The following is a 144,179-nucleotide window of genomic DNA, read 5'->3' on the forward strand; positions in this document are numbered from 1 at the left end:
TAAATCTTTTAAAATTTAAATTGTTTTAAAGTGTTGTTTTAAAATTTTAAGTGTTTTTTTAATGTTTGCTGCATTGGGGACCCTGTTTTGGTTGGGAAAGCAACATGCAAATACATTAAATAAATAAATAAATAAATAGTATCAGTCATTCCATAAGAGACATTTTGGGCCACAATTTACAATGCAATCCTATTCAGAATCACTCCACTTTGAAGTCACTGAACTTTGCACAGAATTACATTGCTACTTTGCCAACATTTTTGCATGAAATTTTATATGGAACAATTTAAGAAGGGAGTTCCTTCCTCATCAATGTAATTGTTCTATTGAATTTTAATAGTAAGAAAGATAACTGCAGGACCCTGGGCTTTGTAATTTCTGAATGGACAAGGACTGACCAAGTCATTTTTAAAAAACTGCTCTGTGAGAGAATTGCAAAGTGAGATAAATAAATATCCCCAGAGAAGGGGCTCCATGATCTTAGCACCATGACTGAAAAGGCCATCTCTCGAGTTGCCACCCACCTAACCTCAGGAGGTGGGGCACACACAGCAGAGCCTTTGAAGGCAAACAACATGGTCAAGTAAGCTCACATGGGATTAGGCAATCCTTTGGAGATGTTGGCCCCAGGCCACGTAGTGCTTAAAAGGCCAGCACCAGCACTTTGAATTGGACCCAGAAACAAGCTGGGAGACTGTGAAGATGAGCCAAGACTGCAGTGACCTGTTCCCTGAGACCCGCTCCAGTCAGCATCCGTGCTACAGTATTCAGTATCAACTGAAGTTTCTGAACACTTTTCAAGGGCAAGCCCATGTGGAGTGCATCGCAGTAATGGTCAAATCTTGCTACTCTTAATGGATTTATCAGCAGCCTTTGGTACTGTGGACCATGCCATCTTACTGAGGCATTTGGAGGTAGGAATTAAGGGGTAGGCTTTGGTTTAAATTCTTCCTTACAAGCGAGACTCAGAGGATTGCTGTGAGACACCACTTGCCCTCACTGTGGGGCTTCTCTTGTGGGGTTCTTCTGAGATTAGTCTTATCCCCCCTGCTATTCAATCCCCATGTAAACCCCTTAGGAGAAATCATTCATGGTTTTGGAACTGGCTGCCATCAATATTCTGATAACACCCAGCTCTGTATTTCTTGATCCAAATCTCCTAATGCTGTTCTAGGGCCTGAAGTGGTGCCTTGCTGCTGTGGTAAATAGGTAAACATGTTGACACTGAATCCTGAGAACACAGAGGTAATGGTGGCTAGTATGGCTCAGGTCTTAAAGAAAATTGTACTTCCCACTTTTGATGGGGTCCAGATGACACTTGCTGGCTCAATTAAGAACCTAAGGGTTATAGTGGACCCAGCCGTATATCTGGAAAAGCAAGTTAATGCCATTGCAAAAAATGCTTTCTTCCCTCTTTACCTAGCCCAAGTATGGCACCTACCTTGATACACTGGCTATGGCCACATGTCCACAAGATGGTATCAGCCAGTCAAGGCTAGACTATTGTACTGCAGTCTACGTGAGTCTGCTCTTAAAGTCAACTTGGAAACTCCAGTTGGTACAGAATGCTGCAACCTCTTTACTATGAGGTGCTAGGCAAAGCATGCGTGTCACAACCTCTCTGCAGTCATTCAATGGTTAACTTGCCCAATCAGGTACTGAACTCAGTTCAAGGTTCTGGTTATCACCTACAAACCCCTTAATGGCTTTGGACCCACATTTTGTATCGCTGGCTGAAAACTCATTCTGCATCTGACAAAATGTGCCTGTTTTGTCAGATTCAATGCAAGTAACCCACCAGCATTGATCTAGATGTCTCCAAGCTCTCTTCAGGTCGTTAGGGCAAGTCAAAACATTATGGTGGAAGGCAGAACCAGGGCTTTGCCACCAGTAGGACGGGTGGATTAGGAGAAATTGGAGTGGCAGTCAAGGGGCACACGTGGGCTGAGGCAGTGGCTTGGCAGGGCAGGCTTTACTGCAGGGGAGAGTCTGCAGGAGACTGAGCACGCTGTGGGGGGGAGGCTGCAGGAGACTGAGCACGCTGTGGGGGGGAGGCTGCAGGAGACTGAGCACGCTGTGGGGGGGAGGCTGCAGGAGACTGAGCACGCTGTGGGGGGGAGGCTGATCCAGCCGCACAGAATTCTTCCCTGTAAATTAGAGTAATCATCTGAAATGTCCCCAGTGCCAACATTATCCTGAGGTGAGATTAATGTCTGGGTCTTGTCAATAAATCCATATATACCCAAAGGCCAATAATTAACATTTGGAAGGGAAATGGCTTCCAAATAGGTCCAGAGCACTCAAGTCCAGCAAGGAAGCAAAGTGACCATGACCCTAGAGAAGAATTATACTAGTTCCAGAAACCATTGGCAGCTTCAGTCAGCTGGGAAATTTCTTGCCTTTAGGGAGCTATAAGTGAAGAAGCGAGAAAGACCTTGCGTTCAAGGAGGAGGGAGTGCCTGGGCACTCCTAAGAGACAGCCATTTTGCCAAATGAAAATTGATACGTTTTCTTGAACTTCATGACCTCTGGTCATTACATTAATGGCTTTAGCAGGCTGGAAGGAGGGGAATCAACCAGGTTTGGCTGGTGGGTTTGTATGGATTCCTTGAAGGGAGAGGAGCTGACAGGAGTTGGAGGAAGTTGATGTTGGGCTCTGTCTAGGCAAGACTGGGCTAAGAAGAGAAACGGAACTCCTTTCCCCTTTCCACACCTTCTGGTCTCTGTTTCAGACTCTGATTGGGGATCCCAAGTGAAGGAAAGCCCAGCTCCATCCAAGCTGGCGTCCATCCATCAATATTAGGGGTGTGCAAAATGAAACAAACAAGCCCCAAATACACCTTGAATCACTGTTTTGTTTTGTTTGAGGGGCTTCTGGAATGGCAAAACAAGTCCAGGAAACCACACGGTAACGATACCCCCTGAAAAGTCTGTGTTTTGTTTTCTTTTGGTTCTTATCTTGCAGTGGGGGCAGCAGCAGGCAGGCACTGGGCTCACATGGCAGACCCCTGTTTTCTTTAATGGCATCCACCAACTGGATCCCAATGGGAGAAAGCCCTTACATTACGTATTAACTTTGTTTTCAGGAAGAGGAAATGTGTGCAATGTGCACAAGTGTCTCTTTTCTTTTCCTGTCACTGCTCTGGCAATGGCATTGTCTCCCTGCAAATTGTGTCCTCACAAGGGGACATCCTTCCCTGCCTATTGGCTTTGGAAATGTCTGGCAGGGGGGATGTGCAGACTTCAATCATAGGCTGCAATTCTAAAGACACTTCCCTGGAAGTAAGCACTATTAAACAACATGGGACTTTGGTTGTTGTGGGTTTTCCGGGCTGTATTGCCGTGGTCTTGGCATTGTAGTTCCTGATGTTTCGCCAGCAGCTGTGGCTGGCATCTTCAGAGGTGTAGCACCAAAAGACAGAGATCTCTCAGTGTCACAGTGTGGAAAAGATGTTGGCAGGTCATTTGTATCTACTCAGGAAGGGTGGGGTTGAGCTGAGTCATCCTGTAAGAGTTTCCCAGGGTGTGGAATGCTAATGGCGGGAGGCTTCACTGTATCCTGAGGAGGTTCTTTTGCATATGGATTGGTGCTTGATGTGCTAATCTTCTCTGCAGGGCTATTGTCAGGTATAGAGTGTTTTGTTAGCCTAGTGTTTTTCAGAACTGGAAACCATGCTCTGTTCATTCTTAAGGTTTCTTCTTTCCTGTTGAAGTTTTGAAGATGGGACTTGTTTGAGTAGACCTGTTTAGGATTTCTTCCACCCCCATCCTGCAAGCCATTCACCTACTCTGCCCTTTCAAAAACAATACTGCCTGCCCACAGTAAAAGAAAAACTTGTGGGGAAACACAGGTCTGTTTAGGTGGGAGAGTGGTGACATTCAGACTATCATGTTACCTGCACTTGGATGATGGAGATTGGTGGCAATTAAAACAAGAACACCCTGTAATCGTGGGAACAAAACTGGCAAGCACAAGGAAACATGGCACCAACAAGCAACAGAAGGATATAACAGGTGCTAATTTATTGACATTATAGGGAAGAAAGTGAACAGAAAGCAGGATTGTTTATAATGGTGCTGCCACTCACTACTCTTTTGCCAGCCAGTTCCCCCACTAGTGTGAACCCACCAACATTTGCTTTCTTCAGGGTGTGTATAAGTAGTGTAACTGAGGAAAAGCTTGGTGAATTGATAGTTTAGAGGGAGGACTGTTGTCAGGTCTGTTGCCCACAGTACCTCCATCTTTGAGCACTTTGCAATCATTCTCTCTCTGTGTGTGTAGTTTTTCACACAAGCCGTCCAGCTCCTGGGAAGACAGCACTCTTATCTCAGATGGCTCACCACAGAGGCCTTGGGACGGTTCCTTCCTATTCTCCCACTGACTATATCCAGCTGGTTGGGCACCGAGGGTGGGGAGCTTGCAGGGAGGGACTGGAACGGTGTAGCAACCATTCCATACGTCATTCTCAACAAGAGTTCTGTGTACAGCCAGACGCTTTTAATTGCTTCTATGGACATATATATGCTTTAGTTACGATTTCTCAATAAAAAATCTTGACTCAAGAGAGCTTGGATTTCTTGCTGCAAGGGGGGAGTCAGCTTCAATGTATCCTGTTTTCCATAAACTGACAACTGTTTTCTATGCAATTTTGGTGCCATTAAGTGCGAAAACCATTCCCCCAAAGAGCCTGGAAGTTCTCATTGCAAAAAAGAGGCCAAAACTCAGTATAACAAAAAATAATAATAATGAATTCGATCTGAGCTGGCAATGCTCCATCTGGAAAAAATATAATGGTACATAGATCCTCCAGAAACTCCTGATCCAAAACTGAAACAGGATTTTTTTTAGTGCATTGTTCTACACTTCCTCCAAGAAACTCAAGGTACTGTATATATGTTTCCCTCTTCCCTTTAACCTGAGGTGGTCCAAGAGCAGAATGTAGATTTGAAACCAGGCTGGCATTGAGAAAGCCAGTCTGTGACTGGCAGATATAGCTGCCAAACAGAGTGCGTAGAACCTATCCACCTGAGGCAGTCTTAGGAAAGGCCCCTTGAAGAAAAACCCTATGACACAATGTAATTATTTTAAATGTGTCTGTGTGTCTTTAAATGCTTGGTGTGGTACAGATGAAGAGTGGGGATGAAAGAGAGGGATGAGTGAGATTGTTATGTATTGCTTGAGTAGAACGAAGGCTCCCGAGGCCTACAAAGCTATTTTGGTGTCGGCACGGCCAGTCAGAACTGTTGCTTTGTAGTCTAATCACTGTGTTCAGAAGTAGATACTTGTATATAGTTCATGCAAACGAAGGATTCTAGCTGCTTACATTGTATTGGTTGGTGTAAAAGTGGGAGTGGTTTCTACAAGTATAAATTGGTTACTGTTGAGCCTGAGTCTCCAGTCCGTCTTGTTAGCTTTGCTCTACAGCTAACAGGTTACCATGCGAGGGGGGGGGGGTCTTTAACATGTCTCCAACTGAATCAGAGTTTCCCAAATGAGAAGAGAGCAAGGATACACCACAGACCTGGACATAAATTTTAGTAAGTTTTATTTGAATCATTCTGCATAGGTTACATAGACTCTAAGTATCATGATACAGCATGGTCTTAGCATTGCAATAGCTTGATCATCAATACAGCAAGAATAAGACATAGTGAATCATCTTACCAATCCTGGAGATGTCCCAGAGATTCTCGTTGATGGAAAGAATGGGTGAGCACCTTACCCGACCTGCAAGGAAAAGGAGAAAGCCAGCAAGGAGGTGTTCCTTCCTTTCTCTCCTCCTAGCTTCTTAGACTCCATGGTTTTCTTGCTCATTTTTATACTGTTTTGGCTCACATCAACCCATTCAAATTCACCAATGAGATTCCTCAGAGTCATTCCTGGCATTGGAAATCACCTAAAAATTGCAGCATTTGCAGATTTTGCGCTGAGATCATGATATATGGATATATGCATGCATGTGTATATGTTTTCCAGTAATGCAATCATGTAATTAGTGTCAGCGTGATGTTACAGCCAAGACAGTGTCTCTAAGTGTCTCTGAATGGTTTGAGCTGAGTCTGAAATCGGTCAGTCAGTGATTCTTTTCCTAAAACCAAAAGCTTTTTAAAAGAATCTCTCTTGCTGTGGATTTTCCTCATGTTCCTTTCTTTAATTGTGTTCCCATGATTGTTAGTGTGTGCATAGTGTCTTCCTTCTTTGGACATAAGAATAGATGTATGAATTACTGTGTTTTAACGTCTTTGAATCTTAAAAGAGAGAAAAGTTATCCGTTTAAAGTAAACCTCTGAGTTTTTGGTCTGTCAGCCCCTCCTTTTCTGCTAGGTTTCTGTGACACTGAGCGTGATCAGGTTCTGGCCGACTGACAAGATACTGACCTGCTATCGATTTTTGCTTCTGTACACTGGCTAATGCAAACAGCAAAAGCAAACACTTCGTCCTTTCCCGTTCAGAATATGTCATATTGGAATTCGTCCCAAATGAGCATAGCTGTGTGTGTCAAGTAAAATAGTCTGGTGCTTTCCATACTTAAAATGGATTCCAGGATCTTAGAAAATAGGCCGGTTTCACTTATACAGGAATACAACAGTCTGCTTCCAGTCTCCAATAGAGATGTTTAAAGAGCTGTTAATCTCAATATACAATAGAGATAATTGACTGATGACTGAGAGTGTGGGCGGAGTGAATGCAGTTTTCAGTTACTGAGCACAAAGAGAACTTTTAGTCAGGGCAAGAGAGGCAAGCTGTGTGCAGCTTAAGAGTGTCTATGAATTTCTAAAAGAAATATAACCTGTGTGGTAGCCTGAACTGTGTATGTTTGTGAAAGAATATTCAGTCAGGACAAGGGAGGCAAACTGTGAGTGCACCTGAGAGAAAGTCTTATGTGCATTTGAGTGAGAAGTTGATATCTGAAGCAGGCCAACTGTGTGGGCCGCCTGAGAGAAGATCTGAGTGACTCTGTCTATGAAAAGAAACTTTAAGAACAAATAACACTCTTTTGAAACCATCAAGCTTAAGAAATAATATGAAACCGATATGCTTATTGTAAAAATAAAAGGGTTTTTTTCCCAACCCAGAGCATCTGTTATTCCCATATCCCATTCCTATCCTTAGGGCCACCATGCAGCTTCTGTAATGGCGCAGAGATCTTGGGTTGGAATGAGCATCTGATCTCAACCCTGGAACCAATCCAGAGTCCCTTTTTAAAAGAGGATTCCAGCTTTGCCTCGTGGCACTCCAGTGGCTTTAGCGCGGGCTGAACATCAGCTATTATCGTCTATCAGAGCCTGTTTGCACTTTGCCTTAATTAGATTATGGAGAAAATAAAGGAATCATTCCACTAATCTGCTCTTAAGGCAAACCAATGCACTGCCGTACTCAGGTGCTGCTTGCACAGCTGGCTTTAACAATATCCTCCCTCGTTTTCCCTGGTGGACGACTTCCAGGGTGTCCCCTTGCCTGGTCTCAATATACGAGACTGGATCTTTAAGAGGCATCGGACAGAAGTAAAACTCTTTGTTCCAAATCTTCTCCCAGTTGTTCAAGAGAGCCCAGGGCAGAGTCTCTTATTCGACCAAACTCACCTTTCCTAGACTTAGAATGGCTTTAACTTCTCTGAGGTTTCGAATCAAGCCCTCGGCCACTTTAGATGGTCATTATACACAAATGCCAATTGCTGCCCATTTTTTGTATTTGTAGAGCTTCAGTCCTTGAAGATCTTCCACACTATATTTTGTTCTGTCCTTTGGATACAGAGCCCAGAAATACCTTTCTTGGTGGAATCTTTAGAAACATTTATTCTTCTCCTGTGGTGGAAAAACTGACCCTCTTTCTTTCTGATTTGGAGCCATACATATCTTATAGATTAGCACAGTTTGCCCTGACAGCTAAGAAAATCTGGGTGCGAAATGCGCTTAATGGTTGAGATGCCTTCACCCGTGTGTAATGAAGGTGCGAATATGCTTCAATGTACTTTAATGTGTTTTTAGCATTATCTTTTATTATTGATGTTTTACTTCTGTTTTATTTCCTTAATTGTGCTGGCCTTCGGCTATGTGCAATAAGCATTATTCTGATTCTGATTCCGAAATTACAGTAGTTTCCCCACATACCCACATTTCTGTCCTCAGACGCTCTCACTCAAGGTAATTAACAAACTTAGAAGATGTAAGGAAATGAACATTTGCACTTGATATAGAGAGATTTCATGCTTGAAGGCACAAGTGAAAAGTTGCCATGCAATCATTCTACTAACTGACAGTTTACTATTTATGAATTTATGTATAAGAGGAAGAAATACAAAGGATTCAAGTTTCAATTTTGGTGAAAAATTTTATGTTCAAAATATGAATTCTATCACTAAAGCACCCAAAAGTTGTTTTTCAATAGTCTGTAGCATTGATAAAAGATTGCAGGAAACCATTGCTTCACACACACACCTGTGTGTACAACGTATGCCAAAACAAATACACATTTATACGGCATATTATTGGAGGAATCCATGCTCAGATACACCTTGAGCCAATTTGCAGAGAATACACAAGAAACTGCTATTTTTACTTCAATATTACAAATATATGATGGTCAAGAACACATCTGTGAAAAAATTAATTTTGAAGGTTAATGGACCATGTTATTTTAAGGCAGATCTGACCATAAACTGATCCTTAAAAACTAGCAGATGTTTTAGGACAAAGTCTATAATCCTGACAAAGAATTTAGGGTTACTTAAAAATGTTGATCTCCTTAAGAAAGCAATCATGCTTTGAGGGCATATTGCTTGTCAAACCAGGATAAAAAGGCAAGATCTGGGTCCAGTAGCAACTTAAAGACCAACTAGGTTTCCAAGGTAGGAGCTTTTGAGCTTGGACCCAGACCTTACTCTGCAGGCCAACATGGCTACCCATCAGAAACTATTTTCAAAGATAAAAGGGGGTAGCAGGACCCACTTGACTGAGGACCAATTTATTTTTTACATTATTTCCAAAAGTTTCCAGAAGTGATATTCTTGAATTATGAACTGGACATTAAATGGATTTGCAGGCATTTTGAAACAGCCAAGAGAGGATCATTATCATCCTGGTTTCAACTGGAAAGTGTTACTAGCCCTCATGCTTGGTTGGAAAAAGAAACTAGGGAGGTTCAATCCCTCACCAGTTCTGCTCACATCTTGTTCACCAGCCACAATCAAGGACCTGTTTTTTTCAGTTTGTATGGTTGTATGGTTGATTTGTTCATCAATATTTGGTAGGTTGCTTCACCATATTCTCTCACTTCTCTTCCTAATCATGTAGTACATCACAATTGGCTTTTTGTGCATATGCACAAAGCCTGATCAAATTCTACTACCGCCTTACCTTTGCTGCATAAATGCCCAGCTCAGCAAGCAATTTTTTAAATGGACAATCAAATCACTCACAAATAATATAAATCAGTCATAAATGAATTCTGTGTTTCAATAAAATCTTACCCTTTGGAATTCGCCTAATTAGGCCTTAGTGACACTTATGGCTGCCGATCAGTTTGAATTAGCATAAACAATTTTGCAAAAACCTAATGCAAACCAGTTCAACAAGTATTCAAGGTTGTTCGGCACAAACCAAACAGATTGGGTGATCAACTCGCATCAGATCAACACATTCAAATGCAGTAGGTTTGACAGTCAAACACATTCATGGCAAAATTTGCAGCATTCCTAAGAGAAAATGGTTTTCAAATGTACCTCTTCCATGCTACCAGATATAACCTCTATGATTTGACTTTGTTCTGAGAGTGCACAGTTCTACCGAGCTCTAAAAAACTTGCCTCAGGAGCAGGGCCCCAACTTACATGAACGAATGAACGAATTTATTTGCAGTCAGAGACCATAACAATGGCAATATATCCTTAGCAATCAATAGAATAGTTAAATCCAGCGTTAAAAATGTAAAGGGCATAGAAAAATACATTTACAGTAACATTTAAAATCTTATCTTAAAAAGTATATAGTTCTCTAGGAACAGAAGTGATTCTAATATTTAAAACATTGACATTAAAATAGTTAAAATCGTAAAAAGAGCAGGACAGACTATGTATGGCCATACTTCTTATTATAGAATTTAACCAAATGGAGACAGAATTTGGCTATTTGCCTGGGTATCATTGGATTTTCATCAATTAGGAGTTTCTCCAGGCAGGCCTTATTTGCCTCTGCAATTGGTGTGTCTAAGAGTGGGGGAATAAACTTGTCCCTATAGACTTGATGGAAAGGACAGTGAAAGAACATATGAATAAGTGATTCCACTTCACCAATGGAACAACGGCAGCATCTGTCCTCGTATGGGATCTTCCTATATTTCCCTTCGATGACCATTGAGGGGATTTCACATTGGGCCAGGGTGAAAGCTCTTCTATAAGATGGGACATCCAAGTGAGTGACATATCTGGCCATACCCATAACATATCTAGATTCCCTAGGGGCCATAAAATGAGAAGATTGAGCTAAATCTCGTTGGCGCTCTATGTCTCTCACCCTTTGTTTAATAATACCTTTTGCCTGGGCACTGCCCTGAGTCAACAGGTCATCAGGCCATTCTTTCTAGGTTGCTCTTAACCATCCGCATCCACCTAGGCTGGTAAGGATCTTGGTTTATTAGAGGGAGAAGGCCTTTTTGATTGCTATATATCTTGAGCCACTGATAAACAGAGGATAGCAATATTCTGGCTTCAATTCTCATTTCGCCTGTTTCTAGCCGTAGGAGGGCATTTGGCACTCCTGGGGGTACCTGTAAGATGGCAGAGATGGCCAAATTAATACCATATAGGAGTTGCGCAAGGACTTTAGCTTGATACAGCTTCAGTGCTGCCGGGACATATAAGCCCCTCCAGGGCTTTTTTTCAGCAGGAACATGGTGGAATTGAATTCCGGCACCTCTTGAAAATGGTCACATGGCCTGTTGCCCTGCCCCCTGATCTCCAGACAGAAGGGAGTTTGGATTGCCCTCCACGCAGGAACGTGGAGGGCAATCTAAACTCTCCTCTGTCTGGAGATGTTCAGGGGGCGGGGCCACCGGCCATGTGACCATTTTCACCAAAGGCAATTTGAACTTTTAAAAACTCCCTCCTCGTTCCAGCTGACCCATCATTGTGGGGTCCTGAGTTCCACCACTGAGTTCCACCACCTCTTTTCCCAGAAAAAAAGCCCTGAGCCCCTCTTAGATAAAAAAATCTCAAAATAGCATGCACTGCCCTGTCAGCTCTCTCCACCATCAGATTGCAGTGTGCTGTATTAACCCCCGAATCCTGTGTAACCACCCCCAGGTAGATAAATTTATTTGCTTGTTGAATTTCATTCCCTTTCATCATCCAGGATCTCTTCTTGGGGTGTCTGCCAAATGCCATCACCTTTGTTTTATCAAAGTTGATTGTTAGGTGTTCTTTGTCGCAGTATGTTGTGAATCTATCTAGCGCCCTTCGAAGTCCTAATGGGGTCCTGGATAATAGGGCTGCATCATCTGCATAGAGCAGAACTGGTAAATGGTGTGAAGCAAGCTTCGGCAGGTGGAAATTGAGGTCAGTCATATATTTCACCATGTCACTGATGAAATAGTTAAATAACATGGGGGCCAATAGGCAGCCCTGCCTGATTCCCTTAAAGTTTTTTATTGCTCCAGTGAGTAGTCCCTGCCGGTTACATCTCGCTCTAAGGTATGATTCCTCATGCAGGGCACGGATGAGAAACAACAATCTTTTATCTGTGCTAGAGCCGTCTAGTTTTTGCCACAATCTCTGTCTAGAGATAGAATCAAAAGCTGCCTTCAGATCAATGAAGGCAGCATATAGAGAAGCTGGACCTTTAGCAGAATATTTTTCAATCAACTGTTGAAGTGCCAAGCAGCGCTCAACTGTCCACCTCCCTACCCTAAAACCTGCCTGTTCCTGTGGTATGATTTCTTCCTGTTCTAACCATATTTCAAGTTTATCTAAAAGGTGCCTTGTGTATATTTTACTGATGATGCCTAAAAGACTTATGGGCCTGTAGTTTGCTGGATCATTTTTGTTGCCCTTCTTAAATATAGGGACCACAATAGCAGTCCCCCACTGCTTTGGAATCCGACCAGTTTGGTCTATATACGTAAACAGGGTTACAAGAAACTGCGCCCACCAATCTACATTCTCTTTTAATGCTTCAGGAGGTATTCCATCCATACCTGGGGCCTTCCCATTTTTTAAACGGGAGATGTGGGCTCTTACTTCTAGGGGGCTGACAGGAGGCCATGCCGGAAAGTTCTCTATGCTTCCAGAGAAGGCAGGCTGACTATGGTCATCATAAAGAATCTGAAAAATATGGTCCAGTTTTCAGCAGAAATATGCATATCCAACTGTGAGGAGGGCATCTTGGGCCTCCTATCGTTAGTAAGTTTCCAAAATAGGGCAGAATTATTGTGTTTTACTGCCTGAATAAGTTCCTCCCATAAATTCAGAGTATGCTCTTTCTTCTTCCGTTGTATAATCTGCTTATAGTTTTTTTTCTAATTTAGTAGAGCTAATTGTGCCTCTGATCTCCTTTCCAAAGCATCACTCAAGGAGAGCAAACTTACATGAAACATCTTGACTTTAGTTTAATATGAACAAATGCCACACAACTTTGCTTGAAAATACATGTTTTCAGTATGAAAACTGAAATGTGCAGAAATTCCAGTCAGCAGTGTGTGTCTTCAATGGTCCAATGAATTCTGGCATTGGTACTATTTGACCGTGAAAAGCAGTTGCAAGAGCAGGGACAGGTTCAGGATGGGATGATGGAAGGGGGATTCAGTTCTCTCCCTCACGCCATTCCCTAAGTCAAAAATACCCCAGTCCCACGGCTTTATTTTATTTTTATATAATCTATACCCCTCCTTTCTGCCCTCATAAGCCACTAAAGCAGCTAACAAATTAAAACATACATGTATACACGTATACATACTAAAATCATTTGGGGCTCTAAGCCGCACAAGGTGCCTTATCCCCACTGCCCCCCCGCCATTTTTAATGAGGAAGAAGTACGCTCCTTTCCACTGAACTGTTGCCTGTTCAATGAAGCCTTCCCCGCCCACCCCCAGCCCCAACACCCATAGCTGCTTTTTAGTGCCAGATAAAATACGTGGAGTTCTAGTCATGAAACTCAAACATCTTGTAAAGTTTGGCCCTGAAATTCAAACACAGATATTGATGTACGTTCTGTCTCTCACCCTGGAAAACAATGCATTAAAATATATCTAAATATATAATTAAAACTGAATAGTGTAAAATTGAATGAATATGGCAGATAGAAAAAACAGACGGCTACAACAGTATCAGTAATTCCTTCTTGAGATTCTGTCATGAAATAAATAAACCTCTTCCAAGTGTTTGGCCTGCTTGGGCAAGCCACAGCCGAAGAGGCTGGCACAGAGATGCTGAGGGTGGGGGGTGATGCTCAGCCCGTCTGCAGCTGCCTTACCAGGTACGCCCCTGCCCACTTCCTTAATTCCTTCTCTTCCTCCAAACCACGAGGGCTGAGATTCTCCAGCCAGTGAGTGCCTGCATGCCCATCTTTGCTCTGTTTCCCTGGAAGGCCAGCCTGACCTCAGGTGCTGGGTGCTTCGTGGGCACAAACCTTTCTTCGAAAAGGAACCATCTGGCAAAGCTGGCACAATGTTCATAGTTCTTTCCTGGCCGTATTCAATTGTACCAGGTCGTGTAAATCAATGCAAAGAATCGTCCAATTCCCCAGGGCAGAGGAGTGGAGGGGGCTTGTTGCTGAATATTAAAAGAACACGAGCTCTTTTGGGTGTTTAATTTAAAACTTTAATTAAAAGCCATAGGAGCTTTATTAGACCTGGTAATTGATTTAATTTTTTCCTACACTGCAGTTAAATGATTTAGTCTTCAGAGGCAGGCAAGCCAATACTATGTTAGCGAATGCTGTGCCAGGCTAATACCACCATAACAAAATCACAATCCTATGAGCTCCTGGCAGCGATCCAGAGAGCATCAGAATAGCTGTGTAAAGAAGAGGCACTGGAGGAACCCAAGATGACCCCGGCAGCTTCTTCATCACTCACGACCTCTTCCCAGAACAGTGGTAATCTGCCTTGAGTCTCAGCGAGAAAGGTGGACTCGAAACAAAGTAAATAAAATAGCACTAATCAATGGCACAGAAACCAAGAAGATGCCACACACACCCTACTTGACATGCACACTGTGCCAGTGCACTGACCCAAAAAATCCTTCTCAGGATGTCCATTGAAAGGACTAGGGGAGCATGAAGAAGGAATGGAGGGCAGCTGCAGAAGATAGTTCATGCGACTCGATGTTCTCCGGAGAAGTTGGTTCTGGACTGACTGCTGCCACTAAGTGCTCTTCCACTCCTCATGCCCCAGCCCAAACATAGTGTCAGGTGCTCAGGATCACCTGTCATATTCAATACCCCCCTGCAGCTGAAGCTGATGCTGTTGGGGTATTTCGGTTATTTGAACCCGGGGTGGGAGACTGGGAACAGGAGGTGTTTGTTCCTGTTGTAATCTCTCCCCAGTCTGGGAGCCTGCTTGACCTTGAGCAGTCCATGAATCACACAGCCTGTTTTTTTGAATGCAGAGTTAGAGGAGTGTTAGGAGAAAGAGGGAGGGGAATTAGGAGTAGCCTTGGGGAACCTATATCTGCATAATACTTGTCTGTAGCCGCCAGTCCTAGCAAAGATGGCCTAAGGGTATGATACCAGCATTTTATCATTAACGAACTTTTACTGATGAAGTGAGGTCTCTTGAGAGTTGTCAGGCATCCTTATGCATAGCTTCTGTGATGTTTAAGTCACTAAGACAATACTCGCCTAGCCATCGTAGGGTTGCCTGGGCACTCTCTCTGTGGCAATTGTTTGTTCTCTTGCATATGCCATGACTTCGATTCTTCAAAGAAATATGGATCGTGCTTTGGCCAGCTGTAGCATAAATGAAGCAGAGTGCCCAGTGATCACCCACCATTTCTTTCACTGGTACCGGGTGGGAGACTGCTAGGATCTGATAATTGTTGGCTTGCAGAAAAACCCCTTTCTGTGCGATTCATACTTTATTCTTTGCTCCCTGTACAGAAAACACAAAGAGAAAACACGGAGGGCCTCTGTAGTTTAATGGAGGGTTGTTAAGCCAGTTCAGTTTCTCCATATCAAAGCGGGAGACGCTCTGCAGTCAGCCATGTTGAGTGTTCTTGAGCGCCTTCCTCTTTTCTTGAAAGGACTTCTGGACGAGGAGTGATGTCCTGCTTGAGGACCCAGGTTTCGATGCCCTAGAAAGCGCATGCACACACACACACACACACACACACACACACACACACACCATGCGACTTCCATGTGTGGAGCTCTTTGCCCTTTGCAACAACAGGGGAAAGCATTTTCTTCTGAGGATTCCTGGCCCATGCCTGCTTGCTGGTTGCTGCCTTCCTGAAAGCCTTTCTGCCAGGGCTGGCCAAGGATTTTTGGCACCTAAGGTGAACTTTATTTTGTTTATTTATTTATTTTATTTATGTCATTTATAGTTGGCCTTTCTCACTGACAGCCAAGCTACAAGTGACGAATTACACTTGCCGGGCAAGTGAACAGACTCACGTGTATTCCTCCACTTGATCAAGTGAAGCGCAAGTGAATGGCAAATGAACGGGGGGATACACGTGAGCCTGTTCGCTTGCCAGGCAAGTGTCATTCGTCACTTGTAGCTTGGCTCTGAGACTCAAAGCGGATTACACGGTGTGAGATTAGTACAGTTAATTGCAGGGACATTTCCATAAACAATGCCATAGGGTAAATAAACACAATTTTACAAAGACATAACATTAGTAAGAATCCAATACAGAGTTGAAGATATGCTGAAACAGAACATAAGCAATTAAAGGGCTGACATTAGACCACATGAAGCACAAGTAGCTCATAGGAGCACATATACAAGACAACAGGTGGTACGTAAGGCAACATAGTGGGTGAAGTCTATGATCCTTACCTCATTAGCAAAGCATCTGAGAGGCCCTCCTTGCAATACAAAAGCCTCTTTGAATAATTTGGTTTTGCATCATTTGCAGAAAGCTAGGAGGGTGGGGGCTCTCCTGACCTCCTCAGGCAGGCCGTTCCACAGGGTAGGGGCCACCACAGAGAAAGCCCGTGTGCGGGCTGCTGTTGATTTCGCCCATGCGCAGGGTGGCACACGCAGGAGACCCTGTTCAGATGAGAGAAGCTGATGTGGAGGAACATAGGGAGGGAGGCGGTCCCGTAGGTATGCCGGGCCAAGGCCATGAAGAGCTTTGTATGTGATAACCAAAACCTTGAACTGAACACAGTACCTGATAGGTAGACAATGGAGTGACTGCAGAATGGGGGTGATGTTCGTGCTTCTGCTCGCTCCTGATAGCAGTTGAGCTGCAGCATTTTGCACTAATTGGAGCCTCCTAGTTAGCTTTGATGGGAAACCTACGTATAGTGCATAACTTCATTGCTCCTCCACACCCGCCATGAGGAAGTCACTGCCCACCCTCCTCCTCCCACACCACAGGGAAGTAACCACCCCCACCCCCCAATCACGCTGTCCTCAGTGGGGCCAGGGCTGTGACTTGCCATGGCACCACACCACCCAACAGGGGCAAAGATGGGTCTTGGAAAAGGGTCCTAGCCCACCCCAGCCCTCTCATAGAGGAGGGAGGAGAGAAGGAGTCGGCTCAGTACAGGCTGGCCACTAGGGTTGGGGGCTCCACCAGGCAGTGCTGCTAGCTGCAGCAGACCCTGATGCTGTGGGAGGGCAGGGTGCCAACAGGGCTCATTTGTATGCCCTAACACCTTGGTGCCAACCCTGTCTTTCCCTCTCTTCTTGTTCCTGCTCTAGTGAGACAGGAGCAGCAGGGGTGGGGATTCTGGGTCTGCACACCACCACTCTACTATGGATTAACAGGCAGAGAGCAGATAGAGATGTTTTCAAAGTCCTGGGTTATGGATCAAAATACTCGGTTTATGCAACTATATCAAGCAAAAATCAAGACATTCACAGACACTTGCTCTGGGGAGCAAAGCTTTATTGGGACCAAAAAAGGGTAGAATATAAAAGGTTGCTTTATGAAATTCAGGAAAATTGAAAGGGGGAGTGTAAAAGAGGAACATGCAGATAACAACAACAACAACAACATTCGATTTATATACCACCCTTTAGGACAACTTAACACCCACTCAGAGCGGTTTACAAAGTGTGTTGTTGTTATCCCCACAACAATCACCCTTTGAGGAGGGTGTGTAATTACTCAGCATTTGGTATAAATTGAGGTCCAAAATGTTTTTCAGACTAAGGCGAAAAGATTTGGAGTAGAGCAGTCCTCATGTCTGAATTTGCAATCCTTGTTTGTTTGTTCCAACAGTATTATGTACATGAAAAATGTGGTTTATGAGAAGTGTATTATCGGTGTAGGTTACCAGTTATTATCATGAGTTTATGTTGTAACAGCAATAATAAGCACAAACAAGTTGTCATGGAATTATAAGTTTATTTATTATGTAATTGTATTTCATAGACAGTTGGGAAAGGCCGTGAAGAAGCGGTTTCGGCGAAACGGGAAAGACCGAGGCTGGCGAACCCGTTGCCAATCTCCCGCCGGGAGCTCCCTCCGGGGTAGCACGGCAGGACAACTTCACTGCATAATAATTTTGTGGGTTGAAAATTCACCCTGGAAATAAAAAGAATGAAGATGTGGATTCTTTAAGTGTATATTGTTTTGGAAATTTCTTGTCTGTGATACAAGAGGAATCGAAGAAATCAGGTCTGTTTGGACTGGTTGTCCCTCCCTTTTGGCATTTATACACAGACCTCCCCTTGACATATTGCATCCTACTGACCTGAGGTCAACAAAACAAAAATCCTAAAGCAAAGCTGATGGGATTTTTTCCCCTAGCATACCACTTCTGTTATCTCTAAAGTCCATGAAAATCCACTGGATAAGAATTTCTGTGCCCATCCCAGGGAGACATTGCCTCACCCCCTCTGCCCCCAACCCTGTGCTGCAAAGCAACATGCATTGATGCTTCTGTGTTCTGGGATTTTCAGGGGGCTGGCAAAGCTCATACCTGTCACCTGGGATGTGGGGATTACTTTTTTTTAATAGCTTTTTATTAGTTTTCTCATATAGGAATAGGGGAGGACAAAGAAAAATGTAGGGAGGGTATATCAAATATACATCATAGAGTCTGCTCAAGTTATAGTTCTACTTATCTATGTCCTTTCCACATGACATTTTATCAAACATAACTGTGATTATTAATAATACATTACAGTAGTGTCTTTATATAGTTACTACATTCAAGTCAGTATACTTATTTTTTATCCATTCATAGAATGGTGTCCATGGGGCTGCAAAATCTTCTTCTATTTGTCCTTTCATTAATGAAGTTAGTTTGTCCATTTCTGCATTTTCCATTATCTTCGCTATCTATTCTTCTTCTCGGGGTATTATTACTCTTTTCCAGAAGGATGCCAATAAAGTTCTTGCTGCTGTTACTCCATGAATTATAAAATATTTCTGATCTCTTCCGATTTATTCTGGTACACAATTTAACAAAAATATCTCAGGTTTAAAAGGGATTGTACATTGTAAAATTTGTTGTAACAGGTTATGCACCATTATCCAGAATTTGTGGACTTCTTTACATGTCCACCACATATGATAAAATGTTCCTGTGTGTTTCACACATTTCCAACACTTGTTTGACATATTTTTATACATTTTAGCTAGCCTATCTGGTGTCAAGTACCATCTATAAAACATCTTATACAGATATTCTTTGAAAGCAACTGATTTAGTTATTTTAATATTAACTTTCCATATCTTATTCCATTGCATCAAATCCAAATTATATCCTAAGTTTTATTACCATTTCGTTTTATATTCTTCTACTCCCTCATTTCTTTTTTCCAATTGCATTAAAAACACATACATCTTTTTTATCAGTTTCTCATCAGAATTACACAGCAAAGTTTCAAATACATTTTGTTCTAAGTAAAAGCCTCCCAGTTTTTTATCTTTGTTGTATCTGGACTTAATCTGAGCCCTTGCCCACCAATCTAAATTAAAGCCTTGTCTTTGGAGTTCTTCTTTTGATTTTAATACTCCTTTATCATCTAAAAGATCTCAGTATCTCATACTCTTATCTAGGGAAAATATCTTTGGTTGTGAGAATGCTTCTAAAGGTGAAACCCATTGTGGAACCTGCTTGTAAATTTCCGGTACAGTTTTTTCCCATATAGTCATAATAGATTTCCTAATCAAATGATTCTTGAAATATTTATGCCCTTTAGCTTTCCCATACCATAGAAAAGCGTGCCAACCTAGTTGCAAATCATGTCCTTCTAGGGCAAGAAATCTTTGATTTTCTAGTAAAATCTAATCTCTCATCCACACCAGGCAACATGCTTTATAGTATATTCTCCAGTCCGGTAGAGCAAAACCTGCATTATCTTTGAAATCTTGGAGTCTTTTGACAAACTTAATCCTTGGTTTCTTCCCTTGCCATATAAATTTAGATATTATCTTATTTAGTTCTTCAAAGAAAGTCTTATTGATACAAATCAGGATAGTTTGATATAAGACAATAATCCGTAGTAATATATACATTTTAATAGTTGCGATTCTTCCCAATAACAAAAGCTGTAATCCTTTCCATTTCTCTAAGTCATTTTTAATTTCTTGTAACAGTTTCATATAATTATCTTTCATTAGTAAACTACATTTAGCTGTTAAATAGACTCCTAAATATTTAACTTTCGCTGCAAGTTGAAATCCTGTCACTTCCGTGAATTCCATTTTTTGGGCCATTGTCATGTTCTTCATTATCACATTAGTTTTCTGGTAATTAATTTTCATTCCTGCCATCTCACCATACTCTTTAAGGCAATCCATTAATTCCTTTATTGATTCTAGAGGTTCTTCCACTATAAATAGTAAATTATCTGTGAATGCCTGTACTTTATATTTATGCCCTTTGATGGGTGCTCCCTTAATCACCATATTGCTCCTTATGTTCCTCATTAGTACTTCCAACATCAAAATAAATATTAATGGTGAGAGAGGGCAGCCTTGTCTCATTTTCAATCTCTATATTTTCAGTATAATCATCATTTATAATTATTTTTGCCTTCTGCTTTTTGTAAATGGCTTAAACCGCTTTTGTAAATTCCGTTCCAAATTCCATCTCCTTCATCTGCTCAATAAAAAAATTCCAATTAACATTGTCAAAGGCTTTTTCAGCGTCTAAAAATATCATGGCCATCTGCTTCTCTGGATGTTGTTCATAATATTCCAATAGATTTAAGGCAATTCTAATATTATTTCTCAGTTGTCTTTTGGGAAGAAATCCCATCTGATCTTGATGTATTATATCTATTAGTACTTTTTTCAATCTCGTAGCTAAAATTGTAGCAAAGATTTTATAGTCACAATTAAGCAACGATATAGGACGATAGTTCTTAAGTTCCTTCTATATGTATTAATGAGATTGTTGCTTCCATCCATATTTCCGGCAAGGATACCTCTTCTAAAACTGTACAGATCATATTTTTAAAGGGTAGGAGGATAGTATCTTCTAATGCTTTATAATATTCTGCTGGTAGCCCATCTGGGCCTGGAGTCTTCCCATTATTTTGTTTTTGTATAGCTTCCACTATTTCCATTGGCGTAATTGTATTCAACCACTTTCTTTTCTCTTCTGATAACTTTGGTAAATCTTGTTTTCCCAAATATTGTTTCTGCATTTCAATTCGTATTTCCAGCTTACCATATAATTTCTTATAAAAAGTTTCCACAATTTTTCTTAACTAATCTTTTTGTGTCTTTTCTTTTCTTTCTTCATCATATAAAGAATAAATAAATCTTTTCTCTTTTTCTTTTCTCAATTTATATGCCAACCACCTCCCTGATGTTCAAAGTGGTTTTGTTTAGCAAATTTAATCTTTTGTGCCATCAATCAGTAATAAATTTATTTGGTTTTGTAATGCCTTAATTTTACCTTTTAACGTTACATTTGAGAGCTCTTTTTTAAGTTCTTTTTCACTCTTCTCCAAACTTTCCACAATGTCTTTATATCGTTGTTGTTTCTCTCTTTTCCGTTTAGCTGCGTATCTTATTGCCAGTCCTCTAAAATATGCTTTACTTGCATCCCATGCAATATTCATGTGAGTTTCAGGTTTTATATTTTGTTGAAAATAATGTTTCATTTCTTCTTTAACATCTTGTAAACATGTTTTGTTCTTCAGCAACTGGACATTCAATCTCCATCTAAATTTTTTCGGCACTTCTGCAATTTTCACCATCAAGGGATTGTGATCAGCATAGGTTCTAGGCAGTATATCCACATCCTTAATCTCTTGCACAAGGGATACCGAAGTCCAACACATATCTATTCTGGACCAAGATTTGTGAGCATCTGAGTAAAACGTATAATCCCTTGCTGATGGATTTCTTACTCTCCAAGCATCAATCTGTTTATATTCTTCTATCAATCTAAGGAAGGATCTTGGAAGCAATCCTTTTGAGTTCTTGCTTTTCTTTGATGTTTTCCTATCCAAATCATGGTCAAACACTGCATTAAAATCTCCTGTTAAGTGTCAGGTTCAGACTGCTTTCATGTATGCCTTTGCTTTACTGACTCCATTTTAATCCTTTCAGTGTGTAAGTGCTCTCTCTTCCAGGTGCCAAGGTTCCCAGGAAGCTATCTTGCAGAAATGGATTGTTTTGGCTACCGACGTTCCACCAAGAACCGGCCTTGGGAACTTCTTGCTCTTCCGTCTTCAAAGGGGCTGTTTTGAGAACTGCGGGGGGAGGATGGGCCTGCTGTGATCTGTTACTCTGTATCTCATGCTTTGCTTGTCATTGGTAACAATGCACATGTACCATCCTGGACCTTGTGTTCAGACTAGTGGACTATAATGAACTAATTCTTCAGTAAAAGCCTTTTGGAAACAATGGACTGTTGTCTAATTGCAGAAGGTAGTCTGGAGTAAGAACGTTATCTAGCCACAAGTCTGACATTTTGTATCCTTTTTTCCAATGCCTAAGCCGGATCAGACGGACTCCAAAGCTGTCCCTGTCAGGGATCCTTTGTTTGACCCGTATGCCTCTCCCGGCTCACAAGGCTCGGACACTCAAGTACCTGCACCGAGGGAGGATAACTCCTCGGTTACAACGATCTATACCCTTGCTCCAAGCAGGGCTGATACGCAGCCTCGGGCCACGGCTCTCCCACTGCTATCGTTGCCTACCCCGACACAGTGGGGTGCGAGACCAAGGGAAACCAGGGATAGGAGGGCCAGCACGATATTCACGCATTTACAGCTGGATAGTCGGCATAGCCTGGAATCCATCCCCGAACAAACCGGTGATCAATCTTGGATTTACTGGAATAGAACGACCGAACAATCGGAGTGGGATGCGTCCCGCCGTGGCACCTTGAGTTGGGATTATGCGGAAGTCACCCCGTGGTCGGGGCAACAAGAAGTAAGTGAGCACCAGTGGGTGCAACTGCAGAGCAGAACGTTAGCCATTGACTCAGGTATATCGGCAATCACCGGCCTGACAAAAGGAGTTTTAGCCGCGAGGTCCCAAGAGGAGCGAGGAGACGAGGCACCCTTGCCTTGGCAGCAAACGCTCACCACGGGGCCGCGGACTGAAACTAGACAAACCTCGCAGACGGCCAAAGCTGCTGAGGGTGAGGAAACCATGGGGAGAGTACAGCTTTTGGAAAACAGACTCATAAATATGGAAGAAAGTTTAGCCAGTGCCGTCCACTTGCTGTCGGTGCTAGTCGCGGGGGACGGCGGTCGTGAGCGGCCCGCTGGATGGCCAGACATCAGTCAGAGTCTGGCCAATCTCCAAACGCTCCTGCCTCGGCAGGGGGGTCCGATCCAACCCTGGCCGCAACAGCCACCAGAGACGGGGGATGAGGAAGAGGTCCCCGGAGAAGGACCCATTCCAGATGAGTCATGCCCAGATGATTCCCAACCTGACCAGCCGGTCGGACCAGTTGACGATGGAACCAGTGGAGGGGATGACGGACCGCAACCGGGGGAGCCCCGTCCCACCAACGGCGGAGGGGAACCGATACTGCCGGGGGGTCCACTTCTCCCTCCAACCATGACGCAAGCTGATCAGCCGGTAGCCCCTCCACCTACAACGCAAGCGGGACCAACCCCGGGGCCGCGAGGTGATTCGCCTCCGCTTCATCCGCTACCTCTCCATCCCCAACCATTTCGGCCGGCCCCTCATCAGCCGCGGCCGAGAGGGGCAGCGGCCCCAGCACCAACGCGGCCAACGCAACCTATACCGAGAGGACTTTTTCCCCAGCCGCGTCCGGGAGTACCTCCACTGCGCCAGCCGCGACCGCACCCGCAACAACCTCTACCACAGAGACCACAGATGCCGCCAGCTCCGCGACCCCTCGGCCCGCTAGATGTCTATCCAATGCCGGCCCCGGCCCCGCGACAACCCCTCGAACCGCTCGATGTCTATCCAATGCCGGCACCGGTTCCGCGACAAGATCTCCCAATGGGTTGGGTCAAGTTGGATGCTACGTTCGATGGGGACCCTTCCAAATTGGGATTTTTTCTAGTGCAAGTAGTGCAATTTTTTAATCGTTGGGGACATCTTTTCGGGAGTGAAGCTAGTCAAATCAAACATCTGGGGTCGCGTCTTCAAGGCAAAGCAGCTGACTGGTATGTAGGACTGTATAACGTGGGGGCCCCCGAGTTAGATACCCTCCAAGGGCTGGTAGACGCAATCCGAGCTCAATATGAGGATCCCTTAGAAGAAACCAGAGCCCGGACAGAATTGCAGGCTATCAGGCAAGGCAACATGTCGGCTAGAGACTATGCCGCCAAATTCCGACAACTTGCTGCCAAATGCCCAAGGTGTGAGGAATCCACCAAAATAATCATGTTCAAACAGGGTTTAAACCCTAGATTACTAGACAGGGCTTTAATGCAAGATAACCCTCCTACGCTGTTAGGGTGGATACAATTAACCTGTGAAGTAGAAAACCGTCTAATGGAAGTTCGTTTGGTGGAGCAACACCAACAACCTCCGGGTCAAAGACGATCCTCCACTCCTGCTCGAGGGAGCCGAGGGGCTGGCTACGCTATCCGTGGAGCGAGAGATGCTAGATGGCAACAAGGATTGTGTTTGCAGTGTGGACAGAGTGGTCATTTTGCAGCGCAATGTCCCTATCGGCCTGTGCAAAGACCTCTGCTCCAACTCAGACGCCCAGCCCCCGTGACTTACCCGGCGCCAACGCGCCCTACCCCAGCCCCCAGTACGGCAAGAGGTAGGGGAGCGCCGAGAAGAAATCCCCCTGAGAGGGGGCTAGAATTGGAAGAAGTTATGGAATATGACCCGATGGCGTTGGCAGGAGGGGAGACTCCTGAAAGCCCCTCCTCGGGAAACGAAATGGATCTGTCGTGAAAGGACCCAACCGACAGATCAAACCTCAGTCAGTTCCAGTTTCGAACCGACCGTACGGGTCCATACTCTTCATACCAGTGACTTTAGTAAATTCAGACAAAAAGATGCACATCCGGGTACAAGCCCTCATTGATTCGGGCTGCTCTAGAGACATTATTGCGCCAGCCTTGGTAAACGGACTAGTGCTCCCTGTCAAAGAATTAGACATACCGGTCATTTTCGAACAAATGGATGGCACTAACATGAATCCAGTAACTACAGAAACCATGCCAGTCATTACAGGCCTGGGGCGACATTGGGAAAAAAGATCTTTTGTTATTAGTGCCACCGCGAAGTACCCTTTGATCCTGGGAAGCCGATGGTTATGCGATCATAACCCTTACATCAACTGGGCAGAGGGAAGCATCACCTTCACCCATGAGTCCTGCAAAAGTCATCGGTGGGATCAAAATTGGGGAAAAGATCCTACCACAACCGAACCGGCTCTCCTCTCCCAGGAAGAAATCAATCTAATACCCAAGCAATACAGGGCGTACACACAAGCCTTCACAGAAGAAGAAGCCAACTCGTTGCCTCCTCACAGGAGAACAGACTGTGCCGTGGAAATTTTGCCAGGCGCCTCGCTGCCCAAAGGCCGCCTATACCCTATGAGTCCCAACGAAAGAGAGGAGCTCCGCAACTTCATCGACCTCAACCTGCAAAGAGGATTTATCCGACCAGCTAACAGTCCCCATGCAGCACCAGTACTTTTTGTAAAAAAGAAAGACGGGGGCTTGAGATTATGCACGGACTTCCGAGGTCTTAATGCGGTCTCTTCCAGCAATGCCTACCCCATTCCGCTCATAAGAGATCTACTCAACGTCGTGGCTCAAGGTAAGATCTTTACAAAATTAGATTTAAAAGATGCTTACTTTCACGTTCGTATTCGAGAGGGGGATGAATGGAAAACAGCCTTCAACACATCACTCGGCCAATTTGAATACTTAGTTATGCCTTTCGGCTTGGCCGGAGCCCCCTCAGTTTTCATGTCCATGATTAATGAAGTACTGCATGAATTCCTCTATAAAGGTGTAGTGGTGTATCTGGATGATGTGTTAATTTATTCAGAAACTGAAGAGGAACACGTAGACTTGGTAAAGAAAGTCTTAACCACCCTCATGAATAATCAGCTACCTATTAAACTCTCTAAATGTGAATTTCACAAGACGGAACTCATGTACTTGGGCTATTGTATCTCCCGGGAGGGTTTGAAGATGGATCCCAGTAAAATACAAGCCGTACTCCAGTGGCAAACCCCCACAACCCGCAAGGAATTACAATCTTTCTTGGGCTTTGCCAACTTTTATAGAGAGTTTATTGCAAATTTCGCCCAAATCACACTCCCCCTAACGGAACTGTTAAAAACCAAAGATAAGGGGGACCAAGCCAAAAAACCAAGTGCGAAATTGGCTTGGACAGCGGAATGCCAAATGGCGTTCGACCACCTAAAAACGCAGTTTGTATCGGAACCCGTCTTACAACACCCCGATGAAAGTCGCCCGTTCATAGTACAGGTCGATGCCAGCGATACGGCAATTGGGGGTGTACTACTACAGCGGGGGGAGGATGAAAAACTCAAACCCTGCGCCTTCCTTTCCAGAAAGTTTTCAGAAGCGGAGAGGAATTGGAATGTATGGGAAAAAGAAGCTTTCGCTGTAAAAGCGGCTCTCACTACCTGGAGACATTGGTTAGAAGGAGCCCGCCATCCGTTCGAAGTCTGGACGGATCATAAAAATTTAGAAGCCTTGCGCAGCCCTCGCCGGCTAAACACCAAACAACTGAGATGGGCGGAGTTTTTCTCCAAATTCGATTTCACATTGAACTTCCTCCCTGGGAAAACTAATTTCTTGGCGGACGCTCTATCACGCATGCCCCAGCACAAAAGCAAAAAGGAGGAGACGATAGACACAGTCTTCTCACCTACGCAATTAGGGGGCGTGGTGACAACGCGCAGCCGCACCACCCACTTCCCTCACACTGACCAAGGGTGGAGAGAAAAGTTGAAAGCTGAAGTGGAAAAGGAGGGGGAGGATGTGCCCAAAAACAAACTGCAACAATCCAACCAGGGGGAATGGCTCTGGGGGGATCGCTTCTATGTACCCAAAAGCTTGAGAAAAGAAGTGTTACAACGCTGTCACGATGCTCCCACAGCGGGTCATTATGGGTACTTAAAAACTCTTCATTTGGTACAGCGCCAATTTTGGTGGCCGGGCATGCGCAAAGACATTTCACAATATGTAGCGTCTTGTCCCATCTGCCTCAGCGCCAAATCCCGAAAAGGAAAACCTCCGGGACTCTTACAACCCCTAGAAACGCCAAGCCGACCGTGGGAAATAATTTCCATGGACTTTATCACGGACTTGCCCCCCTCCAAGGGACACAATTGTATTTTGGTCGTAGTCGATTTGTTCTCCAAGCAAGCTCATTTTATACCTTGTACTACTATTCCTTCGGCTAGAAAATTAGCGGACATCTTTTTAAGGAATATTGTTAAAATACATTCTTTTCCATCCAAGGTGATCTCGGATCGCGGCGGACAGTTCGTTGCCAACTTCTGGCGGGAGCTTTTACAACTACTGGGCATTGAACAGGGTCTGAGTTCAAGCCACCACCCAGAAACGGACGGGCAATCAGAAAAAACAAATCAGATATTAGAACAATTCCTGCACTGTTATATTAATTTCCAACAGGATAATTGGTTTGATTTACTTCCCCTGGCGGAATTCTCGTATAATAACAGCGTGCACGCCTCTACAGGAGAAACCCCTTTCAAAATCGTCTATGGTTTTCACTTCAAGCCCTTTCCATTCGAGGTGCTTCCTCCCCCCGCTACAGCCTCCAACGATGTCACCGAATGGTGGGGGGAAGCCGCCCAACAGTGGACGCAGATCAAGAAACACCTCATCAAAGCCAAACAGGATTACAAAAAATACGCTGACCGTCACCGCGCGGCGGAATGGGAATTACAGCCGGGTGATCTGGTCTATCTCTCCACAAAGAATCTGAAAACAACCCAAACCAGCCGCAAGCTAGCGTTAAAATTTTTAGGTCCATTTCCTGTTCGCAAAGTAATCAACAAAGTGACTGTTGCTTTATATCTGCCAAAGAATCTTCGTCATGTACATGATACCTTTCATGTAAGTTTGTTGAAGAAAGCCCCTCCGGCTAACCAATGGCACACCCGCGCACCTCCAATCCCCACTCTGATCGATGATCAAACCCACTATGAAGTACAACAAATACTAGACTCTAAAATACAAAGAAACCAGTTATTTTATCTCATTAGATGGAAGGACTTTGATTCTGGATTTGATGAATGGGTGAACTCTGTGCACGTTCGTGCCCCTCGTTTGGTTAAGGCATTCCACTCCCGCTACCCACATAAACCTGGAGGGGGGGATCTTAGGGGGGGCAGAAATGTCAGGTTCAGACTGCTTTCATGTATGCCTTTGCTTTACTGACTCCATTTTAATCCTTTCAGTGTGTAAGTGCTCTCTCTTCCAGGTGCCAAGGTTCCCAGGAAGCTATCTTGCAGAAATGGATTGTTTTGGCTACCGACGTTCCACCAAGAACCGGCCTTGGGAACTTCTTGCTCTTCCGTCTTCAAAGGGGCTGTTTTGAGAACTGCGGGGGCAGGATGGGCCTGCTGTGATCTGTTACTCTGTATCTCATGCTTTGCTTGTCATTGGTAACAATGCACATGTACCATCCTGGACCTTGTGTTCAGGCTAGTGGACTATAATGAACTAATTCTTCAGTAAAAGCCTTTTGGAAACAATGGACTGTTGTCTAATTGCAGAAGGTAGTCTGGAGTAAGAACGTTATCTAGCCACAAGTCTGACATTAAGCACATATTCATATAATCATATCTTGCCAATATTTCATTTAAAGCCTGGTAGAATTTATCTTAGTGTTCATTTGGTGCATGTATCATTGCTAGCAGAAGATTCTTTTCTCCAATGGTAATCTCAATCATTAATCAGAAAGAGTCCAGTAGCACCTTTAAGACTAACCAATTTTATTGTAGCATAAGCTTTCGAGAATCAAGTTCTCTTCGTCAGATGCATGATACAAACTGGTCAAATACAGAAGAGGAGGGTGGAGAGGGAATCATTAAGATTCTGCCATCTTCCGCAGAGTAAACTAATTTTGGTTTCAGGTCTTTTTTGACATATGCTACTATACCTCTTTTTTTCTTTTCCAACTCAGCAGCAACAAACATAGTCCCAAATTTTTTGCATGTCAAATACTGTTGATCTATTTTTCTTATATGCATTTCCTGTAAACATATAATATCCACATTTAATTTTTTTAATTGCCTGAAAGTTTTATTTCTTTTTTCCGGTGAATTTAAACCATTGATATTGGTTGAAAAGATCCTTATGGGTTTCGTCTCCATTATGGGCGTTCTTTGTTACTATCCCCTATTTCTTCTAGTAGCTCTCTGTGGTTTAGCTTTGTTGCTTACAGTCTTGGAGGCTGTGGGTCCAGTCTCTTCCTCCGAAGCTGTCGAGTAGTCCGGAGTTGAAGCTCCTTCATCTTTTTCTGGTGCCTCCTGCGATTTAGGTCTTATTTTTTTATCCTTCACTTCCCTATTTCTCTTCTCATATCTTTTCATGAAATTCTCAATCTTCTGGATCGAGTCAATTTTGAATCTTTGCCCTTCTAGGTTAAAGAGTACTCCCTCCAGAATTAACCATCGAAAAGTTATTTCTTCTTCTTTTAATTTATTTGTAAGGGGTATATATTCTTTCCTGCTTTGCCTTACCTTCCATGGTGTCTCTTTGAGCACTCTTATCTCTCTCTCTTGTTTCTTGAGTGGCTTATCACATAACATTCTCAGGATGCGATCTCTTATAGCCCATCTTGCAAATTTAATATACACTTCTCTAGGCACGCTATTCTTTTTTGCATAGAACAAGTTCACTCTATATATGAGATCAATTTCTCTTGCAATCTCCTCCGGTTCTTCTTGTAAAAACTGTGCCAACACTTCTGTCATCTCCGCCCTCAGATCTTGTTGTTTCTGTTCTGGGACATTTTGAAACCTTAGAATATATGCAGCTCTTTCCATTTCTAGTCCCATCACTGAGTTCCACATGATGTTTTGCTGAGAGACAATTTCCTCCGATCTCTGCAGGGCTTCCTCACTCTTTTTATCTATTGACTTAATTTGTTCCACTATATCTTGAGTTGCTTGTTTGTTTTCCACCAGTTGTGTCTAAAATTCATTCATTTTCCCTTTTAATTCACCAACTTCTGAGTTCAAATTTTTAATTTGGTCCACCACTTGAGATAATGTACTTTGTATTTTCTGTATGCCTGTTTGCAGGGCCTCTTGTAAACTTGCTTGGGGATCTGATATAGTTCCTTGAGCCATAACTGTAGTTACTTTAGTCTGTAGTGGTGAAGGTGGAATTGTTGTTTGTGTTGTTCCTTTCTTCCCTTGTTTACTCATTGTACCCAAATACACACAGTACTCTATTACATATTATTACTCTAACATTATTTTAACCTGGTTATCAAAATGTTATACTCTCTATATAAATCCCCAATACATCAATTCTTATTCCCCCACTCCTTCTTTGTCTCTCTTAACCATACAATAATTAACACTCAGTATATCATTCAATGTTCTTTCAAGAACCTAATATTTACTCAATCGACCAGCAGATGGCAGCAGATGACAGCAGATGACCATTGCTCGGAGGTTCTAATAACTCAGTCAGGTGACTTTACCACAGCGCGCGTCTCTTCTGCTCTCTGGAGGTCCCAAAGACAAAACAAACAGGGAAAAAAACAGGGGGAGGGAAAATGTCCTAGTCTTTCACCTCAGCCAGTAAAAAGGGGAAAAAACAAATATAGTAATCCACACACAAGAGCATCTGCAGTGAAGTGTAAAGTGTAAAAAAGAAAAAAATAGTAATCATATAAAGAGGGCTAGATCAGGGAGAATACAAAAATAATAAGGAAAAAAACAAGGCACCCCAGCCCGAGTGCATAAAGTATAGTCTGTTATTCTCACCCTATAAATCCCTCTATATCCTGTCTGAATCAATCTGAATCGGTGAAGAAATGAAAAGCTAAAGGCAAAAGAGTCAAAGCTTAAAAGAATGTGATAAACTCTGGTGTTTTCAGTGTATAACTCAAACTACGTCTCATCCAACATGCTTGAATCCAGACTCCCAGTCAGAAAAAAACAAAAAACGAAACTGTATTTATATCCACCAAATCTTAGGTTAAAATAGGTCCACTTTTTTTTGTATCTTCAAAGCTATTCCATAGAAAAAAAGGAAAGGAAAACAGACAGTCTCTCTACTATACGTAATTGCTCGGGGGAGGATCAGGCAGCCCTTCCCCCCCTTTAGCTCTTTTTGAGTAGAGTAATTTACAGTCTTTAATTGCTTATCTTCTGAATACTTTGACTACACTTGGCAATTAACTCACAGTTCGATGGTAGGTTCAGTATCAAGCAGAATAGAGATTAAATTGCTTCTGTTAAAGTCCAGCAGTCTCCAACTTTGTAGCCATTACGACTTTCCCTCTTCCCGTCTGGTCACAAGGAAAAAACTCTTCAAAAACTCTTTTCTCAGCTGCAACTGATGGATGAGTCCTCAAAGAAAGGATTCCCCAGCTTCAAAGCATCCTCCAGACACTTTTTAGAGATGTTGGGGTTCAGCTTGCCTCTGGAAGATAACTCCCGAGGCTTGACTGATCTCGTTGGAGCGTCACCGGCCTATCAGAAGTGGGGGTTACTTTGATGGGCATCTGGCTGTTCCCACTTGTGGGAGGAATGGCCAGTCAATGAGGACCAGCTCTGGAGAAGCAGCAGGGCGGGGAGTTTCACATTTTCTCAGGTAAAGAGCTTTGGTCTGCATTACCTGAATGGTTGTTTTGGGGAGTAAAGTTATCCTTACTCCATGAAGTAAATGATTACAACGTGAAAGAAACATGCAAAATATGGGGGAAATTAATGGGGGTATAATGGGCTTACTCTGTAGGAGCAGAGACTTCTAGGGAGTGTCTGTGTCTGGAGTCCCGAGGCAGGATGTGAGAAGGCAAGTGCCGTTTCTTTTCTGGCCTTCCTGCCTGTATGGAGTACAAAGTGGGTCATCCACAAAATTCCCACAGAGGCTCCTAATTCTAAAGCCAAGGAGTCATAAATGTGGCCTCCTCCTGAGTTTTCTGATAGATGAGACAGTTGTGTCCTTGCTGCTTCTTATGGAGTTTTGCCAAGTGCCTGCTGGAATTGGAAACCTATTGTTGGTCATGGGAATCCCATCTTTGGATAGGGAAGAGGCAGCAACTTGATTTTGGCATAAAGTTACATCATTGCAGAAGGGGCAATGAGCCCCATAGGGCTCCGTTCTGCTCCCTATTCATTGCTGTAGCCGTTTGGCATCCGAGTTCCACCTGCAGTAGCTTCTGTCAAAGGACAGGCATCGTTATCTCAGACTAGAGTCATTCTGCTGGCAGCTCAGCCAGTGCAGGAGGATTCAGGATCAGGAGCTCTTCTATCCACACCAAGTGGCAGAATATGACAGAATCCATCACATCCTGTCTGGTTCTCTTTCCAGTCTTGTCATGTGCCAGTCCTGGAAACAAAAGCCTGCTTTTGGAAAACAGTTATGGGCATGGACAGACTGGGACAGGCCATGATGGCACAGGGTGAATGTTATCAAGTGCCACATATATGCCTGTCATGGACCATCCCAGTATTGTGTGGGAACATCAGAGAAGGAGAACAACAAGCCCCCAAGCCCCAACTTGGCAGACTCCTCCTGTGAAACAGGTTCCTTAGGGCCCTCCTGAAGTGATTCTGAGCCAGCACTGGCACCACCACCACCCTGAACCAGCACAGTCCTCAAGCCAGGAGGCCCCAGACTGCACCTGCTTGCATCAGACCCATCGAGGTCCTTTTTCCTGAAAATCCCCAGGAGCAAAGAAAATGCTACGGCAGAGGCCTGGGCCAGGCGTAGGAGTGTGCACTTGGAAGCCTGAGTTCTCTCACCTGCTGAAGTAGGATCAGGAAAGATGAATAAGTCATGGCAGAATCTGGGCCACACTACTCCTCATGAGTAGAGGAGCTGATTCAGCTTGTAGGGAGGACCAAGTGAGACCCAGTAGGGAAAAGGCCCTATATATGGCCACAGCGAGGGTGGAGATAGTGAGAGGTCTAGTTGTTTGTAATCTTGCTGTTTAGCCCATCAGTTGCCTGATAAGCTTCTTGTGGATTCTTGGAACCTTGTTGCCTGATCCGTGGCCTTTACCTCTCAAATGTGTCACCTGATCCTGGACTGAGACCTTGGGCTGTCTTTCAGAGTTTGCCTCTGTTTTTTTAAAAACAGAGTTTTCTTTAATAAAAAACTAAGACAGAAAACTAAGGAAAGGATTGCTTTTCGATGAGATGCCCCAGAAGGTGTGGTTTTTACATTAAAAAATCAAACATTTAGACTGAGTTCAGTCCAAAAGGTTAGAGACATTTTAGAAAGTTATAGTGATTTGGATGAGATGCCAATGGAAAGTTCAGCAGACCTGATACTAGAGTAACAACAGGGTTTGAGCAAAGAGGGGGCTCAATTGGTGCCACAGGTATCAATTATTTTTTTTAAATATGTATTTTTGTTTTTTCTCCAATTTTTATTTTAAAATTTTGACTCTAATATGGATTACAAAAGTTTAACATGGAACATTAATGGGGCAATCTCCCCTCAAAAGATAAAGTCTTTCATTATTTGAAAAACCTAAAACAGGACATTATCTGTCTACAAGAAACATACATTAGAAGAGAGGATATAAAATATCTGATTTATAAAGCATTGGGTCAAGAATTTATTTCAACAGACATTAAAACGAAGACTGGTGTTGTTTTGTGTATTAAACCTAACTTAAAATCTAATTTGGTATCAAGTGATGACCATGGAAGATACATTGGTTTAGAGGTTGAAATATATGGTATTATGACAATGGTGGTGGGAATCTATTTTTTATTTTATTTATTGATTCAATTTTTAGCTCGCCCTCCCCACGCACGGGCTCATGGTGGGGTACAATAAAATGCTCAGTAAACATTAAAATGTTTAAATACAATTAAAATCCAGAAACCATGGTACATGTATGGACAAAGCTCAGATGGTGGCCCCTTCCAATTTCCCAATCATAGCATAACCAAAGAGGGGAGGTGGAGGCCAACAGTTAGTAATATTTCAGTGACTGCGCTTGTAGGGGGAACAGATGTTTTCATAGTCCCCCTAGTGGGAGACAGGTAGGGAGGCTCCTAAAACAATAAAGGACTGGCCTCAACAGTAGGTCTGGTGGAATATCTCTGTCTTACAGACCCACTGAAAGGATATGAGATCTTGGCGGGCCCAGGTGTCCTCCGACAGAGAGTTCCACCAGGCTGGGGCCAGGACTGAAAGGCCCTGCCCCTGGTCGAGGCCAGCTGGGCCTCCCTGGGACCAGGGACCACCAATAAGTTCTTATTTGCCGATCCGGGGTACATACAGGGAGAGGCAGTCCCACAGGTATGCTGGTACCAGTCCATTTAGGGCTTTAAAGGTTAAAACCCAAACTTTGAACCTGATCTGGAACTCTACGGGGAGCCAGTGCAGCTGCTGCAGGATTGGAGTAATATGGGCCCTGTATCGTGTGCCCATCAGAACACATTCAGCAGCATTCTGAACCCGCTTTAATCTCCAGGTTAAGCCCAAGGGAAGCCCTGCGTAGAGTGAGTTACAGTAGTCTATTCTGGAGGTAACAGTTGCATGGCTCACTGTAGTTAGGTCATGGGTTGACAGATGGGGCACAAGCTGCCTGGCCTGTTGAAGATAGAAGAACACAGACTCGGCAACTGCCATGAACTGGCCCTCCATCGATAAGGAGGAATCCAGTATCACTCCGAGACTCCAGACCAATGAGACAGGCACTAGTGGCACCCCATCAAATGTCGGGAGCTGGATTCCCAAATCTGGTGATCCCTGGCCCAAGTACAGGACTTCCGTCTTTGCTGGGTTTAACTTCAGCTGGTTCTGCTTTACCTATCCAGCTACGGCCTCTAGAGCTCTCATGAGGATATCTGGGCAGAGTCAGGTCAGCCACCCATCAACAGATACAACAGGGTTTCATCTGCATATTGCTGATATCCCAGTTTGAAACTTTGCACCAGCTGGGCAAGGGAGCACATATACAGGTTGAATAACAAAGGGGAGAGTATCGTCCCTTGCGGGATGCTGCACACCAATGACTGGCATGCAGATAAGCTCTCCCCAAGCACCACTTTCTGTCCCCGACCATGAAGAAAAGAGACTAGTCCCTCGAATCCCCACATCAGCAAGGCAGTGGGTCAACAGTTCATAATTGACCGTGTCGAACACTGCTGAAAGATCCAACAGAACCAGCAGCACCGACCCACCTCGATCCAGATGTCTGCAAAGCTTGTCCATGAGGGCGACCAGCAGTGTCTCTGTCCTGGGCGGAAACCAGACTAGAATGGGTCCAGGATGGAAGAATCCTTCAGGAAAACCTACAGCTGTTCCACCACTGCCTGCACAATCACCTTACCCAGAAACAGGAGGTTCAAGACTGGTCAGTAATTGGACAGATCGGTGGGGTCCAAAGACATTTTTTTCAGGAGAGGCTTCACCACGGCTTCCTTCAATGCTCCAGGGAAAACCCTGGAACTCAGTGATCGATTAATAATAACTTCCAATTGGGCCCCTAACCTGTCTGTGCTGGCCTCCACCAGCCACAAATAGCAGACCTCCCCTCCTTGAAAGTCAAAGAGCCAAAAAAAAACCCACCAGAGGACCCTCCGGAGAACCCCACTGAGACAGAGGGATACCCCCTCAAATCAGATGAAGCAAGGGAAAAATTGGACCCCGAGGACTCAAGTCTGTCCAAGGGCTTGCAGAACATACGCCTCAAGATGCGAACTATCTGGGGAGAATTAGACAGCCTCAAGGATGACATGAAGCAAATGATGGGAGGCCTACAGTAGCTGATGAGCTGCCTGCCTCCCCCCCCCCCGGGGCCACTGACCAGACCAGGGCCGCGAGGAGTGCTGACAGCCCCGCCAAGATGACCTCCGGTGATTCTACCACCCAAAGAAGAACCCATCTCGCCACCTGCGATACCTCCTGCCATGCTGCAGCCTCCAGGAGGGCCAGGAGCCCCACCGGAGGCTCCCCCACCAGCAGTCTGGCATAAATTTGATGCTCCAAAGAACTAGGATTCTTCATAGTACAAGCAATGGAATTCTTCCAAGAGTGGAGCCACACCTTCCCAAATGAACACAGCCATGTAAACCACTTGGGCTCACGACTGGATGGCCTAGCCGCCAAGTGGTATGTCACCCTGTATGAAGCTGGTGCTCCCAAACAAGGCTGGTGCTCCCAAACGAGCCTTCAGGACAAAGTGGCCTGACCATGACACCCCTTCAATGGCATCAAGGGCCACCTGTATCCCCATCCCAAAGATCAAATCTAGTGTGTGGCCTGTGTGATGCATGCGGACTGGAACAATTTGGGAGAGTCCCAGTGCTGCCATGGATGACACCAGGGCCGTTTCCACATGGCTTACCTTCTTTCGGAAAACAGCGTCTTCATGCGCGAAATCACGTGAGAAGATGTTGTTATCGCGCGAGAAGATGCTGTTATCGTGGAAGACAGCGTCTTCTTGTGTGATTTTGCATGTGAAGACGCTGTTTTCTGAAAGAAGGTAAGCCGTGTGGAAATGGCCCAGGTCTGAAGCCTGTACAGAGACGGCAGCATCGACGTGGACATTGAAGTCACCCAGGACCAATAACCTGGAGTGCTCCAAGGCCCAACCCGCCACCTCCTCCAGCAGGCTTAGCAGATAGCTGCTGTCAGGCTAGGCGGTCGGTACACCAGACAGATATGCCAAACTCTCCTCAGTATCCCACGTCAGGCCCACACAATCAATGCCAGTGATCTTTGGTGCGGGGAGTGGCCTGAAGGAGACAGACTCTCAAATGAGTATTGCCAGCCCCCGACCATCCGTCCGTGACTGTTGAAGCACCGAGAGTCCCAGAGGGGCAAGTTCTTTCAAGGCGACTGTTTTGCCGTCCCTCACCCAGGTCTGGGTCATGCATACCAGGACCACATTTTTTGCTGCAATATAATCTTTCAGCATGTTGGTCTTATTTATGGACCTGGCATTACACAACGACAGTGTCGGAGGGAGGGATTTCATCCTCCTAGCCCCACAACCAGCATGCCTCAGGATGGGATGCAGGTTGGAAGGACATCGAGCCCTACCACGTCTCTGTGGCCTTCCTTTCCAACCCCACGCCCCACCACCATACCTCCTCCGACTCCGAAACATATCAAATTGTTAAATTGTTCCAGGGTAAATTACCAAAGATTTTTTTTTTATCTGATGCATAATTTGGGTTGGGTTGATCTGTGGAGACAGAAAAATGGTAATGCAAGAGAGTATACATATTCTTCAGAAAGGCTTAGATCCTTTGCAAAAATAGATACGATTTCGACATTGAAAGACTTAGCCACCAAGATTTCTAAAGTAGAGATTCTACCTCATACTTTTCCAGATCACAACCCTGACTATTACTGACAAGAGGAAAGTGAGGGAAAGTGAGTACTTTTAGATGGAGATTAAATTAAGTTTTGTTACAAAATGAAGTAACTGTAAAAGTAAACTAAAAGATTTTTTTGAAATTAATTTAAATAGGGGTATGGACATGAGAGTGGTTCGGGATGCAATTAAAGCCTTTATTACAGGCTATTTAATATAGTACAATGCTCAATTTAAGAGAAAGAACCAGGAGAAAAAACAAAATATTTTGGAAGAGATAAAAAGTAAAGAAGAAGTAAAAAATCTCCAGGAAATATAAATATTTTGCAACAAATTAAGATTTTACAGCAACAATTATCGATGCTAACAGTACGAGAAATGGAAACTAACTGGATTATGTTAAACAAAGAATTTTCAAATTTGTAAATAAGCCAAGGAAATGGATGGCACATAAATTGAGAAAGGAGAAAAGAAAATTATGTTGAAAATACAAGAGCAAGACTGTATTAGCAGATATCTTGGCTATACAAAATGCATTTCATCAGTATTATGCTAACTTTTATAAGAGCTATGATATACCAATGAAAAAAATAGATGAATATATTAAAAAGTAGAATTTACTAAGGATTACAGGACAAAGACAAATTATGAACGGACCTATAAGAACAGACTTTGCTTTTGGATTCTGTTACCTGAGCCTGGACATTGACTTTGGACTTTCAGCTGGGGGCGTGGACTGAGGCCAAAGGTCTTTGAGATTTAAATTACTGTTGGCATTGACCAGTTCTATAAATCAAGCACAGACACAATAAAAATCAGGATGGAGGATGAAAGATCTTGCAAGAGGAAACAAATGTCTTATCTGTTTCTCCCAAAGTATCAAATTAATAAGAGAAAGGAATCTAAGCAACCACAGCCATGGAAAACATGGTGGGATGTTCCTGGAAATAAATAAATTCATACCTACAAACAGTTGTTCTAAAGTGCAAGTATTAATATTATGTAAATTAAATACCAGTCCCCACTATAATACATAGAACATATCAGCAGGCAATGGTTTACTTCATTCCACAGGTGTTAACTCTATGGTAATGAAATTTACCTCAGTGCTTAGTTCTCGTGGCCTCTTCTTACATGTCCAGGGTAAGGCCAATCACAACCTTGGGGCCGGGTACCATTTTCCCCCAAGCATCCTGATGGGTTTTTGCCATCTTCTGGGCACAGACTAAGGGTCACTGTGTGTGTGGGGGGGAGGTATTTGGGAATTTCCTGCATTTTGCAGGGGGTTAGACTAGATGACCCTAGAGGTTCCTTCCAACCTCGTGATTCTATGATTCTATGAAATTTGCTAACTTTCTAGGTTGAACCTGAGATTGATGGATGGCTGCGTTCTCTCTTTGTCTCAGCTCAAAACTCTTGTTAATTAAGAACTTACTGGTTGTCTTCTGGATGCTCACCTCCCCCGCCCTCCCCAGTTCCAGAAGGTGTAGATAGCTCCTGCCTGACCAGTTATGAATCACTGGTTGTTCCCCTTACTAGCTAAGCAATCTGCAACCGATGAGCATTTCTAATGCAGCAACTTTTAAATTTTATCTTGGGGGTGGAAGCTCTACATGGGAAGGATACACAAAGAGCTGCCGTTTGTTGTATGTATGTTCTATGACAAGAGGAGAGACTCTGGGTCAGGAGAGGAAGATTTAGTTAAGAATCTTCAGGCTGTTAAGAAAAAGAAGAAGAAGTGAGGGCAGAGTATTATACAACCCAGGACATCAAAATATCCACAACTTGCCTTGAAGTGAAAAAAGATAACCCACATAACCCAAGACACACGGGACTGATCTGATATGTCTGACACACACATGCACACTCAAGTTCACTAAACAACTGTCATGTTCACTTTACAATCTCAGAACATGACTGTGTGAATTCCTCCATTTAATCGGCATGTTTTTAAGTGTTATTGTGAATGCATTCTTTCATAATAATATTATACGACACCTTCTGAAATAAGATCCAGAGGAGTTAGCTGTTAGTCTGTAGTTCAAGATGCAAAATTGTAAAAAATCCAGTAGCACCTTAAGATTAATCAACTTTATTGAGGCATAAGCTTTCGAGAACCACAGCTCTCTTTGTCATCTGATTTGTTTGTTTGTTTGTTTGTTTACATCATTTATAGTCCGCCTTTCTCACTGAGACTCAAGGCGGATTACACCGTATGAGATTACCATCAGTATCAAGTACATTTCAATACAGTATCAAGGACATTTCCACAAACAATGGCATAGGGTAAACAGACACAAGTTTAAAAGACGTAGCATTAGCAAGAATCCAATACAGAGTAGAAAAAATACTGCAATAGAACATAATCAGTTCTAGGACTGACATTAGTCAACATGGAGCACTGGTGGCACATAGGAGTACATATTTAAAGCAACAGATAATATGTAAGGCAATATAGTGATGAAGCCTACGGTTCCATCCTAACTCATTAGTGAAGCATCTGAGACCCCCATCCCTCCAATACAGCCTTCTCATTTGAGAAAAAGCGTTTTTGAATCATTCAGTTTTGCATCGTTTGCTGAAAGCCAGGACCGTGAGGGCCCTCCTCACCTCCTCAGGCAGGTCATTCTGCAGGATAGGAGAGCTGTGCATCTGACAAAGAAAGCTGTGGTTCTCGAAAGCTTATGCTTCTGAAATAAGTTTCTTAATTGGTATTTTTTCAAATATGACAGCTTTTCCATACATGATTCATGCAAAGAAGCTGTGAGAGGCTGCATTACTTGTGCTTGCTGCTAATACATACTTACTAGTGGTTAAGAGTGCCGGACTCTAATCTGGAGAGGCGGGTTTGATTCCCCATTCCTCCACTTGAAGCCAGCTGGGTGATCTTGGGTCAGTCACAGCTCTCGCAGAGCTCTCTGAGCCCCACCCACCTTACAGGGTGTTTGTTTGTTGTGGGGATAATAATGACATACTTTGTAAACTGCTCTGAGTGGGTGTTAAGTTGTCCTGAAGGGTGGTATATAAATCAAATGTGGTTGTTGTTGTTGTTGTTATCTCCCATGACTAAAGCTGGTTGCAAATCCATCTGTACCTCATATCAACCCCCCCCCCAAGATCAAATAAGTTAAGATGAGAGAGAGTATATGTGTGTGTTATTAGATGTGCTTTCAAGTTCTCCTTTGAGATTTTATGGGCAAGCTGCCTGGGACCAGCTCCACTGCAAGTACCTCCACAACATATTTTCTCTCCATTTAGTGCTGTTAAGGAGAAATGTGCCTTTGCAGGCTGCACCAGCAAAGTCAGCCCTGTGGCATGTTTCTAACTCTTTTTTAAAAGGGCTGTTCTATCCCTTCACCATTCTACGTGGTGGGAAGCACCTGGCAGAAGGCAAATGAACTCCAAACACACTTCTACAGCAGCCTCGCCTCTTGTGATGCACACGACTAATTTTCCACCCTACCCATGAAAGGCTACCAGAAAAATAATTCACGTGCTTTCATGTTGCTACAGCTCCTGAAAGCAAAATTAAAATGCATTTTAATGCTTGTAGAAAAAGAACCCATCTTTGTTGAGTTCATCCTTGGTTCACATACATATCACAAGTCATGTACAATAAACATAGCTTCCTTATGCTCTCATATCCTCTCAAATGCAATGTGTGTGAACTGGGCCATAATTAGAAAATAATTTCCCCATCTGTTCAAGCAGTGGTTATCCTGGAACAAGGCATACTTTAGCCGAGCTCTCCCCCTAATGGCTAAGCATTACAATTACTTCTAACCTAGATAGGAAGCTATGCTGGCCCAAAGAAAACTCCACATGCCAAAAAAACCCACGGAATATAACTGTTATCCTTTCCTTTTATTATTACACTCCTCTAACCAAAGGTCTTGATTGAAAACATTACAGTTACAAATATAAAATACAACCAATAAAGATTAAAGCAAAACATTACAGATGAAAATCAATCTCAATAATGGTTTAAAAAACTTCAAGTGCTACAAATTTGAAAACTGAGTGAGTTATTTCTGGGTTAGTTTTAGGAAGGTAGCTGTGTTGGTCAGCGGTAGAACAGTAGGATTTGAGTCCAGTGGAACCCTGAAGACAAACAAGTTTTTCAGGGTGGTATAAGCTTTCGAGCGCCAAAGGTCTCCGATGAAGGCCTTTGACAGTTGAAAGCTTATACCACCTGAACATCTTGTTGGTCTCCAAAGTGCCACTGGACTCAGATCTAGCACTTCTGGGTTAGTATCTGCCACCAGGCCCTGGTCTGGATAGCCCAGGCAACCCTGATCTCATCAGTCTGAGCAGCTAAGCAGGGTCGGCCTTGGTTAGTAATTGGATGGGAGACCTCCAATGAAGACCAGGGTCACAGAGGCAGGCAATGGCGAACCACATCTGTTAGTCTCTTGCCATGAAAATCCTACCTGGGGGCACCATAAGTCAGCTATGACTTGATGGCACTCTCTACCACCATCTGCCAGCAGAAAAGAAATCATGTGGCATTTCCTATACTCAGGAAAGGTCCATCTAGAGGTCACTGAGTAGTTTCCATGGTCACAGAATAAAATAAGATAATCTAGGGACTCCAAGTGTGCAGCAGCAGGGCTTTTTTTGAGCCAGAATGTGCTGAAACGCTGTTCAGGCACCTCTGGGAAAAAGCCACATGACTGGTGGCCCCGCCTCCCCAAAGACTCCTGCTCCCTGGCTGCCTGCTTCTTTCTCTTTCTTTCTCTCCTTGCTTCCTTCTTTCTCTCTCTCCATCTCTCTTTCCACACCTCTCCTTCCTTCCTTCCTTTCTCTTTCTTGCAGCCCTGCCCTGCCGCCTCTCAGCTGTTTGGCAGGCTCCTCCGCCAGCAGCAGCAGCAGCAGCAGGAGGGCTACTCCACACCTGCTTCCCCGGCCTTTTCTCTTCCTTCCTTCCTTCCTTCCTTCCTTCCTCTCTCCCACCCTTTCTCTTACTTTCCCTCTCTCCTTGCTTTTCTTTCTCTCTCTCCCTCCTTCCCTTTCCCCACATCCTTCCTTCCTTCCTTCCTTCCTTCCTTCCTTTCTCTTTCTTGCTGCCTCGCCCTGCCGCCTCTCAGCTGTTTGGCGGGCTCCGCTGAGGCAGCAGCAGGGCTACTCCAGGCCAGAGACCTGGGGCCACTGGGGCCCTGCTTCTCCTGCCCAGTTCCATTAGGAGCCCCTGGAGGGTTGCTGCGCTCCCAGCGCACTGAAGAAAACCAAGAAGAAACCAGAAACAGCAGCAGCAGCTGTGGAGAGGGGGGGCACGGGGCGCAGGGCCCTGAGCAGGCACCTCTCCAGGGAGGAGGAGCAGGTTGAAACTGCATCCAGATAAAAGGAGCAGGTAGGGCCCAGGGGAGTGAACGCGTTGGGGGAGCAGATGATGCATGGGGGTGGGGTGGGGGGCATGCAACCTGGACTGGACCCACGAGCCTCCACAGGAACAGCAATCAAAACCACAACACAGAAGAATCCATCCAACCGGCTGCCTCTCGGCTTTCATGCGCGCCACGGGGGCTGGATGGGCAGGTATTGCAATGGAGGATTCCTTCCTTCCAAGCCCAGCGCAGTCCGGGGCATGTCCTCCTCTTGGCTTTGAGCAGCACCTGCAACATGAGGGGCGTGCGAGTGAGCATTCTTTCTCCTCCTCCCCACCCCGAAATTGTGAAGTGTCTGCCCTTTAGGGCTCAGCTGAACAGCCCTAAGGCAGACAAGTCCGACGGGCCAGCGCTTCCGGACCAGCCCTCTTAGCTGGGGAAAAAGAAGTCTGGGTTGCGAGAAAGGAGGAGCTGGTGGCGGTGGCGAGCGGGAGGTTGCGCTTTTGCTGACACCTGCTGCTTCTTTCCGTGGTGGCTGCTGCCTCTGTCTGGCTGCCAAGGGGGCTTATCTCTTCGTGCCGGGTTTGGGGACTCCTCGAGGTTCACCGGCAAGGGCTGTAGAGGGTCTTCTCTAGCTTCCCTCTCTCCTGCTTTCACCCAGACTCAGCTGCCTCCTCCATCTTTGTTACTGTTTTTGTTTCGCACACGCTGCTCTTAACGTTATAGATCCTTTAAGTTTTGCACAAGCTGATCGATTTCGGATTCCCTGGGATCTCTTTCCAATAGATTCGCCCGGTAAAGAGTGTTGACAATCAGGACTGCAAAGACCAGCTCTTGTTGAGATGATCTTGGGTGCTGTAAAAGCAGAGCTACACCAAGAGGGCTCTCCCTGGAATTACAGACTGGAAAACCAACGAACTATTCCCAGGGGGACAAGGCAAAAAACCTTACAATAAACAAAATAGTTTTTTGTAAAAATTTTAACAATTTTATAAAGTGCAAAAGTGTATCAAAATATTTACAAAATGTTATAAACCAATCATATTGCAATATCTAAACAAAATTCATATACAATCTATAATCAATTTCAAATGGTGGAAAGGATGATTCAACACAAGTTAATTCATTCACAAAAAGTTCCTTTTCAGTGGTGCAAAAGCCCTCTTCTAAATAACATTTAAGCTATAAATAGCCCAGAAGCCAACTCTATGGACCAGAGAGACTGTAAAGTCCAAGTTGTTCAGGTCGTCACGCCAAGGCTGTGAAGCTGTGGAAGGTCACACCTACGGGTTCAGCTAGTAAATTTTGTCACATCCCGTTTCGCATTGTTGCTTCATCACAGGCATATTTTCTGTTAAATAACAATGCAAATAGCCAATCCACAATAATTCGTTACAAAATACTTTAAATGCAATCATTTCAATGTATCACTTACAGCACAAGCTTCCAAAAGTTTTCCACACCACCATCTTAATATTTTGTGGTCGGTCAGTCTGATGCTGCGAACAGCTTCACAATCTGATGTAATTTAAACTACAAGTTTCTTAAAAGGACATTATATGTTGCCATGACTAAGCAATTTCACAGAAAGCAGGTAAAATTTAATTCATTATTTAGCCCATATGGAGTCAGTGTGTTCAAACGGAAGATCCAACAAGATTCCATTTGTAAGAGTTTTTGTTTAGCATTTTCAGACCTCATTCCAAAGTTTGCTAAGTCTATAACCTCCAAAACAGACACTTTTAATTCTTCTCTTGTATCATGAAGCTGAATAAAATGCTCTACCAAAGGTGCTTCTAATGTCTTATGTCTTACTCTTGAAAGGTGTTCCTGCACCCGAGTTTTTAAAGGACAGGTAGTGCTACCAATATATAATAATTTGCAGCTGCACTATTACATATACCACATATGCAGTTTTACATGTAGAAAAGGCTGAGGGGTACAGAGGTTTGCCTGTGTTTGGATTCTGTATTTCGGATATTTAATTTAATTTATTATATTTATATTCCGCCCTCCCCACTTTTGCAGGCTCAGGGCAGATAACAAATACAAACACCATTAAAAACATTTAAAAACATTAAATAATACATTTAAAAACATTTAAAAACATTAAGTATTACAGTTCATGCTGCATAGTGGTTCATACATGCCTCTGTGTTCGCATAGGGGCGGGCGGCAGAGAAGCAACTGCAGAATTTCCTGAAGGAGACCTTGGCCCTAGACCCCTTCCAGTCTGGTTTCCGCCCAGGACATGGGGTCGAGACATTGCTGGTTGCCCTCAGAGATGATCTCCGCAGACATCTGGATCAGGGCGGATCAGCACTGCTGATTTTGCTGGATCTGTCAGCAGCGTTTGATACGGTCTATCATGAGCTTTTGACCCACCGCCTTGCCAATGTGGGGATTCAGGGGACAGTACTGCAATGGCTGGTCTCCTTTCTCCATGATCGGGGACAGAGGGTGGCGCTTGGGGAGAGAGTGTCATCTCGTAGGCCACTGGTATGTGGTGTGCCACAGGGAGCGATACTCTCTCCATTATTATTTAATATCTATATGTGACCCCTCGCCTGGCTGGTGCAGAGTTTCGGGCTTGGGTGTCACCAATACGCAGATGACACCCAGCTTTATCTGTTGTTGGACGGGCGGCCTGGATCGGCCCCTGATGCCCTGGAGTGTGCTTTTAAGGCTGTAGCTGGTTGGTTGAGACTAGGGATGTGCGTTTCGGCTTTCTGAATGCTGAAAGAAAGCCAAAACAAAAGTGTTTCGGCTTCTTTCGGGTTAGCCGAAACGTTTCGGAGAAAGCCGAAACGTTTCGGCTAGCCGAAAGAAAAAAAGCCGAAACGTTTCGGCTTCTTTCGGCTTTCTTTCGGCTTTTCAATGGGAAAATGCCTCCGTCTTCCCGGACGTCTGGGGGAGGCATTTTCCCACCGAATCAGCCCAAAATTGGTGGGGACCTTCCTCTAACCCCTCTCTAAACCCCCCCCCCCCAAGTTTCAGACCGATTGGACTTTGGGGGGCCCCTATCCTCCCATAAGAAAGCAAAGGAGCAGCATATTGTTAGCATGCTGCTGCTCATCTTCTTCATTATTTCCTATGGGGAAAAAATGAAGAAGCAGGCTTCCTTTGCCAGGGGTGGCATTTTGCATGCAAAATGCCCCCTTACCCTCAGGGGCCCTTCTCCCACCCTTCCTCCCACCCCCCACCAAGGCTCAGCCTGCTCCCACTTGGGGGGGCCATTTCATGGCCTCCCCAAGTAGGTGCTCTAATCTCTACCACTGACAGCTGGGGGAGGCTTGTCTTGCCAGGGGTGGCATTTTGCATGCAAAATGCCCCCCAACCCTCTGGGGCCCTTCTCCCACCCCCCACCAAGGCTCAGACTGCTCCCACTTGGGGGGCCATTTCATGGCCTCCCCAAGTAGGTGCTCTTTTCTCTACCACTGACAGCTGGGGGGGGCTTGTCTTGCCAGGGGTGGCATTTTGCATGCAAAATGCCCCCCAACCCTCTGGGGCCCTTCTCCCACCCTTCCTCCCACCCCCCACCAAGGCTCAGACTGCTCCCACTTGGGGGGGGCATTTCATGGCCTCCCCAAGTAGGTGCTCTTTTCTCTACCACTGACAGCTGGGGGAGGCTTGTCTTGCCAGGGGTGGCATTTTGCATGAAAATGCCCCCCAGCCCTCAGGGGCCCTTCTCCCACCCCCCACCAAGGCTCAGACTGCTCCCACTTGGGGGGGCCATTTCATGGCCTCCCCAAGTAGGTCCTCTCAGCCCCTAAAGTCCACCCCTTACAGCCCCACACAAACCCAATTCCCCCCAGCTGCCACACACAGACCCAAATCCTCACATTAGCCCCTCACAGACCCAAATCCACCCCCACCTGCCCCACACCCATAACCCCAGGAACAGGCTGGCAAAGGCCAGCCCTCTCCCTTTGTTCCCTATGCTGGGAACTTCTAAACTCTCTTTCCCTGGGCAGTTCTGCACAGCCCAGGGGTGCCACAATGGTGGGCACACTTCTGAGTGCCAGCTGGTCCCTGTGAAAGAGCACCTGAACCACAGACACCCTCCCTCAAATTCCCCCACCACCTACAGAGATGGCTGGCCAGCCAGCCCCATTGTTCCCTATGCTGGGAACCAACTGCACAACAAAGAATAAAACACGAACAACACAAAATAAAGTTTTTTAAAAATTATTTTCTCCCTTTCAAAGTACAAGTAGGCAAAGCATTATGACACATTACACCAGCAGTCCCCCACACAGAAAAATTAACACAACTCACTTAACATCAGAGAATCACAAAGCACAATTCCTGTCAAAAACACTTTATTTCTTGAACAGCTTTAGGTTACACAGCAGGGGGGCACACCAAAGGGCATGGCAGCAGTATCTTACACAAAAATAACACAACTCACTTAACATCAGAGAATCACAAAGCACAATTCCTGTCAAAAACACTTTATTTCTTGAACAGCTTTAGGATACACAGCAGGGGGGCGCACCAAAGGGCATGATAGAAGTGTACTACACAAAATAATACAACCCACTTCACCGTTTTTGACAGCAGTTGTGTTTGTGTGATTCTCTGATGTGAAGTGAGTTGTGTTATTTTTATGTAGTACACTGCTTTCATGCCCTGTTGTGCCTTCCTACTGTGTAACCTAAAGCAGTTAAGGAAATAAAGTGCTTTTGACAGCAATATTTTGGGGTGATTCTCTGATGTTAAGTGAGTTGTGTTATTTTTGTGTAAGATACTGCTGCCGTGCCCTTTGGTGCGCCCCCCCTGCTGTGTATCCTAAAGCTGTATCTTACACAAAAATAACACAACTCACTTAACATCAGAGAATCACAAAAGCACAATTCCTGTCAAAAACACTTTATTTCTTGAACAGCTGTAAGAAAGCCGAAACAAAGCCGAAAGCCGAAAGCCGAAACGGCTGGCCGTTTCGGCTTTTGGCTTATTCGAAAGAGATTCTTCTTTCGGCTTTCGGCTTTAGCCGAAATTTTTTGGCTTGCACACCCCTAGTTGAGACAAAGTCGGCTGAAATTGAATCCCATGAAGACGGAAGTCCTGTATGTGGGTCGTGGGGAGATGGCTTTGGGACCCCAGCTTCCTACACTTGATGGGGCAGCACTTACACTGGCCCCAAGAGTTAGGAGCCTGGGGGTGATTCTGGATTCCTCCCTGAAGATGGAGGACCAGATCACTGCAGTTGCCAGGTCTTCCTTTTATTATCTTCGGCAGGCCAGGCAGCTTGCCCCTTATTTGTCTCCCCGTGACTTGACTACTGTGGTCCAAGCAATGGTCACCTCTAGGTTGGATTACTGTAACGTGCTCTACGTTGGGCTTCCCATGGGCCTGATCTGGTGGTTACAGCTGGTACAGAATGCAGCAGCGCAGGTCATTGCTGGAGCACCGGTGTGGGAGCATATTACACCGGTGCTACGCCAGCTGCATTGGCTGCCAGTGGAGTACCAAAGGGCAAGAGAGCAGATATTCTAAGGGCAAGAAAGCTGATGTTACAACTTCCACAAGGGAAGGGCCCCTTTGGTAAAGTATTAACGTTTGAGTCCCCGTCCATTGTTGAATGTACTAATAAATCTTTCGAGTTTGTTGTTCTCCTGAATCCTACAGATGGTGGTCTGTCACAGCCATCTACACTTGAAAGTAAATGGCAGTGTGTCTGAATAATTCTTGCAATCCCTGGAGCAAATTTGGTGTATTCAGTAGCCCATCTGATTCTATCCTTATATCCTTTTTAGGCTTAGGTACTAATAAGTCCCTCCGTGGAGTACTGCAAGCCCTATGGTGAGCTGTTCTAATAACTTTTTCTGGATATCCCCTATTAACAAAGGTCCCGTCAAGGATCTGGCTACCTAGAAAAAAGTCTTCCTCCTTAGATTAATTCCGTTTAATTCTTAGATATTGTGAAATAGAAATGTTCTTTTTCAGATGAAGGGGATGGAAAGAAGAGAAATGTAGGTATGATGGTCTATCTGTGGGTTTCCTATAGGGACGAACACCCAATCTGTCTAATGTTAATTTATAGATCGTAAAATCCAAGAAGTCTATACTTCCATTACTCCCCTTCCAAGTGAACTGCATATCTGAATTAATTTGATTCATCCACTGGGCTAATGGCTGTGCCTGCTCGTCATTATCCAGGAAAACTATGATGTCATCAATAAAACAACGGCAGCAAATCATATTTTTTAAAAAAGGATTCACTCTGTCATTAAGAATAGATGTTTCTTCTAAAAAGGACATGAAAAGATTAGCAATACTGGGGGGCAGCGGAGCAACCCATCGCCACCCTCTTTGTTTGATAAAAATATTGATCTTGAAATTTAAAGTAATTATGTTCCAGGATGACATCCAACAGGTTAAGTAAAAAGGGAGTGGATGGGTGTTGTATTTTTCTGGTATATAATGCCAATTCCACTACCTCTCTTGCACTCTCATGAGGTACAGAGGTATATAATGCACTGACATCCGTGGTCATTAAGAATATGTCAGAAGGTACTGTTAAAGTTTCAGTCCCGTTAATTAGCATCACAGTGTCCTTTAAATAGGCTGGGGGTTTTTCCACTAAAGATTTCGCCAACAGTTCTAAAGCCGAGTCCATTCCAGAAATAATTGGTCTCCCTGGAGGGGGGTGACCAGCTTTATTAATTTTAGGGAGCGAATAAAATACTGGGGTACGGGGAGTACTATTGATTAATGCACGATGAGTATGGTCATCAATTTCATGGTATAGTAAGCCTTTGTCTAACACTATTTTAATTACTTGTTGAATTTGTGCAAGGGGATTAATTGAAATAGGCTTGTAATCTGAACTGTGTTAGAAAGCTCTGTGCTGGCCTAGTAAGGGCGCAAGGTGGCCGCTTAGAGAGGATTGTAGAGTTTTTAGTGACTTACAGTGCAATTCTAAGCAGAGTTACAGCTTAGGAACCTCTCCCCCTCTCCCTCAGCTTGATTTTGCTACAACAAGGACAGGGTTGTTGTTTAGTGTGTAGTGACTTTTTTCCTCTGAGGTAATTTTTGGCTTCCCATCTGCCTTTTCTTTGTAGGACACCTACTTCTCTGAGTCATTCATGGCAGAGAAAGCTCTTTTCAAGAAATGTGCCAAATGCAGCTCAAAAACGATCAGGACTGATAGACGTTCCTCGTGCCTGCTTTGTCTTGGCGAAGGCCACAACATTGGGGCTGTAAACACAGTCAAGTGTTTACTCTAAAGGCCAGAGGGGACACAGCCAACTGCCTTAAGGCCATGTCATGGTAGAGACTGAACTCAAGTGTCCCAGGCCTGGCAGTAAAGGTATCTGCCCCAGCAGATCTCCTACCTAGTCCAACTCAGACTGTTTCAGAACCATCCAATTGGAGATCAGATCTGCCAGAGAGCATGTCCCATGGACTCGAGGTCAACTCTGTCCTGGCAACAGTCATGTTCCAGATAGCCTTTGGCTGCATCATCTTGACTGGCATTGGTGGTCTTGGTTCTCAAAGTGTTAAAGGTGTAAGGAACATCAGTACTGGTGCTTGTTTACACCATGTGATGAGGAGAAATAGAAATAGCAATGGCATTAGGGTTACCAGCTCCTGCTTGGGAAATTCCTGGAGATTTGGGGGATAGAGACTGGAGAGGGCAAGGTTTGGGAAGGGGAGGTACTTCACTGGGGTATAATGCCATAGAGTCCACCCTCCAAAACAGCCATTTTCTCCAGAAGAACTGGTCTCTGTGGCCTGGAGATCAGTGGTAATTCCGGGAGGTCTCCAGCCACCATCTGGAGGCTGGCAACCCTAAATGGCAGGGTCTTTGGAAAATGGGAGACTGCAAATACACATCAGTTGATTTGTACAAAGCAACCACATCTTCCAGGAGGGCCCTAGAAGTACATTTCTGAGCGCACTCTGGGGGGAGATTCCCCCCCACACACACACTGTCATTTAATGTAATCAGGAAAGCCTCTTCTTTTTACTTTGGCTGGATGGGTGTCAGAGCTGAAGGCTGTACCTGTTGCATTCTGGAGTGGCTTTTGCCTCTGCAAGACTTGTAGAGTAACGAACACGAGCATTAGCAAGTGCTCCAGGGGTGGCCACACCCTGCGCAATGGCATCACTTCTGGGAAGGGGGGGGCATTTCCAGGAAGTGACATCACTTCTGGAAGTGGCGTCATCACATGTTTCTGGGAGAGATAATACTCAAGACTTCCACCACCTCTTTTCCCAGAAAAATAAGCCCTGTGCAGCTGCAATAACAATCAGAATATGGTGTTTTAATAAAACTCACCCTAAGCTCAACAGTTGGCAAAACATTTAGTCTTCCTAGCCTAAAAATGAACCCATGGCCAGGAGTTGTAAGGAGGCTTAAGGATGAGGGGAAAGTAAGAGAGAGTGAAATCCCCATTGCAAAGGTGCAGCATATGCTCCTTGCACAAGCCTGTGTGTTGGAACAATCACACTCAATTCTCCTTTTCCTAACTAGGCTTACAGCCTATATCCCTAATTACAGCAGGAAAGCAGCCAAGAAACTAATTGGTTGTCCACATACTTTCCCCATCCACTTCTAAAGAGTCTTGTTTGAGTAGCTGTCAAACACCCCCCCTCCCACCCCCGCATTATCAGGCATTGAAAAAAGGGCCTTCAGACTTAAGTTGAAGGTCCCTGTCCAGGCCCAGGACTTGAATGAATGCGGCACGGAGTGCAGCCCCCACCACATACCTTGGCATACCTGGAGTAATTGGAAGTGGCCTCTGATACTGTCTTCCAAAATATTATTTTCTGTTACTGCACCCATAGGGCTTTTGTGGTTGCCTGTTGGGATACTAGCAGGCTGGCTAGTCTGATCCTCCCTGCTCTCGATAGACGGACGGGAGCTTCCGGTGCAGGCAGGCCGGTCGGTCAGGTCAGTCAGCTTGGTCTGCACCCCTCTCAGTGCAGGAACTTCTTCCTGGCAGGGGGCAATTTTCCTTTTTAAAGGTGACTCAGCCGATAAAGCTGGTCGTTTGTGTATTTAAAAATGATGGCGCTGGAAAAAAACCCTTTAGCCACAGATGTTCTTTAGTTCTTAAAATCAAATCTGGGACGTTCAGGGTTCCAAAGGTAAGTACAGTTTTTTGTGATTGCGACTTTCTGTTGAGGTGTTCAACCAATTCCAAATCACTATCATGGTATTTTAATTGGAGGAGCTCTTTAAGGTGTATTTTCGCCAGATGCTTAGTTCCCCAACGTATCCATCTCCCTCTATAAGGGCAGATTGTCAGGCACAGCTTATTTGATTGGAGGACCAATTGTTGGGTATTCTTCTTATACACAGTCTCTTGAACTCAGGTGCTCCCCCAGAGGCTTTAGACTCTTATCACAAGCCCGTTGCAGGCTTGGTCGTTCCACTGGAGCATCCCCCCACTGGGCCTGTCGCAGCTTATCTAGCTTCGATGATAGCAGCCTTATTTCCGAGGTAAGGTTATTAACCTTCCTTTCCATACTTCCCATGTTCTTAAAGAGGTGTTCAATTGTACTGGCAATTAAGTTACGAAGGGAGAGTTCAACAGATGGAGATGCCTCTTCATTTAAATCATCCAATAGCTGGCTTTGCTGTATCTTTAAGGACCCTGCCCCTGTTGAGGGCTCGGCGTCTTCTACGTTCCCCTTATCAGATAAACATATTGGGTCCCCCTCCCCTTCGGGGGCATCTCTTCCCAGAGGAGAGAAGCGGTTAGATGTTTCAATAGCAAATTCAGAATGAGCCAGCTCAAATCTGTTTCTAAGGGGGAAGAAGTCTCCCATCTTCATCTGTTTGTTAATAGGCAGGAGGGGCGGCTCCCCCGAGTCTCTTGGCTGCTTGCCCGAGGCCATTAGGACCGGGAATTCTTTAGAACACTGAGTAACACCCTCCAGGTACAGGTGTTACTTAGAATGCCTTGAAAGACTTTTAAAGTCTAGCAGTCAAGCCGACAATAAATTCAGAGTTCACACACATCTGCCCTGTCAGCTATCCAAGTTAGCTCCCAGGAACATGCAGTCAGACTTATATATCCAGGAGACTCAGATAAAATTCAACCAAAACAGTAAAATAGTAAAATAAAAATATACTGGGATAAAAGCCACAGAGCTCCAGATTACGTGTCTGGTCTGGTCGCCATCTTCTACCCCTTGGCATACCTGATATCCGACATAAAAATTGAAGAAATGGAGTGTCAATAGAGATCCCACTGAACTAAATGCCCCAAATAAAACCTGTGGGATAAATTCGGCATTGAAAGCCTCAATAGCAGAAGGAACATATTGCCCTCCTTTACAATACTGCCCCCCAATAAAGCCAACCAAAATGACACAATGTCTAGGTGTTAAAATGGGGGGAGGGGTGCTGGACGCTGGAGAGATGATTCTTCAACTGGAATATTACTGGTGCTGTTGAGACAGCTTGTTCCCACATCAAAACAAGATAATATTAGCCAGTTTGGCTTTCATTAACACTTTACTTACTCACCATCTAAGATTAATCTCTAGTATTCTTAATATAAGGATTATGATATTTTCTTCTGTTCATACACAAGCACCATTTCTTTTACATTTTCCTGATATTTTTAGTCCACCTCTCTTGCAGTTTGTTGTATGTATTACACTGTTAAATTGTATAGTTTTTATATAGTTCTTAGTGCATTGTTCTCTAATTTGGTAATCCAGTTTGATTCACCAATAATAGGTTTTAGATTGTTGGTATTGCATTGTTTTAATTGAGTTTCAGTGGGGAAGTTAGTAAGGACCTTACGGGGAAGTGACCATGTCCTCCTTGAATTCCAGTTCCTGTGGGGGACCAATAAAGTGTGCTGGAAGGGAAAGGAGCGAGTGAAGGGTGGGCTCTTCTCAAACAGGAGCTTTTGCACGCTCAAGCCCTCACTATCCCAGCAAGACAGAAACATGGGAAGGACTTCAAGAAACCGAGGTTGTTGAACAGAGAGCTCCAGAATAAGCTAAGGGAGAAAAAGGAAATGTTCAGGAAATGGAGAGAAGGACAGACCTCTAAAGAGGGTTACTAAGTACTGCAGATCAGCCATCAGAGAAGCCAAAGCTCAGTATGAGCTGGGTCTGGCCAGGGGGACTCGCTACAATAAGAAAAACTTCTACAGATATGTGAGAAGCAAATGCAAGGTAAAAGAGGCGATTCAACCGCTGTTAGGAGTGGAAGGAGAAACTCTGATGGAGGACAGAGAAAAAGCAGACAGGCTGAATGACTTTTTTGCCTCTGTTTTTTTCCCTGAAGAACTTGAGCCCATCTAGAGATGGTCGTAGACACAAAAGGACACCTGGGGGGCTAGTTAACATTGACAGAGAGGTTGTGGAAAGGCACCTGGCTGCACTGGACAAATACAAATCCCCCGGGCCGGATGGTGTCCCCCCCAAGAGAGGTCAAAGAACTTTCTAGAGAACTTGCAGAGCCTCTGTCCATCATCTTCAAAGCCTCCTGGAGGACTGGGGATGTACCACAAGATGGGAGAAGAGCGAATGTTATCCCAATCTTTAAGAAAGGGAAGAAGGATGACCCGAGAAACTACAGGCCAGTCAGTCTGACTTCTGTTGCTGGGAAGATATTAGAACAGATTTTAAAGGGATCAATCTGTAAGCATCTGAAGGACTGCTGAGTGATCCGGGGAAGTCAGCCAGACCAACCTGGTTTCCTTCTTTGATCGAGTGACCAGCTTACTGGATTAGGGGAACTCTGTTGACGTGATTTATCTGGATTTCAGTAAAGCTTTTGATAAGGTCCCCCATGACATTCTGATGGGTAAACTGGAAAACTGCGGACTGGACTATAGGACCGGTCGGTGGATAAGGAACTGGTTAGAGGACCGCACCCAAAGAGTGGTAGTCAATGGTGTTTCATCAGATTGGAGGGAGGTGTCCAATGGGGTACCACAGGGCTCGGTTTTAGGTTTGGTACTTTTCAATATTTTTATCAGTGATCTGGATGAAGGGGTAAATGGGCTACTCATTAAATTTGCTAATGATACCAAATTGGGAGGAGTGGCAAACAACTAAGAAGATAGATTTCAAATTTAACAAGACCTGAATACTCTGGAGAAGTGGGAGGTTATGAACAGGATGCAATTCAATATAGATAAGTGCACAGTATTACATCTGGGCCACAAAAATGGGAAGCACAAATACTGGATGGGGGATACACTTCTGGGCAGTAGTGTATGCAAAAGAGATCTTGGAGTAAGAGTGGACTGTAAACTAAATATGAGCAGTCAGTGTGATGCGGTGGCAAAAAAGGCAAACTCAGTCTTGGGTTGTATCAAAAGGGCCATTGCATCGAAATCGCAGGAGGTCATAGCCCCTCTCTATACTGCCTTGGTCAGGCCGCACCTGGAGTATTGTGTGCAGTTCTGGAGGCCTCACTTCAAAAAGGATGTGGACAAAATTGAGAGGGTACAGAAGAGAGCGACGAGAATGCTCAGAGGTCTGGAGACTGAGCCCTACGAGGAAAGGCTGAGGGCCTTGGGAATTTTTAGTTTGGAGAAGAGAAGATTGAGGGGGGACATGATTTCTCTCTTTAAATATTTGAAAGGCTGTCATTTGGAGGAGGGCAAGGAGCCGTTCCAGTTGGCAGCAGAGGATAGGACTTGAAGCAATGGGCTTAAATTACATGCACAAAGGTACCGGTTGGATATTAGGAAAAACTTTTTCACGGTCAGAGTAGTTCAAAGGTGGAATCAGCTGCCTGGGGAGGTGGTGAGCTCCCCCTCACTGGCAGTTTTCAAGAAGAGGCTGGATGAATACTTGTCAGAGATGCTTTAGGCTGATCCTGCACTGGACAAGGGGTTGGACTAGATGGTCTGTATGGCCCCAAGGCTGTGATTCTGTGAAGTCAATAAATTAATAAATGTAAAAGACCCATATGGCGAGAGAGAGACTCGGGATTTACCAATAGCCTTATATTTGCCACAGCACAGTCACCTGGACTCTGAGAAGGAGCAGGGAAGGGAGCTGCTGGTGTGGTGATGCTTTTCTATTGCCTTCCATAACTACTCGGGGGGGGGGAATTTGCTGAGGTTACTGTGTGGGAGGACAGTGTTTGAGGGTGTGTGAGTCTGTATAGCCTGCTGGAGAGTGGTGCTTGATTGAGTAAGTGTCATGACTGTGTACAGCCCTGCCATGATTGTTATGAGGCCACAGTATATTGAATGTCTAATGCTGAACTGCTGTATTCTCTCCTTAGCCATGTTCTTTCCATATTATAACTGTTATTCCTCCAGACAGGATGGACCCCCGTGTTATCTCACAGAACTATGCACCTCCGAGCTAGAGAAGACCTTGGAGACTCCAGGTGCCTGCATTTGTTACTTTGCCCACATGCTGGGAACCTATTATTGCGTACTCACTGGCTGATTCCGCACACGTTGGATAATGCATTTTCAATGCACTTTATCAATTATTTGAGGTGGATTTTTTGTTCCGCACACAAAAAAATCTGTTCCAAATGATTTATAAAGAGGATTGGAAGTGCATTATCCATCGTGTGCGGAATCACTCGCTGTTTAGCCATAACTATAATGGGTTCTCACAGAACCATTGTAACCATGCGTGCTAAAACATAACCATTGCTGGAGCGTGGGAAAACTCAAGTATAATATTGACCTTTTGTTTTGAATTGTCACTTCTACCAAGCTCCGTGATGGAGTTCAGACCTGAACTGTAAAATTCTGGATAAAGCCTTTTCTATTGGAACCAGTGTGTGTTCACTGGAGAGGGGCTGAGGGATCTACCTGCCAGGAACTGACAGTAAATGTTGTTTCTGTTTGTCTCTTTTGCTTGTGTTGTAGCTAATTTCAGGAAGTGATTGTTGCTAATTGGAGAGGGTCTGTTTTTCCTGGGGCTGACTGGCGGTCCTGTCCTCTGCTGGGTGAGTCTTGAATTGTATAAGGCTCCTCCTCACCAGAAGCGTGAGCCTTTGGCATGAACTTAAGGGTAAGAGCATAAGGGCTCTTGCCCTCTGGCTCTTGCCTGGGGGTCTGGCCTGGGAGCCCTATTAGAAGCTGAATAGTTCTTACATCCTATATCTTTTTGCTGCAGCAAGCCTTTAACAAGTAGTATTGTGAGGCAGTTTGGCAGAGAGGTTATCAGGGAAGTACAATAAAAACTGGACTACTTCAGCAATGGGTTACAGTAGCATGGCTGGTGAGAGAGCTGAGGCAGTGACATGCAAAGTCTGTAGCATGTTTGCATTCTTACCTGAGGGTAACAGCAACTGCACTTGCAGAAAGTGTAAGTTGGTACCCCTGCTGGAGGAGAAGATACGGGGACCGGAGGCATGCTTGTCCACACTCCATTTTATAAGGGAAGGTGAAAAGTCCATGGACAGAATGCATGAAGCACACTTGAGAGGGCAACAGGAGGAAGAGGAAAAGGTATCTCAGGATTTAGAAAAGCACCCAGGACAGGAGGCAGGTGCATAGGAGAATTTAACCCACAGACCCCCCCCCCGGGGATGGGAGGGCTCGAGCTTCTTTTCCCCGATATAGGAGAAGACGTGTGCAGGTAATGGGAGGTTCCCTACTGAGGGGGACAATGATTTTGGCATTCTGTGAAGTATAAATCGATTTCACCCATTTTATAAAATTCTCCTCAAAATTCATCTTTTCTAAGACTTCAAACAAGAAAATCCAGTTCAAATTGTCAAAGGCCTTTTCAGCATCCAAAAAGAGTAGAGCTACTTGTTTTTCATTATGTTTATCCAAATATTCCACTATATATAATATAGTTCTGACATCTTTTTATTTATTTATTTATTTGATTTATACCCTGCCCTCCCCACAGATGGGCTCAGGGCAGCTAACAACATTTTTAAAAGACATTAAAAGTCACAAAACCATAAAATCAATAATAATTTTTTAGAAGTAACTAAAATAGTCCATTTGAATTGCAACCCCGTCTAATGTCATGAAGTATGTTCTAGAGAGCAACCCTAAGCAGGTCTACTCAGAATCCCATTCCTAAGTCTATTCAATGAGGCTTAATATGAGGAAAAGGTTTTTCTTAGTGCTCTGGATTCTAGCCTTAGTATGCTGGAATTCTGTATTTAACTAGGCTCAAAAGATTCTAGTGAGGGCTTCAATGTTATGTGCACTTGCATGACTTCAGTTCCAAGTAAACATGGAAAGTGAAAAAACACTTTAAATATAGGACACTTTAAAATGACACTTTTAACTGTCCTTTGGGTAAGAAATCACTTTGATCCTCATAAATAAAGTCTTTGAGAACATACTAAAGTCTTTCTGCTAAAATCATGGTAAATAATTTATAATCATTGTTCAGCAATGATATAGGTCTGTAGTTTTTTGCTAATGTCAAATCTTGCCCTTCTTTAGGTATCAATGAAATATTAGCCTCTTTCCAAGTCTCTGGCATCTTTCCTCCCAATAAAATTGAATTCATTGTATTTTTCAAGGGGACTAAAATCTCATCTTCAAAGCATTTATAATATCATCCAGAAAGTCCATCAGGGCCTGGTGTCTTCCCCATTTTAATCTTTTTAATTTCTTCCACCAGTTCTTGAATCATTATTGGGTAATTCATCACTAGGGGTGTGCAAGGAAAAAACTTTCGGCTTTCTTGTTTTGGGATTACCCGAAACAAGATTCTCTACCGTTAAAGCCGAAATCCGAAACAAGAATCTCTTTCGGCTTTCGGGATTCGGGATTCTTTCGGCATTCTTTCGGCATTCTTTCGGCTTTTTTCTATGGGAAAATGCCTCCGTATTCCAGGACGCCTGGAGGAGGCATTTTCCCACCGAATAAGCCCAAAATTGGTGGGGACCTTCCTCTAACGCTTCTCTAACAACCACCCAAGTTTCAGACAGATTGGACTTTGGGGGGCCATGTTATGGCACCCCAAAGCAGGTCCCCCCATCCTCCCATAAGAAAGCAAAGGAGCAGCATATTGTTAGCATGCTGCTGCTAATCTTTCTTCATTATTTCCTATGGGGAAAAAATGAAGAGGCAGGCTTCCTTTGCCAGGGGTGGCATTTTGCATGCAAAATGCCCCCCTACCCTCAGGGGCCCTTCTCCCACCCCTCCTCCCACCCCCCACCAAGGCTCAGCCTGCTCCCACTTGGGGGGGCCATTTCATGGCCTCCCCAAGTAGGTGCTCTAATCTCTACCACTGACAGCTGGGGGAGGCTTGTCTTGCCAGGGGTGGCATTTTGCATGCAAAATGCCCCCCAGCCCTCAGGGGCCCTTCTCCCACCCCTCCTCCCACCCCCCACCAAGGCTCAGCCTGCTCCCACTTGGGGGGGCCATTTCATGGCCTCCCCAAGTAGGTCCCCTCAGCCCCCAAAGTCCACCCCTCACAGCCCCACACAAACCCAATTCCCCCCCCAGCTGCCACACACAGACCCAAATCCCCCCAGTAGCCCCTCACAGACCCAAATCAACCCCCACCTGCCCCACACCCACCATAACCCCAGGAACAGGCTGGCCTGCCCTCCCCTTTTGGGAACCCCTAAACTCTCTTCCCCAGGGCAATTCCGCACAGACCAGGGGTGCCACAATGGTGGCAGTGCCAAATCGTCCCTGGGAAAGAGCACCTGCCCTGGCACACAGACAACCACCCCCCTGACCCCCCCACCACCTGCAGAGAAGGCTGGCCAGCCTGCCCCATTGTTCCCTATGCTGGGAACCAACCTCCCATCAAAGAAGGGAACACAGACACACAATCATTAAGTTTAAAAAAACCTTTATTTTATCATTTTCAAATTACAAGTGGTCAACAAATCACAACATATTACACTTATTGTCCCTCACAGCACAACACAACACAATTAACTACACATCAGAGAATCTTTACAACAATTTTTCTTTTGAAATGGACAATCTGTAAAGTTTTGAACATTACAACAGGTTACATAGTAAGCGGGCACAACAGGGCATGGAAACAGAAGCCCACACTAGACAAGATGATCATAATAACTACCAGCCTAATACAACTCTCCCTCCATAACATGACTTAATGGGGGGGAACCACTGCAACAAAATCCCCCCCAACCCTCTGGGGCCCTTCTCCCACCCTTTCTCCCACCCCCCCCCACCAAGGCTCAGCCTGCTCCCACTTGGGGGGGGGCATTTCATGGCCTCCCCAAGTAGGTGCTCTGCTCTCATCTCTACCACTGACAGCTGGGGGAGGCTTGTCTTGCCAGGGGTGGCATTTTGCATGCCAAATGCCACCCTTACCCTCAGGGGCCCTTCTCCCACCCTTCCTACCACCCCCCACCACATGCATTCCTTGACAATCAAGAAATCTGGAGTTAAATATAATGTGCATGTAAGTCCCTCAAAGACAGAAGCAATATGGAGGTAATGACCCATTTGATTTCCAAAACCTCAGACACAATTAGGGATCCGTTTCCCCTTGGTGGGGGATCCCCCACTCTCACCTATCACCCCCTGTCACTGCTTACCTGGCTGGAAGGGGGCTGCTGCCGTGATGTCACTGATGTCATCTGGCTGCCCTGAGAGTATTCCTGTGCTTTGCAGTGGGCTGATTTGGGCCCTACAGGCCAAAGCAGGATCACTTGTGGCCCAAATCTGCCTGCTGTGAATTGTGCGTGCTCCCCAGCCTTGTGTGATGATCACATCACTTCCTAGAACAGACATCATCATGCCAGAGCATTGCCATGAAATGATCATGCGTGTGTGAACAGACCCTAAGTATCCTGTAGGCTTCAGTGATGGTATAGTAATGTTTTCACTCACATTATAGAGAGAGAGAGAGACAGAGAAGGGGGGGAGGCACTGAACCTAGATTATTTCTTCTATTTTACTGTCCCCTTCCAAAGCCAGGGTGGCATTGGCACAATGCCCCCCTCCCCCCGGCCAGAGCCTTAGTAACAGTATGCATTGACAGGCCCATGCATCATAGTCCTTTTTGAGACCCAGCCAAGTTGTGTGCCTTTTGGAGAAAAATGTTCAAGTTGCTGGTGGGGGTATGAACAATTTTTAGATATCCACTGTAGTGCAATGGCTAGAGAGTTGGTCTAGAATCTGGCAGACTCTGATTCTGTGCCTTGTAGGCTTGATGGATGTTCTTGGCTCAGCCTAAGTAAACAATTGTGTTGTGTTTTCCAGAGGCAGTCTAGGTGATTTTGGGGCCCTGGACAAATGTTCTGGACGGGGCCCCAGAACCAGTGCCGCCCCACCACTGGCTCCTTGCCAAGGCCAAGCAATTTGGTCACCTAGGCCCCAGATAGAGTGGGCTGGAGTGCGTTGTTTCCTTCCTCCCCCCCCCTCCACCCCCTCATAATACTAAGAAGGCCATCGGTGGATGTAGTCACTCCAATGTGAGGCATGGAGCAGCTGTCTATTGTTAGCCTGGTTGTGATGAGGGTGAAACAAATCAAGGGAGAACAGCAATGTGTAAACCACTCTAGGTTCCCATGGGGGAGAAAACCGGGGCATAAGATAAACCTTTAATTTGTGGGAAGGGGGTATATACATTTTATGTGTATGTGTCTGTATGTTTTATGCATTCAAATCACTTATGTTGTACTTTAGAATTATATTGAGCTCCAAAATATCCCAAAAACCTTGTCCATGTATTGCAAACCGAAGTCAATCTACCACATCTAGGGTATTCTTCTTTTCCCTACTGCCTTCAATTTTTCCTAGCATTATTGTCTTTTCTAGTGAACCTTGTCTTCTCATGATGTGACATAAGCACTATCATCAATTGATATCTTCAAGGGAGAAAGCAGGCCTGATTTGGTCTGGATGCCACTTACATGTCTTTTTCGGAGTCCATGGTACATGTAAATTAAAACTTTCTTCCCACTTCACAGTATGAATGCGTTTTCTTCCTATGAGCTTTGTCTAAATTTTACTGTACTGATACTGCTCATTTGGCCAAAAGGCCTGCCCTTGAGCAATGCCACATTAAATACTTCATAATAAAAATATGTTTTTAGAACCATTTAAAAGTGTCTTTAAGTGCCATACGCTGATTTAAAAAAACATAAGCTAAATGTTTGGGAACACAACCAGATATGTGAATGACTGAAATGCAGCCCAATCCCACTGCTACTTAAAATCCATTTTTGATGGAGGTCTGGATTGTCTTACATTGGTGTAATTGGGCTTGGAATCAGGAACCTGGAAGTGTTCCATGGGGGCTACAACTTTCATGCCAAGGCTAAGAGGGTGGGAACGGGATCTCTCTGGGGTGGCAAACTCTGGCCTTGGAAGTTACTGGCAATTTGGGGGTGGGACTTGTGGAAAGGGAAATCTGAGTAGGGATCTCCCCCAGAATCCATGGTCCACATTTGCCCTCTAAAGAGATTGCCCTTCGAAGCAGCCAGTTTCTCTGTAGGGAACTACTCTCTCTAACCTGAACTCAAGCCCAACCAGGAGTTTGGCAGCCCTAGGAAAATTTCTGAAAAGATGGCAAAGGAGGGCCAGCAACTGATAGAGGCATGGAAGCCCACACCAGGACAGTAGCAGGGGTCTACTTGGGCACAAAGGACGACCAGTGCTCTCATCCCCCATAGTCCACTCCTTACAGCCCCACACAAACCCAGTTCCCCCACCCCAGCTGCCACACACAGACCCAAATCCTCCACTCAGCCCCTCTCAGAACCAAAACCACCCTCAGCTGCCCCACACCCAGTACCCTAGGAACAGGCTGGCCAGCCTGCCCCATTGTTCCCTATGCTGGGAACCAACCTCCCATCAAAGAAGGGAACACAGACACACAATCATTAAGTTTAAAAAAAACTTTATTTTATCATTTTCAAATTACAAGTGGTCAACAAATCACACAACATATTACACTTATTGTCCCTCACAGCACAACACAACACAATTAACTACACATCAGAGAATCTTTACAACAATTTTTCTTTTGAAATGGACAAACTGTAAAGTTTTGAACATTTCCACAGGTTACATAGTGAGCGGGCACAACAGGGCATGGAAACAGAAGATGATCATAACTACCAGCCTAATACAACTCTCCCTCCATAAAACGACTTAATGGGGGGGAACCACTGCAACAGGGTCCAGCAGAACCTATGTCATTTCCTGTGGCTGTGCTTTCAGTTCAGACACCCAAAGCTGAACTGGGCACTTCCAAGGCACTGGACAATGGTATTTCTGGAGCAGTTCTGCAGAGGTCTCCCCCCACCCCCACCCCAGCCTCAGAATTTACCTGGGAACATCTGTGAGAGATCATCATTGGCCGGTGCCCATCCACCACTCTTCCCGCATTCCCCAACCATGCAAACCCAACATTAACATCAACAATTTTTTTTGTTTTTTTTTTAAACATTAACATTCAATCAACTTTTAAAAAAACATAATCACAACATTTTTTTGGTTTTTTTTTCTTTTTTTTACATGAACAGAACATCATCTTTCAAAAAACAGTACAACAATTCTTCTTCAATTTTTTTACAAGGATTTCATCTGATAAAAACACCTAAGCAATCCCTATCTAACCTGTTTCTCCCTCCAGTAGCAATCCATGTTTCTGGGGCATTATTTTTCATAATAAATTTGGTCCCACAGGTCTGTCTCAGTGATGGGAGATGTTTTGAATACCCTGGGGGGGGGGCTTTCAAATTGCTGGGTGTTTTCCCTTTGCCACTGGTTCCTAACCACCCTCCCTCTACTGGCCGGTTTTAACTGTATATACAGGGTTTTATCCAGGGGAGAGCGCGATTCCAAAGGATTGGACTCATAGAGGATGCAGGCCACAAGTTGGGCTCACCTCAGTCACTCTGGAAGTCCAGTCTGGAGAAATCGAAGAGGCGAGAGTTGACCTTCAGGAAGGTCAACTGCTCGACTCTCCATGGGAGAAGGTGAGTGCGATGTGGGCCGACAATGTCGCCCGCATGTGAAAAGACGCGCTCGCTCTCCACGCTCGTCGGAGGGCATGAGAGCAGCCGCTGCGCCTCGAGGGAGAGGTCCGGCCAGACCGACTCCTTCCTGGCCCAGTAGCTGAGCGGATCGGTGGAGAGCGACTCGCAGGGCTCCGCGAGGTAGTCCCTGACCATCGCCTCCGCCGGATCCTCTCTCACGGTCCTCACGACCCCAGAGGGGACGAGGGCCCACCGGAGCATCTCCATCTCCATCGGCACTCCAGTGGTGGCCTCGGGGGGGGCCTGCGCAGAGGGGGCGTCAGAGGGACCCGCACGGCAGGGCCCCTCTTGCGTCCCCCCTGTCGACAGGCGTCCCCTCTTGGCCTGCCTGCACCTCACCCAAGAGCAGAGCCCGTCTCTGGCTTGGGTGAGGTTCCCGTCCCGCTCAGCGAAAGTGCCCTTTATGCGCGGGTCACACATGGTCGCCAACATGTATGACTCTTCCTTAGTGAGAGGAGTTAGCCTGGCAGCTATGCCCTGCTGCAGCCTTCTCACTAATGCGCGCACCGCTGGAACAAGGTCAGCACGGGGCGCGACCCGGTCTGCAAGGGTGGCCAGATTCCTCTGGAGCGTGTGCACCAGGGGAATGACCAGACCGAGGGTCGCCGTGTCTGACGAGACCGCCACAGTGAAGTCCTTGAAGGGCTTCAGGACCTCCACTGTCTGGGTGATGGTGAGCCAATCCTCCCGGCTGAACTCACTCACCTGACTCGCACCGCGGTTCTCGGAGAGCCACGAGTGGAGTGCGGCCTTCTGCTCCACCAAGCGCTCAAGCATGGCGCAGGTGGAGTTCCAGCGAGTGCTGAGGTCAGTGATCAGAGCGTGCTCTGGCACACCTGTCCTGACCTGTGTCTGGCGCAGTTCGTGCGTGGCCTTCACGCTGCGCGAGAAGTGACCCGTGAGCCTCTGACATTTCTGGACAAGTAACTGGAGTTCACGGGTCCGGGTATCCACGGGTTCCTTCGAGGAGCCCAACCCCAGCGCATCTCTCACCACTAGGTGAAGCTTGTGAGCGGCACAGTAGACGCTCTCTCGGCTCACTAGATGCGCCGCTGCCCTCATGTTCTTGCCACCGTCCGTCACCATGCATCCCACGGTGGCGGGTCCCTGGCCTATCCACTCGTCCAACTGTCTCCTTAAGGTGGCAGCGATGTTCTCCGCCATGTGGGACACGTCGAGAACCTCGGCGTGAAGCAAGGCCTTGCAGTAGCCGGCCTGGCGGTCTCCCATCCTTCCCTGTCTAGCTGTGCTAGGCACCTCCCCCCGGCCCCCACCCAGAACCGACTCGGGTTCCCACCAGTGAGCAGTAAGTGAGAGGTATGCTTGCTGCACACTTGGGCAGGTCCAGATGTCCGATGTGAAGTGCACAGTTCTCCCGGCAACCCGGGACAGCTGTGCCTTCACATGATCCCTGGCAGCCCTGTAAAACGAGGGCACCACCGATCTGCTCAACGACGTGCGAGCAGGGATGGCGTACCAGGGAAAGCAATCTTGGAGCAGCCCTGAGAAGCCGAAGTCTTCAACTATGGAATACGGTTGCCCATCCACTGCTATCATGTTGACGATGTGGCGCGTGATGCGCCTGCTCGCCCTCCGGATCCCCTCTCTGGGCACACTAGCGCCCTGCATACCAAGCATCTCCGGGAGAGAGGCTTGGCGTCCCTTTCCTGCAGGTACCCTTAGGGGGAGAGCACCAGAGGAGCCTGCCTCCTTCTGGCTAGCTGGCGGCCGTGCGGCGCCACTCGAACCCTCCTCCCGAAGAAGCACCGCCTGGTGGTGCCTCTTCATATGGTACCTCATCCCAGACGTGGAGAGATGCCACACATCTTTGCCACGGCTGACGTGCTGCCTACAATGCAGGCACAGGGCTGCTCGGGGATCCTCCGCTGTCTGGAAGTGCTTCCAGATTTCGGAGGAAAAGGGCATCCCATGCTTCCAAGGAGAAGCGCTTTCCGGATCACCCTGAGGCACCTCCTGTGAGGTGCTCTGGCCGGACACACCGTGTCCCACTCTCGGCCGGGCAGGTGGGGATGGACGAGGCTGAAGGGGCAGAGATGTGGGCTCTTCCACCACAGTCTCTGCCTCTTCCTCCCGCATCCTCTCCTCCTGCACAGCCGCGAGAGGCCTGCTGCTGGCCTCAGAGGAAACTGGGGTGGACCACCCCAGGGGGGGTCTCACGGGCAGTTCCTCCAACATCCTCTGGGTTCCTGGGGTGAGCGGGAGCGCAGGGAAAGTCATGTGCTCCGCGCCCATCCCAGGAGACACCACATGCTTCCCCTCCTCCAGCAGCTGGCTCGCAACCACTGGAGGAGGAGGAGCCTCAGCAGCAGGCCCCCGCCCAGTGCCAGCCCCTGCCTCACGCACCCGGGTTGGGGGTGGCCCTCCAGCAGCTGCCTCAGGAAAGAGAGTCTTGCGAACCCTCTTCCTGTCAACAGAAGCCAGGCTGGTGAACGGCAGCAGCGCAGGGGAGGGCCTCCTCCACTCAGATGGGGGGGGCTGCCGCAGCAGTCCCCCTCCCCCTCCCCTCCTCCCCTCTAGATTTCTCCCTAGCCTTTCCCCCGGGGCCCCTCTCTGCTTTCCTCTCTGACATACTTTCCCCTCCCAAATTCTACCCTAACTAATCAGAAAAGATTTGGAAAACAAAGGTCAACTTTGTTTTCAAGACCTAACTAACCTGCTCTAAATCTGTGCTTCTAGTGGCTCTGTGACTTGGAGATGAACAATCAAGTGCCTTTTTAAGCAACCCTATTTATGTCAGGGAACCTGAGCCTGCCAATCAGCTGAATTCCTCTGGAATTGAGCTGGCCCTAAACCCCAATAACAGAGGTGACTAAGCCTTAAACACTCACACACTAGTATGCCCGGGCCGGCCTGGCACCACCACGGGTGCCAGAGATGGGCAGTGGAACCCTAGTTATGGGGGCACTAATGGGAAGCCTATTGACAGCTATTACAAATTTTTATATATATATATATATATATATATATATATATATATATATATAGAATTCAAACCTAACACTCACTCACTAATGCTTTCCCTGCTGAGTCCCTATTTAGTTTTTTAAAAAAAGCTAGGCTTGGTTTCCCTAATAATTATGTTGAGGGCAATTATCCACTGATCACCTACCAACTGGCCTACCTACCTAAGAGACACTATTTAGCGGGACCAATGTATCTGTGGTATGTCGGTGTGGGGTGTGGATGTGGTGTTTTGAAGATGAGCCTCCCCCCTCCCAAGCTAGCAAGAACCCACCCCCAAGCCCACCCAAATGTGAACCCGGACTCGCTCACACTAACACCAGTCCTGCAGTCCAGCGATGTTCAGGCGGTCTTGCAGCTGGTCCTCCTCTCCTCCGCGATGCTGTCAAGAAAATTGGAAATGTTAACAGAGTCAACACCACACGCCGCACACGCAACCCCCAAAATTCAAGGCCCTGTTGCACAAGCCAAGTCAGCCCCCCCCCCCCTGAAAGGCTAGGGCCAACCAGCAGCAAAACAAAACACATCCCCCCAGCAGAGCTTCTGGCCTTTGCAGGCCAAAAGCTGGCACACTCATTTTTTAGTCCTGTGAAACAGTAGTTCAAGCCCACCCCACACTCAAACTTGACAAATGAAACATGAAAGAAAGCAGGCACTGCAATCAATGCTGGCCCCCCCTAACCCCCAAACAATATCCTCTTGCCCAACCAGAAAATGCCCCCTCCCAGCCCAAGCCATAAAGACCGAGCCAAAGCATATGCTCGCAGGTAGGCACAGCAGCAGACATAAGCTCAAAAAACAAATTTTACAACAACCCTACCAGTCCACCACTGCAGATGTCCAGCAATGTTGATCCTCCACGCAGAGATCTGCAGGCCGATGTCCACCAAGTGCAGTCCAGTCCAGAAGAGGTCCACCAACGATAAACAACCTGAATGTGAAGCAAAACAGTGAGTGCCAGGCCAGCAACCAAAAAGGGTTACCTTAGCCAAAGCAGCATACCTGTGTGTGGGCCGCAGGCTGGCACAGTTGTTCAGGACGGAGCCTGTTGGAAAGCCTTGGAAGCAGGGGGCCAGACACAGGAAAAAAAGCCCACACCATTCCAGTTTGTGAAGCAAAACTGTGAGTGCCAGGCCAGCAAACGGGAAGGGTTACCAAAGCCAAAGCAGCATACCTGTGTGTGGGCCGCAGGCTGGCACAGTTGATCAGGACGGAGCCTGTTGGAAAGCCTTGCAAGCAGGGGGCCAGACACAGGAAAAAAGCCCACACCATTCCAGTTTGTGAAGCACAACTGTGAGTGCCAGACCAGCAACCAAAAAGGGTTACCAAAGCCGGAGCAGCAGGCCTTTGTGTGTGGGCCGCAGGCTGGCACAGTTGTTCAGGACGGAGCCTGTTGGAAAGCCTTGGAAGCAGGGGGCCAGACACAGGAAAAAAGCCCACACCATTCCAGTTTGTGAAGCACAACTGTGAGTGCCAGGCCAGCAACCAAAAAGGGTTACCAAAGCCGGAGCAGCCGGCCTTTGTGTGTGGGCTGCAGGCTGGCACAGTTGTTCAGGACGGAGCCTGTTGGAAAGCCTTGGAAGCAGGGGGCCAGACACAGGAAAAAAGCCCACACCATTCCAGTTTGTGAAGCACAACTGTGAGTGCCAGGCCAGCAACCAAAAAGGGTTACCAAAGCCGGAGCAGCAGGCCTTTGTGTGTGGGCCGCAGGCTGGCACAGTTGTTCAGGACGGAGCCTGTTGGAAAGCCTTGGAAGCAGGGGGCCAGACACAGAAAAACAAGCCACACCATTCCAGATTGTGAAGCATAACTGTGAGAGCCAGCCAGAAGAAAGGCACCAAAGACACCCAGCAGAGCTTCTGGCCTGTGTAGGCCCAAAGCTGGCACACTCTTGTTTTAATCTTAAAACAGTAGATCAAGCTTAAAGAAGGCAAGCACAACAACCAATGCTGACCCCCCCCCCCACCATCAAACATTGTCTGCCCAACCTGTCCCCCAGGCCATGCCAAGAATAAACTGCAACACCTTTTTGCAGAGGCAGGCCACAGCAGCACATTGCCCAGCATCAAAAAAATATTCAAAAATTTTAAAAAGGCCTACCAGGTGTCCTCTCAGGATGTCCAGCAGCACAGTTGATCCTCCAGGCAGATGTCCTCCAGGCTCCAGGTGCAGTGCAGTCTCTCTTCTTCTCCTCTCTCGGTCAGCAGCAGCAGCAACAGAGGTGCTCAGACAGTCTTGCTCCAAATTTAAACCCCCTGCTGCAGCCTCAGCCAAAGATTTAAATCTATTGGCTGGCATGAAAATACAGCAGAGGGATTGGTGACTCCTAAAGTCCCCCCTCCCCTGCCTTTCCCCACCCACACTCCAAGAGCCACCCTCCTCCTGCTCCCCCTCCCCTACCTGTTAGTTTTGGCGGGAATCTCTGCTGCTTTGCAAATGCAAAGTGCAATGCAATGCTTGCACCTTGCATTTGCAAGGCAAAGCAGGATTCCCTATCCTCCTTTGCAAGAGGGGTGGGGGGTGACAGAAGGAGTGAGTGATTCACTCCTTCTCCCCCCCTCCCCTCTTCTAAGAGCCTGCAGGAAGCCTTTGCTTCCAGCAGGATTTTGCTAGCCGCTTGCTAAGGCAAATGGCTAGCAAAATCAAAATGGCGATTCTCGAATGCCGAAAGAATGCCGAAAGAATCCCGAAACGTTTCGGCTTTTTCTTTCGGCTATCCCGAAACGTTTCGGCATTCCCCGAAACGTTACGGGATAGCAGAAGAATGCCGAAACACTTTTGTTTCGGCATTCTTTCGGCATTCTGAATGCCGAAACGCACATCCCTATTCATCACCTGCTGTTGTTCCTACATAATTTTAGGTAAATTCTGTTTTATAAAGTAATCATTCAATTTCTTTGAAGAGATATCCTGTCTTCTATACAAGTTTGAATAATATTTAAAGAGAGTCTTTTGGATGGCCCCATTATTTTTAGCATAGTATTCCCATCTTGCAATTTTAAAATCATTTTCTTCTCTCTCTCTTTTCTCAGTTTATAAGCCAAGAATCTTCACAGTTTATTAGGAAATTCTAAATTTCTCTGCTTGGCATAGTTCAGTTTTTTCTCTAAATCTCTTACTGTTAACATGGATAGCTGTTGCAAACATTTTATCTCTTATTGCACCTTAACATTCCCTGGTGCAATTTTTAATTCTTTTTTAAATTTCTTGCAAAATACTTCACATTTTTTTTGTTTTTTCTTTAATTCTGAATCATGATGTATAAAGTGGCCTCTTATAAATGCTTTGCTTGCATCCCAAACCATTCTAAAATCTGTACCCTTGTTCAGATTTAATTCAAAAAATTCTTTCAGCCTTTTTTTACAATCATCAACAATTGCCTCTTTCTGTAGTAAGGATTCATTTAGTTCCCACCTGGATGTGTTAGATTTGGCTCTGTAACTTACTCTTATGGGGTTATGGTCTGAAAAAGACTTCAGTAATATCTCCACTTTAACTGTTTTGGTCACCAAATTTTTCGAGCAATGAGAATGATCAGGGGTCTGGAGACTGAGCCCTACGAGGAAAGGCTGAGGGCCTTGGGAATGTTTAGTTTGGAGAAAAGGAGATTGAGGGGGGACATGATTGCTCTCTTTAAATATTTGAAAGGCAGTCATTTGGAGGAGGACAAGGAGCTGTTCCATTTGGCAGCAGAGGATAGAACTCGAAGCAACGGGCTTAAATTACATGCAGAAAGGTACCAGCTGGATATTAGAAAAACGTTTTCATGGCCAGAGTAGTTCAAAGGTGGAATCAGCTGCCTAGGGAGATGGTGAGCTCCCCTTCCCTGGCAATTTTCAAGAAGAGGCTGGATGAATATTTGTCAGGGATGCTTTAGGCTCATCCCGCATTGGGCAGGGGGTTGGACTAGGTCTGTACAGCCCCTTCGAACTCTGAGATTCTGTGATAACCCCTAGGCTCTGAGTCTGCAGGAGTCAGACGAACTCCACTGAAAGTGGGTAGTACAGTGACCTTCAAGATTTCTGCCTTCTCAACACGGATCATTTCCATATTCTCTATTTTCATCCAGATCTGGTTGAGACATTCCTCCCTCCAGCTTCCAATTCTTATCAAGTGAGGCCTACAGGGAGAGGGCAGGAGGCAGCCAGACACATCTCAATTGTTCCTGGATTCAGCTATGTTGAGACTCTCCTCCACAATGGACCTTTCTGCATTTCACTTCCACTGTAATCAGCTGCAATCATAGCAATCAGCTGTAATTTCTTAAAGCAGCTTTGTAAAGCTGCTTTTGGCTGGGAAACTGGATAGAAATAAGTATGACCTCAATATCTTTTTCCAGGGTTTAGACAAGGGGTGTTGAATTCGAGTACCAGATCTGACAAAAATGACACTTTTTCAGGCGGAGCCATGTATATTGAAGACACAAACTTTATAAAGGGCAAAGGCAAACCCAATTAATGATATTAATGATATTATTTTACTCAAAATACAAACATGCTTAAAAACATGAACACTCTTGTTTTCTTTATTTAACAGTCTTTGATAACTGACACCTCTTGCTTTGAACTATTGCATCAAAATCTGGAGTTAAAGTCTGTGGTCTATCAATTTTGAGGATGCTGTTCAGGTTTGTCTTTGTAGGCTGAGAACATACTTTTGTTTTATTAACATTCATTACAGAAAAGAGCTGTTCACAGATGTACACTGTCCCAAACATAGAGAGAATTTTAGCAACAAAAGCCTTAAATTGGGAGTAATTTGGAATTTTGATTGATTGATAGGTTTATCGCTGTAACTATAGGTCATAACATCCCCACATATACACCAACATAAAACAGTGTACTACAGCAAAAGATTAAAATATATTTACATAAGAGAATAAACTTAAACATTTAAAACTAAGATGGTAAAAGAGATAAATCAGTATGCTGATGACACCCAGTTGTATCTGTTGTTGGACGGACGGCCTGGCTTGGCTCCAGAAGCCCGGATTAGAGTTTTGGATGTTGTGTCTGGTTGGGTGAAGCAGAGCAGACTCAAGTTGTATCCCATGAAGACGGAGGTACTGTACTTGGGCCATGGGACATTGGATCCAGCTTCCGGTCTTCGATGGGGCACCACTTGTGCCCGTTTCATCAGTCAGAAGTCTTGGCGTGATGCTGGATTCCTCTTAGAGGATTAATTGCCTCATTGCCCACTGGTAAATCTCCAGGTGAGGATATGTTATCACCTGAACTGTATAAAGCCTTCCCAGACTGGTGGGCCCCAGTACTCAAATTAATGGTTCAGGCCTGATCCCCCCGGATGGAAGCTGAGTATTATGGCACCTATACACAAAAAAGGGGATAAATCTGACCCGCAAAATTATAGACCAATAAGTCTACTTGGCACAGCAGCAGAACTGTATAGCAAATATCTGCTGACAAAATTGGAAGATTGGGTGACCACCCAAAAAATAATTCATCCCACACAAGTTGGTTTTCAGAAAGGTCTTGGAACTATAGACCACTGTCAAACGCTGTACCAACTGGCTTACTCTGGAATAAGTGGGCCAACAAAGGCACTTTATGTAGCATTTGTTGACTTGGCTGCCGCATTCGATTCAATCAATAGGTCCCGCTTAAGGTCCAAGCTTGCCAAACTTAACATCGATAAGCGACTGCTGTTTCTGCTCTGTGAGCGGCACAAAGATACTTTTGCTCAAATCAAGGTGGGAACTTCTGGATCATTAACCAACAGAATCCCTATTAGTAGAGGCGTGAAACAGGGTCGTGTGCTGGCCCCTCTACTATTTAACCTGTACATCAATGATATCAATGAGACTCTGTCAGGGCCCCACTTTATGCTGCCTTCTCTGGGACAACAGAAGATTTCAGTTCTCCTTTATGCAGATGACATGGTCCTAACTTTCCTGACCAAGATCGGCTTGAGGAGACTCTTAGATCAGTTAGGCCATTATTGTAACAAAGAAGCTCTCAATGTCAACTACACAAAGACAAAAGTAATGGTTTTCAGGAGAAAGCCAAAAATCTCCTGCCGGAGCATCCTTGGCAACCCAATCCAACAATGCAGCTCCTTTAAATATCTAGGGGTAACCTTTAAAGAGACTCTGAATTGGAAGATACACCTTGCGATGGTTAAATCCTCAGCATCAAGGATTGTAGGGTCAATCATACATTTTTTCATACAAAGGCGGTAGGGGTCGATTGATAGATCCAGCACTGAAATTATTTAAGAGCAAAGTAGTCCCTCACCTCCTATATGGAGCTGAAGTGTGGGGTTGGAAGGAAGATATTCTAACCAGTCTTGAGGTAATCCAAAACCAATTCTTGAGACGGATTTTGGCTTTACCCAAAGGCGCTCCTGCCACCCTGATGAGGGCCAAAACAGGACTCCCCTCTGTTAGGGCGTGAGTACACCTTGCAGTTTTAAAATACTGGGAAAGGATCAAATTTTCCAGTTCTAACTCCTTAAGCTGCCAGGTGAGCAAATAGAGGCACTCAAAGGAGAAAACATAAGATCCCAGACAAAAAAGCTCTCTTCTTAACCTTGGACGTGGTGTCCTTATACACTTCTATTGCCCATGAAGGGGCAAGACAGGTTATAGAGGAAGCATTATGGGCATGTAGCGATCAGGTTCCCCCCACCCATTTCCTCTTGTCCCTCACTGATATCATAATGGAGAAGAATTTCTTCGGATACAGATCCCACTTCTTTGTACAAATCAGGGGTGTGGCAGTGGGATGCCCTGTGGCGCCCTCTATAGCGAATATTCATATGAATCAAGTAGAGGTTCAGCATGTGTTTAAACCAGAGAATAACCCTTTTTTGCAGAAATCCTGTACTACCGGTGGTATATTGATGACGTGGTGGCAATATTTTCCAATAGGGCCAATACAGAAGCATTTATGCAGTTGATGAATAATCTAGATACCCATATTAAGTTTACAGGGAACCATAGTGACACACATATTAATTATCTGAATGTGATTATCTACAAAGTTAACGGCCACAAACTAGCTGTTCGTCCGTTTCATAAGGAGACGGACTTACTTACATTTTTCCTCTTATCATCCCCGAAGACTTAAAAACAACATTCCATACAGCCCATTTCTTCGTCTTCACAGAAATTCCACTCAAATGTCTGACTATTTACGAGAAAGTAGGTCCATGGCAAAAAACCTCGTGGGAAGAGGTTACTCTCCAAAATTAATAGCAAATGCAAGAAAGAGAGCATCTGAGGTTAGAAGAGTAGAATTATTGAACTCTAGCCAGAAAAAAAACTACTGGCAGAACTCGTTGGTCTTTGAAATTTACTTCTAAAGCCAATGAGATTAGTCAGATTGTTCGTCAACAGTAGCATCTGGTTCATCACCTTCCGGGTTGTGCTGAACCACCAGTGATAGGATTTAAAAGAACTAATAGTCTTCGTGATATGCTAGTCCATTCTAACAAGAAAAGGAAAGTTATTAACTACAACAACCCTGTAGGGCATTACAAATGTGGTCACTGCAGTGTCTGCCCTTTGGCACTCCAGGCAGAAGAGAGACGTTACCCGTGTACTATATATGTCTCCTCCCAGTAATTTTTACTCAATTTATTCTTTTAATCAACAATATATCTGTTAATAAGTTAACCTATTTCTTGATATATACCCAAAACATGCACCACATATTACAAATAACTACAATTATACAGGCGTCATATATGCTCCAAAACAATCAATTAAAGTGTCCCGTGCTCCAGTTCCTATATTAATTACTATTAAAGTGCAAATGCTTTCTAATGTCACCCGACACAATTTATCATTTATAGAGTCAATTTCGCCTTGTATTTCAGTTCAATATGGGTACAGTCCAAGGTAATCCCAGACACTGTGAAGGTCACAGATCACATGTAGACCTTGATAATATTCTTTAGGAGTACATTGATGGTTCTATGACCATCAATGTACTCCTAAAAATTCACTACTTCATTATAGATCCTTTCACCCAGGCCATCTAAGGGCTAATTTACCATATGGACAATTCTTGCGGCTCAAAAGAAATTCCACCAGAGACTCAGATTATATTAGCCAAAGTAACAAACTACAGGAGCAACTCAAACAAAGGGGATATCCTGATAGGATCTTGCGCAAGGCAAGACAACGTGCTGATGAAGTTCTTAGAAAAGACTTATTACAACCAAAAACACGTGGAAATATAGAACGCATTGTTGGCGTTTTTGATTATAGCAATAAGGCTAATGCTATTAGGAGAGCGGTCTTGAAATACTGGCCAATGGTTAACGACATTCCGGGCTGTGGGACCCCCCCCCCGCTAGTAGCCTTTAGGAGGACACAAAATATAAAAGATCTGATAATACACTCGGATCTAAGTTATAATATTCAACAACTGGACTCAGGACTACCAAGGGGAATGTACAAGTGTGGGAGATGTAAACAATGTTCTCTGGTCATGAGTGTGGAGGATATAAAACGACTTGGAATTAATATGACACGAGAGTTTGTAAATTGTAGCACTGAAGGAGTAGTCTATCTGTTAAAATGCCCATGTGGATTGTTATATGTGGGAAGTACTGTACGTTCTGTTAGAACAAGACTTAGCGAACATCAATCCAGAATTAAGAACAACGTGCTAGAAGCCCCCTTAGTACAACATTACCAGGATAAAAAACACAGCAATATGGACATGAATGTTACTATTCTGTTCAAGACCCAGAAAAGAGAACATAATTCTGCTACAAGAGAGCTTCGTCAAAAAGAAACATTTTGGATACATAGACTCAATACTAGGGATGTGCGTTTCGGCTTTCGGAATGCCGAAAGAAAGCCGAAACAAAAGTGTTTCGGCTTCTTTCGGATAAGCCGAAACGTTTCGGAGGAAGCCGAAACGTTTCGGCTTAGCCGAAAGAAAAAAAGCCGAAACGTTTCGGCTTCTTTCGGCTTTCTTTCGGCATTCGAGAATCGCCATTTTGTTTTTGCTAGCCGTTTGCCTTAGCAAGCGGATAGCAAAATCCTGCTGGAAGCAAAGGCTTCCTGCAGGCTCTTAGAAGAGGGGAGGGGGGGAGAAGGAGTGAATCACTCACTCCTTCTGTCACCCCCCACCCCTCTTGCAAAGGAGGATAGGGAATCCTGCTTTGCCTTGCAAATGCAAGGTGCAAGAATTGCATTGCATTTTGCATTTGCAAAGCAGCAGAGATTCCCGCCAAAACTAACAGGTAGGGGAGGGGGAGCAGGAGGAGGGTGGCTCTTGGAGTGTGGGTGGGGAAAGGCAGGGGAGGGGGGACTTTAGGAGTCACCAATCCCTCTGCTGTATTTTCATGCCAGCCAATAGATTTAAATCTTTGGCTGAGGCTGCAGCAGGGGGTTTAAATTTGGAGCTAGACTGTCTGGAGCACCTCTGTTGCTGCTGCTGCTGACCGAGAGAGAAGAAGAAGAGAGACTGCACTGCACCTGGAGCCTGGAGGACATCTGCCTGGAGGAACAACTGTGCTGCTGGACATCCTGAGAGGACACCTGGTAGGCCTTTTTAAAATTTTTGAAAATTTTTTTGATGCTGGGCAATGTGCTGCTGTGGCCTGCCTCTGCAAAAAGGTGTTGCAGTTTATTTTTGGCATGGCCTGGGGGACAGGTTGGGCAGACAATGTTTGATGGTGGGGGGGGGGGGGTTCAGCATTGGTTGTTGTGCTTGCCTTCTTTAAGCTTGATCTACTGTTTTAAGATTAAAACAAGAGTGTGCCAGCTTTGGGCCTACACAGGCCAGAAGCTCTGCTGGGTGTCTTTGGTGCCTTTCTTCTGGCTGGCTCTCACAGTTATGCTTCACAATCTGGAATGGTGTGGCTTGTTTTTCTGTGTCTGGTCCCCTGCTTGCAAGGATTCCCAACAGGCTCCGTCCTGATCAACTGTGCCAGCCTGTGGCCCACACACAGGTATGCTGCTTTGGCTAAGGTAACCCTTTTTGGTTGCTGGCCTGGCACTCACAGTTTTGCTTCACAAACTGGAATGGTGTGGGCTTTTTCCTGTGTTTGGCCCCCTGCTTGCAAGGATTCCCAACAGGCTCCGTCCTGAACAACTGTGCCAGCCTGTGGCCCACACACAGGTCTGTTGCTCTGGCTTTGGTAACCCTTTTTGGTTGCTGGCCTGGCACTCACAGTTTTGCTTCACAAACTGGAATGGTGTGGGCTTTTTTCCTGTGTCTGGTCCCCTGCTTCCAAGGCTTCCCAACAGGCTCCGTCCTGAACAACTGTGCCAGCCTATGGCCCACACACAGGTCTGCTGCTCTGGCTTTGGTAACCCTTCCCGTTTGCTGGCCTGGCACTCACAGTTTTGCTTCACAAACTGGAATGGTGTGGGCTTTTTTCCTGTCTGGCCCCCTGCTTCCAAGGCTTTCCAACAGGCTCCGTCCTGAACAACTGTGCCAGCCTGCGGCCCACTTACAGGCCTGCTGCTCCGGCTTTGGTAACCCTTCCCGTTTGCTGGCCTGGCACTCACTGTTTTGCTTCACAATCAGGTTGTTTATCGTTGGTGGACCTCTTCTGGACTGGACTGCACTTGGTGGACATCGGCCTGCAGATCTCTGCGTGGAGGATCAACATTGCTGGACATCTGTAGTGGTGGACTGGTAGGGTTGTTGTAAAATTTGTTTTTTGAGCTTATGTCTGCTGCTGTGCCTACCTGCGAGCATATGCTTTGGCTCGGTCTTTATGGCTTGGGCTAGGGGGGGCATTTTCTGGTTGGGCAAGAGGACATTGTTTGGGGGTTAGGGGGGGCCAGCATTGATTGCAGTGCCTGCTTTCTTTCATGTTTCATTTGTCAAGTTTGAGTGTGGGGTGGGCTTGAACTACTGTTTCACAGGACTTAAAAATGAGTGTGCCAGCTTTTGGCCTGCACAGGCCAGAAGCTCTGCTGGGGGGATGTGTTTTGTTTTGCTGCTGGTTGGCCCTAGCCTTTCAGGGGGGGGCTGACTTGGCTTGTGCAACGGGACCTTGAATTTTGGGGGTTGCGTGTGCGGCGTGTGGTGTTGACTCTGTTAACATTTCCAATTTTCTTGACAGCATCGCGGAGGAGAGGAGGACCAGCTGCAAGACCGCCTGAACATCGCTGGACTGCAGGACTGGTGTTAGTGAGCGAGTCCGGGTTCATATTTGGGTGGGCTTGGGGGTGGGTTCTTGCTAGCTTGGGAGGGGGGAGGCTCATCTTCAAAACACCACATCCACACCCCACACCGACATACCACAGATACATTGGTCCCGCTAAATAGTGTCTCTTAGGTAGGTAGGCCAGTTGGTAGGTGATCAGTGGATAATTGCCCTCAACATAATTATTAGGGAAACCAAGCCAAGTTTTTTTAAAAAAACTAAATAGGGACTCAGCAGGGAAAGCATTAGTGAGTGAGTGTTAGGTTTGAATTATATATATACATATATATATATATATATATAAAAATTGTAATAGCTGTCAATAGGCTTCCCATTAGTGCCCCCATAACTAGGGTTCCACTGCCCATCTCTGGCACCCGTGGTGGTGCCAGGCCGGCCCGGGCATACTAGTGTGTGAGTGTTTAAGGCTTAGTCACCTCTGTTACTGGGGTTTAGGGCCAGCTCAATTCCAGAGGAATTCAGCTGATTGGCAGGCTCAGGTTCCCTGACATAAATAGGGTTGCTTAAAAAGGCACTTGATTGTTCATCTCCAAGTCACTAGAAGCACAGATTTAGAGCAGGTTAGTTAGGTCTTGAAAACAAAGTTGACCTTTGTTTTCCAAATCTTTTCTGATTAGTTAGGGTAGATTTTGGGAGGGGAAAGTATGTCAGAGAGGAAAGCAGAGAGGGGCCCCGGGGGAAAGGCTAGGGAGAAATCTAGAGGGGAGGAGGGGAGGGGGAGGGGGACTGCTGCGGCAGCCCCCCCATCTGAGCGGAGGAGGCCCTCCCCTGCGCTGCTGCCGTTCACCAGCCTGGCTTCTGGTGACAGGAAGAGGGTTCGCAAGACTCTCTTTCCTGAGGCAGCTGCTGGAGGGCCACCCCCAACCCGGGTGCGTGAGGCAGGGGCTGGCACTGGGCGGGGGCCTGCTGCTGAGGCTCCTCCTCCTCCAGTGGTTGCGAGCCAGCTGCTGGAGGAGGGGCAGCATGCGGTGTCTCCTGGGATGGGCGCGGAGCACATGACTTTCCCTGCGCTCCCGCTCACCCCAGGAACCCAGAGGATGTTGGAGGAACTGCCCGTGAGACCCCCCCTGGGGCGGTCCACCCCAGTTTCCTCTGAGGCCAGCAGCAGGCCTCTCATGGCTGTGCAGGAGGAGAGGATGTGGGAGGAAGAGGCAGAGACTGTGGTGGAAGAGCCCACATCTCTGCCCCTTCAGCCTCGTCCATCCCCACCTGCCCGGCCGAGAGTGGAACACGGTGTGTCCGGCCAGAGCACCTCACAGGAGGTGCCTCAGGGTGATCCGGAAAGCGCTTCTCCTTGGAAGCATGGGATGCCCTTTTCCTCCGAAATCTGGAAGCACTTCCAGACAGCGGAGGATCCCCGAGCAGCCCTGTGCCTGCATTGTAGGCAGCGCGTCAGCCGTGGCAAAGATGTGCGGCATCTCTCCACGTCTGGGATGAGGTACCATATGAAGAGGCACCACCAGGCGGTGCTTCTTCGGGAGGAGGGTTCGAGTGGCGCCGCACGGCCGCCAGCTAGCCAGAAGGAGGCAGGCTCCTCTGGTGCTCTCCCCCTAAGGGTACCTGCAGGAAAGGGACGCCAAGCCTCTCTCCCGGAGATGCTTGGTATGCAGGGCGCTAGTGTGCCCAGAGAGGGGATCCGGAGGGTGAGCAGGCGCATCACGCGCCACATCGTCAATATGATAGCAGTGGATGGACAACCGTATTCCGTAGTTGAAGACTTCGGCTTTTCAGGGCTGCTCCGAGATTGCTTTCCCTTGTACGCCGTCCCTGCTCGCACGTCGTTGAGCAGATCGGTGGTGCCCTCGTTTTACAGGGCTGCCAGGGATCATGTGAAGGCACAGCTGTCCCGGGTTGCCGGGAGAACTGTGCACTTCACATCGGACATCTGGACCTGCCCAAGTGTGCAGCAAGCATACCTCTCACTTACTGCTCACTGGTGGGAACCCGAGTCGGTTCTGGGTGGGGGCCGGGGGGAGGTGCCTAGCACAGCTAGACAGGGAAGGATGCGAGACCGCCAGGCCGGCTACTGCAAGGCCTTGCTTCACGCCGACGTGCTCGACGTGTCCCACACGGCGGAGAACATCACTGCCACCTTGCGAAGACAGTTGGACGAGTGGATAGGCCAGGGACCCGCCACTGTGGGATGCATGGTGACGGACGGTGGCAAGAACATGAGGGCAGCGGCGCATCTAGTGAGCCGAGAGAGCGTCTACTGTGCCGCTCACAAGCTTCACCTAGTGGTGAGAGATGCGCTGGGGTTGGGCTCCTCGAAGGAACCCGTGGATACCCGGACCCGTGAACTCCAGTTACTTGTCCAGAAATGTCGGAGGTTCACGGGTCACTTCTCGCGCAGCGTGAAGGCCACGCACGAACTGCGCCAGACACAGGTCAGGACAGGTGTGCCAGAGCACGCTCTGATCACTGACGTTAGCACTCGCTGGAACTCCACCTGCGCCATGCTTGAGCGCTTGGTGGAGCAGCAGGCCGCACTCCACGCGTGGCTCTCCGAGAACCGCGGTGCGAGTCAGGTGGGTGAGTTCAGCCGGGAGGATTGGCTCACCATCACCCAGACAGTGGAGGTCCTGAAGCCCTTCAAGGACTTCACTGTGGCGGTCTCGTCAGACACGGCGACCCTCGGTCTGGTCATTCCCCTGGTGCACACGCTCCAGAGGAATCTGGCCACCCTTGCAGACCGGGTCGCGCCCCGTGCTGACCTTGTTCCAGCGGTGCGCACATTAGTGAGAAGGCTGCAGCAGGGCATAGCTGCCAGGCTAACTCCTCTCACTAAGGAAGAGTCATACATGTTGGTGACCGTGTGTGACCCGCGCATAAAGGGCACTTTCACCAAGCGGGACGGGAACCTCACCCAAGCCAGAGACCGGCTCTGCAGGCAGGCCAAGAGGGGACGCCTGTCGACACGGGGGACGGAAGAGGGGCCCTGCCATGCGGGTCCCTCTGACGCCCCCTCTGCGCAGGGCCCCCCCGCGGCCACCACCGGAGTGCCGATGGAGATGGAGATGCTCCGGTGGGCCCTCGGCCCCTCTGGGGTCGTGAGGACCGTGAGAGAGGATCCGGCGGAGGCGATGGTCAGGGACTACCTCGCGGAGCCCTGCGAGTCGCTCTCCACCGATCCGCTCAGCTACTGGGCCAGGAAGGAGTCGGTCTGGCCGGACCTCTCCCTCGAGGCGCAGCGGCTGCTCTCATGCCCTCCGACGAGCGTGGAGAGCAAGCGCGTGTTTTCACATGCGGGCGACATTGTCGGCCCACATCGCACTCGCCTTCTCCCATGGAGAGTCGAGCAGTTGACCTTCCTGAAGGTCAACTCTCGCCTCTTCGATTTCTCAGGACTGGACTTCCAGAGTGACTGAGGTGAGCCCAACTTGTGGCCTGCATCCTCTGTGAGTCCAATCCTTTGGAATCGCGCTCTCCCCTGGATAAAACCCTGTATATACAGTTAAAACCGGCCAGTAGAGGGAGGGTGGTTAGGAACCAGTGGCAAAGGGAAAACACCCAGCAATTTGAAAGCCCCCCCCAAGGGAATTAAAAACCTCTCCCATCACTGAGACAGACCCTGTGGGACCAAATTTATTATGAAAAATAATGCCCCAGAAACATGGATTGCTACTGGAGGGAGAAACAGGTTAGATAAGGATTGCTTAGGTGTTTTTATCAGCTGAAATCTTTGTAAAAAAAAAAATGAAGAAGAATTGTTGTACTGTTTTTTAAAAGTTGATGTACTGTTCATGTAAAAAAAAGAACCCCCCCCCCAAAATGTTGTGATTATGTTTTTTAAAAGTTGGTGGAATGTTCATGTTTTAAAAAAAAACCAAAAAAAATGTTATTCTGTGTTTTCTGAGTTGATGGACTCTTCACGTTTAAAAAAAAAAAAACCAAAAAAAATTCTTGATGTTAATGTTGGGTTTGCATGGTTGGGGGATGCGGGAAGAGTGGTGGATCGGCACCGGCCAATGATGATCTCTCGCAGATGTTCCCAGGTAAATTCTGAGGCTGGTGTGGGGGTGGGGGGAGACCTCTGCAGAACTGCTCCAGAAATACCATTGTCCAGTGCCTTGGAAGTGCCCAGTTCAGCTTTTTGTGTCTGAACTGAAAGCACAGCCACAGGAAATGACATAGGTTCTGCTGGACCCTGTTGCAGTGGTTCCCCCCCATTAAGTTGTTTTATGGAGGGAGAGTTGTATTAGGCTGGTAGTTATTATGATCATCTTGTCTAGTGTGGGCTTCTGTTTCCATGCCCTGTTGTGCCCGCTCACTATGTAACCTGTGTAAATGTTAAAAACTTTACAGTTTGTCCATTTCAAAAGAAAAATTGTTGTAAAGATTCTCTGATGTGTAGTTAATTGTGTTGTGTTGTGCTGCGAGGAACAATAAGTGTAATATGTTGTGTGATTTGTTGACCACTTGTAATTTGAAAATGATAAAATAAAGTTTTTTTTAAACTTAATGATTGTGTGTCTGTGTTCCCTTCTTTGATGGGAGGTTGGTTCCCAGCATAGGGAACAATGGGGCAGGCTGGCCAGCCTGTTCCTGGGGTACTGGGTGTGGGGCAGCTGAGGGTGGTTTTGGTTCTGAGAGGGGCTGAGTGGAGGATTTAGGTCTGTGTGAGGCAGCTGGGGTGGGGGAACTGGGTTTGTGTGGGGCTGTAAGGAGTGGACTATGGGGGATGAGAGCACTGGTCGTCCTTTGTGCCCAAGTAGGCCCCTGCTACTGTCCTGGTGTGGGCTTCCATGCCTCTATCAGTTGCTGGCCCTCCTTTGCCATCTTTTTCTGAAATTTTCCTAGGGCTGCCAAACTCCTGGTTGGGCTTGGAGTTCAGGTTAGAGAGAGTAGTTCCCTAGAGAAACTGGCTGCTTCCAAGGGCAATCTCTTTAGAGGGCAAATGTGGACCATGGATTCTGGGGGAGATCCCTACTCAGATTTCCCTTTCCACAAGTCCCACCCCCAAATTGCCAGTAACTTCCAAGGCCAGAGTTTCCCACCCCAGAGAGATCCCGTTCCCACCCTCTTAGCCTTGGCATGAAAGTTGTAGCCCCCATGGAACACTTCCAGGTTCCTGATTCCAAGCTCAATGACACCAATGTAAGACAATCCAGACCTCCATCAAAAATGGATTTTAAGTAGCAGTGGGATTGGGCTGCATTTCAGTCATTCACATATCTGGTTGTGTACCCAAACATTTAGCTTATGTTTTTTAAATCAGCGTATGGCACTTAAAGACACTTTTAAATGGTTTTAAAAACATATTTTTATTATGAAGTATTTAATGTGGCATTGCTCAAGGGCAGGCCTTTTGGCCAAATGAGCAGTATCAGTACAGTAAAATTTAGACAAAGCTCATAGGAAGAAAACGCATTCATACTGTTAAGTGGGAAGAAAGTTTCAATTTACATGTACCATGGACTCCGAAAAAGACATGTAAGTGGCATCCAGACCAAATCAGGCCTGCTTTCTCCCTTGAAGATATCAATTGATGATAGTGCTTATGTCACATCATGAGAAGACAAGGTTCACTAGAAAAGACAATAATGCTAGGAAAAATTGAAGGCAGTAGGGAAAAGAAGAATACCCTAGATGTGGTAGATTGACTTCGGTTTGCAATACATGGACAAGGTTTTTGGGATATTTTGGAGCTCAATAATTCTAAAGTACACCATAAGTGATTTGAATGCATAAAACATACAGACACATACACATAAAATGTATATACCCCCTCCCCACCAAATTAAAGGTTTATCTTATGCCCCTGTTTTCTCCCCCATGGGAACCTATAGTGGTTTACACATTGCTGTTCTCCCTTGATTTGTTTCACCCTCATCACAACCAGGCTAACAATAGACAGCTGCTCCATGCCTCACATTGGGAGTGACTACATCCACCGATCGCCTTCTTAGTTGTTGGAGGGGGTGGAGGGGGGGGAGGAAGGAAACAACGCACTCCAGCCCACTCTATCTGGGGCCTAGGTGACCAAATTGCTTGGCCTTGGCAAGGAGCCAGTGGTGGGGCGGCACTGGTTCTGGGGCCCCGTCCAGAACATTTGTCCAGGGCCCCAAAATCACCTAGACTGCCTCTGGAAAACACAACACAATTGTTTACTTAGGCTGAGCCAAGAACATCCATCAAGCCTACAAGGCACAGAATCAGAGTCTGCCAGATTCTAGACCAACACTCTAGCCATTGCACTACAGTGGATATCTAAAAATTGTTCATACCCCCACCAGCAACTTGAACATTTTTCTCCAAAAGGCACACAACTTGGCTGGGTCTCAAAAAGGACTATGATGCATGGGCCTGTCAATGCATACTGTTACTAAGGCTCTGGCCGGGGGGAGGGGGGCATTGTGCCAATGCCACCCTGGCTTTGGAAGGGGACAGTAAAATAGAAGAAATAATCTAGGTTCAGTGCCTCCCCCCCTTCTCTGTCTCTCTCTCTCTCTATAATGTGAGTGAAAACATTACTATACCATCACTGAAGCCTACAGGATACTTAGGGTCTGTTCACACACGCATGATCATTTCATGGCAATGCTCTGGCATGATGATGTCTGTTCTAGGAAGTGATGTGATCATCACACAAGGCTGGGGAGCACGCACAATTCACAGCAGGCAGATTTGGGCCACAAGTGATCCTGCTTTGGCCTGTAGGGCCCAAATCAGCCCACTGCAAAGCACAGGAATACTCTCAGGGCAGCCAGATGACATCAGTGACATCACGGCAGCAGCCCCCTTCCAGCCAGGTAAGCAGTGACAGGGGGTGATAGGTGAGAGTGGGGGATCCCCCACCAAGGGGAAACGGATCCCTAATTGTGTCTGAGGTTGTGGAAATCAAATGGGTCATCATTACCTCCATATTGCTTCTGTCTTTGAGGGACTTACATGCACATTATATTTAACTCTAGATTTCTTGATTGTCAAGGAATACATGTGGTGGGGGGTGGTAGGAAGGGTGGGAGAAGGGCCCCTGAGGGTAAGGGTGGCATTTGGCATGCAAAATGCCACCCCTGGCAAGACAAGCCTCCCCCAGCTGTCAGTGGTAGAGATGAGAGCAGAGCACATACTTGGGGAGGCCATGAAATGGCCCCCCAAGTGGGAGCAGGCTAAGCCTTGGTGGGGGGTGGGAGGAAGGGTGGGAGAAGGGCCCCAGAGGGTTGGGGGGGGATTTTGTTGCAGTGGTTCCCCCCCATTAAGTCGTTTTATGGAGGGAGAGTTGTATTAGGCTGGTAGTTATTATGATCATCTTGTCTAGTGTGGGCTTCTGTTTCCATGCCCTGTTGTGCCCGCTTACTATGTAACCTGTGGAAATGTTCAAAACTTTACAGATTGTCCATTTCAAAAGAAAAATTGTTTTTAAGATTCTCTGATGTGTAGTTAATTGTGTTGTGTTGTGCTGTGAGGGACAATAAGTGTAATATGTTGTGATTTGTTGACCACTTGTAATTTGAAAATGATAAAATAAAGGTTTTTTAAACTTAATCATTGTGTGTGTGTTCCCTTCTTTGATGGGAGGTTGGTTCCCAGCATAGGGAACAATGGGGCAGGCTGGCCAGCCTTCTCTGCAGGTGGTGGGGGGTCAGGGGGGGGTTGTCTGTGTGCCAGGGCAGGTGCTCTTTCCCAGGGACGATTTGGCACTGCCACCATTGTGGCACCCCTGGTCTGTGCGGAAGTGCCCTGGGAAAGAGAGTTTAGGGGTTCCCAAAAGGGGAGGGCAGGCCAGCCTGTTCCTGGGGTTATGGTGGGTGTGGGGCAGGTGGGGGTTGATTTGGGTCTGTGAGGGGCTACTGGGGGGATTTGGGTCTGTGTGTGGCAGCTGGGGGGGAATTGGGTTTGTGTGGGGCTGTGAGGGGTGGACTTTGGGGGCTGAGGGGACCTACTTGGGGAGGCCATGAAATGGCCCCCCCATGTGGGAGCAGGCTGAGCCTTGGTGGGGGGTGGGAGGAGGGGTGGGAGAAGGGCCCCTGAGGGCTGGGGGGCATTTTGCATGCAAAATGCCACCCCTGGCAAAGGAAGCCTGCCTCTTCATTTTTTCCCCATAGGAAATAATGAAGAATAATGAAGAAAGATTAGCAGCAGCATGCTAACAATATGCTGCTCCTTTGCTTTCTTATGGGAGGATGGGGGGACCTGCTTTGGGGGGCCATAACATGGCCCCCCAAAGTCCAATCTGTCTGAAACTTGGGTGTTTGTTAGAGAAGGGTTAGAGGAAGGTCCCCACCAATTTTGGGCTTATTCGGTGGGAAAATGCCTCCTCCAGGCGTCCTGGAAGACGGAGGCATTTTCCCATAGAAAAAGCCGAAAGAAAGCCGAAAGAAAGCCGAAAGAAAGCCGAAAGCCGAAAGAGATTCTTGTTTCGGCTTTCGGCTTTAACGATAGAGATTCTTGTTTTTTGTTTGTAATGCCGAAACAAGAAAGCCGAAAGTTTTTTCCTTGCACACCCCTACTCAATACTCTCGTACCAAAGGGCTTAAACATAGAGAATGATTTTACTTGCTTTCTGGGGTAGTTTATTACAGTGACAGGAGCACTTTAAGAAGGGATAGTGTGCAATTTGGGCGTGGATGCTTATCTGTGGATAAAATGGTTGGTAGCTAATAGGCTACAGATGAAGGAAATTGGCAAATTGGAAAGTAATATGAAGTAGTGATCTGGAAATTTTGAGTAAGTACCTGAACTTGGAGTGTGTATTAATTGTAAATTGCATGTAACCTGTATGTATAACTTATGACACTGTGTTTTTCCAGCAACTGTGTTCTTTGAGAAAGATCTTTGGAAACGGACCTTTATGGGGATCTGGACCGTCCGTTAGAGAAAACTCATGGTCATAGAACCATCAATGTACTCCTAAAGAATATTATCAAGGTCTACATGTGATCTGTGACCTTCACAGTGTCTGGGATTACCTTGGACTGTACCCATATTGAACTGAAATACAAGGCGAAATTGACTCTATAAATGATAAATTGTGTCGGGTGACATTAGAAAGCATTTGCACTTTAACAGTAATTAATATAGGAACTGGAGCACGGGACACTTTAATTGATTGTTTTGGAGCATATATGACGCCTGTATAATTGTAGTTATTTGTAATATGTAGTGCATGTTTTGGGTATATATCAAGAAATAGGTTAACTTATTAACAGATATATTGTTGATTAAAAGAATAAATTGAGTAAAAATTACTGGGAGGAGACATATATAGTACACGGGTAACTTCTCTCTTCTGCCTTTAGTAATTACCGTGTTGCTCTGTAATTATCGGCTACTAACCTTTGGCACTCCAGGGCAGTGTGGTCCCTTTAAGAAAACAGACTAGAGATATAACATTATGTAACTTTTCCACTTGTAACACTCATGGGGTAGTTTACCTCATACAGTGTCCTTGTGAAAAAAATATATATTGGCAGCACTAGTAGGGCGATCCGTATTCAGATCCAAGAACATCTATCCAAAATAAGGAGAAATGTGGTAGAAGCCCCCCTCATCGCACATTTCCAACAAGCAAAACATAAGGAAACAGACTTGAGATTCACCGTGATTGAGGTTGTTCGTGATAAGGAAGGCAAAATCCCTGTTCAAAGACTTTTACAGCGTGAGAGGTTCTGGATTTATTTTTGGGGAACTCTGGCCCCTAGAGGCATGAATGTAGACTTGGACATGTCATGTTTATTATAAATTATTCTCATATAATTGGCTCATTAGATACTATCTCTTTAACTGAACTAGTATATAATTGAGGTGGGTTGTACTTGTAAATCATGGACATTGCTCTTGTGGCTACCAGATGGAAATGGAATGCTTCGTGAAACTTTGAAGTGGTTCAAGATTGTAAGTAGATGGAATCTATGAGAATACTGGGATGTATTTCTTGTTGAGAATTAATTCTGGAGTGTAATTTTCACCTTTGTAAATAGGCAGAGTCCCCCCCCCCCCCCAAGCAGCCACTGCAAAACCTTTGAAGCTAGCCTTTGGTCGGGTAGATTTACTACCACCGGGCAGATTTATTACTACTCCGTTTCAAGTTACTGCTTTGAAATATATTTCTTTGAATAAGAAGCCCCTTTTCTGAACTTCTGTAAGAAACTCATTGGCACTTTGGTAACGACTATACTGTCGTATAGACTGGTGTACTGGGACATTTGGTCTTGTATTCATTTCCAGATTTACTGGTTATGTAACTGTTTATTTAGGAATGTGGATTCTGGTTGCCTTGTATTTTTGACAAATTGGTACTAGTAACAATAGCTGTGTGTTAACTCTAGAAAGGATTGACTGTGAAATACGTAATTGGAATATTTTGTATATATATGATTGATTGCACCTTTGCACATTTACATTTTAGTAAATTGTTGTTATATTTTTGAAATTTAAGAGAGCTTTTTTTCTGAGTCCTTAAGCTGCCAATCAGTAAATTACTTACTATCCAAAGACCCCACACACCCTGGCTTTCTATCCACCATTTGCCAAAGGTATACCATCCCGGATGACCTGTTAGGGGTCTCAGCCAACAACCTCCCACTTAAGGAGTGGATCTATAAGTCAGATGCAGTGATGGATCGGCTATCAATATCAAAATCTAAGGCAGCTCCTTGGTATAAACTAATCAAATTTGACCATTTAAGATCTCCCTACCTAGCCAGTATTTCTCATTATAACCTCAAAGTGTCTTTCACAGCTCTGTGCTTTCAGATGATGCAAACAGCTCTTTTGGCAGGGCGTTATTCTCACATCCCTATGGAACATCGCACCTGCATTTGTGGATTACCTACAGTGGAGAACCTTTCCCACTACCTACTTTATTGTCCATTATATAGTGTACCCAGAGCTAACTTCTTGGCCAGAATCCTATCAGTGACAAACATATTCTGAAATCGAGAAGATTGTGTTTTTGTTATCTGACACTGATAATCATGTGTCCTATAGAGTCTCTCAGTTTGCACTCGCAGCCAAAAAGATAAGCTCTAGGGTGGTACTGAATGAGGCTGTTTCGTGATTCCTGGGGTAGTTTGGCACACTGTACTGTTTTAATTAATTTTAAGTAACTTATACAAACTGTGATAATGGATTTAATTGTTTATTAGTTGATGTTTGGTAAATTGTGACAGCCTATGGCTATAGACAATAAACGCTTTGGACGCTTTATCAATGGAGGCCCGGTTTGCAGCCCGGTTTGCTTTTTCCCACCTTCGGCAGGCCAGGCAGCTTGCTCCCTATCTTTTGACTCATGACCTAGGAACAGTGATCCATGCAACGGTCATGTCCAGATTGGATTACTGTAACTCGCTCTACGCAGGGCTTCCCTTGGGTCTGACCCGGAAATTACAGCGGGTCCAGAATGCTGCTGTCCATGTCCTGATGGGTGTGCCTTTCAGGACACATGTAACTCCAGTTCTGCAGCAGCTACACTGGCTTCCTGTGGAGTTGCAGATCAGGTTCAAGGTTTTGGTCTTGACCTATAAAGCCCTAAACGGACTGGGACCAGTACACCTGAGGGACCATCTCTTCCCATATATGTCCTGGAGGGTGCTGCGATCAGCTGGTAAGCACCTACTGGTGGTCCCTGGCCTCAGGGAGGCTCAATTGGCCTCAACCAGGGCCAGGGCCTTTTCGTTCCTGGCCCTGACGTGGTGGAACTCTCTGTCTGAGGAAACCCGGGCCCGCCAAGATCTTTTCTCCTTCAAGCGGGCCTGTAAGATGGAGATGTTCTGCCAGGTGTATGGTTGAGGCCATCAAGGATTCCATCAAATAAGCCTCTCTCCTGGGCTCCCCTATCTGTAGGGGGGTATTAACAACAACAACAACAACAAGATTCGATTTATATACCGCCCTTCAGGACAACTTAATGCCCACTCAGAGCGGTTTACAAAGTATGCCATTATTATCCCCACAACAAAACACTCTGTGAGGTAGGTGGGACTGAGAGAGCTCCAGAGAGCTGTGACTAGCCCAAGGTCACCCAGCTCGCTTCAAGTGGAGGAGTGGAGAATCAAACCCGGTTCTCCAGATTAGAGTCCCGCGCTCTTAACCACTACACCAAACTGGCTGAGAGACTTACATTTAAAGAAGCCTGCTGCTGATCTGGGTAGACCAGTTCTGCAGCCATGATCATACATTTCTTAAAATTTCTTAAAATCAAAAAGCGTCCAGTAGCACCTTTAAGACTAGCATAAGCTTTCAAGAATCAAGTTCTCTTTGTCAGATGCATGGTACAGAAACTGGTCAAATATAGAAGAGGAGGGGGGAGGAGGGGAGGAGAGCGAAGATGCAATTAGGGGGGGAGAGGGAGGATGCAACCAAAACATTCCTTTGCTAGTAAATGTAAACATCTCCTTTTAGTGTGAGGTTTCAAAGGAGTTTGCCGTGTTAGTTTGTAGCAGTAAAACAGCTAGACCATTCAATTCCAATGCAGTATAAGCCTTCGATAACCACAGCTCTCCCCGTCAGATGCATCTGACAAAGAGAACTGTGGTCCCTGAAAGCCCATGCCAGGTGCCACTGGGCTCCCCCAGACCCCGCCTCTGTAAAGGAGATCTGTTACCTGTGATAATGTGATAACCATTCATAGTCCCTATTCAGTCCCAGCTTGACAGAGTCAAATTTGCATATGAATTCCAATTCAGCACCCTCCCGTTGGATTTTGTTTTTAAAAGATTTCTGTTGAACTACAGCGACCCTTAAGTCTTTGATGGAATGTCCTGGTAGATTGAAGTGTTCTCCCACTGGTTTCTGGACGTTTCCATTTCTAATGTCAGATTTGTGTCCATTTATTCTTCTTATTTCTTAACCTTCTTTCAAAGACTGCTTCAATTCAGAAACTTTTTCCTCATAATTTTCCATTGTATTTATCATACTTTCCAGCATGATGAGTTTCATCGTGCTTCCAAATGTTGTATTCTTTAGGAAAAGCTATTTGGTGTGTACACGGTAGGGGGCCAGTGAGCATCAAGCGGTCATGCCCTCATCATGCACTCCCAGCCCGCAACCTGGAACAGCTTCCAGCCTCCTGCCTTTCCCCCAGTTGCTCACAGGCTAAGACGGATAAGAGCCCTGCAGTCACCCGTTTCGGCCCACAGACCGTATGTTTAACTCTCTTGGTTTAGACAGTTGAAGTCACCCATTTTCATTGCAATGCCTACTTTCCTTTTGCAGTTTCAAAATGCTAGAACTCTGGGTGACACAATGAACACTCAGAAGAAAGGAAAGGCGGCCGGTCTATACGGAACCTCGGTTTGGACTATGTGGCAAAGAATTCTTTTGAACTCTGTGGCCACTTCGATATGATACTTCAGAAGAATTAATCTGTGTAGATCTCTTTGAAAATATTAACAAGATTATTTAGCATTTTCTTCCTTTAAACTCCAATCAGTTTTCTTTTTGTGTTGCTTCCCAGAATGCCCCCTCCCTCTTAGTAATTCTTTATTGCTGTATATCCAAGTTATTCTGCTGCTGATTAAATCAGTAACTGCAATCACAATCTGAAGCAATTTAAAATAATTTATTTAGACCTAACAGTTTTATGCAAATTTGATTAAGTATTATGAGGTCTTTTTCAGATTTTGCATAATTTAACTTTAAATTTCTTCTAGAATGAGATGCCATCAACTATTAATGACCAAAATAAACTCCTTTAAGATGCATATATTTATACTTTATTTCACAGCTTAGATTCTATGGGCTCTTTTTTTGGTTGTTGTTCTATTGCCAAAGTAACAAATATGTCGAAAGTAATATTTGGAGCTCTCAACCTGCATCATAAATCTTCTGTGATTTGTGCAATTCATTAAAAGTTTTGAAAGAAATACAAGTTACCATTTATATGGTAAGAAGTGACATATAAATGTATATGTTTTTCCTTTCCAGCAGGTCATAAAACACAGACCTTGCCAGCAGCTTTCATTTGAACTAATAGGTCACACTTGTTGATGTGATAAGTTTTGCAATAAATCTCCAGGCTTGTCAAAATGGCCACTGCTGAATGTGCAGGAAGCTGAACAGGCACATCAGAATGAAGCAGCACAGAGCTCAGCGTGCAAGGGCTGCCCCACTTGACAGCATGCTGAAAAACTCCCCCAGCGCCAAACTGCCTGTTACTCGGGCCATAATTGGTGGCAGGGGGGCACAAGCAGTCTTCAGTGCCCCGGCATGCCCTTTCCACATGGCTTCACCGGGGAGCTGATGCAGGGAGGCCTGAAGGAAGGACTGCCTGTACATGCCGGACAGGGTGGGATGTGGCGTCTGCCCCAGGCCAGCTCCTGAGGATCAGTTCCTGAATTTGCTGCCTTTGCTTTGTTCCGTTCCTGTTCCTCCTCCTCCTGCATATGGAAGTGAACGGAGATGTTCCGCCAGGCCTACGGGAGTGGTTGAGGAGCTGGCGAACTCTCCTGCCGGTCCCGAGCCTGCTTTCCTCTGCTCTACTCCACTTTTTAATGAGATATGTGGATTTAATTTTTTTAAATAATTTTTTTAATGATTTTATCTATGTATTGTATTTAAATTGTGGTTTTTATGATCTTATGAAGTGACCCACTCTGAGTCTGCGGGGAGGGCAGGATAAAAATTGAACAAAATAAATGATGAATAAATAAATAGTTGTGAATGGTAAAACTCCTTCAAAGGCAGTATATAAGTGTTGTAAATATGAGGTTTGGATCGGGGCCTGTAATTTTGTGAGTGAGCAGAAAAAGAAGGCATGCCATTGCTTTGTGTCATGCCAGTAGCTCTAAAACTGAAGCTAATTGTGGAATAACTTTTTGGACTTGTGCTAGAAACACCTGTTAGCATTGCAGCAACACTGACAGTTGTAATAACACAGGGGTCAGTAATAGGGGTATGCAAAACAAAACACTTGAGCTGAAGATATATGTTGAAATTGCTGTTTTGAATCATTACCTTGAGTATCTGGAATGGTAAAACAAATCCAAGATGCTTGCAATAATGAAACCCCATCCCTGGAAAAAACCTGTTATTTTTTCTTTAAGTTCTAATGCTAACCAGTCGTGCAACTTGATTATTTTTTCTCTGTATTGATTTCCTGGAAATGGCACTCTCTATTCCAATCGAACCCTTGCAAGGGAGGAGCAAGAGAGCACTCCTAGACAATCCAAGCTGCCGACAGGTGTCATTCTTCTTCCTCCTTCCTTCCTCCTTTGCCCCTTCTTGCGTGCTTGAGATTTTTTCCTTGTAAAGTGGATAAGCCTTGGCTTACTCAGGTATCCATAGAATTCAAATTCCCCTTCTATACAAGTCTCTCTTGTGGCCCTGAGCCCCTTGCTTGCACAGGTTGTAACTGAGCTTGCTGAACTGAGCTATGCTTTGCATGGGCTGAGCTATGCTTTGCAGAAGCTGAAGTATGTTTTGCAGAAGATTGATTCATTGCAGAGAGCTAGTCCTTAGCTTGTAAATTACTTTCTTGCACTTGAGGTCTGCAATGAACACGTCTTTGCAAATTGTCTGCTTTTCTTCTATGGTTGTGATCCTCCTCTGTTCTCTCCCCTCTCTGTGCTTTTCCACTTCCAGTCTCACTTCCAATCAAATCATTGCAAGGGAGCAGCAAAGAGCTATTTCAGCCGATCACAAGTTGCCATTTTCCATCAACCCTTCCCCCTCTTTGTGGGCTAGAGGGAGGTTTATTCCATGTAAAAGTAATAAGTAGGGCTGTGCAGAGAGGGACTTACTTTGAGGGTATGTAAAATCGACCTGCTGTCTTCAATCTGCTTGAAATTAAGGAATTATTTAGATTAGGGGCAGAACTATGATCTATGTAAATTTGGCACAATTGTAACATTCTTTATAAATAACTTTCTGGATCCAGGAAGCAGTACAACGTAAGATAAACTTTTATTAATGATTTAAAATAACTTAGCAGTATTAACCAGAGAGAACAAGTAACTTGCTACTTTAGCCAGGCCCCTTGGCTCCTTCTCGCAAAGCACTCTAGGAGGTCTAGAACTTCTTAAGCACCATCCATGAAAAGTCATAGTGTCCTCACAGCCCTTATCTTTATAAACAGCTGCCCAGTACCTTGAATAGATTGCCCATTGAAAATAATGGTCCTGAAAGGAAAAAACATGGATTTTTTACCCAAACTACTAATATCTTACCAAGAAGTAAGCAGTAAATGATAAACGTTCCTCCCTGCAGAGGTTGAAAACAGAAATTATAATGGAGATCTTAGTACACTCCCCTAGTCAGTAACCTTTTAAAACTAGAGTCAAAATTCAAAGGAATTTGAGCCAATATAAAAGAGCCAGTATAAGAGAGCCCATTTGCTGAAAATACACAACTCAGCACTATTGATAATTCACATGTACATTAATAATCCACAACGCTGTGCTGCCTGTGGGCCTGGAGCACTTTTATTGCATGGCCCATCTCCTTTATCCCATGGAAAGGATGCTCGTGGCTTGGGTTCCTCAGAGAAGCCCAGCTGGGACATTGCCACCCATGAAATGCAGCATCATGCAACATAAAGGCCATCTGCTGCATGAGAAGCGATGCCAGAGCATTGCCTGATCAACAACATATCCACTGGAACTCCACTTACACCACGGTCAAGTGCCTGGTAAAATAGATAGGCACCATGCAAGAGAGGAGTGAGAAGGCCACCATGGGGTGGAGAGAGCGAGAGCTGTTAATCTCAATATACAATAGTATGTACAGTTAAAGATTCTTTAAAAAGGTGTGCCTTTTAGGATAGGAAAAAAAGTCCGAGTTAAAGGTCTGATTTCATTATTTAGCATAAGTCACCCTGCAACCCTTGAGCAAAGTCTGGGTTCAATAGCATTTTAGAGACCAACTAGATTTGCAAGGTGGAAGCTTTCAGGAGTCAGAGCTCCCTTCTTCAGATCCAAGGGGTGGAGGGGTGGGAGTAGGAGTCTTTGTAATCCAGGCAGAGGGTGCTACGGGTATTACAAATTACAGTTTCTGGCAGATAGCTATAACACATCGGGGTGATGGAGAATGGGTGTGAAGTACAATTGGCATCTGTAGTGTACGAAATATGTTCTGATTTAACCCTTGGGATCTATTAATCTGAATTTGCAAATAGACAGTTTTGCAGTTGCAAGTTTCCTTTGAGGTTTCTCTGAATAGGTTGCCTGCCAACGCTTATGAGAGAGCAGTATCATTGTCCGGCATAGGATGCAAGTCATTAATGATGTGCTGAACTGGTTTGAGCTGGGAACTGTATGTGACCAGCAGTGGCACTCTATTGTTGTTCTGTTTGGGCTTAACTTGTAGCAGGCCATCCCTTGGTATCAACTGGCTTTCTAGATCTGTTTTCTTACTACATCCAGTGGGTAAATTCAGACATTTCTGTGGTAGATTATGGTATAAGGTGGTTTTACTCTTCCTGGTGTTTAGAAAATGTACTTCTTGTGTAGATTCATGGGCAGTTTGATGGTGGAGAAAAATCTTAGGCCTCCAATTTTTTTTCTCAATCTCCCTTCACAATGATTCTGTAAGACTGACACAAATGGTCTGTCCGGCTTCGTATCCGGGGCAGGGAGGGGGCATGGTTGGAGGCTCTCCTTCCGTTTGGGGCTCTGTTTGCCATTGGCTTTATTTGGCTTGGGGGGCTTCTGTCTCTTCTCCAGTTTGGGGGAATGTTGTTTCAAAGACTCTCAGGCTTGGAAGGACAGGAACGCAAGCTCTCCAGAACTCTTCCTTGGGTTGGATGTTTATTATTAAGCCTCTCCAAAAGGAGAGGGGAACGATTTTCAGGCCATAATCTTGCAGCTACACTGAAACATCATTTCCCCACCACCTTCGGGGAGGGTTTTTTTTAAATAACATGCATTTAGCCTGATGAAGACTTCTGGAGAACATGGCAGGTAGAAGGGCATGAATATAGTTTTCGCAAAATTTGGGAGTATTGGTATCATTACAAAGATCCATTTCGAATAAAATTTGGAGGGGTTGGGAATATCAGACCTATTAATTCCTAGGATGAAATAATAAACTCAGCTTCTGAAGTGGCTATTTTTTAAAAGAAAATGGCACCCCTAAGATCCAAGTTAATTGGACAAAGATGTATGATCCTATGAACCCCTGAAACAGGTGCCCCCCCCCACCCCCAGACATCCTTGTCTTCATTGTTTCCTGTGGGGAAAATACCATGTTTCCTCCAGGTTGCCTCAATGGAACTCTTCAACCCATTGTGCTCAAAAGTGGAGGAAATGTAGTCTCCCCTCTCTAATAAAGACTCGCCAATTTTCCAAAATTTTAACAAAGGAAATCTTCAATAGAGTGCCCCAGGGACCCTTCGATGGAATGCCCCCTAGGAAAATTATTCTACCTGCATGTTCTCCAAAACTGTTTGTTAAAAATATTTAGTAGCTGCCTTTCCACCTTAAGAGGAGCTGAAGGCAGCTTACAATATGAAACAAACATAAAAACACACTTAAAAACACTGTTAAAAACTACCCATACATTAAAAAGTGGCCAAACAAAAGCCATCCTACATTTAAAAACGGTTCAGCTGTCTCCTGAAGTTAGAAAATGAGGGAGCCACAACCAAGAAGGTCCTCTCCCGTGTTGTCACCCACCTTATCTCAGAAGACAGGGGCATCCCAAGTGGGCTTCTGAAGATGCCTGCAGCGGTCAGGTAGGTTCTGGTCATGCTAGGTGGGATGGCAGGGACAGTGGGACAACGTCAGTCCAGCGACTGGGTTGCTTGAGTGACTGGCCGACTTGGGCGAGTTCGACTAAAAAAAGAGTTGCCGCTTGCTGACATTCGCTGGGCTTGTCATTGAATTACTGGAGAAGGCTGCCTTGTGAAGAGGGCTGCTGGGTTTCTGGTTACTGTCCCGCAAGCAAGAGCCCATTACTTGTGGCCATGGGGGTGAGAGCGCTCCAGGGGCTTCTGGGAAAGGGATGTCATCATTGTGCTCTGTGAGGCATTCCAGCAGTGGTGCGTTCAAGGAAACTTCTGCCCGCTTCAGGGGCTTCTGCTCAGCTTTACTAGAAACCCCACAAACTAAAGGAAATACAGATAATGTTGCAAGCACATTTTGAGCCAAATAAGAGTTAAAGAATTTTTGTGCAATAACAACCTTCGAGTTATATACCACCCTTCAGGACAATTTCATGCCACACGCAGAGCGGTTTACAAAGTGTGTTATAATTATCCTTACAACAATCACCCTACAAGGTGGGTGGGGCTGAAAGAGCTCCCAGAAGCTGTGAGGGACCCAAAGTCACCCAGCTGGCTTCAAGCAGAGGAGTGGGGACTCAAACCCAGTTCTCCCGACTGGAGTCCTGCCGCCCTTCACCACTACAGCAAACCGCAGAGTGATTCTTAAGGGGCTCTCGCCCCCCCCCCGCCCCCACGAGAGCCCACAGGCAGCCCGTCGCCAAGGCTGCTGGCCAGCGGCAGGTGACCGTAGGGCAGCCCTTCCTCTCCTGCCAATCGCCCGGTAAGGTCTCCCTCCACTGCTAGGCGCCTGGGAATCCTGACCAACAGTCCTAGAAGGAAAGGGAAGCTTATTCTCCCCACCAGCTGCCGTGTGAATTTCTGCTGGGTTTGGGTAGCATCTGTGGCTCGCGGTGCAATTCTTTTGGCGCCACAAGGGCAACTACTGTGGGCTTATCCATTCCGCGAGGACGTGGATTGACGCTCCGCAACCCGGGCCCACGTTTTGCGCAACAAGGGCAGCACCACCAAGTCGCAGGCAGAACGGCGACGTGTCGTGTGAACTGCGCAGCGCGCCAAGCTCCCCTGCCCCCGGGCAGCACCGGAGCCACGCGGGGCAGCCGAGGAGGGGCTGCAGCGCCCGGGGGCGGGAGGGGGCCTCTCCAGCGGCTGCTCCGGCGTCCCTGGGCGCCAACGGAGAGGGGCTGCCCGGCGGCGGCCGCCCGCCTCCCTCCCTCGCTCGCTCCGGGCCCCTGCAGGCGGGCCCCGGGCGGGAGCCCCGCCGCTCTCTCGGCCGCCCTGCGGCGCAGAGGGGCGGGCGGGCAGGCAGCGCCAGGGAAGCCGCCGCCTCCCCGCTCGCCCGCCCGCCCTCACTTCCTGCCGCCGGCCGGAGCCGCAGCCGGGAGGAGCCGGCGGGGAGGAGGCCGGGCGCGCCAGGCCCAGGGAGACCCACCGCCCCGCAGGTAACCCGGCGGAGAGCGCCGCCCCGGCCCCGCTGCCCCTCGGCCCTCCTCCTCCTCCTCCTCCCAGCCAGAGGCGGCCGCCGCCCCGGCCCCACCGCAGTCCCCGCCCCCGGCGCGCCCGCCCGCCCGCCCGCCCGCCGGGAGAGGCCGAGGAGCGGCTGCGGGCGGCCTCGGGGCCCGGCCTCGGGGAGCCCGGGGCGCTTCTTCCGCCCGCCCCGTCCCGCCCCGCGGCTGGCGGCGGGAGCTGCGCGGGAGGCGGCGTCCCGAGTCGGCCGCCCTCCGCCGCGTCGCGTCCCCGGCGCAGGGCAGCGGCCGGCGCGGAGGGGCGAGGGCCGGCCCGGGCCGTGGGGCAGGCCCCTCGCGGCCGCAGCGCCCTCCCGCCGTGCCCCAGAGGCCCCTCGCGCGGCCTGGCGGCTTGTCCGGGCCCGCCCCTCCTCCGTGGGCAGCCGCCTGTTCCCTCTGCGGGGGCTCTGGAGGGCCGCTTCCCGCAGGAGAGCGACCTGCCCCCGGCGCGGGTTACGCGGCGCGCGGTTGCGGGAGGGCGCGTTGCTGGGCAGGCCCCCGGGGGTGGGGGGGGGTCCCGGTTGCCGCCCGCCCGCCCGCGCGCGCGCGCGCGCGCTGCTCCTCGGAGTAATCCCCGCGGATGCGCGCTTCTGTGTTGGTAGCGGCCGAGGCGGCGGAGGACTTTCTGTACTTCCGCTTCTTCGTAGGAAAGGGAATCTTGGCAGGAGCCGCTTCCCGCAGCGTTTTTTCCCACGCAAAGGACTCGAGGCAGCTCACGAGCAGATGAGAGCCACGCACGAAAGCAGCCCTCATGAAAACACACACAAACAAACGAGTGCCCTTAATGTAAAAGGGAAGGTCAGCCAGCATCGGGCTAAAACAGCACAAAGCCCCGCAGAGAGCCGCTGTCAGGCGCGTTTCTGATACCGGGTGTCTTGCAAGCCTCATACCAGAGACTCGGAGGGGCCGCTCCACAGAGGTACCCACTAGGCCTCAGGCCTCCAAGAACATGCCAGGGTCTCTGGGGAAGGTCTTTTTTTAAAGATACAAACAACAACAGTAACAAATGCAACAAAAAGGGTGGCAGGTGTACAAGTAAGTTTCTATGGAAGGCCTCCAAATATGTAAAAATAAATCCATACGCAATTTTCGTCTGATGCCATACGTTTGTATGTTGATAAGTTTTAAGGTCCTTAATCCGTTGGATTAGGGGAGGTGTAATATATCAGTCTGGCAAATAGTTTAGAAGAATGTAATGTTCAAAAGTCAACGAGTATTCCAAGACCAAATTAATATGAGTAATAACAATAACATTCGATTTATATACCTCCCTTCAGGACAACTTAATGCCACACTCACCGCGGTTTACAAAGCGTGTTGTTGTTATCTTCACGAATAGTAACTTCTACCCCGAAAGAACCAAGAACTGGACACATCCAAACTGTTTTCTTAAGAGACGCGCCCTGCAAGTGACAACGCCAGCACTTAATCCGTTACTAAAAAGGCACTGAGGCATCCAACGTACTCTAAATGTCATTTTTTGCTGAATATGTCACTGGTGCTTAAGATCCATAGGCGGCATAACAGGTACAAACCCGGAGGCCGTATCCCATTGCTTTGGCAAAATGGGGTGATCATCTAGCTCTTGAGGAAAGTCTTAAAGAACATGCCGTTTTCTACCCATATCATATAATGGTCAGAATGCTGGATGAGGACCAGGGGAAAATGGATTCCAATGTCCACTTGCTCTGAAGCTTGCTGAGCGCCCCTGGGCCAGTCAACTCTCTGTCGGCCTAGTTTACCTCACAGGGTTGTTGTAATGGTAAAACAGAGGAGGGGGAAACTGTCTATGCTACCCTCAGCTCCTTGGAGGAAGGCTGAAATAAAAAAGCACCAAATAAATAAATAACGAGAAGCATATTCAAGTGTTGCAGGAGGGCCAAAAAGCCACCCCTGCCAAACGTCCTCTTTTGTAAAACAGTTTGTGATACTGGAACTGCAGTGATAGAGTAGATGTCGTTTAAGGAACTGGGGGAACGTTGCAGGTCCATAGCTGTGTAAAGTCTCGTGAGAGGTTGGCGGCCGGATTTGCAATGGAGAAAATGAGGTTGAATTGGGTAACGTTTACAGTGCAGTCCTATGCAGAGTCACTCCAGTCTCAGCCCATGGATTACAGTGGCCTTAGACTAAGCTACCTCTGTTTAGGATTGCACTGTTAGACACTCACTTCTACGGAAAATTCATGATGGCTTTTTCATAGATTTTTCTGCATCCTACAATCTTAAAAAGATCTCTTTGCCTCTCAGAAAAAGGTCAAGATTAATTTGGAATGAAAATATTACTTGATTTTGATTTCTGGTCTCTCAGTATTTGATTTGTGCTGGCCTTAATGAGCTTGTATGTTTTTAGTTTAGGAATAACGGTAAACAGTCTTTTCTCTTGAGAAGAAAATTGTATAGTAGATGTCAAAACTGGTTTTGGGAGAGTAGTGTACGTTGATTTGTATGCTGTTCCAGCTGATCAAGAAGATCTAGGGCATTAGTATGCTCCCTTACTTTGTGTGTGTACGTATACGGGTGCCCGAGTATCCTTTGGTTTTCAATGCGGCAAGCGCCTTTCCCAACACTGGGGGGGGGGGTCCTGAACGTGCTGTGTTTAAAAACGCATTTGGTGCCTTCAGGGACTCCTCCAAATGGCCTGGGCTTCTGTGGGAGAGTGAAGTGGCAGGAGTATACTATGAACTTCACTGTGGGAGGGTTTGCATCTCTGCAGCTACAGCAGAGTGTGGGAAAACTTAAAAATGACATGTCCGTTATATGCTGTTTCATTAAGTGGAATACTTGGGTGTTTCCTCCTTTTCAAAAGGCGTTTAGCAAGGCTAGATGGATTAACGTACTGGATGCTTGCCAAGGGGTTTTCGTCTGACCTGGGTAATTGATGCGTTGGTCGACATTTTTAGGTTTGCCAACTGAGATATTAAAAAGCAGTTGAGATTTGTAAATAACACAGAATTTGTGTCAAAGCCACCTTTCTGAATTATACTGTCATGTACTTTCTAGGTCCATTTTGCACATTAATGTTTTATATTTATATCCTGTTTGTTCTGTGCTCTAAAAATGCTTTCCATACATCTGAATGAGTGCTTTATACAAAAATAGGGGTGTGCGCTTTGGGTTCCCAGTTCAGGAAAAAAACCTCGAACCGGGCCCGATTCGTAAAGATTTGGTATTTCCGAATCAGGGCCAGTATGATGGCCCTGATTTGGAAATACCGAATCAAAGCTTCCTAAAGCCATTCAGATTGCTTCAGGAAGCTTCAGGGCCTTTTTAAAGGGCACCCACCCTCCCACAACCGCCCCACACCTGATGGCGGTGGAAGCAGCGGCCTTGCTTGCTGCCTTGCCAGCCACCACAGAGGTTGAAGTGACAGTGCGGGCGGCACCAGAGCTTGCTGCCGCCCTGCCAGCCGCCGTGGAGGCCGAAGTGGCGGTGCAGGTGCTCTCTGCTGCCCTGCTAGCCACTGCGGACGCCAAAGCGGCAGCCAGTGGCAGCGCAGGTGGTCGCTGCTGCTCTGCCGGCCACCACGTAGGCCAAAGTGGCGGTGCGGGCAGTGCCAGCGCTGGTGCTCGCTTCTGCCCTGCTAGCCGCCGCTGCCCTGCTCTGCCGGCCGCAGCATAGGCCGAAGTGGCGGCGCAGTCGCCGGCGCTCGTTACTGCCCTGCCAGCCACCACGTAGGCCGAAGCTGCAGCCCGCACCACCGCTCTGCCAGCCGCTGCAGAGGGTGAAGCAGCGGCACGGGCGGCAGAGGCACCGGCTGCAGCCTTCCCTGCTGCCCTGCTGGCCACAGCGGCGGCCCAGGCACCTGCTGCAGCCCTTGGGAAAGGTAAGTGGGGTTGGGGGGTTTGGGGATGGGGGGCTCGGGGGAGGTGGGGATCACTTCGGTATGCTCTGAATCATTTCAAAGCACAACGAAGCGATTTCCAAATACCTGAACCCGAAGCGGGTTATTCTGAATCGTTTTCCCGCTTCAGGTAAACTGAAAGCGGGAAAACGAAATATTTCCCCGCTGCACACCCCTATACAAAAGAGGCCCTGGATTCTGTGAGTTTCATTTTGATGGAACTTGCGTCCAGGTCAGATTGGCCAAATTCCAGTGTTAGTGGTGCTTGGATTAAAATTAATTAATTTAGAGTCTTTAGCTAATTAATTTAATCAGCCAAATTTCTATGATGCTTACAAAAATGAGGTGGTAGCAGCATGGACATTGTGACAATAATCGTTTTTACAGATGGGCTTGAGATTGTGGCATGATATGCCTGAAGGCACAGAAGCTGGAAGAAAACTTCTCTTGCAGTTCGCCTCTTTCTAGGCAACAGCAGAAAATGGACCATTCAGGTGCCTTCTGAAGGCGGGCGACTGGGTGCGGATGGCAGCTGCGCGGTGCACAGGAGTGAGGGATCCCTCGCTAAGGCCAAATATGTGGCTACGGCTGTGGTGGAGTTAACCTGGACTGTCCCCAGAAAGGGCTTATGAGGCAGCTCAGTGCATATCTTGGGGGTTTCAGACATCCAGTGGCTAAACCTCTGCGTGGCGACATGCTGCCTCTGGACATGTTGTGTGGAGACCACTGTCCTGTCAGTGAAGAAAGAAGGAGCCCTTCTTTCTACACACTGGAAGCTGTGAAAACGAAGTCCTGGTTGAGGTCAGTGATGTGGGTTTTCTGGGAATATTTTCCAGTTGAAATTAAAACATTCTGTTTATTTCAAAAAAAGTCCATATAGCAAATTGGCCTTTAGACAAAAAGTGCAAATTAGTACAAACCTAGTTAAAAACTTAAAGCCACTGCAGAGTATGCACAAGTACATACAACTGTAGATGTTACCCACTTGCAGGTAACCCTTAAGAAGGCATTGCTCGCATGAGCACAGGTGTCACAGTGAGAAATATTTCAAGAGGCAGGCTTGCATGTCTGTGAGTCCTAGGCCATGGAGGACTTCAGTCAGTAACCAGTGGAGCAACAGCAAAATATGCATAACATGCATACTTGCCTGCTTTCTGATAGTGGTTGTGTTCTATGCCAGCTGGAGTTTCCAAGTTGTTTTTAAGGGCAGACGCATGGAGAGTACGTTGCCATAGTCTAGCCACGTGGTTACTGTGGCATGGATCTGCACGGCCTGCCAGAGGGAGGCATCCTTCTGGCTAAACCAAGATGGAAGAAAGCGTTTTTCACAGCTGAATTAACTTGCTATTACCAGCGGTAAGGCTGTGTTAACTGAGTCAACTGAACCTATCGAACGTGGGAAGCAAAGTACCCCCCAAGTCCTCAGCTCTTCACTAGCATCACATCTGTCTTGTGAGGATTTATTTCTAACTTGTTACCATACAGCAGTTTAACTAAGCCAGCTCTGGCTCAGGAGATCTACCGCAGTCTCAGGTGATCTAGACAAAAAAAATCAACATATTTGATGCCACCAAAATCCAAATCCATGAATGATTTCTTGCAAATGTTTTACGTAAAGATTAAACCCCTTGCGAGATAAAAAACTGAGCCTTGTGGCATGGGCGTAGACTTTCTAATTTCCGGGGTGGGTGGGTCTGGGCCAGATATGTTGCTATGTTAGGTCCTTCATTAAAAGAATCAGGGCCTGGTGACAACATAGGTAGGGGTCTCTACTGTCTATGGAGGCAGGGCCATAGGAGATTTAGGGAGGAGCTCCCTACAAAATTAGGGGGACCCAGGCGCCCCCCCTAAGAACACCCCTGGGTTGAGTCAAAGGTAGGAAAAGGTGGGAGTTGGCCAGTGGTTGTGATTTCTCAGTGTTTTTGAAATTTACTTTAGGATAATCACTGTCCGGGGTCTGAGGCTCATCCCCTGGACTTACTGGGAGGAGGGGAGAGGGGCAACTGGGAGACAGCCACCCAGTCTCCCTGACAGTCACCCAGGCCCCGCACAGGCTGGCAACAGAGGGGGAAAAGAAGCACCCAAGCCACAGAGGGTCAGAAGGGGCAGGTAGAAGCCAGCTAGCCCCACCCTCCAGTGGCAGGCTAAGAGCCCAGGCAGGGGAAGTGGGGACAGCCAGGAGAGTACCAGACCAAAGGGAGAGGGCACAGGAGATAGGGACAGCCAGCCAGCAACTGTACCTGCAGGGGAAGAAAGGCAGCAGAAGCAGCACAGGGCAACGCCCCAAACTGCAAGCAGGGTGGAAGGGAATAGGAAGGGCCAGGTGAGGCTGGGAGCAAGGCAGCCTCAGGTGGGACTGCCTGAGGCAGCCAGCAAAGGAGGCACAGGTGTGGCTGGCCAGAGCAGCCAGCAGAACAATGCCAGGTGTGGCGGCTTAGGAGAGTATGTGTGTGTGAGAGAGAGAGATGTAAGCAAAAAGCAGAAGTGGAAGGGAGTTTAACAGGTTGAGCAGGCCAGTGAGTGGTAGAGAGGGAGCAAGGGTGATGTATACCTCCCCTTCGTCCCCAGAGCTGGAACCTATGTTGTCCCTGTCCGTGCCTGGAAGCTGGAGTTCAGGCCTGCTGGCACCCTGCGCAGCCGTGCCCATGCTGATGCCTGACAGTCACTTTAAGATCTACAAATATCTACCTTGTGCATAGGACAAACTAATGGTCACAAATGTGACATTAAGAAAGCAACTCAGAAAAGCCTGTAGGGGTACATTTTCAAAGTATTTCTGGATGTTCATTTACAGGGGTCTTGTTTGTGCCTTATTCATAAAAGTAACTTAGTACTGAAATGCACTAAATTATGGCATCACAGATACCTTCATTTGGTAAATACATGAAGTCTCTGAGCCAGGGTGGAACAAAACAGTTGCTGTGCACTCAATATCTGAGCAATGTACGGAGGTCAGACTAGTAGCAATCTTTTTCTTCTCACTTCAAACTCATATCTTGTAAGTGAGTAGAAGCACATTTTGAGACACTTCAGGACAGCGCCCACAGCCATGATCCCACAGAAAACTCACAGTTATGCCACCTAGGATTTTAAGTTACCCTGGATGTGTTTGTTCTAACTGATGTTCTTTGAATGAACTCATTCGCTATAACATTAAGATCAATTTCCTGAGAGATTTGTTCATGTCCATGAAGAAGAGCCATTTGTTTGAGCCTGTCTCATGCATGACCGTGGAAAGGTCTTTATTCTACAAAGGCATGAGGATGACCTTTCTGAGGTGCAGGAGGAAACAGGTACCGTAAGGCTTATTCTGATAAGTTTAGCTAATTCTGTTAGTAGCTGGTGCAGCCATTTCCCTTGTCTGAATATTCTGGCCTGTACACATTAGATCTTATAGTTTGGTCTTTGGTAAATATGTGCGAATGTCTGCTGGGACTGGCTTGTCTGGGTCGTGCAGGCCGGGTGTAATCCCTGAAGTGTCTAACGTTTTGTAGTATCATTTCAAATTTGCTAAAGTGTTTTATAGCTTTTAATCCAAACAACTACCAGGCAAAGTAAGCCACAGTGCAATAATACTATTATATGTTTCAGACTAGTTCATGTTAGCTGTTGCTGCCTAGGTAGTGAACAATTGTCAATACACATCTACTTGACCAACTCTTTAGAGTATAGACATTTTAAAAAAATTCTTCACAGGCTTGCTTGGGCCGTTAATTAGCTTAAAAAAGGAACTGGTTCAGCACCCACTTCAGCAAACATAGGAAATCACAGGCTTAAAGAAGACACAAAATATCTCTCTACCAAAAGAATCCCCAAATCCTACAGCAATACATTTGCTGTCGTTTTGAAAGTGCTACTCAACTTTCTTTTCCAATTCCTTCTCTTAAGCATTAACTAGTTGGTTGCCCCTTTGAAACTGTACCATACCATTTTAGGTAACAGCAAAATGAAGAGCATGAACGTGTACAGAGTGCACATTCCTTGCCAATGTTCTCTCTGAAATGCACACAGGGCTAAAGGAAATTTTAAAAAGGCCTCTGATCCACACACACACCCAGTCTTGTTCATGCAAATAGGCTTTCTCATTGCTTCAGAGAGACAGCGCCCGGGCTGCCATTTTAGGAATTGTCCTTTTCTTCAATAGATACCACCTCACCATTTAAAAATGGAATGGAAATTGAAAGAGAAGCTTAGGAGTGGCTAAAGCAGGCCCCTCCGCACACACACTAACTGTTCTCAATCAATGTTATATAGACCCATCCCATACCCAGCAAAAGCCACAGCAGAAGCAAGCAAATAAACAAACAAATCTATTTTAACAAGGAAACATAGAGCCTACCCTTCCTCATTGTTCCATTTCCAAAGTACAATGTAATGATAGGATAACTGCAATGTAAAATAAAACAGAAACTCACTTTTTCCTTTTAAAAGCAATGGAAACTGGTCCTTAACAGAGTAGCATAGATTGCAGAGACAACATGATTGGCAGTTGGAGTATGGTGGCTGGTGTGAGTGTGAGAGAGAAAGTAACAAATTTACACTTGCCTTAGGTTTAGAAAAGAAGTAAGAATCTTTATTATAGGAACTCCATACTTGGATAGGAAAGTGGAGAGATAGAATTCTATCTACCTAAGTCTAAGAATAGACATGGATGGCAGGACAAGTCCTGCTTCCATGGTGCAAGATGAAGAGAAAAGGTAGAAGTGTGACAAAGGGAGGAAGAAAAGGATGTCATGAAGAGGAAGACCTGAGATTAGCAATCTACACATCAAAGGATAGTTCAGGGCAGTAAAGGGGTAAATAGTAAACAGATGCCCTAACCATTCTAACTTTCTAGTTTGTACCCCTCTGAAACCTGTGGAAAGAGACAGCATCAAGTCCTCCTAACATTCTCCAAATGTAAACTGGAGCGAAGAAAGTATGTAGAGGTCAACAGAGGTCTTGCAGTCTGACCGCTGCTACATTGAAAGTGGGTGGAGCCAGTCAAGGTTAAGGATTAAGCTACTTTGTGTGGGCCTGTTATGAGCCTGGGCCTAGTGACTAGGGGTGTGCAAGGCCTGTCTGTTTCAGTAAACCTGATTCGGTTTTAACTGAATCAGGAAAACGTTTGGGTATTCAGGGAATACCGAAACGGCAAGCCGATTCGGTATTCGCGTTTCAGCTTGATTCGGCCATTGTTTTCAATGAGAAAACCTTATCCCGGCTTTCCGGGAGTCTGGGGGGGCCATTTTCTGTCTGAATCACACCAAACTTGGTGGAGAAATTCTCCTAACTCTCCTCTAACTTCTTTCTAAATGTCATAAAGATTGAACTTTGGGGGGCAATGTTATGCCCCCCCAAACAAGGTGCCCCCATCCTCCTACACTCTCCATGGTTCTCTATGGGGAAAAACAAGTCCTCTTTCTAGGTGGCTTGGGGTGGCATTTTGCAAGCAAAAGGCACCCAACTTTCAGGGGACCTGCTCCCACCTGTCCTCCCACCCTCCAACAAGTTTCAGGCAGATTCCACTTTGGGGGGCCATTTTATGGCCTCCCAAAGAAGGTGCCCCTATCCACCTCCACTCCACTATTCCCTATGGGGGAAATAAGAGAGGCTTGCCCCCAAACTTCAGGGGACCTCCTCCTACCTGTCCCCTCTCCCTCCACCAAGGCTCAAGCAGATCCCACTTTGGGGGGGGGCATTTTATGGCCTCCCAAATATGCTGCTCTTAGCCTCCCCTTTCTCCATTATTTCCTATGGAGGAAATAAGAGGCTTGTCTGGCTAGGGGTGGCATTTTGCATGCAAAATGCCCCCAACCTTCAGGGGCCCATCTCCTACCTGTCCTCTCACCCTCCACCAAGGCCCAAGCTGATCCCACTTTGGGGGGCCATTTTATGCCCCCCCAAACGTGGTTCTCCTGCCACACCACTTTGTCTTCCTACTGTGGGGAAGACTTCCACACCGCAGAAATACCATGGGTTTGGGGCTGCCAATGGCCACAGCCACAGTCCACCTGCACCCAAACTGCCAAATACCACACACACCCTCCCCAAAACCTAACCTCCCCTGTCCTGTGGCCAGCCACTTTCTATTGATTCCTGTTATGGGAAAATCTCCCACAGCAGGAACCCACAGAATGTGGCATCTATGGCCACAGGAACAGTCCCTTTTTTAAATCCACCCCCCCACACACACACAGCCCCATACTGACCAAAAGACACCCTCCCCAACATTCCCACACCGGCCACTACCCCAGGAGCAGGCTGGCCAGCCGTCCCCCATTGTTCCGTGTGATGGGAACTTTCAAACTCTCTTTCCCAGGGCAATTATGCACAGTCCAGGGGTGCCACAATGGTGGGCACACTCCTGAGTGCGAGCTTGTCCCTGTGAAAGAGCACCTGAACCACAGACACCCTCCCCCAAATTCCCCCACCACCTACAGAGATGGCTGGCCAGCCAGCCCCATTGTTCCCTGTGATGGGAACCAACTGCACAACAAAGAATAAAACACAAACACACACTGAATAAAGTTTTTTTAAAAATATTTTCTCACTTTCAAAGTACAAGTAGGCAAAGCATTTTGACACATTACACCAGCAGTCCCCCACACAGAAAAATAACACCACTCACTTAACATCAGAGAATCACAAAAACACAATTCCTGTCAAAAACACTTTATTTCTTGAACAGCTGTAGGTTACACAGCAGGGGGGCACACCAAAGGGCCTGCCAGCATTCCTCTACACAAAAATGACACAACTCACTTCACATTAAAGAATCACAAAAACACAATACCTGTCAAAAACACTTTATTTCTTGAACAGCTTTAGGTTACACAGCAGGGGGGCACACCAAAGGGCGTGCCAGCAGTATCTTACACAAAAATAACACAACTCACTTCACATTAAAGAATCACCGAAAACACAATTGCTGTCAAAAACACTTTATTTCTTTAACTGCTTTAGGTTACACAGTAGGAGGGCACCACAGGGCATGAAAGCAGTCTACTACACAAAATAACACAACTCACTTCACCGTTTTTGACAGCAGATTTTCAGCGGAGATTTTCCCATAACAGGAATCAATAGAAAGTGGCTGGCCACAGGACAGGGGAGGTTAGGTTTTGGGGAGGGTGTTTGTGGTATTTGGCAGTTTGGGTGCAGGTGGACTGTGGCTGTGGCCATTGGCAGCCCCAATCCCATGTGTTTCTGCGGTGTGGAAGTCTTCCCCACAGTAGAAAGACAAAGTGGTGTGGCAGGAGAACCACCTTTGAGGGGGCATAAAATGGCCCCCCAAAGTGGGATCAGCTTGGGCCTTGGTGGAGAGTGGGAGGACAGGTAGGAGATGGGCCCCTGAAGGTTGGGGGCATTTTGCATGCAAAATGCCACCCCTAGCCAGACAAGCCTCTCTTATTTCCCCCATAGGAAATAATGGAGAAAGGGGGGGGCTAAGAGCAGCATATTTGGGAGGCCATAAAATCCCCCCCCCAAGTGGGATCTGCTTGAGCCTTGGTGGAGGGAGGTGGGAAAGGTAGGAGGAGGTCCCCTGAAGTTTGGGGGCATTTTGCATGCAAAATGCCTCCCCTAGCCAGACAAGCCTCTCTTATTTCCCCCATAGGGAATAGTGGAGTGGAGGTGGATAGGGGCACCTTCTTTGGGAGGCCATAAAATGGCCCCCCAAAGTGGAATCTGCCTGAAACTTGTTGGAGGGTGGGAGGACAGGTGGCAGCAGGTCCCCTGAAAGTTGGGTGCCTTTTGCTTGCAAAATGCCACCCCAAGCCACCTAGAAAGAGGACTTGTTTTTCCCCATAGAGAACCGAGAGTGTAGGAGGATGGGGGCACCTTGTTTGGGGGGGCATAACATTGCCCCCCAAAGTCCAATCTTTCTGAAACTTGGGGCGTAGTTAGAGGAGAGTTAGCAGAAGGTCTCCACCAAGTTTGGTGTGATTCAGACAGAAAGTGCCCCCCCAGACTCCCGGAAAGCCAGGAGAAGGTTTTTTCAGTGAAAACAATGGCTGACTCGTTTCGGCGATCTCTGTTTCGGTATCCCCGGAATTTTTCGGTATTCAGAAAAAGTTTTGGTAATACTGAAAAAAAACCGAAATGGCCCTGATTCGGTAACTTTAATGTAATCAGAATACCGAATTGCACACCCCTACTAGTGACTGCAGGGCCTACATTTCCCAGGTTCCCTTTGGCTCCTGTGATTGGGTAAGAGGGGATTCTGAGGAAAAATCTCATGACTAGGAAAGTAGGGGGATGGTGCCTGAGAGAAGGGATAAAAGGCCTCACCACAGTGGGAGGGTGTTCACTCCTAGGGAGCAGAGCTGAGGAGAGGCTTCAACTCTCACCCCTCATCCAGAAGGGGTGAGACAGTTGGAAGCCAGTCGCCAGGAGACAGTTAAGAACAGTCTAGTTAGACGCGTTTGGGTGTTATAGTTTTGTTTGTTCACCAACCTTTACTATTTTAAATAAAGTTCTTTATTGTTCCGCCTGGGTCCTCATGCCTCATTCGGTCACATCATAAATCAAACCTACTGAGAAAGAGTACACAGAAGGGGTCAGTTGGGTGCTCTGGGCTCTTCCGAGGAAGCCTGTGCCAGAGTGGTGGCAGCCTGCAGAGTGCTTCCTTGGGCCCCAGCCAGCTGTGACAGGACATAGCCACAGATCTCTTAAGGCAGTGCATAAATTCTTTTTTTATTAAAAATGTATTTTTTATAGATATAAACAACAACAAAAATAAAATAAAAACGATATCACAATTATAATTACATCAAAAGAAAAAAGTAAACATATAAGATAATAAACAATGATATTGTAAACAGTAAAAAATTATGTAACAGCAAACATTTTTACTATGTCTTCTCGTAATAAAAGATTGACATTTAATCTCCATCTTCCCCTTCTGTCTTTGTTTTGTTCCCAAGTTACTACTAACTGATTGTGATCTGCAAAGGTTTTTGGTTGTATCTTTGCACTCTCTAGATCAATAACTAAGGTTTTTGATATCCAGCACATATCAACCCTTGAATATATTTGGTTTCTGTCAGAAAAGAAAGTATCTAGTATTCAGATTTTTGATCCTCCAAGCATCTTCCAGTTGTAACATTTCCATATATTGGGGGACATATTTTGGAGAAGTTTGCCTTCTTTGGGTTTTTTACCTATCTTTTTAAAGATCCCTTACCCCATTCATGTCTGTCCTTGAAAATCTAAAATGGATCGGAAAACATTTCCATACAATTTTTCTCTTGCATTGTTTGGGGCATATAGTGTGTAAATCTTGCCTTCCGGGAGCCTGATTTTCAAAGTCATATATCTTCCTTCAGAATATCTTAATTCTTCTATAACATTTATTTGTAAATTGTTTATATAAACCGCAACTCCTTTTTATTATAAATTCTTAATAAATGCACAAATACATACTAGCAAACAGGAACAAAGCCCCAAAGAATCGTGGAAATTATAACATGATAAAACAGGAAAGGTGGGCAGTCCTGTGCCATTGTCCCTCATGTGAGTTTGTCACTGGTTGCCTGGGGGAATTGAGCCCCTCAGCCCCCTGGTAGTTTACACCTATGCCTTGTGGCACCTCACAGAAAACGGATGGCAGCTGGTCTCCAACAGAAGCTCGCTGAGACCTATCTGTAAGGAATGATTTAAATCCAGTCAACGCACATCCCTTTATACGTATTTCTACCTTCAAATGTACTTGTAGGGTAACATGTTAAAGGCTTGCAGTAAATGCAATAATAGTAGTAAAGAAATGCGCTCCTTGTCTATATTCAAGCAAAGATCATCAATGGAAGCCACCAATGCCATCTCCATCCTACAGCCAAGCCAAAAGCAGTTGAAAGGCGTTCAAGGGCAGATGTGTCATCCAAGAAGTCCTGGAGTGGGATCAGCTATCTTGCTCAACTTTGTTGGAGAAGAATGATGTAGCCAATAATTACCCAGTCTCTAATATGCTTTCAAAATAGCATATTAGAGACTGGGTCATTATTGGCTGCATTAAATTATATTTCATGTGCTCTGAATGGAAAGAATTATAATGAAGCAGCACGTTTATTGCCTTTCTGAAAGGATGAACTACCAAAGTGCTATCATATGCCCGGTACACCGTTACATCTAAGTAGTTAATAGCCGTGCTACTAGAATTCCACATAAACTGAATATTGGGATGGATGCCATTCATCCATTCCCCCAAATTATCAATGTTGATTGAATTATGGACTATCAAAAATAAATCATCTATGTACCGAACAAAAACCAAAATATCCTGCCAGAACGGATTTGAAGTAGGATTACAGTGATAATCACGTTCTAGTTTCCCCATAAATAAATTAGCAACAATAGGTGCTACTGTACTACCCATAGCTATTCCTTTTAATTGTAAGTAAAAAAAAGTTTTTCCATCCTGAAATAGTTTTTTTCTAATATAATTTTAAGTAATGATATTAAAAATAAAGTAAGTGGATTCAATTTGTCACGTTCATCTAGCATCTCCTGAATTACTAATCTTGCCTTCTCATGTGGGATATTGGTATATAATAAGGAGACATCCAAAGTAACAAACATAGCTGTAGGAGGTAGTTGGAAGCCTTCAAACTTTTGTATAAAATCCCTAGTGTCCAATAGAAAAGTAGATAATTTCTTAACAAAAGCCTGAAGTTGATAGTCCAAGTATTTTGAAATCCGCTCAAAGACAGAGTTACTTCCGGACACAATAGGGCGTCCCGGTGGGGGGAAGTCTTCTTTATGGATGTTGAGTAATAAATAAAATAGTGGAGTCCATGGTTGAGAATTAATAAGGATTCTATGGAGGGCAACGGTAATGTGCCCCAGGGCTAGTGCTTCATCAAGAATAACTCTAATAATCAAGTTAATATTCTTAGTGGGGTCCTCTGGAATTTCTTTATAACAACTATCATCTGAAAGCTGTCTATTCACTTCTCTTAGATAATCTTGTCAGTTCACAACAACTATAGCTCCCCCCTTATCTGCTTCTTCAATGATAATTGAATTATCTAATGCTAGATTTTGTAAAGCAGAACGTTCTTTTAAAGCAGAACGTTCTTGTTCCATTTGGGCTTATTGTTATTTTCAATATGTTTTATTTCCTTAAGTAACATGTGCTTGAATGTGCTAATATGAGCATGTGTAATGTTGGGTACAAAGCTGGAATGAGAGCGAATGCCATAGGTGTCCTGATGTTCCATAGTTTCATGCTCGATAAAAGCTCTTAATTTAATCTGGTGAATAAATTTATAAACGTCTATTCTAGTTTGAAAATCATTATATTTCAGTATTGGCACAAAGCCAAGACCCTTATTTGAAGCTGTAAATTCAGTAAAAGTAAAAGGTCTTGAGGAGAGGTTAACCACTAAGTTAGTTTCCCCCTCCATAGGGGACCTCCCCGTAAAAAACGACCTTGTGTTTTATTAAGGACTGTCTTATTAGTCTTAGATCTGGTGGCAACCCCATCTTCAATGGATCTTCTCCATCCATTGTTTCTAGTTCTGAAGTGACCTCTAAAGGTTTAAACCAAATCACTTTTTTTCAGGGGGCGCTATCTTCATTCTACCAGCTATACACCCTTCCAGTTTCATAATCCCTGGTATCTCTGTTACTTCTTTAATTTTACCTCCTTCATTTTGGTTTCAAATTCTTTCAACCGTTTATCAAGGTCCTGGATCTTACTATCAAATACCTGCTGTGTACAACTGTTCTTAACTTTAATCTCTTTGTCCACACTAAGTACCTGAACACTTGTTCAGTATTGCTGCCCAATATTTTTAAAATGCCTCTTTATCTTTAAACATGCCAGGGGGTCTGTTTATTCTGAGTCCTCTAGGACATTACCCAGCAGTTTCATGTAGATGTTAAAGAGCAAAAGAGAAATAATGGAACCCTGTGGGACCGCACAAGCCAAGGTACAGAGTAGCAATCCCACAGCACTAAATTCTGAAACCTTCCAAGAAGGACTGGAACTATTGGAAAATGGTCCCAGTTCCAGTCCAGAAAGGTAGTCTTGAAGAATACCATGACTGATGGTTTTGAAAGACGCTGAGAAGTCCAGGAGAATTGACAGAGTTGCACTCTCTCTGTCCATCTCCCAGTGCAAGTCATCCACTAGGGTGACCAAAGGTGTTTCAGTTCTATAGCCAGGCCTAAGACTAAATTGGAAAGGACCTAAACAATTTGACTCAGCCGGGAAAGCCCAAAGCTGTCCAGCTACCATCTGTTCCATCACCTTGCCCAGGAATGGAATATTTGAGACTGGTTGATAGTTATTGGAGATCTCCTGGGTCCAGGATGGTCTTTTTTAGGAGCGGACACACCACATCCTGTTTCAACAGTGGATCAATTGACCACCCCATCTCTCAAGAAGGTATTAACTTCCTCTTGTGCCCAGTCAGCCAGCCTTTCCCCAGCAGATTTAAGTATCCTGGGAGAACAAAGCAGGTGGTAGGCCTCAAACTCCAAGGGTTCTGCCCACATCGTCAGACTGAGTAAACTGAAAAGTATCCCAAACAGCTGGATGAATTGGCATTCTGGCACCATCTATCTCATCACTGCTATTGCAGAATGCAAGTCAGAACAAATGCAAAAAACGTCACCAGTAAAGTCCTGAGCAAAATGGTCACAGGGGGCCCCAGAGCAGTCCACCCCAGCAGGCTTCTGACCCTGCACAACAGCTCTGCTGGACTACACCATGTAATGCCATTTTGTGAGTGGGCAGAAAAAGATGTCACACCAATTCTCTGGAGTTGTGGTATCCAGAATATGGGATGCTCCTTATTTTTGCTGGAATTGGGATATTTGGAATAAAGAATATGCTTTGCTTGAAACAAACAAGTTGTTATTCCAATAGCATTTAATAAAATAAATGACTAATAGTATTTAATAAAATAAACAACAAATAAAATAATTTGTTGCTCTGCTTAGGTTTGTTACGACATCCTAGCACCAAGCATGCTTTCACAGGAGAAAAATCCAATTAGAATTTGCTATTGATTAGACCCTGATGTTAAGTTTGCATGTGAAATGCAAATTTTGTTGTTCAGATAATTGTACATCTGTTTGGGCCATTCTGCCTCAAGTGTGAGATGAGTAAGCTAGAATTCTAGCCATACAATGATTAGACACGTGTGACTTTTTTCAGCCTTGGGTATACCTGCAGCGTTCATTCTCCTGAAAGGGTAAGGTAGTGGTTAGTTTTTTCCAAATATGTTCTGTAACAAAGATGCTGTCAATTGTCATCATTTTGGAGGTGTTTGTAGGGAACAGTCAAAGCTCTGGCAAGAGGCTCATCGTGGCACCGGGACAAGAAGGCAAGAGTGGCAGACACCCAGTAATCTTGCAGCCTTCCATTACCAGATAGGTGGAAAGGCAGTAGGTGCAACTGATAGAAAGGGGTGGAGGGGGGGGAGGATGAGGTAATTGACTTTTAGAGGCAACACAGAACTGGGAAAGCACAAACATCTTCAGGCTTTTCTTAAAACGTGACAGCTGGTCCCCAGGGTTTTCTCTGATTTTCCCCACATGTAAATCCCACAGCTGATATCCTGTGTGTTAAATAAGAAATTGTATGGAATACATAATGGAAAAGAACACTTCAGCCGCTGCTCTGAAGAATGCTTCCAAACACACATCATCACAGTGAAATAGGCACTTGCACAATTTTACACACATGATGGTATGCATATATCGTGTATGGATTTCTCCTACAGATGTGAAATTGCCTTTAAGAAACAATATATAGGAGGGACACGTTCTAATTTTGCCCACTTCCACTGATTGCTTTATTGCTTCCCCATCCTACTGGTGTCATTGAGCTGTTTCTGGTCCTTGCTACTTCCTGGCTTTCTCATCTCCAAACATTTGAACTTTGTCGTCAAAGCTGTTTTATTGCTGACATTTTATCTTTCAGCATACGGTGTTTTGAATGTTCCACAACATTGCAGAAATGCAGCCAGTGCCTGGGATTCACAGTAGAGAGCTAGTTTTTAACATATGACATCCAAAGTATGGAAAAGTTATAAATCTGCCATTACCATCTTAACATCTAAATCTCTACAGCTTTCTTTCCAGCTTGTGCCGCAACAGTCTTTTTATGACAACAGTTTGCCATGGCCAGGAAGGTCTTAGAGAGTGGGCTGCAGCAATTTGTTTCAGTTGTAATTGGCTTTTTTTCTGGGAAAAGAGGTAGTGGAACTCAGTGGGTTGCCCTCGGAGACAATGATCACATGGCTGGTGGCCCCGCCCCCTGATCTCCAGACAGAGGGGAGTTTAGATTGCCCTCCGTGCTGCTGGGCGGCACAGAGGGCAATCTAAACTCCCCTCTGTCTGGAGATCAGGTGGCGGGGCCACCAGCCATGTGACCATTTTCAAGAGGTTCTGGAACTCCATTCCACCATGTTCCAGCTGAAAAAAAGCCCTGGTTGTAATCTAAACATGTGCTTCGAGCATTCATAGGCCAATTCAACTTGCGAAACTCCATTGGAGAAATTGATTTCAGCACACAAAGATGGATATGTTACTTAGCCCTTGGTAGTTATCTGGGAAGCAGCCTTGAAACCAAAGATACATTGGCCAATGGTACCTGGCATAGAGCTGACCAACCCAGCTGATTTCCCCTTCCTTTGGGGGTGTTTCTCAAACCGGCTCTCCTTTTGTTCCTTCCTGCAGGCAACTTCCAGCTCGGCAAGTCAACCCCATGTTCCCATTCCTGAGTCAGTGGCCTTTCCCCCCATCTTCATGGATATTGCCTGTTACGTTCCGTGCAAACCTGGCTCTCAAGATCTGTAAAAGGTGGGATGCCTGATGCCTGTAATCCCCATTCCACGACGAGTCCGTTCTTTCCATGGCCCCCACACAACATGCTTGCATTCGGCCTGTGGGCCAATAAGGACCACGCATTTGGTGCGTACCAAGTACAATAACTTTGATATCTACCTGAAGTCACGTTGGATGTATGGTTTCATTCGTTTCTTGCTGTACTTCAGTTGCAGCCTGTTTACCTCCATCCTGTGGGTGGCTCTGTCTATCTTGTTTTGCCTTCAGTACCTCAGCATCCGGGTCTTTCTACGTTTCCAATACAAACTCTCCATTATCCTACTGTTGCTGGGAAGGAGGCGGGTGGACTTCAGCCTAATGAACGAGCTGCTCATTTATGGCATTCATGTCACAATGTTGCTGGTGGGGGGCTTAGGCTGGTGCTTCATGGTCTTTGTTGATATGTAAATAAAACTGGTGAATGTCAGCCAAGGAGGTGTGTTTGACTCTTATCTGTATGTGTGTGTGTGTGTGTTAGTGAGACAGAACTTTTTTTCATGTACGTTTGTTTCTCAGCACTGCACCAACTTTTGATAAATTTGTGGGTGTGAAGTTGCCTCTGAAGAGGGGAGTAATGGATATTAATTCCTGCTTGTCCTTGTTGGTAATATTGTTGGTGAAATAAAACAATGATCTGTATTCCCCTGTCATGCATCAGGTGGGTTTGTCCCTTACTTCTCTTTGCTGCTGCATTCCCAGTCCTTCTCTTCCTGGGGGTTCTGAGTTGTTGTTCTCCTCATCTCCCAAAAATGACAGATGGACTCCTACACCAGTGGCTTTGCTGAGGAAGACTTTGAGTTCATTGCTAAGATCTCATCTTGCTGTCCCTATTGTCCCTATTGTTACAAATATTTGCTAACAATTAAGCTCAGGCAAGTAGTGGAATGAACTAAGAATTGGGATGTCCCTAGTTTAAATTTTGCCTCCTTGAACTCGACCAAGTGGTTTTAGGCATATCTGCAATATAGCAAAACAGCAAATCTGCAAGGTAAGTCAACATATGTAGAGTTCTCAGTTCTGAGAAGAGTTCTGAGTTCTCAGAAGTGCCGTATCCTTAATTATATCCACAAGTAGGAAAAGAGTCTGCTTGATTAGACTGAAAGTCCATCTTGTACAGTATCTGTACTGTAACCACAGCTTAGAAAGCCTCGTATCTGTGTAGTCAGAACCATGTGCTGTCCCTTTAACAATTGGTACTTATGGGAATTGTAGTCCCCCCTTCAATATAGAAGTTTATTGTAGGCTTCCTGTGAAGGTGTTAAAAGTTTATGGTCCTCTTCCTCCCTTTGTTCGGACCCTTTCCCTCAAGCCAGGATGCAACAGCTATAATGAATTCAGCGCTTGTCTACAACAAATCTGGACCAATAAAGATGTATCTTGCTTATGATTGAACCATGCCTCGCTCACTGGCTCCAACTGTAAGTAAGGATTCCTTTATGATCTGGGTTGAGAAAGGTAGTGCGTTAGAGCTATCTGGAAGCCAGCATCTTTCCCAGCTGCTTCCAGAATAGTAAATTCATTAAAAGGCTCATCTTGTTCCTTCACAAAAGTAAATTCATGAAAGGGCTCGTCTTGCTCCTTCTAAGATCAGCTACAGCATGTTTACTCCTACAAAGACAAAAATTACATGTGTGCATGTCTGCATGAAGACAGGAAAGACAACAAAATCTCAGCTCCCTCCTGGATGCAAAGGCTTCCCCTTTGTCCTGTAAACGCTGCTACTGGAGCCTTTCAGTTGCTAATTGACTGATCAGCCTAGGAGCTCGCTTGGGAGCTCACCTTCGCTAGCCGGAGAAGGAGACTAGCAACTTAAATAAGAATGTTTCAGCCGCCTGCATGCTTTATTCTCAAGCAGAGAAAATGTTTCATGCCTTTCAACCTGTTGTTTGTGATTTGAATGCTTCCTAACTCAAAGTGGAGGAGAGCTCCAGTACGGATCACCTCTCTCACACCGCTTTGAACGTACCTCATGCCTTTGAATTGCAAAACAGCAATATTGCTCAGGGCTATGGTTCACGCCAGCCTGCTCTTGTAATCCAGAACGCTTTCTCCACAACCCCAAATGCTGAGCACACAAAGGAATTCATACTCTGAAGAGCACACGCGTTAGAAAGCATCTCCAGAATCCAGGCCTAAGCTGGGAAAAGTTGATGTACGCAAACAGCTCCTCAACACAGAACCCTGAATTGCAAAGCTGCCAAGGGGAACCTGCAAAAGCGTTCACCATAAGAAGAGTAGGCACTGCTAAGGAGCACACCCACACCCCTAGTGGTCACTTAGAGCAACTAGAACTGAATTCTTATAAAGCTCACTCACTGTGCCCCTGGTGGCCAACCTCTGAAGTGCAGCCAACAATTCTGTTCAAGCTATACAGAAGTCACGTGCTTGTGCTACCACAACAGTGCCACCACAACAGTGCCATCCTAGTGGGCTGAAGCAGTACTGCTGCTTCATCACTGCATCCCGGTGGCCAACCTCGGAAGTGCAGCCAACAATTCTGTTCAAGCTATACAGAAGTCACGTGCTTGTGCTACCACAACAGTGCCACTGCAACAGCCCCACCCTAGTGGGCTGAAGCAGTACTGCCGCTTCAAATAAATAAATAAATAAATAATTTTTTTTTGCCGCAATGGAAACTCCTGTGGGAAATCCGGCAGGTGCAGATGATATCACAGATCCTGCCAATGCACCCACTACTCCCTCCAATGGCAACAATGAAGCTGAGTCCAAACGTCCACCGCAGAAAGGAACATTGATGTTCACGGTGCGAAAATTTTTACGTTATCCTCCTTCCATGACCTCATCATCCAAGCACAGCAAAACAGCCTCAAAACGTAGCACCGGTTCTCGCCTGTCTACAGCCTCCTTGCTCACCTTGGAGGTGGCCAAAGCAAAGGCAGAAGCTGCTGCGGCAACCAAGAGGGCTGAATTTGCCAAGAAGGAAGAAGAACTGATGAAAGAAGCTGCCAACAGGGAAGCTCAGCTACAGAAGGAAGCTGCCATCAGGGAAGCTCAGCTACGGAAGGAAGCTACTGCCAGGGAAGTTCAGCTATGGACACTCCGAAAGGAAGCAGAAGCAGCAGAGTTACGAGCCAAGGCGAAGGCCCTACAAGATGGCCTCCGAGGTTTGGATTCAAACCTCAGTCTACCAGAGCTGGAGGAGCTGGATCCAACTCAACAGGTACTGTCCTACATAGAGGAACATAGTGCCTCCACACTGGACTTCACCAGACCAGTGCTCAACTCCACTGCTCCGGAACTCCAACCAGAAGAGTCTACTCAGCCTGTGCCTTCTTCGCCTGTCTGGATTCTGGCTGTACCTGCAGAGCCCCTGTGTACTCCACCGGTTCCTGCCACTCCAGCCTCACCAGCAGCACCCTGGCATTCTCCAGCGGAGTCGACTCAGCCTATGCCTTCTTTGCCTGTCTGGATTTCGGCTGTACCTGCAGAGCCCCTGTGTACCCCACTGGTTCTTGCCACTCCAGCCTCACCAGCAGCACCTCAGCCACTGGCTCCTGTCATCCCAGTCGCATCTGCAGAGCCTCATCTCACTCCTCTGGCTCCTTCTCTCCCAGACTGGAATCCAGTTACGCCCATTGCATCGACCTTTTGCAAGGCCGACATCAAGTGCTACGAGTGCAGCAGTGACACACATTCGACTGCCATGCACACGAACGCCATGCCAACACAGCCAGTTGTGCCTGACAACACTGCCTCCCAAGGGGAGAAGCCTGTTTCAGCCCACTGCACTCAAGTGTGCGGCGTTGGGAGCAACAACCGGTCCTGCCATCAGATATGTCTCGCCAAAGTCTTTCCGGCTGGCCAGCCCGAACAAGCCATCAAGATGTATGTCATCCTAGATAGCCACAGTACCTGGTCCCTGGTCGACCCAATATTCTTTGAGCTCTTCAACATATCAGGAGATGAACTGCCATACACCCTCAGAACGTGTGCTGGGGTCCAGCGCACAGCGGGGAGGAGAGCTGCTGGGTTCCAAATTGAATCTCTCGACGGCAGTATCCTGTTCTCTCTACCTCCACTGTTGGAATGTGATGCCATACCAGATGATCACGACCAGATTCCAACACCAGATGTAGCGCTCCATCATCCTCACCTACAATCAATAGCAGATCACCTTCCTGCCCTGGATCCAGGTGCACAGATCTTGCTTCTGCTAGGGATAGATGCTACCGATATGCTAGTTTGCCACGAGGTGATCGTTGGACCTCCTGGCACCCCACATGCCCAGAGGTATGACCTAGGATGGGTCATAGTGGGGAGCGTGTGTGTAGATCGCTTACAGATGCCAAACCAGATGAGCTTCTTCGCCACAACCATTATGGATAACGGATGAGCCTCACACTTGAAGCCATGTCCAGAACACTTCACACTAACGGAGGACTATGGCCTTGGAACCACAGTGTTCCGAATGACCAAAGATGATAACATGCCCGCCCCATCTATGGAAGACAAGCAATTCCTACAACTAATGGAAAAGGAACTTCAGCAAGATGATTCTGGAAGTTGGATTGCTCCACTCCCTTTCTGCACAACTAGACAGCGATTGCCCAACAACCGTGAACAAGCTCTATCTCGACTCAACACCTTGCGCAGAACCCTGGCAAGGAAGCCTGAGATGAAGGCCCACTTTGTGGAATTTATGAACAAGATGCTGCAAAATAAGCATGCAGAACTTGCACCTCCACTGAGAGAGGGAGAGGAATGCTGGTACCTGCTATTCTTTGGGGTATACCATCCCCAAAAGCCCGGCCAGATCAGAGTGGTCTTCGATTCCAGTGCCCAATTTCAAGGATTCTCATTGAACAAGGCCCTCCTAACTGCACCGGACCTGACCAACAGCCTACTTGGTGTACTCATCCACTTTAGGAAGGAAGCCGTAGCCATAATGGCGGACATCCAGCAGATGTTCTATTCCTTCCTCGTCAGAGATGATCACCGTGATGAACAACATAGCCAGAAGATTACCAAGTATCGCATACGAGTCCATGTGTTCGGCAATGGACCATCCCCAGCAATTGCCAACTATGGGTTGCATCAAACTGCACGCATAGGAGAAGGACAATATGGCCTGGACGCAAGGCGTTTCATGGAACGGGACTTCTATGTGGACGATGGACTGAAGTCCTTACCCACTCCAGAAGAAGCCGTGGACCTGCTAAAGAGAACACAACAAATGCTGGCTGCAGCTAATCTTAGGCTGCACAAAATTGCATCTAACAGCACGAAGGTGTTGGAAGCATTTGCTCCAGAAGACCATGCCAAAGGACTACAGGACCTAGACTTGGGTGGCGATACTCCCCTCCTCCAATGCAGCCTTGGACTGAGTTGGGACCTGAAGAGGGACACCTTCATCTTCCGAGCACCAGCCCAAGAGAAACAGTTCACACGACGAGGAGTCCTGTCAGCAGGGAACAGCTTGTTTGATCCCTTGGGGTTTGCTGCGCCAGTGACCATCCAAGGAAAACACCTCCTACGCACTCTCTCCTTAGGTACCAAAGACTGGGATGAGCCTCTTCCCCCCGAACAAAGAAAGGAATGGGAGGCTTGGAGAGGTTCGCTCATCTGCCTGCAAGACATCCAGATCCCACGCACCTATGTACCAGTCTCACCTGCCGCCGCCTCCCGCAGGGAGCTACACGTCTTCTCAGACGCATCCACGAAAGCGATTGCAGCCGTAGCATATCTGCAGGTCGTTGGCGGGGAGAACCAAGTCCACGTGGGCTTCATCCTGGGGAAAGCTAAGTTAGCCCCACTACAGGGACACACTATCCCACGTCTGGAACTATGCGGTGCTGTGCTTGCTGTGGAGCTTGCAGAGATAATAGAGAGAGATGGACCTTACCTTTGATACCACTACCTTTTACACAGACAGCAAAGTAGTACTCGGATACATACACAATCAAAGTCGTCGGTTCTATGTGTATGTCAGCAACCGAGTAGAGCGTATTTGACGGTCCACGTGCCCTGACCAGTGGCGACATGTTCCTACGGATCAGAATCCAGCAGACCACGCAACACGGTCTATCCCTGCCTCACAGCTGGCTGAGTCCTCCTGGCTGAAAGGACCTGACTTCCTCCTGCGTTCAGTCAATCCAGTACAGCACGAGGAGGAACACTACGAGCTCCTAGACCCAGACCACGACAACGAAGTTCGGCCTCAAGTCACCTGCATGAAAGTGGGAATCGAGACCGGCCGCCCTCTATAAGCAAAGAGATTCGAACGATTCTCCAAATGGATGCCACTTGTTCTAGGGATGGCACACCTCATCCACTTTCCTCGCCACCAGAATACAGAGCCAACCTTGTCAGAAGTACGATGCAGGGCAGAGCTCCTGATTTTCCAGAGAGTACAACACGAGTTCTATGTAGAAGAACTCGAAAACACCAAGAAAGTGTTGCCTATACCCAAGAACAGTCCGCTACTTAAGCTGAACCCCTACCTCAATGATGATGGCTTACTTCGGGTAGGAGGGTGTCTGAAGGCAGCTGATGTAGGCTCAACAGTAGCGAACGCTATCATCCTTCCAGCTCGACATCACGTGACTGTCCTCTTGGTGCGCTACCACCACGAGCGGGTTCATCATCAAGGATGTCACTTCACAGAAGGAGCCATCAGAGCAGCGGGTCTATGGATTGTGGGAGCGAAAAGATGCATCGCTGCAGTCCTACAGACCTGCATACAATGCCGGAAGCTCAAAGGTCCCCATCAGCAGCGGAAGATGGCCGACCTGCCACCAGATCGACTCAGCACTGAGCCCCCTTTCACTAATGTTGGACTTGATGTATTTGGCCCCTGGAATGTAGTGACACGCAAGACCAGGGGAGGACAAGCCAACAGCAAGAGATGGGCAGTGCTATTCACATGTCTGAGCATCCGAGCGGTACATATCGAAGTAATTAAATCCATGGATGCCTCCAGCTTCATAAATGCCCTCAGAAGATTCCTTGCCATACGGGGACCTGTCAAGCTACTGAGGTCTGACCGTGGCACGAACTTGTCGGCACCTGCAAGGAGCTGGGAATCAATGGAAGCACAGATCTGGATCCAACCTTCAGCAGCTACCTGAGAGACCAGAATTGTAAATGGATCTTCAATCCTCCCCACACCTCTCATATGGGAGGAGTGTGGGAACGCATGATTGGCATTGCACGCAGAATATTAGACTCTATGCTAGCAGGAAAACCTTCTCTCACTCATGAGACCTTGGCTACCCTCCTGGCAGAGGTGTCCGCTATCATCAGTGCCAGAACTTTAGTTCCAGTATCCTCTGATCCTGAGAACCCTACCTTGCCACCTTAACACCAGCCACCTTGCTGACACAGAAGAACCCTACCTTGCCACCTTAACACCAGCCACCTTGCTGACACAGAAGACAGGCACCTCGCCTGCACCTCAAGGAGACTTCATCTCTAAGGACATGTTCAATTAGAGTGAGTGTAAAATAACGCTGCGGAATTAAACGCCGAGCTGGTTAGAGAGGCAAAAGCTTTATTTGAGGAAGTTACATACTTGAGGGAAAGAGGGAGAGATAGATCCTAGCTATCTGACTACATCTTGCAGAGAGAGAGAAGAAGTGTGGCAGGAGAGAGAAGAAGCAAGATATTGCCCTGTTTAGCCCAATAGGAGACAAGACAAGGAAATGACCCCCAGGAAACAAGAGGGTTCAGATTAGAGGTGGGCACAATCCCAAAAAAAATACCGATCAAGCTGATCGTGGATCGGCGCCAGCGACGATCCCGAATTAACGATCCACACCGATCATCTCCTGTTTCCGATCCGTGGATCGTGGATCATGGAGGCAAAAGCGGAGGGGCGCCCCTTTGTTTCCAGCGATACAGGAATGGTGGCTGATGCCGGCGGCATCTGTGTTTTTGTTTGGCTGTCTGTGTTTTGCCATCAGAGCTGCCTATCAGGGTTTGCAGGGATGAGATTGGAGTGCCCATGGCTACAGAACACCCCCTTTCCCCTCCCTCCCTTGGGTGTCTTCTCCAAGCTGGTGACTGCTTTGCTGCTCCGTGGTTGGAAGGAAGCCCTGCTGATCAAGGCAAGCTGGGCTTCCATTCACGTTTCCAGGGCGACAGAAGGAGGGCAAACACAGCTCAGGCATTCCCCTGGCTCTGTTGCCAGGGCAATAGATTGCTGGTGCCTGAGTGTCTGGCTTCCCGATCCGAGCATGATTGCCCCGATCAAGCCCCGATCCAGCCCCCCTCCTGACCGCTGGATCGTTGGCCATGCCCGAGCACAATCCGCTGGGTCCCGATCGCGCGATTGCCATTATCGTGGTTTTTTCCGATCATAATGCGGATTGTGCCCATCTGTAGTTCAGATTGCAGAAATTTTAAAAGCAGGAGAAATCTGATATAGAGCTGAAACAAAGCGTAAGTAATGCTGCACCAAAATGCTCCGCACTCCATATGGGAATTAAGTATTCTACCCAGCTTGCTCTGCCTCATTATTTTAATATGCTGGCAGTTCCAAAATTGAGGTGGTCTTATATGATCACACATTGCAACGTGTTGCCAACAGCCTAGATGAAGGGCTGTTTCCTTAAGATACTTTCAGATCAGCACTTTTGTGACTGTCCTTTGGCGTTGATTCATTGTCTTGTGTCACATACTTTTTTCTACTGTCCAAAGCATGCAACAGCCAGATAGAGATTTCCTGCCACTGAAGTGCTCAGCCATCTCTGACTCTTCAGGTTTAAGATTACTTCTGAGTAGCCTCTGCAAAAGCTGCGTTGTGGCTATGGCAAACTTCTGTTTTACTGTGATGTTTAATTCTTAATTTTTTTATAGTGTATGGCCTATCAGCTGTTAAACTTGAATAGACTTGAACTTGACTACACAAGCAATGAAATATGACATGTTAAATGATGCAGAAATTACCTACTAGGAGCATACTTACAGCAACAGATGGTACACAGTATTATAGTCTACATTCCCTATCCCTTCACCTTCCCCCGGCCACTCAAACAGGCAGTTATCCATCCACTAATTAAAAAAACATCCCTAGACAAAAATGCTGCGGCCAATTATCGCCCAGTCTCTAATCTGCCCTTTCTGGGCAAAGTGATTGAGAGAGCAGTAGCTGACCAACTCCAGATCTTCTTGGATAACTCTAGCACTCTAGACCCTTTCCAGTCTGGATTCAGACTGGAGCATGGGACAGAGAAGGCACTAGTGGCATTAGTAGATGATCTCTGTCTGAATATAGACAAAGGCCACGCCTCCTTATTACTCCTCCTGGATCTATCTGCAGCTTTTGACATAGTAGACCATGCCATCTTATTGAGGCATCTAGAGACAGAAGTGGGCATCAAACCATGAGCCTTGGACTAGTTTAAATTGTTTCTCATGGAACGGACTCAAAGGGTTGCTGGCAGAGATCAACTATCTCTGGAATGGGAGCTATCAAAGAGCCAGTTTGGTGTAATGGTTAAGAGGGCAGGACTCTAATCTGGAGAGCCGGGTTTGATTCCCCACTCTTCCACGAAGCCAGCTGGGTGACCTTGAGCTAGTCATGACTCTCTGAGCTCTCTCAGCCCCACCCACCTCACAGGGAGTTTGTTGTGGTGATAATAATAACATACTTTGTAAACCGCTCTGAGTGGGCATTAAGTTGTCCTGAAGGGCGGTATATAAATTGAATATCATCATCATCATCATCATCATCATCTTGCAGGGTTCTGCAGGGCACAATCTTATTTCTCATGTTATTCAACCTCTACGTAAAGCCTTTAGGAGAAGTCATTCGCAGCTATGGTGTTGGATGTCACCAATATGTAGATGACAACTCTATATCTCACTATCCATGTCCTACAGGATTCAATAGAAATCATGGATTGCTGCCTGACAGCTGCGGTGAAATGGCTGAAAATGAACAAATTGAAATTAAACCCAGGCAAGATGGAAGTGATGCTTGTTGGGAAGGTAGAGATCCTGAAGGATGTTGTATTCCCCACTTCTGATGGAGTTTGTCTGACCCTTGCAGTCTTGGTTAAGAGCCTGGAGATTGTCATGCTATGGATGACAGGATATGGTAAACAGGTCTCTGTACCATTGCAACAAGAAGTCCAAGCTCTTGGTTAAATGGTTTTTATTCAGAAATCCAATCTTTCCATATATTTGTCCACAGAATTACACAGAGGCAAGAAAGCATCCAAGCAGTACACGCTTCCTTGATAGGAATAGAAACTTGAGAAAAGTACAGCTCTAAATACTCAATCATTTCCCCCCTCCCAAACCACAAGTTTGCACAGGAAGGAGTCTGGGAACTTCTGCTGGAGTGTATACATCTGCTAGACAGGACAAAGAGGCATAAAAGAAACTGCAACATTTCAGACAGTGCAAGGTCACTTCAGTGAGCTTCAAAGAAAGAGATAACACGGCTGTGTTCTCAGGCTGCTAGAGAGAGAAACGAAAGTGATGATTATAGCATTTGCAAAATGAAATCAAAGCACAGTATTAGCAATGGTTCAACACCTAGAACAATGACATGGATGTGGGGGTACAGACATGACATTTCTGCCTCCCTAAAAATTAACCTCCCCCTCAGGGGACAGGATTGTCAGGATAACGTTTGTGAAATTTTGAAAGTAGTCTTGGAGCATTTACATGAGATTGCTCTACCAGTTCTCGGAAAGATTAATCAAAGTCTTTCCACCTGATTAAGTAAAAAAGTTTGTGTTTGATTTTAGAGTCCAGAATCTCTTCCACTTCATAGTGGATCTGGCCATCCACCAACACTGGATGCCATTCGTCTGGTGGAGGAGCTTTTTTCAGGAGGCTGAAATGAAACGTTGGGTGGATTTGTTTTAAGTTCTTTGGCAGTTCTGTTTTGACAGTTACATCATTTATTACTCTTTTTACATGAAAAGGTCCTAGGTATTTTAATCCGAGTTTTTTACTGGGTTGTTCTCCCTTAATGTTTTTTGTGGAGATGTATACAAAATCTGGTTGCGGTTTCCATTGTTCAGAACATTTTCTGTCAGCAAATTTTTATAGTCCTCTTTAGCTTTCTTTAAAGTCTCTTGTATCACTTCCCATTGGGAAGTTAAGTTGGTCCACCATTCTCCTAAATCTCCAGGTTTTTGGGAAGGAGGGGTTGTAGCAAAAGGTATAGTGTTTCCCTCATACCCTTGGGCTATTTTAAAAGGAGAAACTCCTGTAGAGCTGTGGATTGAATTGTTGTATGCATATTCGGCAAAATAAGTGAAATCGATCCACTTATCTTGTTGATAATGTAGCATCTCAAAAATTGTTCTAACACCTGATTTGTGCATTTGGTTTGTCGGTCTGAGGGTGATGGGCGGAGCTTAATCCTTTTCAATTCCAGCAACTTTGAGAAACTCCCGCCAGAAGTTGGCAACGAACTGTACTCCGCGATCTGAGATCACCTTAGTAGGAAATGAATGGTGGTAAGCTGCTGCTAGAAGGTAAGGGTTTTTTGTCTTTCTGCCTTTTGCCTTACCTAGCTACTGTGTGAGAAGCTGAGGGTGACTGGGCTCTGTGTAGCTTGCTAGAGAGTAGTTCTGGTTAAGTTCTGTGTGGGGCTGTTGGGGGCTGAGTGAATTGTTGTTGTTTGCTGCTGGTTGCTGTTGCTCTTAGTTACAAGCCCCGCTCCCTACTGTCCTGGTGCTCTGCTGGGCTAGGCAGGAAGTGACCTTTTGAAACAAAAGGCTCCTCCTTGCCATAGGGCAAGAGCTAAAGGGCTCTTGGCCTGTGGCTCTTAGCCTGGGGATCTGCCTGAGGGACCCGAAACTCTGCTGAGAGTACTCTGGGTATATATTTGGAAGGCAATCATGTCTACTGAAGCCCCCTTCACAGTCACCTGCATGGAGTGTGCCATGTTTGTTTTCCCCCCAGAAGAGAAGACGGAGTTCACTTGCCAGAAGTGTAAGCTGGTCAGATTTTTGGAAGAAAAGGTTCAGAGCCTGGAGAAGAGGATCACCACCCTTCAGGAAATCAAGGAAGGGGAGGATTTTATTGACAAGAGCCTGAGGGCTCTGCACAGCCAAGAAGAGGAAAGTCAAGGAGAAGAAGAAAGAGTCCATCTCCCTTCTGGGCCTCCGTTCAGATCTATGGTACAAACCTGAAGACATCAACGAAGAAGATGCTCTGGTCCACTTGAGCTCAAGAATCGTTTTGAAGTGCTAGAGATGGTGATGGAGATGAGAGTGGAAGGAGAACCGCAAAGACCTGGAAGAGGGTGTGTAGAGGAGATGGGGTCACACAGAAGTGGGGAAAAAAACAGAAGGTGGTGGTCGTTGGGGACTCTTTGCTCAGGGATATGGAACGCCATGTCTCTGGGCCAGATCCCCTATTCCAAGAGATGTGTTGCTTGGCGGGGGCCAGAATTCAGGATATTACTGACCGACTGCCGAAACTTATCAAGCCTGCTGATAAGTACCCATTTGTGCTGATTCATGTGGGAATGAATGACTTGGCTGCGAATACTGTTGCAAGAATTAAAGAGGATTATGAAGCTCTTGGAAGACAGTTGAAGGCATTGGGGACACAGGTGGTATTCTCTTCTATCCTTCCAGTCATAGGAAGAGGAATGCGCAGGGAGCGGACCATACTTGAGGTGAATTGTTGGCTGAGATAGTGGTGCCAATACAACCGGGGCGCCTCCACTAAACCACAAACTGACCAACTGCTATAGGAGGCAAATAGGAATCAAATTCCTGTAAAGTATTTAGTAAATTTTAATCAAATTTTTAAATATATAAAGTGCAAACAGTGCTAAAGTGTAAGTCATACCAAATACATACAAAAGTTATAACATATCGTTGTACAATGTGATTGAGTATGATGAGACCAGTGAGTATTGGCATAGATTTTTTGCAATGTTATATAAATCATTTCAGTCCACAATAGATTTATATTATGCCTTTATTGTAGTTTGTGATATCATGCCCGTGAAGAAGCTTGTTCGATGAAACGGGAATTGATAATTGGCTAGCGTAAGACCCGCAGGCTGTTGGGAAGACAACTTGCAACTCTACTCCCATTTGGAGAATGGTCCGCACTCTGGAAAAGGAAGTGATATGATTACTGCACCAGTTGGACTGTTTATCTATTATGGCTATGGATTATTTGTTATGGTCATGAATCAGTGTATTTAAGCTATTGATATTGTATAATTGGTTGTGTATTAGTACATTTAAGCTACTGATATTGTACAATGATATGTTATAACTTTTGTATGTATTTGCTATGACTTACACTTTAGCACTGTTTGCACTTTATATATTTAAAATTTTGATGAAATTTACTTAATATTCTAGAGGAATTTGATTCCTATTTGCCTCCTATAGCAGTTGGTTAGTTTGAAATGGTGGTACTGGCAGGAGCGCTTTAGGTTCTGGGACCATGGGATAGGTTTTCTTAGAGAAGGCCTTCTAGCACATGATGGGCTTCACCTCTCAACAGCAGGGAAGAAAATGTTTAGAATGAACCTGGAGAATTTCATCAGGAGAGCTTTAAACTGATGCCAGAAGGGGAAGGGGACGATCAACATGGGGATTTCAATGACAAAGTGAAAACAGTGGGGACCCACCTGGGTAGGACAAGTCAAACAAAGGTACAAGGCTACAAGTGTCTATATACCAATGCCCAAAGCATGGGTAATAAGAAAGAAGAGCTTGAGCTTCTATTGCAAACAGAGGGCTACGATATAGTAGGAATTACTGAGACTTGGTGGGATGATTCCCATGACTGGAATGTGCTAGTGGATGGGTATGAGTTGTTCAAGAAAAACCAGAAGGGTAGAAGAGGAAGTGGAATGACGTTGTATGTGAGGAGAGGGCTTGATTGTCAAGAAGTTATGGAGAATGGGGTGGACAGCCCAGTGGAAAGCATATGGGTAGAAATAAGGGGAGGAAGGACAAAGAGTATTATTGTTGGAGTCTGCTACAGACCACCTGACCAGCGAGAAGAAACAGATGCTGCCCTCTTTGAACAGATTGGTAGAGTATCCAGACATCAGAACATTGTAATTATGGGTGACTTCAACTTCCCCAATGTGTGCCGGGAATCAGGCACAGCAAAGTGTCATGAATCACGCAATTTCCTGACCTGCCTGGTTGATAACTTCCTTTTTCAAAAGGTGGAGGAAGCTACAAGGGGTTCGGCCGTACTAGACTTGATATTAACCAACAGGGACGAATTGGTAGATGAGATGAAGGTGGTGGGGACCTTAGGGGGAAGTGACCATGTTCTCCTTGAATTCCAGTTGCTGTGAGGGGCCAAGGAAGTGCGTAGCCAGACTTGTAGGTTAGATTTTTTTATATATATAAAAATTTGTATTAGGTGAGTACAGATTACAAATATAATTTTCAATTAAAAACCTAAATATCACTTTTCCCCCACCCTTTCCCTCCCCCCTTTTTCATAGACTTCCAACAGCTTTCCAACCCATATCTTATTCTATAGCTTACTTATCTATTCCTTCTATATATTATTATCTCCTATTTTGTTAAAAAACTAAATGAGATACATTATAATCAAATCTATTCAAAATTTAAACTAAACAATAATTAAAACCACTTTAAATGGTAAAGATCCCTATCCCTAGTAATTTCCCCAGTTAATAACTTTCAAATTGCCATAATTTCCCCTTCACGTCCCACTTCGTAGGTTAGATTTTTGTAGGGCCAACTTCGATGAACTCAGAGGCTTGATGAGAGTCATTCCGTGGGGGAGTGTGCTGGAAGGGAAAGGAGCGAGTGAAGGGTGGGCTCTTCTCAAACATGAGCTTTTGCGAGCTCAAGCCCTCACTATCCCAGCAAGACGGGAACATGGTAAGGGCTCCAAGAAACTGATGTGGATGTACAGAGAGCTCCAGAATAAGCTAAGGGAGAAAAAGGAAATGTTCAGGAAATGGAGAGAAGGACAGACCTCTAAAGAGGGTTACGAAGTACTGCAGATCAGCCATCAGAGAGGCCAAAGCTCAGTATGAGCTGGGTCTGGCCAGGAGGGCTCGCTACAATAAGAAAAACTTCTACAAATATGTGAGAAGCAAACACAAGGTAAAAGAGGCAATTGGACTGCTGTTGGGAGTAGATGGAGAAACTCTGATGCAGGACAGAGAAAAAGCAGACAGGCTTAATGACTTTTTTGCCTCTGTTTTCTCCCTGAAGAACTCAGGCACATCTAGAGATAGTAGAAAATGTGATAGGACACCTGAGTGGCTAATTGACATTGACAGAGAGGTTGTGGAGAGGCATCTGGTTGCACTGGATGAATACAAATCCCCTGGGCCGGATGGGGTGCACCCAAGAGTGCTGAAAGAACTTTCTAGAGAACTTGCAGAACCCCTGTCCATCATCTTCAAGGCCTCCTGGAGGACTGGGGATGTGCCACAAGATTGGAGAAGAGCAAATGTTATCCCAATCTTTAAGAATGGGAAGAAGGATGACCCGGAAAACTACCGGCCGGTCAGTCTGACTTCTGTTGCTGGGAAGATATTAGAACATATTTTAAAGGGATCAATCTGTAAGCATCTGAAGGACCGCTCAGTGATCCAGGGAAGTCAGCATGGTTTTGTCCCTAACAGATCTTGCCAGACCAACCTGGTTTCCTTCTTTGATCGAGTGACCAGCTTACTGGATCAGGGGAACTCTGTTGATGTGATTTATCTGGATTTCAGTAAAGCTTTTGATAAGGTCCCCCAGGACATTCTGATGGGCAAAGTGGAAGACTGTGGAGTGGACTATAGGATAGTTCGGTGGATAGGGAACTGGTTAGAGCACGGCACCCAAATAGTGGTGGTCAACGGCATTTCATCAGATTGGAGGGAGGTATCCAGTGGGGTGCCGCAGGGCTCAGTTTTGGGCCCAGTACTTTTCAGTATTTTTAATCAATGATCTGGATGAAGGAGTGGAAGGGCTGCTCATTAAATTTGCTGATGATACCAAATTGGGAGGAGTAGCAAACACCCAAGAGGATAGAATTAAAATTCAACAAGACCTGAATACTCTGGAGAAGTGGGCAACTGTGAATAGGATGCAATTCAACAAAGACAAGTGCATGGTATTACATCTGGGCCACAAAAATGGGAAGTACAAATACTGGATGGGGGATACACTTCTGGGCAGTAGTATACGTGAAAGAGATCTTGGAATAAGAGTGGACTGTAAACTAAATATGAGCAGTCAGTGTGATGCGGTGGCAAGAAAGGCCAATTCAACCTTGGGTTGTATCAAAGGGGCCATAGCGTCGAAATCACAGGAGGTCATAGCCCCTCTCTATACTGCCTTGGTCAGGCCACACCTGGAGTATTGTGTGCAGTTCTGGAGGCCTCACTTCAAAAAGGATGTGGACAAAATCGAGAGGGTGCAGAGGAGAGTGACAAGGATGATCAGGGGTCTGGAGACTGAGCCCTACGAGGAAAGGCTGAGGGCCTTGGGAATGTTTAGTTTGGAGAAGAGGAGGTTGAGGGGGGACATGATTGCTCTCTTTAAATATTTGAAAGGCTGTCATTTGGAGGAGGGCAAGGAGCTGTTCCAGTTGGCAGCAGAGGGTAGGACCTGAAGCAATGGGCTGAAATTACATTCACAAAGGTACCGGCTGGATATTAGGAAGAACTTTTTCACGGTCAGAGTAGTTCAAAAGTGGAATCAGCTGCCTAGGGAGATGGTGAGCTCCCCTTCACTGGCAGTTTTCAAGAAGAGGCTGGATGAATACTTGTCAGAGATGCTTTAGGCGGATCCTGCACTGGGCAGGGGGTTGGACTAGATGGTCTGTATGGCCCCTTCCAACTCTATGATTCTATGAATGCAATCTAACTATGTTTCATAAACAGGCTGGCTAATTTTTTTAGCTGTGGGGATAGCAGTACATGGAATGAAATGGGCTTGCTTAGAAAATAAGTCCACTGCCACTAAAGTGACTGTATATCCTTTTGAGGATATACCTGTGTTTCATCATGTCCTTATGATTTTGAACGGGTGTAGAGAAAAAAATAAAATCTGTTTTATGGAAAAGCCATTTGTGTGTGTTTCACAGGGGCTTGTGTGTTTGTTTTGGAAATAATGATGGAGAGAGAGAAAAGGAGTTCTATGGAAAAACTTTTTGTGTGTTTTTATAGGAATTGTGGGTGATTTGTGGAAAAAGCAGCTTGCGTGCGTGAGAGAAGGTTCTCTCAGCTCTCTCCCCCTTTCTGGTCCCGGCAGCAGAGAGACAGCTATGGGAATGAAAAGGGGAACTTTTGCTACCCTTCCCCTTCATGTTGTCTTTAGAGTTTTTTTAAAAAACAGCTTAAAAAACTCCTAGAACCCTTTCTCCAGGTAACTAAGGCAGGTTAAAACCAGGGAGAGAAGGAGAGAGAGAGAGAGAGACCCGTTTTCTTTCTCTCCCAAGCAAGCTGCCTCTAAGTACTTACCAGTCAGAATCTCTAGCCCCAAACACCCCCTTTTTTTAAAGCATGCAAAGAGTCTTTTAAAAACCCTCTAAAGAGGCACGAAAGGAGAGAACCCGTTCCAAACCAGTGCAAATTTTTAAAAGGTTTTTTCTTCTCTTTTTGAAAACAAAGAAAGAAGTAAGAGTGCGCAGCTGCCTTATGAGTTTTGAACTAGTGCAAGTAGCCCTTGGCTGGAGGAAGGAAAAAGAAGGGGAAACCTTAGCCAACAAGACCACAGAGTAGGAAAGCAAGAGAGAGGGAGGGGTTGAATCCCCCCCATGTATGTATTCGTGCTTATCGGGCAGAAAACAGGGGGTGTTTGTGTCATGTCTGACTGTGCCCATTCATTCATGCCAATAATTTTTGCTGTCAAATGTATGTTTTATTCTGTCAGGGGTGACTCCATTTTGTATGGTTAGATATATTCTTGTTGCTAACATTCCAGTGAGTTCTCACACGTTCCCAGGTGGCCGGGTGTTTACCAGGTTGAGGCTTTCTTCCTGACTATGATATGTCTTCTCTCCGTGTAGCCTGATAGCGCAAATATGCATACTGTTCTCACACAGATCAAACAACACTGGGTTGTTTGGCAGTTGGGAGGGGGGAGGAACACGGGTAGAAGAAGGAGGTAATTTTCCTATGTAGCCATTCTGTTCAACTTTCTACTAGAACTGCTTAGGTGCTTACCTTACTCCTAAGTAGACCTTTGGATTTGCTTATGGAAAGAACTGATTTCTGAATAAAAGTCATTTAACCAAGAACCCGTGTCTTGCTACAATGAACCAGGGATCTGTCTGCTGTAGCCGATCATCCAGAGTCTGACAGTTTGCCTGTTATCACCCCCTTGTGTAAAGCAGTCGTTAAGAGACCCCCAAGTTTCCATCTGTGCCAGAAGCACCCCAACTCCACATTGCCCGCTGCAGAGCTTTGTTGAGTCACTGCGCAAGTAGTTGTTCCTCCCCCCCAATCAGTACACAGAAATGCCCCAATCAACATTCCAGTCTGCCGTCCCGCATTCTTCCCTCTGATTCCAGGCTGTATCAAGCAAGGGGGGAAGCTCTCGAAGAGAGGGCGTAGGGACAGCTTTAATAAGTTTGGGGGGGGGGGGAGCCAGTTAGGTCTGTTTGTCCCTCTCTCCTTTTGCCCAAACACCCCAAAGCAGCCCTATCATTCGTCATGTGTAGGGCACAATGCAAAGTAAGTTGCTTTGAGGTCCAATGAATACTGGTGATGTGAAACAGAGTTAAAACAGTGCCCAGCTGTTTCTGGAGGGGAGAGGGATTACTTCTGAATACGGAGGATTGTATGATTAGACAGGCTTAAAAACAAAATGTTGTGACTTGATCAAGGGCAAAGCTGCAACCTTTAATATTCATTGATTCCAACAGGGGAAATTAAAGGCAAGTGTAACTTGGGTTCTATGGGGTTTAGGAAGCAACCTTTCACGCATTGTAAGTTAAGAATTTTTTTTCAAAACTTTTAACAGTTAATACAACTATTTTTTTTCTTTAACTAAACTCATAAGTGCAACCATACAGAAACTTTCAGCCAGCAATGTCTTTGAAAAGATAAACAGTTGAACGTGTCGGATCCCACCTAGTGAGAGAGTCCTTCCCATCTGAAGCAACTGGAACCCATGCTTCTGCCCTCTTCTTGGGGAATTACAGCCCCGCAAGAACAATATAAACCCAGTAACACTGACCAAACACAATACACAAACACATCCTTTAGCCATATTGTTCACATACAACATTTCTGATTACCTTATTTAAGGTGATAAGAGCATATCAATTATTATTAAGCTCCACAGCAACACCTTCATCAGCTGCTTGGCTCTAGCTACTGACCTGCCTTACTGGGCTAAACCAATCACCCCATAGGGGTTACACAAGCTTAACATGTGAATTAGAACCAGGGGGATGGGTGTAACCCTGTACTTTAAAAAAAATATATTATTATTGTGGGAAGTTAAAAGATAGAACAAGAGAAAGTGAAACATAACAAGAAGACAACTACAAAGGGCCGAGAATGACCTACAAATCAATCTACAAAGTAAAAACAGTAAGAAACATTATAGGCATATTATTAATCCATTACAGTTTCTCGCCTGCAACACTTCCCTCTTTATTATCAATCAGCTTGTGTTTCATTAATATCATTTTTTTCAGTGTCTCTTCTTCTTGATATCTCAGAACCTTATTCTTTAAAATCAAAGTCATAAATTATTTTTCTCTGCCTCTCTCAGATAGTCCATAAAGGGGTTCCAACTTGCCAGGAATATAGAGAGTGTTTTATCGCCAATTAACACTGTAAGTTTCACCAGCTCAACTAATTCCAGCATCTTTCCAGTCCAATCTTCCAATGCTGGTAGCTCCATGAACTACAATTTTGAGCATATAAGAGCCATGCTACTGTTACCATATATAAAATAAAAATACGATGCTCTTTTTCCAATTTATTGTCCATAATACCCAACAAACAGAACTCTGGTTTAAACTGTAAATTAACCTTTAAGATTCTCTGCATTAACATATGTACTTGTAACCATTTTTTTTGCTTTCTTGCAAATCCACCAAAGATGAACGTTTCTTCCTGTTGTTCACATCTCCAACATTTATTTGAGACACCCTTGGCCATTTTTGCAATACCACCGGTACATCGTTTTGTAAAAATTCTCCTTGAGAGTGGAACACAAAGTAAATTTGAGGCCCTTAACTCACATTTTCTCGTTGATCCATCTGTATATTATACCCAAAATTCTATGCCCGCTTTGTCATACATTCTTTGACAGATTCTACCTCTGTATCAAATTTCAACAACAGTTTATACATTTTCTTAATTATATGATCACCAATTCTTTTTCAAAATCTGCCATCTCTTGCTGAAATCCCCATTCTTTTTTGTCCAATTTAAACCTTTCTAACAATTGCGCATAAAAGAACCATTGATATCTGTAACCTTTAGCTAATAATTCTTCAATTTACAAGCCTCTTCCAAAAACACTACTAAGTCTCCATAAGTCAACCAGTCCTGTTTAGTTATCATTTCCTTTCTATAGAAGGCTTCTTGTGGTGAAATCCACAATGAGCCTTTGGGGACAATCTTGGTTTATACTTAGTCCATATTCTCAGGTGTAACCATATTCTATTGAATTCAATAAAGAGTGGAAAAAACTGGTAAAAACATAAGAACATAAGAGAAGCCATGTTGGATCCAGCCAATGGCCCATCCAGTCCAACACTCTGTCACAAAGTAGCCAAAAAATCAGGTGTTATCAGGAGGTCTGCCAGTGGGGAAGGAACACTAGAAGCCCTCCCACTGATTGCCTCCCCAAACATCAAGAATACAGAACATCCTAGACAGAGAGTTCCATCTATCCCTTGTGGCTAATAGCCACTGATGGACCTCTGCTTTATCCAATCCCCTCTTGAAGCTGTCTGTGCTTGAAGCTGCCACCACCTCCTGTGTTAGTGAATTCCATGTGTTAATCACTCTTTGGGTGAAGAAGTACTTCCTTTTATCCATTCTAACCCGACTTTTCAGCAATTTCATTGTTGATCTCTGCCAGCAACCCTTTGAGTCCGTTCCATGAGAAACAATTTAAACCAGTCCAAGGCTCATCATTTGATGCCCACTTCTGTCTCTAGATGCCTCAATAAGATGGCATGGTCTACTATGTCAAAAGCTGCAGATAGATCCAGGAGGAGTAATAAGGAGGTGTGGCCTTTGTCTATATTCAGACAGAGATCATCTACTAATGCCACTAGTGCCTTCTCTGTCCCATGCTCCAGTCTGAATCCAGACTGGAAAGGGTCTAGAGTGCTAGAGTTATCCAAGAAGATCTGGAGTTGGTCAGCTACTGCTCTCTCAATCACTTTGCCCAGAAAGGGCAGATTAGAGACTGGGCAATAATTGGCCACAGCATTTTCGTCTAGGGATGTTTTTTTTAATTAGCGGATAGATAACCGCCTGTTTGAGTGGCCGGGGGAAGGTGCCCTGAGTTAGGGATTGATTTACAATAGACCTCAGTGGTCACTTATGTGGTCCTTACTTGATTTTAACAGCCAAGATGGGCAAGGGTCGAGCACATAAGTAGTGGCTTTCATAGATGCCAGGATCCTGTTAAGGTCTGCCATTATAATTGGTTGAAGGCAGTCCAGATGTAAGCCAGTTGGTGCATTAAGCATTTCTTCTCTCTCATCTGCATTGCAGCTAGCATCTATATCAGCGAAAAACTTAGCAAAGGCCTTACAGCTAATTGTCTGTTCCTGGGACTGTAAGGGTTCAGATTTAGGAGTTAGAAGGTGTCTGGATATTTTAAACAATTGGAATGGTCGTGAACTAGCCGATACAATGATTGCTGAGAAATATCGTTTCTTTGCTGTCTTCATTTCCTCTTCATAGGTCCTCCAGTGGGCTCTGTAGCATGCTCTATCAGCTTCCACACAATTTTTTTGCCAGCATCTTTCTAGTCATCTTCTATCCCTCTTTAGGTCAGCCAGCTCCGTGGTAAACCATGGGACTGGCTTTCGTCCCAGTGGCCAGAGGGGTTGACACGGAGCAATGGTGTCTATAGCTTCAAGGAGCTTTGCATTCCACATTCCTACAGCAACTTCCAGGGAGCATGTGTCTGGAATTCTAAGATCCCCCAAGGCATTTTGGAATCTAGAAGGATCCATGAGCCTTTATGAGCAAATCATTTTAACTAGACCCCCCCCCCCATTCTGTGAGGTGTTGGGGCCATATTTACTTTTGCTTTCAGTAGCTGATGGTCTGATCATGGTTCAGGCTGAATCTCCAACGTTGAAACGAGACTTTCCCTCAAAGGCTCAGTGCAAAATATAAAGTCTAAGGTGTGGCCTCTTTCATGTGTAGGGCCTGTCACTATTTGAGAGAGGCCCAGGGTTGCGAGGGAAGCTAAAATTCCTGAGCCGGGCCAACAGCAACCCTCTGAGTCCATTCCCTAAGGAACAATTTAAACCAGTCTAAGGCATATCAACTGATACCTCTGCCTCCAAATTCTTCAACAGGATGGCACGATCTACTGTATCAAAGGCTCCAGGCAGATCCAGGAGGAACAACATTCAGATGGAGGTTGCCAACTAGAGCCACCAGAGCCATCTCTGTCCCATAGCCAAGCTTGAAACCAGACTGAGAAGGGTCCAGTGCACAAGAGTTATCCAAGAACAACTGGAGTTGGTCTGCTACTGCTCTCTCAATCACTTTGCCTAGAAATAACAGATTAGAGACTGGATGATAGATCCAGAGGAGTTAGTCGTGTTAGTCTGTAGTAGCAAAATAGAAAAGAGTCCAGTAGCACCTTTAAGACTAACCCACTTTAATGTAGCATAAGCTTTCGAGAATCACGGTTCCCTTCGTCGATGATAATTTGCCGTATCAGTTATATCTAGAGTTTTTTAATGTAAGGGGCAGATAGCTACCTCTTTGAGTGGCCATGGGAAGATGCCTTGAGTTAGTGACTGATTTATGATAGACATTATGATAGACATTAGGTTCATTTATGTGGTCCTTTCATGATTTTTGCAGCCAAGATGGAAAGGATCTAGTGCACAAGTAGCAGGCTTCAGATATCCCAGTATATTGTCAATATACATCACTGTGACTGGGTCAGACCTGTCCATAAGGGGACCAGACAGTGTGTTAAGCTTTTCTTCTGCCTGGTATATATTACAGCTAACATCCAGTTAACAAGTACTTGTGCTATTTTATTGGCAAAAAACTTTGAAAACCGTCACAGCTAATTGTCAGTTCCTGAGATGGTAAAGGTTCGGAGTTAGGAGTAAGGAAAATGTTAAACAATAGGGATGGTTGTTAATTAGCTGATGCAACGGTTGCAGAGAAAAAATCTTCACTGCGATCTCTGCCACTTTATAAGTTTTCCAGTGGACTCTATCATGTTCTCTATCAGATTCAGTGCAAGGTTTCTGCCATCATCTTTCTAGGCATCCTCCAGCCCTCTTTAGGTTATTCAGCTCTGATAAATCATGGGGTTGGCTTCTGCCCCAAGGGCAGGAGAGGTCAGTGAGGAGCAATCTTGTCAATAGCTTTAAGGAGCTTCATGTTCTAGGTTCTCACAATGTAGTATGTGTTTGGAATTCTAAAATCCCCCAGAGCATTTTGAAATCCATAAGGATCCATGAGTCCCTCTGGGTGGACCATTTTAACAGGGGGGCTTGTTTTGTGGGATGTCAGGGCCATATTCACCCTTACCTTTAGTAGGCAATGGTGAGACCATGGTTCAGCCAGATCTCCAGTCCCAAAAGAAGACCTCTTCTCAAAAGTGCAGTGCAAAAGATTAAGTCCAAAGTGTGGGCTCTTTCATATGTTAGGCCTAACTTATGAATCTGGACAGTAATTGGGGAATTTGAGGTTGTCTTGTGATTGGAGCAATATTACAAACTGTGCTGTCATTGATGGAAATGCCAGAATTCAATCTGTTATTAGGTGATTTGAAATTTTCTTTGTGGGAGATGCTAACAGGAAACATGTCTAGGTGATGTAATGTAGTTTGGCTCTCAGTCATTCCAGCAAGCCCAAGAGACGAATTACATGAGGAGGAGCACGTGAAGGGAGTTGCAATGTTAGCTGGGAACCTGAATTTTAAAACAGATTGTCAATTTCCTCTCTCTACAGAGCCAGGGAGATGGCTGCTCAGAGGGTTTGTTAATTTCCTCTTTACCTACCAAAGGCTCTGTCAGTTTCATCTCCCCTTCTAAGAGGTGAAGAGGAAATAAACCTTCTGAGCAGATCTCCCTCACTCTGTAGAGAGGGAAAATTGACAAAGCCTTCCAATCTCTTTTAAAACTCAGTTCCTGACTAACATTGCAACTCTCTTCACGTGCTCCTCCTCATGTAATTCGTCTCTTGCAGCTTGGCTCTGAGTGGAGTGAAGAGGTTCCAAGACTAGAGAAAAATGATTGAGTTAATTACCAGGAATGTTATCCATGAAAAGTTAATCAGGGCGCGACAGAGGTGGCCCTGGCAGTGGTGATAGGTGATGCTACTGGCAGAGGGCAGGAGTTACATTAAAGTGGTGTTGGGAGCAGCAGAAGCTATTGATTAGGGACACTCCTCTAATTTCCCCACCTTTAAAGAGAAGCTGCTTTTGGAATGTGCCTCACCAACTCACTCCAAACTATCACTGAGTTGCCTTCACAATCCTTTTTCATAAGCAAAGCAAAAGGCCTTTCTTGACAGCAAACTAGCTCTCCAAAGGAGGCATTGTCCACAGTGGGTAGAGTTAAATATTATGTCTCCCAACACTTGCCTTACTCTACCTTGACAGCAAACTTGAGCATGATCTCTTCTAAAAGCAAGGCTGAAGTATTTGAGTGTGTATGCATGTCAGGGCTCTTTGCAGACGCCACTGGGCAGGGCACCGGCATGCCTGGCTCTGACTTCAGGGGGGTGTCAGGGATACTGCGGGACCCTGCTCGGTGGAAAGAGGGGCGGTATACCTCACCCTGGCTCCCTCTCAGTCCACTCGCTGGCCTGATCAACCTGACCCCATCACCACTCTTACTCTCCTCTGTCTCCTCCTTCATCAACTTGCCTCCTCGCACTCTCTCGCTTCTCTCCACTCCTACACAACCCACCATGCCCTGTGGGTGGACTTCCCTTATATCCTGCCCCTCATCCCAGGCTCCACCAGCCAGGCCACACCCCTCTTTTGCCTTCCAACATTGGCCTGGGCTGCCTCAAGCAGTTGCACCTGGGGTGGCTCATTTGGCTGCGTTGGACACCTACAGCTGTGCTTTTTTGGCTGGCTGCAAAGTTTGTTCTGAGCTTCCAGCAGCCTCAGCTGATCTCTATTACTCCCTTCCTCCCTGTTTGCAGCTTGGGGCGTGGCCCTGTGCTGCTTCTGCTGTCCTACCAGTAAGATAGCTGGCTGAGGGCTGGCTGCCCCTATTTCTTGTGCTTTCTTCCTCTGTCCTGGTCCCCTCCTGGCTGTCCTTACTTCCCATGTCAGGGCCCTTAGTCTCCCACTGGAGGGTGGGGCTGGCTGGCTTCCACCTGCTCCTCCTGATCCTCTGGGGCTTGGGAGCTGCTCCACCTTCCTGTGGCTGGGTTTTCTCTTTCTCTCCTAGGGCTTGGGCAGGGACTTCCAGTAGCTCTACCCCTGTGTTGGCACTCTGGACAGGTGTGGGTGCCTGTTGCCCTTTGGGGTGGGGGTGGGCAGTGTGCCCCTGGCTGGTCTCTCCCTCTGGCTCCCTTTTCCTTTGCCTTTCTGCTGGCTGGAGCTATACCTCCTCCCAGGTGCTCCCTGCGCCTGCCGCTGGCGTCCCATCAGCTTTCTGGTAGGGGGGCTGGGGCAAATCCGGGGTGCCAGGACTGCTCAACCCCGGACAGTGCATGTGTGTGCGTTACACTTTTCAAATAACCCTTCTGAAAATCAATAGGATATTTTTTAATTGCATCCTTGTTTACTGCTGAAAGTGACAACATGCAAGCACAGGGATTGATTTTTTTCCTCCTCATGAATATTCACATAGCATTTTAGCTGGGACCAACATTAATATTCCAATGAGGAGGAATGAAATGTACACTCTAATTTAATGAAAGACTGTAAATACACATACATGATTGATATCATGACAGGAAGCATTTCAAAAGTTGTCCATGTCCCAGTCTAATGCTATTATTACTAACAATGAGGGAAAAGCAAGGGTGGGCAGGCAGGTTACATTAGGGAGGGAAACAATTTTAAAAAACCCTCAGATTTGTAGGAAGAAAGACAAACACTGCTGTGGAATTCTGGTCTTCCCCCGAAAATCTCACGTGGCCGATCTCCACCGAAGATGGTTATGCCTCCTCCGGGTATTCCAGCCATGGCTTCCTTCGCACTGGCTGCACTGAAAAGCTGAGAACTAGAGACCCATCTCCTCCCTCAAGCATCTGCATTCCCCTGAAGGCAAACGTCGTCGACTGTGGAGCTGGCTTACGTTTGTAGTGAAGGTGCCCCCCTGTCCTCCTGGAGTCAAAAGGAAGTGGCAGCTGACATTGCTCACATCTCAAGGCTGGAGCCAAGATGCACTCACAGAGAGTCGGTCACTCTCCATGTTACCCACATTGCACTTCGTTTACCACGTTGTTGCCCACACACCCAATTTGGCAAGATCTTCCTGGAGCTCTTCACAAACTGTCCTGGTTTTTAGCACCCTGAATAATTTGGTACCATCTGCAAGCTTGGTCGCTGCACAACTCACCTCCAATTCCAAGCCATGTAGGAACAAATTAAATAGGGACCCCACTGCTTGTCTAATGACGCCTACTCTCTGCTTCCAATTTAATTTTTAATCCTGAAGAGGTTCTGTTCTGTTATCCCATGAACTGTTAAACTTACTCAGGAGTCTTTGGTGAGGTGCCTTGTCAAAAAGCCTTTTGGAAGTCACTATATACTGTCCACTGAATTAGCCTCTTGAATTGAATGTTGTTAGTTAAATGCATGAGAGTGATACAATCATGATGCTACAAAAGTAAACAAGTGACGTTTGGGCTATTGAAACCCTGAACAAAGAAGAGACAACAAGTAATTCAACAAGATATGGTCATGGCAGGAATGCCTTTTCTGATTCCATAGGTACTGTGCAATAACACAACCACTCTGCTACACAAAAGGGTTTAACACAATTGCATTTTCCATTGGGAAGAATAACTCCCTGTACTGGCAAACAAGGACCCAGCCTTAAGGCTCTTAAACCAGAGATAGATTTGTGACCTAGCAATAAAGATGAAAAGCAAAAGAGTATTTCTTTTCAAGTTGTCACCATGGCCTAAGCACACACAGCAGGATTCATGAACAGCGGCTATCCATCAAAAGGTGTAATTATAAACAGGTTTTGTGGTGCTTTGTTCCAGAAACCAATTGCAGCCTCTTGAATTGATATGTCAGGGGAGCACAAGACATGCACTGAAATATTCATGTCTCTGAGCTCTGGGATTTTTCCTGAAGTGTTGGAGGAAGCTGTGGTTAGGCCTCTCTTGAAAAAATATCTTTAGACCCTGCTGACCTGGTCAGTTACCGCCCAGTTTTGAACCTCCCGTTCCTGGGTAAGGTGATTGAGCGGGTGGTGGTAGAACAGCTGCAGGTCTTCCTGAATGATTCCTCATCCCTAGATCCCTTCCAGTCCGGCTTTTGTTCGGGACATGGGACGGAGACATTACTGGTTGCCCTGATGGACGATCACCGTGGACAGCTGGATCAAGGCGGGTCGGCGCTGCTGATATTGCTAGATCTATCAGCAGCATTCGATACAGTCGATCATGACCTGTTGATCCACCACCTTGCCGATGTGGGGATTTGAGGGACAGCCTTGCAGTGGTTTGTCTCTTTTCTCCACTGTCGGGGGCAGAGGGTGGCACTAGGGGAGAAGTTGTCATCCCGCCACCTGCTGGTGTGTGGTGTCCCTCAAGGGGCAATACTCTCCCCCTTGCTATTTAACGTATATATGCACCCCCTCGCCCAGCTGGTAC

At 45.9% G+C, this 144,179-nt stretch overlaps 1 protein-coding gene across 6 annotated transcripts; it reads left to right on the forward strand.

The window, feature by feature from the left end:
• The first annotated feature begins 5,417 nt into the window (after positions 1-5,417).
• TMEM250 (transmembrane protein 250) lies at positions 5,418-116,847 on the forward strand. 6 transcript variants are annotated; one of them, XR_008598191.1, is made up of 5 exons: positions 5,418-5,538; positions 51,715-51,841; positions 55,644-55,714; positions 56,211-56,290; positions 70,347-75,206. XR_008598191.1 is itself a non-coding variant. In XM_054997391.1 (4 exons), the coding sequence occupies exons 1-4, from the start codon at positions 5,493-5,495 to the stop codon at positions 56,225-56,227; spliced, it is 261 nt and encodes an 86-aa protein (XP_054853366.1). In that variant the 5' UTR covers positions 5,418-5,492; the 3' UTR covers positions 56,228-57,162. The 6 variants fall into 6 exon arrangements, 3 of the variants coding, with proteins under 3 accessions (XP_054853366.1, XP_054853364.1, XP_054853365.1); XR_008598192.1 differs by having other exon boundaries at positions 55,648-55,714; XR_008598193.1 differs by lacking the exon at positions 51,715-51,841.
• Positions 116,848-144,179: the final 27,332 nt, after the last annotated feature.

This window comes from Eublepharis macularius, chromosome 14, assembly GCF_028583425.1.
Source record: "Eublepharis macularius isolate TG4126 chromosome 14, MPM_Emac_v1.0, whole genome shotgun sequence".
NCBI lineage: Eukaryota > Metazoa > Chordata > Lepidosauria > Squamata > Eublepharidae > Eublepharis > Eublepharis macularius.

Coding starts and splice junctions, on each gene's coding strand:
- TMEM250 (XM_054997389.1), top strand. CDS start 116,249: ATGCCTGTAATCCCCATTCCACGACGAGTCCGTTCTTTCCATGGCCCC.